This window comes from Lacerta agilis, chromosome 7 (assembly GCF_009819535.1).
Source record: "Lacerta agilis isolate rLacAgi1 chromosome 7, rLacAgi1.pri, whole genome shotgun sequence".
NCBI lineage: Eukaryota > Metazoa > Chordata > Lepidosauria > Squamata > Lacertidae > Lacerta > Lacerta agilis.
Window position 1 is genome coordinate 21,599,882 of NC_046318.1, and position 144,179 is coordinate 21,744,060.

Sequence of the window (144,179 nt, forward strand, 5' to 3'; positions counted from 1 at the left end):
GGAACATGGGCAGAGGAGGGTCACCAAGGGTCTGGAAACCAAGCCTTATGAGGAACAGTTGAAGGAGTTGAGTCTATTTAGCCTGCAAAAGAGGAGACTGAGAGGAGATACACTAGCCATCTTAAAACATCTAAAGGATTGTCACATGGAAGATGGAGCAAGCTTGTTTTCTCCTGCTTGGAGGGTAAGACCCAAACCAATGGCTTCAGGTTACAAGGAAGGTGATTCCGACTCAACCTCAGGAATCATAGAATCATAGAGTTGGTAGAGACCACAAGGGCCATCCAGTCCAACCCCCTGCCAAGCAGGAAACATCATCAAAGCATTCCTGACAGATGGCTGTCAAGCCTCTGCTTAAAGACCTCCAAAGAAGGAGACTCCACCACACTCCTTGGTAGCAAATTCCACTGCCGAACAGCTCTCATGGTCAGGAAGTTCTTCCTAATGTTTAGGTGGAATCTTCCTTTTGAAGTGTGATCCTGTCCTCTGGGGTATTAGCCACCCCTCCCAATTTGGTGTCATCTGCAAACTTGATCAGGATGCCCTCAAGCCCATCATCCAAGTCATTGATGAAGATGTTGAATAAGACTGGGCCCAAGACAGAACCCTGTGGCACTCCACTAGTCACTTCTCTCCAGGATGAAGAGGAGCCATTGATGAGCACCCTTTGGGTTCGGTCAGTCAGTCAGTTACAAATCCACTGAATGGTAGCATTGTCTAGCCCAGGAGTGGCCTACTTCCAAGAGACTGTGATCTAATCACAGAGTTAAAAACTGGCAGTGATCTACCCCCTTTTGGGGGGTTCAGGTCAAAGTTGTTGAGCCTTTTTTAGGAAGGAAATCCCTGTTTTGTGGGGTTCATGTAAAAGTTGTTGAGCTTCTTTAGGGAAGAGGAAAGAGATGTTGAGCTACCTGTTGGACATGCCTGGTCTAGCCCACATTTTACCAGCTTCTTTACAAGAATATCATGGGGCACCTTGTCAAAGGCCTTGCTGAAATCAAGATAGGCTATATCCACAGCATTCCCTTCATCTACCAGGCTTGTAATTCTGTCAAAAAATGAGATCAGGTTAGTCTGACATGACTTATTTTTCAGAAACCCATGCTGACTTTTAGTGATCACAGCGTTCCTTTCTAGGTGCTCACAGACCGTTTGCTTAATGATCTGCTCTAGAATCTTTCCTGGTATTGATGTCAGGCTGACTGGGCGGTAATTGTTTGGGTCCTCTCTTTCCCCCTTTTTGAAAATAGGGACAACATTTGCCCTCCTCCAGTCTGCTGGCACTTGGCCTGTTCTCCAGGAATTCTCAAAGATTACTGCCAGTGGTTCTGAAATCACCTCTGCCAGTTCTTTTAATACTCTTGGATGTAGTTCATCTGGCCCTGGAGACTTGAATACATCTAAATTAGCCAAGTATTCCTGTACTACCTCCTTACTTATTCTGGGCTGTGTTTCCCCTGCTGAATCATCTGCTCCATATTCTTCAGGTCGGGCATTGTTTTCTTTCTTGGAGAAGACTGAGGCAAAGAAGGCATTGAGGAGTTCTGCCCTTTCTCTGTCCCCTGTTCACATTTCACCATCTTCTCCTCTAAGTGACCCCACTGTTTCCTTGTTCTCCCTTTTGCTATGGACATACCCATAAAAGCCCTTTTTGTTGCTTTTAACCTCTCTAGCAAGCCTGAGTTCATTCTGTGCTTTAGCTTTTCTGACTTTGTCTCTACATGTGCTGGCTATTTGTTTGAATTCCTCTCTGGTGCTTTCCCCCTTTTTCCATTTTTTGTACATGTCCCTTTTAAATCTTAACTCAATTAAAAGTTCTTTAGATAGCCACCCTGGCTTCTTTACGCACCTTCCATGTTTCCGTCTCACTGGTATTGCCTGAAGTTGTGCTTTCAATATCTCCCTTTTAACAAGCTCCCAACCATCATGAACTCCCTTCCCTTTTAGTATTTCTGTCCATGGGACTTCACCCAGCATTTCCCTAAGTTTTCTGAAGTCGGCTTTCTTAAAGTCTAGAACTTGAGTCTTAGTATGCTTGGTTGCTCCTTTCCTCTGTATAATAAACTCCAGTAGAGCATGGTCACTCCCACCTAAAGATCCTGCCACTTCTACCCCACTAACCAGGTCATCACTATTGGTTAGGACCAGATCTAAAATGGCTGATCCTCTTGTTGCTTCTCCCACTTTATGGACAATGAAATTGTCTGCAAGGCCAGTGAGGAATGTGTTCGACCTTATGCTCTTGGCTGAGTTTGACATCCAACAAATATCAGGGTAGTTGAAACCCCCATTACTACTATCTCCCTTCCTTTTGAATGCTTGGCCATCAGTTCCAGGAAGGCATCATCTGTGTCCTCAGTTTGGCTTGGGGGTCTAGAGTAAACTCCCACAGTGAGATCACTATTATTTTTCTCTCCCTTAATTTTGACCCAGATACTCTCAACTTGGCTTTGGAGTTTCAAATCCTGGATCTCTTCACAAGTATACACATCCCTGACATATAACACTACTCCTCCCCCTTTCCTGTTTGGTCTATTTCTCTGAAATTGTATCCCTCTATTACTACATTCCAATCATGAGACTCATCCCACCAGGTTTCAGCTTCAGGAAAACCTTTCTGACAGTAAGAGCTGTTTGACAGTGGAATCTTGGGAGGTTGCAGACTCCATCAGATTTTTTTTTTTTTTTAAGCAGAGGTTGGATGGCCATCTGTCATGGATGCTTTAGTTGTGATTCCTGCATTGTTCCAGTTCTACAGTTCTATGAATCTAGGAGCAGGGCACATCTATAATGCTCTTAAAGGCCTCATCCACTAACAACTCTGCCTCTCTTAGTTTTTTCCCAGGTCGGCCTTCAATACAAGGGAACAAACTTGTTCACAGCAGCACATTGCATCCCAGATGCACCCACAACCTCTGCCCAACAAGGGAGATAGTTCTACATGTGACAGAGTTCAAAACACTAGAAATCCTTCACACCCCTGCTGACATTCTACCTGCAAAATTGTTTTTGTAGTTTAAGTTACGTTACTAAGAACTTGGGTTTTCTTTAGGTCAAGGAAAGGAGGGGTAGAGACCTCCTCCTAAGGTCTGCTTAACACACCTTGATGCTTCATCAGCTGGGGCTCCTTGAAACTCATGGAATCGGCATATGTTGTTACCTAAAGTACCCTCCCCCTAGGAACGGGTGGCGCTGTGGTCTAAACAACTGAGCCTCTTGGGTTGGCTGATCAGAAGGTTGGCAGTTTGAATCCGTGCAATGGTGGGGAGCTCCCGTTGCTCTGTCCCAGCTCCTGCCACCCTAGCAGTTCAAAAGCACGTCAAAGTGCAAGTAGATAAATAGGTACCGCTTCAGCGGGAAGGTAAACGGCATTTCCATGCACTGCTCTGGTTTTGCCAGAAGCAGCTTAGTCATGCTGGCTTCATTCCCTGGAAAAGCTGCGGACGCGGACAAACGCCGGCTCCCTCGGCTTATATAGCGAGATGAGCGCTGCAACCCCACAGTCGTTCGCGACTGGACTTAACTGTCAGGGGTCCCTTTACCTTTTAATAATAAATAAATAAATAAATAAATATTGTTACAAAGTGTGCTCTAGCTGTATTTTGCTACTTTTCTAGAAAAAAAGGTGCCAGAACTCACCATGAATGCCTCCCTGTCACCTGAGAGGTGCCGGAACTGAGCCGGAACTTACACAAGCATCTCATGAAAACGGCATTACATCCGATCCTCATGGATACTGAGTGTGTACATGTTACTCATAAAAAAGGCAGTGCACTGGTGAGGGGTAGATTTTTGTGTATGGAGGAGGGAGTTATCTCCCATGCTGATATGGTTGTTCGTTAAACACTAAACACCTATTTAATGCCACATTCTTTATTTCGGTGATACATATACTGCATCTATGAAAACGATCTACAGAAGGGTTTTGAAACAAATGGGAAAAACCATCTCCCCATAATTGTTTATGCTTTGCCTACTACAAGACTTTAAGCTACACCTTGCTTTGATGTCATGTCCCTCCTCTGTTCCACTTGGCTCAATAACTTCTGAAGCAGCAAGCCATCGCAGCTGTTTTCCAAAGTAGATCTGTGCAGGCGGGGAAGGAGAGAGCAACACTTTCACGTGATACCTGCTTCTCACAATGCCCGCTATGAGGAAACCTGCTTTCCTTATAAAATGTCTGGCCATAGACACATCAAATAAAACACTCCCAGAATGAAAGGTAAACTACCTCAACTGTTTATGGGACATTGCAGGAAGTGGGAGGGTAACACTGTGTAAACAGGACGTGAGCTAGATTAAAAAATTTTTTTTAATACCAGTACAGTACTTTATTTCCCTTTGCTGGCTGTTTCATTAAAAAAAAAAATTTAAAAATTCAGGGAACATGATGAGAGCAGCACAGTTGTTTGTGGCTCTTGCTTCTAACTGGAATTAATAGTAATATGTTATCCATAGATATCACAAGAATATAAGAAAGAAGGCATTTCAAGTTCAGCATATTGTTTCCTGCTGTGGGTCACTGAGTGCCCCTAAGAAGCCATAGGAAGGACATGAAGCAACTGGCACTGAGAGGCATTCTGACTTTCATTGCGAAGGTAGAAAGAACATACCCATTAGGGCTACTGGCCCCTGAGAACCTTATTCTCCATGAATTTGTGTAATTCTTTTTTACAGACCTCTAAATGGGTAGGCATTGGCCCCCATTTCTCTCCTGCACATATGCAAACTGACAGCATCCTGAGCACAGCCTGCTACCAGGGCATATCATGAAAACACACACACACACACACACACACACACACACACACACACAACTGCGGAAGCCGGTGCTGCTTGTCCAAGGAGAGAATTCCACAAACACACTTTCCCCTTTCTTTGGCAGTTAAATCTATTATTGCTATATTTTTACTATCTCCATTTGCTTTCTTTTCACGACATCCAAAAACAGCTGCCTGAGGCGGCAGCTTCGTTCTACCAAGTGACAGAGTTGGATCTGTTAGGGCCCCAAGACGTATCGCCAACCCTGTAGTGTGAAATAAGCTTGTTTTCGCACACCCCACTTCTTGCAGGTTAAGGGGATTCGGCTACCTTTCTCAGGGGCCACCAAAGTGTTTCAGCTCAGCTGAAAGTCTGAGAGGAAGAAGCATTCCGCTATTAACCTGCACTGGAGCTCCATCTACTGCCTGTTGCTCGCAATAAAATTCAACCGTGCAAGCACTGAAGTCTTACTGACAGCTTGCTCCACAGCTGTGTGTGAGAGAGAGCTTTCAGAGAGTTGCAGTGTTTAGTTGCACAAGTTAAAGCGCGCACACACATTTTAGTTGCTAGCCTCATCCGTCATACTTTATTGTGGTTGATGCAGCTTTAAACTCTTATTTCTTGCATTTTTAGCTGCCTTTCTGAAATATACTCGGAGTCAAGTGTGAATTTCATGCTCTTTATTCAGCTCATAGTAGTGAGGAATGCAGTTCCCCCAAAATGTTTGCTTTATATACACTATTTACACAATGGGCCCCACGTGATTGGCTAATTCCGGGATACTCCTGTATGCCAATCGGAGTGCGGATTCACTTCCACCTGGAGCTGGATTGGGTGGCTCCTGCGGACCAATCAGACTGCTGCAATCTCAATCCTATTGTTCTGGGACCAATCAGACTGCTGCAATCTCAATCCTATTGTTCTGGGACCAATCAGACTGCTGCAATCTCAATCCTATTGTTCTAGGACCAACCAGACTGCTGCATTTTGGATCCTATTCACCTCAGTACATAACACTTTCCCTACAACGAGTTCCAAGCAGGGCACAGGGTTATCTTGTCACAGAAGTCCTGTGAGGTAAGATTCATTGAGAAACAGTGATGAAGTTCAGGTTATCCAGCGTGATTTATATCCAGTTGGGGATTTAAACTGTTTCCCCGAGTCCTAGCCCAACCCTCTATTGCAAGAATGGTAAAACTTGTGGCTCCCTACTAGTTGGACTCAATTCCCCTGGCCATTGGGCCCTAGTCACTGTGCTAGCTTTTTGTCTATCTGAATTCAGATTTCCATGGCTCGTACAGCTTCTGCTCAAAGAAGCGCTATCACCTTTCTGCAAACATATTTGTCTTGTTACACATTTGAGTCGGGCACCTTGCAAATCCGGCTTAGCTTAATGCGCTGTGCCAAGAAATTCTGTGAAAAGTGTGATCAGGACATGTGACAGGTCACCAAGATGACATTTGGAGTTTGCCTAGGTTCAATACATGTTTTATTGCAAGGGGGGGAAGTAGGAGGGAAAGCTTCAGGGGCTGAAGAAAAGTTTAAAACAAAATAATGCACTTTGAGTAATCCTTTAGTGACAGTTCTCACCCAATGCATGAGCTGCTCTAGAAGATCGCTTGCAATGGTCAGAATCTGCGGCAGGGTCATGTACGCATTACTGCCTTAAAACATAGCTTTTCTCAATTTGGATTGAAGCTGTTTTGGGAGGGGGGAATGCATCAAAATACAGTTCTACATAAGAAACGACAGGGTAGGTATCAATTATGACGACTGTCATGTGTACTCTGCTTCCTAGGTAAGGTAGGTTAAAGGTAAATGACCCCTGGATGGTTAGGTCCAGTCAAAGGCGACTATGGGGTTGCAGCACTCATCTCGCTTCAGGCCGAGGGAGCTGGCGTTTGTCCATAGACAGCTTTCTGGGTCATGTGGCCTGAACGACTAAACTGCTCCTGGTGCAACGGGAGACTTGACGGAAACCAGAGCACACGGAAACGCCGTTTACCTTCCCACCACAGCAGTACCTATTAATCTACTTCCACTGGTGTGCTTTCAAAATGCTAGGTTGGCAGAAGCTGGGACAGAGCAACAGGAGCTCACCCTGTCATGTGGATTCAAAAAGGCAACCTTCTGAAAAGCAAGCCACCTGTGTCCCTAAACCAGTGCTGGGAGTGTACTGGATGCAGGGTAAATGCAGGACCAGATACATAGTCTAATATGGCATCTGGTGATTGCTTGGGATAGTATTACTTTTCTTAACTGTGGCAGGAAAATTGAGTATCTTTGAAGCTCTTGTTTCTGCTTCACATTGACTGGCACCTTGCCCGGAAATTGAGGGATGACCTAGCACTGGGTGCTCATAAAAATATAACAAAGCCCTGCTGGATCAGGCCCATGGCCTATTTAATCCAGTATCCTGTACTCACAGTGGCCAGTCTCTGGAAAACCAGAAAACAGGACCCGAGCACAAGAAAATTCCCCCCTTTTGCAGTTTCCAGCAACTGGCATCCAAAAGCATCATTGCCTCTGCCAATGCAGAGTAGGAAACAGGACTATGTTTTCATGTTGGGAATGTTCTCATGGAATGTGGCTTCCCATTCCTCTTCTCCCAGCTGCAACCACCCCTATGCACCCTCCAAATCTGCTCCTGATAGTTGGGGGACCCTCTGGAGCTGTTAGTGGGTGGGGAGAGAGAGAGGAGATCCCCTATTGTACAACACTGGATATCACACAATGGAAGGACAAGAATCCAGTACAATGCCTGTGAATGTTTAAGGTGACCTTTCAGATCTGGAATGGAAGTTGGTTACTATACCCTTCACTAACATGGTGCCCTCCTGATGTTTCAGACTTTCCCCGGGCTGAGCTAACATAACCACCGCCTTTTGGGAGTAAGACAGCAGAACCCTGAACATTTACAGTTCACTTACTGCGAGTTTCTGGAGGCAAGGATGAAACCAGCTGCCATTGCTCCGTCGCTTTTTGACAGCGCATACCATTAAAAAAATAATTCTTGATGAGGCAAGTTATGAGGAGGACATTTGGTCATTTGATGCAAAGTTTGCTGAAATCAGATATGATACAGGCACGCTCTGTAACCTCCCATTTTTATTCGTGCTGGAAGAAAACAACATGACCGGCCAAAGTTCAAGTGTGTCCTCAGAGGAATTAAAAAGGGCTAAAAATGAGGCGACGCGGGGTCAAGTTACTAGCAGCAGAATGCTACATACCTGGGTTAAGCCGTGGCGCATGCTCAGTGAGAGTGCGTTGTTTTCCAGATGCTTAATAGTGCAAGCAGGCCGAATTGAGTATCCATGAAATTTAGATGGCTTGGCTCCTTATACACCACACTGACTTCTGGGTGCTTACCAAAACGTTGACGTCTCCTTCCTGAATCTAAGGTTGGCTTAAAGGGAAACAACTGAAGTTTATATGATGTCACATGTTCAATTTCTGTTTGTAAGCCTGGGACCACTTTGTGACCAGAAGGGGCTCTAGTAATGTTAAGAAATTATAAAATATCAGCTTAAACCCTCAGAAAGGAAAAAAGGTTCCTTGCGGATGTCATTTGTCTGCAGTGCAGAATTTTGGTGCAGATATATTTCGGTTCCTCGGTGGCAGCTACGGGGCTGCCGAATTGATTAAGCACACAAGGAAAGCTATGCACACAATGTGTACATTATCTCCCCCTTTTGTGTAATTTTAACTTTCTTCTACATATTCTGGAGGCAATTTTTAACACAAAGCATCACCGTGGAAGCACACTGTGGCGAGCAGATCTCTGCAATAAGTAAGCTGGATTGGGTGATGTATTTAGCATCCGGAGCCCAGTTTAACAAGTGACAAAAAGCAGGTATGCTAGTCCACACAAATCTGTGATCCCTGCCACTTCTTGCATTGCATGACGTGGCTCCAAGATTCGACCCATAGGCAGAGAACATCTTTCTTTTTACCAATAGATCTGGCTGGAGGAAGCAGCCCAACAACAAATGTGGGAACAAATGATGCAATTTGGCTGCAGAAGATGCTACAGGATTCCTGTCTGTCAGCTCTTGGTAGGGGTCCATCCACTGTGGCTTATATCTCAAGTCATCTTCTCTTCCTCAGATGCCAACCTCTCCAGCACACAATTATCCCATCTCCTGTTCCTGCTTGAAGTAAGAGCACAATGAACCAGCTTGCTAAAGTAGCCTTTGCCAGGCCTCCAGATGTTCTGGACTACAACTGGGCTCCTTTGAGAGGATGATGTATAAATTTGAGAGGGCAGTGTACAAATTTAACAACAGCCATCAGCGCAGCAAGCCTCTTGAGGGGTCCCTGGTTGGAGAAGGCTACCCTAAATCATTTTTTTTAAAAACAGAAAATAGTAGGTGTCTTCCAAAACAAAAAAGGCATTTTCGGGAGATCTCTGAGATCCAGCATTCGCCCCCCCCCCAAAGGCCCCTTTATTAAAATATTTATACCCCATTTTATGCCGCTAAGGGAAACATGGAGGCAGCTAATAAGTGTTGCAAGCCACGTACCAATAAAAGGACGTAGGAATTATTTAAAGAAGAAAAATAGTAATGTTAAACAAATCTGTATTAAATCAGCTAAAAATGAAACACACACACACACACACGGACTCAGAGAGAACAAAGTAAGGAAAAACAGGTACCTCTTCACTGAAAATAGATGTTTTATCTTACTCTTGGACTGTGGCCTTTGTTTTTTGTGGAAAATTTTACTGGCCCTTGGCTACGATGAAAATCTGACTGACTGACATACTGCTTTGTTGGGACTCCTTGTTCATTATTCTGAACATGCATTATAAATGGAAGGAAGTAAATGCAGATCAGTAATTCTTACAGAGACAGAACGAGCAGCCCCCATCCCAGGACATGATTCTTCTGCTGCATCAAAAATATACTCTCCAATGCAAAGACACGGGAAGAGTTTTTCCTAACCTTTCCCTCCTTTCTCCCCAAAAGCAGATTCTGGCTGGAAAGAAGCCAAGACAGAGCAGTAAATCATGCAGAGAGAGAATGGGCAGCCTCCTGTACCTTCCACATGAATGCTTTGGGCTTCACCATCGAGTCTGGGAATTACTAATGTAAACCACATAACACGGACACAGCAACCCAACCCAACAGGTGTACGAGACTGAAATCTGCCAAGCATCCATATAGCTATGGAAAATTAATTCTCCCCAACCTCATGTGGAGTTTCGGCTGGCAACAGAATGGCACTCGCTCAGAGGCAAGAGGTGTAAGTGGGAAGCAGAATAGCTAAAATAGTGTTAAGAACCCACACCACCACAAACCGATCTTGACTTTCAACAAAGCAGACACTAAGTAAGTTTTAAATCAACCTTTATTTACAAAAATTCACAGTATCAAAAATAATCTGACAAGTGTGTTAAATTCCCATCATATTACTTTTTCTATCTCAAGGTGCAAATGCAGAATTTTTATTCTTTTAACCTAGTCTTTTTTCAGTTTCGAGCAAGCCCGCGGCATTTTTAAGTCCCGGGGATTTAATTGGGAGCATTCAGTATAGAACAAGTGCCTAACCTAGGCTAGATTGTGTCCCAAATGTTTTCTTTTAAAAAATAATGACCATTGCCTGACCTAGATATGCTTTCTCATGTACAATGATTTCAGTTGATCTTAAAATACGGACAACTGTAGACCAGATTGTAGACATCCATTTTGTACACAAAGTCCATAACTTCTGATATATTTTACCTCACAAAACCATAATTCTGTGCCCGGATAACATGGCAAGGTTAAAACAGAAAATATTGCAGAATTAAACTTAAGTGTGTGTGTGTGGAGAAAGTTGGCCACCACATTGCATGTAGAGTCATCACATTCTTTGTTGTGTAAAAAAATCAACCCCTTTCAGTTCTTTAGGCAGGTATTCCTGCTCCACAGGTTCCTTATACATTGGGTTATATTTATAACCTTTGCCATAGCCTATGTCTTTCATGAGCCTGGTTGGCGCATTCCTCAAGTGCAAAGGAACAGGTGGAAGAGGTCCCTGGTGGTTTCTCAGACACGCCTTGACGTTGTTGTAAGCGCCATACACTTCTATAGACTTTGGTGCTCTGGCAAAATAGACCACGCATTGCGCTAGTAAGACCTGTACAACGAAAGAGAAAATAGAAAAATAGTGTAATGGCTTTCAGTGGTTGCTCATGAAGAATCAGCCAAACGCAGGACTTCTAAGCTAAGTTCTTTATTGTGCAGATTATTTACAGTGGAGCAAAAGTTCAACATCCATCCCCTCACTCATCAGAGTCCAGGAATGACCCTTTCCGGTTCTTTTTCCAGCAAAGAAAACGCGGGATTCTGAACCCCCGCCTCCCCCTAACACGTCCTTCCTGTTGTCCCCTTCGGAGCGTGGGAACCTGACCCTGTTCCTCAACAACCTCGTGATGCTGAGGCTCTGCAATCTTGTCAGAGCCCCTGTACCGCCTTCCTGCTTCCGCCTCCCCTTCCCCACCGGGGGAATGGTAGCGTCCGGAGGAGGAGGAGGAGGAGGAGGAGCTGCTTGTGAAATGCACGGGAGGTTCCCTATACCTCAAGCCCTCCCGCGACCCCACCGAGAGCGGAGAGGGGGGTTTCCTGACAAACAGAGACTGAAATAATCCGATGTAGTTTCAGAAGGCTTGCTACTGAGGCCGCCAGGTATCTTTTCTAATAAAGAGAAGAACATAATATATAAGAAGACTCCTGTTGAATTGGCCTCTGCTAGTCTGACACCCTGTTTCCCAGAGTGAAGTTCAGCAAGGCCCAAGTTTTCCCACATCCAGGTTTACAGTGTCACTCACAGTGTGTAGTTGACAATGGGTCCACGTGAACACGGTGATACTGAAACGGTAAGCTCTTCAGATGAATTGAAAATTCGTTTTAATTTTATTCACTCATTTCTAAACCACACACTCATACAAATGTACACTAGTCGTCAAAATTGTGGAAACCTTTTGGGGGAAAGTGTCTTTCTGAGGTTTGATGGCTCATAACACCTGATTGGCTCTCCAAACACTCATGCTCAATGGCTACATTCAATGAAGGAAAGCTACTGCATCTCAACCTAAGCAAGTTGTGCTTCCTTTTTTCTGGTTATCTGGCTATAATGTTTGATAGTTTACAGATAACTGAACAACCTTTGTTGCATTACATTCTTCATTAAATTATCTTTCCACTGATATATAATTTTATGGCATTACTCCAAAAAAGTGGTGTTACACTTTTTCCAAAAGGTATGTGTGTCTACAAAAATCTCAAATTAAACCCAGAACAACATGGCCAACAAAAACAAAGATCAAAACACGTTGAAGAAACTGGAGTACAAAATGGGTCATGTGACAAGAGAAGCTATAAACACGGTGAAGTGTTTTTGTAAGGCTTTCTGAGATAAACAGATTTAGAACTCATTACAGATGATGCTAAACTGATTTCATTAGCTAGAGAGTAGCATAAGCCCACTACACAAAATGCACAATTTCTTGTAGAGGACAATCTGACACTGGCAGGTATCCATCAGACTTGCTTCTGTGGTGGATCGCAAAGACTGAGCTGTGATATAAAGAATGAGGTGATCTTTTAAAGTCTGCTGGTTCCAGGTTGTTTTGGGTTTTTATATATTCAGCGAATAGGAAAACCCTAAAGTTGGCCCATAGCTCTGCAGCAACCTCGACAGAGGTTTTATTAACTAGTCGGTAGCCAATGCCTAATTACAACCAGACTGATAAAACAGAAGAAACTGAAAGTGGCAGGTGAGAGTAATATATATGCATATATACTTTTATTTGTATCCCTCCTTTTCAGTTCAAACTATGCTAGAGGTGGCTTGCAACATAAAAAGCACATAACTGCAACATGACAAACGTAGTAAAGGTAAAGGTAAAGGTACCCCTGACCATTAGGTCCAGTCGCAGACGACTCTGGGGTTGTGGTGCTCATCTCGCTCTATAGGCCAAGGGAGCCAGCATTTGTCCACAGACAGATTCCGGGTCATGTGGCCAGCATGACTAAACCACCTCTGGTGAACCAGAGCAGCGCACAGAAATGCTGTTTACCTTCCCGCTGGAGCGGTACCTATTTATCTACTTGCACTTTGACGTGCTTTCGAACTGCTAGGTTGGCAGGAGCTGGGACTGAGCAACGGGAGCTCACCCCGTCGCGGGGATTCGAACCGCCGACCTTCTGATCGGCAAGCCCTAGCCTCTGTGGTTTAGACCACAGCGCCACCCATGTCCCTGACAAAAGTAGTAATAAACAATAAATGCAACATTAAAAAATACACAACCAAACTGAGCAATTTTCACATAAATCACAAGATCTAAAATAAAGATACAGAAGATTAAAATCAACAAGAGTAACAGCTTCCGCTAAACAATACCCCAGCCTAAGTCTCTGTTCAGCGGTGTCAGCTTTTGCAGCTGGAGTCAGTCAGTGTCCCTCCCTCCCAGGCCAGGTGGGAAAAGGCCTGCAAAGCAGGGAGCATGTGTTCCAGGATTCACAGGCAACATTTAGTGGTTGAAATGCTGACAATTATAGAAGTAAATTTATACCAACTTACCTCACACTCTGGCATTCCAATGAAGTGGCAGCCTTGGTAAGCAGCCACCGCTTGGGTTAACGCCAAGGGATCAGCCAATCCTACAACCAAAAATTATATTTAAGAAAGCCCATCACGGTTAGCTATGTAATACTCCATACAGTGCCCATCTTATTCCTTAAACCAACTGTCATGTCAGGGCTGTTGTCAGGGGGTTGGCGCTGTTGGGAGAGGACCCATTACAAACTCTTGGAACCCACTGGACCCTCTCTGTTGCTATCTGTTCACTTGTGCCCTCCAAGCAAGTGAGTATGGACAGCTAGGCAAGAAGAAGCAAAACTGTCTGTGCCCTCTATGCCTGGATAGCTACACAGTTTGGGGCCAAGAGAGCGAGCAAGTAGTGACAGCAGTGAGGAAGAGGTGAATGCACTCAATTAGGGGTTCACTGTAGAGGTAGGACCTCCCAAACCTTGCTTACAAGCCAGTCAGCAGAGGCTTGCCCAGCCATGGCTAGAAGGACCTTCCAATGTCAAGTAAGTGAGAGTTGATTCTGTTCCTTGCCACCCTCTCCCAAGGGCTTACTAAAATGAACTCTTTTACAGCAGGGCTGGGGAACCAGTGGGCCACAACTCCCATCGTCTCTGAAAACATAGCTCCACACAGCTTTATCTAAAAAGCAAGTAAGACAATAAAACTAGTCCGCTTTAAGTAACTCACCTATGTCTTCACTTGCAAACCTCACCAACCTTCTTGCTACGTAGAGCGGATCCTCACCGCCTTCCAGCATTCGGGCAAGCCAGTAAAGAGAGGCATTCTCATCGGAGCCTCGCATAGATTTATGGAGGGCAGAGATGCAGTTGTAATGCTCTTCCCCTATTCAGAAAAATAAATAAATAGATAAAAATCACACCCTCCACAACAAACTTGGTCATTCAGTGCAACTGACTGGCAGTACATGGTTTTGAGCTCCTTGGAAGAAAAAGGTAGGATATAAACAAACAAACAATTTATCTGGTTTTTATCCTTTAAAAAAACAAACTGAGTACTTGTACACCACTTAGAAAATACTGTAATGAAACAGTATATAAATTGCCAGGAAAAATAACATTCAAGACAGGCGAAAGGGAATACGGACAATAGGGTCCAGTTAATACTTTGAATTAATTGCTATAAGCAGCATTGATGACCACTAGCTTAGATGGCTTTTGAAACGATTATTTAAATTCACAGCGTACAGATCTATCTCAATAGCCACTAGCTTTGACACCTACATGCAGCCTCCAAGTCCAAAATCAGGAAGTTTCCAATTACCAAATGCCCGGAGCAAGCCCTGTTTGTAAGAGGGGGATAAGACTACAGAGCAAGACAGACCCTTGGTCTGATCGAGGTCTGATTTGTTCATTCTCTAAGTCTTTGTAGGTTTCACGAGCAATTGTAATCATTTCAGAAACAAACAGCATGTTTCAAAATGAGCATTTCCTCTTCATTCAGATGTACATCTTTATCACAAAGCACTGGATGTGTCTTTAAACACAAATATAAACAAGTAAGCCGCATTATTCAATACAACAGTGTGTTGTACCGCTATGCACTTTCCACACAGCCCCAAACTGCTGCCCGATGCATGGAATGATTATCAGTTGTTTTGTTATATAGACTAGAAGCAACGCATAACAGTAACTGGATCTGCACCCTCCTGCCTTAGAATTTAAAGGTGGAACCACTTGTAACTTCATTAGCAAAGGCTAATCAATCCCTCTGAAGTGGGATTTCCCTATCCGCAGGTCTCTAGGGTGGTCTCTTTCTACGCCAGCAGACAGCTATTTTTAATAGCGCTCCACACAAAAAGCCCACTGGTATGCCATCGTTATCTGGCCAATATAAACAGCGTGTCTGTGCTCTGTCACAGCATTCAGGCTTTCAACTCGAGCAGGCGGCAATAAACCAAGCAGCTGGGAGTCTCATCGCAGTCCTGGGAATGGCGTCGCTTGGTCTCTTAAAACCAAGATGGCCTTTAAATGTTGAGAAAGGCAGTGTGACCTGTCCCCCCCTTCTTCTCCCCCAGCTGGTATTCTTTCATGCGGTGTTTCTAAGCCACTTGGAATATTCATTGAGCATGCTCCGTACTTGTTGAGTTATTTGTTGGGGTGTGTGCTGGAGGGATGGGGTTTCCTTTACATTTCAGCAGAGGTGGGTGGAGAAGACAGATCGGCAAGCCCAGCTATATTAAAATATTGGATCTCTCCATTGATTTCTATGGGCAGCTTTCTGGGGACATTTAAAATAGCTTCTCCATGAACCAGGAAATTAGAAATATTGTACAGCACCGGGCTTCTATTTGCATTCCACATTTCCAGTTCCTTGAGTGTTCATTGCACACTACATTTGTTGTATTTTATTTTATTTTATAATCTGGGAGCCTGGTATTATGAGGAGGAAGGTACCAAGTTCAAACAGCCACACATAGCCACTTCTGGCCTAAAAGGAAGTCGTATCTAAAGCTTAGCTGCCAGTGATTAACATGTGTGATCCATATTGTGACGAGGATATTTATTTATGAAGGAAATGTACCTGGGACTTCAAAACGATTTTGATAAAAGTCCCTCACCAATGAACCCTAAATAAACTTAGCTGTAGTGGGACAAAAGGACAGGCTACTTCATGGCCTGGTAATCGTTTAAAAACCAGGAAGCAAAAAGAAGGATAAGAGTAGTAGAAAACACTCACAATGAATGGATGTAAAAAGTGAGTTCTCCAAGGATAGGGATTAGAAGAAGTTTGGATTTGATATCCTGCTTTATCACTACCCGAAGGAGTCTCAAAGTGGCTAACATTCTCCTTTCCCTTCCTCCCCCACAACAAACACTCTGTGAGGTGACTGGGGCTGAGAGACTTCAAAGAAGTGTGACTAGCCCAAGGTCACCCAGCAGCTGCATGTGGAGGAGCGGAGACGCGAACCCGGTTCCCCGGATTACAAGTCTACCGCTCTTAACCACTACACCACACTGGCTCGCATTGTGCCAATATGTTCAGGTAAGTGCGGTACTTCACTTCACTTCACTTCACTTGTGAAGTCTTCTGTATTTATCTTAAACTCCTAAAAGTACACATATGAACCCATGCTAATATGAGGAGTGACTGTATCTTCATGCCAGCAAGGACTATACCCAAGTATAACTTGGAAATGAGACCAAACACCACATAAGCTAACGTCTGCTCTCAGCCACTGCAAGACAGTCCATTGGCCAAATCCTATAAGTTTGTGCATCATTGTTTATGATGGGCAGAAGCTGGAATAATAATTATCATGGTTAACAACTAGGGAGAGAAAGATTGCAGCTTTCGTTGTACTTTTCTTGCCATCCTCTCCGCAATCACCGTCACAAGTCATATTTTGTATAAAGTTTAGAAAACAACCTTCTCTCATCAAAATGTTTTATAAATAGTTTGCGTTGTATCACTAAGCAAACATATTTTACTGGTCAAGAAATGGATAAAAATGCCACTTCCGGCAACAGAACGAAGCTCAGAGTTGAGAATACGTGAAGAGCATTCATTCAAAGACTATTTAAATGCTAGCACGTAACTAGTTAAATGCAAGGAGACAAGCCTAATCCTCAAAGCACAATCTCCAATTCCGATCTCCGCCGCAAAGACAGACAGAAACGGCCAGCGTTTGTGACACGTCATGGTGCCAAGTCACAAATTTAGCAAGAGCTGGTATCAAATTAGGGATCCTCGCATGCAGTTATATGCAGGTGCTCTGACATAAGCAAATTGCAAAATTCATTTCCTTAAAAAGGAGTGCCAAAACTCCAGGACCGGATGGATTAACAGCAAAATATTACAAGATATTGAAAGACTGGCTATCACAGCCGTTAAGAGAAATTTGCAATAGAATACTAGAAGGAGATAGGGCACCAGAGACGTGGAAAGAAGCCTTTATCACACTGATCTTAAAACCAGATACTGATAAGACTCTAATGAAAAACTATCGTCCAATATCCCTTTTGAATGTGGATTATAAAATCTTTGCAAATGTTTTGGCTACAAGGTTGAAAAGAGTGTTGAAAGATCATATACATAGAGACCAAGCAGGTTTCTTACCAGGAAGACAAATAAGCAATAACACGAGAATTATTGTGGACATTTTAGAAAAACTGGAGAGAGACATAAACACAGATGCAGCACTATTGTTTGTGGATGCAGAGAAAGCTTTTGACAAAGTATCCTGGACATTTATGAAAAAGAATTTGGAAAAGATGGGAGTTGGAGAAAAATTCTTAAATGGCATTAAGGCCATTTACACAGAACAAAGAGCAAAAGTTATTGTAAACAGTGTGATATCGGAGGAGATTGAAGTAGAGAAAGGAACAAGACAAGGGTGCCCTATCTCCCCTTTACTTTTTATTACGGTCCTGGAAGTCCTTCTGAATATGATTCGGAAAGATAAACAGACAAAAGGAATTAAAGTGGGAGAGAAGGAATACAAATTACGTGCCTTCGCGGACGATTTGATGCTATCCCTGCAAGAACCAGAAGGCAGTGTCCCCAGAGCCTTGGAATTAATTGAACAATTCGGACTTGTAGCTGGCTTTAAATTAAATAAGCAGAAAACCAAAGTTTTAGGTAAAAATCTGAGTGCAGAACAGATCCAAAGAATTCAAGAAGCCACAGGCCTCAATTTTGTCAAATCTGTAAAATACCTAGGTATCAATCTCACAAACAAGAACTTGAACCTGTATAAGGATAATTATGAAAAATTGTGGATGGAGATAAAAAAAGATATGGAGATCTGGACAAGACTTAAATTGTCGTTAATGGGAAGAATAGCAGTGGTTAAAATGAATGTCCTACCAAGGATGCTGTTCTTATTCCAAGCCATACCAATTTTGGACAAACTAGACTGTTTTAAAAAATGGCAAAAGGACCTATCGAAATTTATATGGCAGGGCAAAAAGCCAAGAATAAAATTCAAGATTTTAACAGACTCTAAAGACAGAGGAGGCTTTGCCCTGCCGGACTTAAGGCTTTATTTTGAAGCTGCGGCCTTTTGCTGGTTAAAGGATTGGTTTAAACTAGAGAACGTTGATGTGTTGGACTTGGAGGGACATGATAATATGTTTGGTTGGCATGCATACCTTTGGTATGACAAGGTTAAAATCCACAGAACTTTTAAGTCTCATATTGTGAGAAAATCCCTATATCAGGTTTGGACTAGATACAAAGACTTGTTAGAGAGAAAGACTCCTAGATGGATCTCTCCAGTGGAGGCCAAGGCATATAAGAAACCGAATATGTCTGCAAACTGGTTAAGATATATGGACATATTGCAGCAGGAAGGGGACTCCTTTAAGCTAAAAAGTTATGATCAAGTAAAAAGTCAGGTCCCCGACTGGCTGCACTATTATCAGGTTTATGAAACATTTAAAATGGACAAAAAAGTTGGTTTTCAAGTAGAAAAATCAAAACTGGAAACAGAACTGATAGAATCGAACTTCAAAAACCTTTCCAAAATGTATAACCTTCTGCTAGAGTGGCATACAAAAGATGAACTGGTTAAATCCTCAATGATAGATTGGGCAAAAGATGTAGGACATAATATTATGATGGATGACTGGGAGAGATTGTGGCAAAAAGGTATCAAATTTACTGCTTGTCATGGTTTAAGAGAAAACATAATGAAAATGGTTTATAGATGGTACTTGACACCAGTTAAGATTGCTAAGATGAATACCAAAATGTCAGATGTATGTTGGAAATGTAAACATGCGAAAGGTACCTTTTTTCATATGTGGTGGTTGTGCCCAGCGGTAAGTGCTTTCTGGGATAAGATTTACAATGAGCTTAAGAAGGTAATGAAAGTTACCTTTTGTAAGAAACCAGAGGCATTTCTCCTGAGCATAACCAATGAAGAGATACCCAGTCAGGATAGAGTGTTTTTCATGTATGCCACAACAGCAGCTAGAATTTTATTGGCGAGAACATGGAAAGGTGAAGAGATACCAACGGTGGAGGAATGGCAGATGAAGATGATGGAATACATGGAACTCGCAGAACTGACCGTCAGAGTCCGGGACCAGAGGGAGGGGAAGGCGTCGCAGGAGTGGAAAAAATTTAAAGACTATTTAGTTAAATCAGTTAAACTGAATATTTGAGCAGAATTAAACAGAACATCGGCTTTGGTAGATATGTGTTAGATATGAATGGTAAGAGGAATTGTTGTTATGTGAAAGATGTATGTGTCAAAATATGTTAAGATAGGTTGTTAAGATAAGATACATAGTTATTGAGATATTTGACTAAGTAAAAGCTAAGTATATTAAAATTTGGGTAAAAGTGAATTGAACAATATATAAAGCTACCTTGAAGAAGTATATGTTTTTTGAAGACAGTGGAGGGAACGGGGGAAGTCCCCAAACAGAGAAGTTAGAAACAAGAAATATTCAAAGAAAGATATTGGTTAAGGTTTGTATATGTTATTTTTATGTTTTTATTGTTGTTATTGTTTTGAATGTTGACTATGTTTATTGTTGATTATGTTTAATGTTTATTGTGTTTTTATTGATGTTTATGTTATGTGTTGATGTTGTATTTTGTTCTCCTTTTCTTTTATTGGAAAATAATAAAATCTTATAAAAAATAAAAAAAAATAAAAAGGAGTGCCAAAAATAAATCAAATAATTGAAAATTTCAACTAAGTATTGATGTGAATGTCAATACTGAGGAGTGGCAGAGGTTGCATTTAAATGATACTATGTTTTTTTGAAGAAAAAAGCCATGAAAACTCTAATACATCCTGCCAACAGCAAAGTATTCAATATAACTGAGAGATTTTAGTAAATATGAAGCACCAGTCCACAAATCATGGTGGACTACAGCCCATGTTGGGGATCTCCTCCACTTCTGAAGGTCAGAGTTTAAAGAACACTACTGTGGCTCTTTAAAGAGTTCACATCATACAATAAAACCAATTTTGATATAAATATCCATATATTGTGTCAGGTTTATTTCTGCTTTAACAATAATGATGGGACGTAACTGAAGCCTAGAGTGGTAAACGCTGCTGTTTTAGAATCCTGTGTCTGTCCTTCATCCCTTTTGCTGAAAATGGTATCAAGATTATGTAATGAGGCCCAAAGTCTGCAAACCAACAGAATCAGAATGATGTTATCAGCTGCAGCTGTGTCCCTGCTACATATCTGAATGTACCCCAGTGCCAAAAATTCTCTGTACAAAGCAAAATAGCAGGAGGTCAGTTGATCCCTTCTCCCCAATATTATCCATTTCAATGCATAGACATCTCACCCAGATGGGAAGCATTCAGACATGCAACACCCCAACCCACTCAGCTTGACATGGCCCCATCCAGGAAAATCCTTATCAATTGAGTCTGCTAGTTGTACAAACCACAATTGACGCAAGATAATATCACCAAGGCAATTATCTGTAAACAAACAATAAACGTCCATAAAAATGACACAAGTAGTTTCTTTCCCAAATAGGTTTTATCTTAAACAGTAGCAAACGCAGTAAATAAAGAGTTCACTTGTAATGTTATCAGTGCTCATTTCTTCTCTTTCCAAAATAGACTTTTTTCTTGAACAATTGCAAACGCAGTACTAAAGGGGCACTTGTGATATACCAGTGGTTGAGTGCTAGAACGTCGTTCCGGTAATCCGACATTTCGTCGCTAAAGAGCTTAGTCATCAAGCTTTGTAGTAAGTAAATAATGTACAAGAGAAGACCGTATGCAAATGACTTAAATATGTCCCCATCTGCATGTTTCCACCGGGAAGAACATAGAAAGAGGACAATGTCCTTGATCAAACTATTATCTTGTGTCAATTGCAGTAGTCATTGTATCACCACCCTCTTCATTGTTTTATAGTTGTACAAACTGGCACTTAAGAGGTTTCCCAGTAAAACAAAACAAAAATATATATTTCTTTTGCAGGGAGAATCCCAATACCATGGAAGCGGAAGTGTGTAACACACAGCCAAAATCTTTGCATTACCATATTCTTCCGTGTATAACATGCCCCCATGTATAAGATGTCCCCTATTTTGGGGACTCCAAATTAAAGAAAATGGGGGGAGCTTACCAAGAGTTGTTAAGCTGTTTTGGGGGGAAATGCCCAGAGTTGTTCAGCTTTTTCTGGGGGGGGGGGAGGGATGCCCACAGTTGTTAAATCTTTTGGGGGGGGGGAGGTTGCTGAATATCGCTCACCTGCATGATCGCACGCGTCGCCAAAGGCACCAATCGTATGCCCATTCACTGCCACCAGATGCAATTCACCCGTCCAATTGCCACAGCGGCAGCCAATAAGCAACAGCCATTGCCGCAGCCACCACTCAAACGCCCAATCAATGCTGACAATCTCCTGATTGCGGCTGCAACCAATTGCCCGTCCCCCCAATGCACTACCCATGTACAGTGGTACCTCAGGTTACAGATGCTTCAGGTTACAGACTCCACTAACCCAGAAATAGTACCTCGGGTTAAAAACTTTACTTCAGGATGAGAACAGAAATCATGCGGCAGCGGGAGGCCCCATTAACTAAAGTGGTACCTCAGGTTAAGAACAGTTTCAGGTTAAGAACGGCCCTCCAGAACGAATTAAGTTCTTAACCCGAGGTACCACTGTTTAAGACAAGCCCAATTTTTAAAGTTACTTTTTAAAGAAAATACCCTCGTCTTATACACAGAAAAGTACGGTATATGATTTCTTAAAATATAGATCTGTACATTACTGAAAATGCTCGTGAGGCAACATATGAAGCACCGCAAGCTATTCTTAGCCATGGACAAAGCGGTTATTACTCCACCGCCACACGGTCCCCAGGGAGACCCGGTATGCATTATCCTACCCCTTTCAATGTTCTTCCCTCTGAGATAATAGCATGAAGTTCACAGTATGTTCTGAGCCAAACCCCTCTCATGAGTTTCATCTTCCCAGCAGCAGGGCCTCCTCAAATTCTCCACACCTATTGTTGGAACAGGTGCAGAGGATATGAAGAGCAGCGTGTGAAGATGAGTGGGCCCCTGCGAATGGTCTCTGGAAGGCAACAGCTATCTTATTAGCCAAGACCTTCTCACTCAGGCAGTCTCTCGGTTCCCTGGAGGAGGAAATGAGGCTGGGCTCTTTTGTATTTTTAGAATTCTATGTATTTGGCTTTCTGTTTTATTGGTTTCACTGGCACTGCTAACGTTGCTGCCGTTTCACTGCTGCATTCCTTTCGCTAACGTATCGCAACCTGCTTTAAGACAAAGGTAGGTATAAATTCTAAAAATAAATAAATGAACGGGTTTCAACTAAACCACAGTGGCCGCATTTTGACATCACAATGGCTTATCGTGATGGAAACAAGCCTAGCCTCCTCCCAGGCTCATGTCTTCTTCTCTTCTAGTGTGGGCTGCAAGGAGGAGACCCGAAGATTTTGCTTCTGATACCAATTAACCAGAGCTTAACATTACACCTGAACTCTAAACTGTGGTTAATCTCATCTATGGTTTGACAAAACAAGCCAGCTTCGTAAGCAATGGTTTAAATTGCCATGCTTCAAACAAACCATAATTGAGATTAACCACAGTTTGTTCAGACAGCACAGCAAGCTGTGGTTAATCAAACATGAACTCTTCCTCTCATCTTTGGTGGGAGAGAGGAGAGTATGCAAGCCTAGAAGCTAGGCTCATTTCCAAGACAATAACTATGGTTTTTGGGACTGCTCAAAGCCACCATAGTGATTACAATTACGGCGTACATAGGCTCAGTTCTGATATAACAGTAAAAGATAGTTAAGTATTATGTGAACATGCCTGACATGTGCTCTTCCCTCACCTTTGTGAGATTTGTTTTACTTGAAAAAATCGGTGTTAAGCATTGTCTGGGAAAGGACAAACTGTGCTTCATTTAAGCTATGGTATAAACCAAGACCAAGCTTTACGGTTACAATCTTTACTTGCTTTAACAAACCATCGTTTAAATGAAACAATGCATGCTGTACAGCCACAATAAGTTCCAATTTGGGTAAACCGTGAACGTGACGCTCCATATGCCCTTGTTCTGGCTGTGGGGACTGCATGAACCTTCTTGCTGTCCCTTCTTCATGTGACATTAAAATACAGTTTAGCATCATTTATATTTTATTTATTGAGTTTGGATCCCACCCTTCCCTCCGAAGGAGCCCAGGCCCACAGGCATTTCACCCTTTCAATGGCAGAAAGAAACCTATTTTAAAACAAAACCTTGTTGGCATGTTGGCCAACACTTTGTATGACTGAGTTGCGCACCATCTCTGCCAAGGGAGCCTTAACATTACAGAAGGGGAGCTGTTTCAGTTGCAAGCAAAGTTCATTGCTGAGCTGAGTACCAAGCTTCATTCATAGCACTGCATCACATGGGGAGTTCTTTATTAGCTACTCACCGGCTCGATCATACAGAATGTGGGATCGCTGCAGTCCCTCCTTAACGTGATCTTCTGTGATGACCATTTCGTTAACAGAACAGCCATGTGTGCTACTCTGCTGCTGGAGCTTAGTTAGCCTGGCCTGAACAGCCATCTGGAGTCCATTCAACCCAGTTCTTGCATCGCCATCACAAAGGGAGGCGAGAGTGTTTACAGCTTTTCTCTCGATGCACACGCAGCATCTGAAATGAAAGACGTGATATCTGAGTGCATTTCCTATTGTCCACAAGGCCACATTTCTTTGCCCTGACCACTGAGAGCCAAATGGATATGAGCTTTATCCCTAACTAAATGCCACAGTAGATAAATATTAAGGTAAAAGGTAAAGGACCCCTGGACGGTTAAGTCCAATCAAAGGCAACCATGGACTGCGGCACTCATCTCTTTTTAGGCCGAGGGAGGCGGCATTTGTCTGCAGACAAGTTTCCAGGTTATGTGGCCAGCATGACTAACAAGCTACTGGTGCACAAAGAACTGTGACGAATGCCAGAGTGCATGGAAACGCCGTTTACCTTCCCCGCTGCAGTGGTACCTATTTATCTACTTGCACCGACCGGTATGCTTTCGAACTGCTAGGTTGGCAGGAGCTGGGACAAAGCAACTGGAGCTCACCCCATCGCGGGGATTTGAACCGCCAACCTTACATCGGCAAGCCTAAAGAGGCTCAGCGGTTTAGACCACAGCACCACCCGTGTCCCTTTAATATTACAAGGGATTTAAACAGAGTATGCAATCCACAAACTATGCCTTAAGCATTATAGCATGTTAGAATCACCATGGATATTTTAACCATTGTATGAAACCTGTCTGTACTTGCAGCCAGACAATGGGCAAGAGAGACAAACTTTGTAAAGCCTTATCTACATAAGATTAAATTTAGATTTGATCAGGGAGTCATACAAAGAAAGCAACTTCCTGCTTTCTTTTTCTTTTTCTTGAATTGAAATAGAACCTAACCCATTTTTTTGCATTGCTCATGTTGAACTGGAACTTAAAAAAAAGATCTTAAGGCTTGAATCCAATAAGTGTCCTGTCAATGCGAAGATTCCCGCTTGCCCAATTTGACTTCCCCATGCATGCACCCTGTGGCCCTCCTCAAAGGGAAATCACAAAACAGATTTCAGGGGGTTGTGGTGAAAGGAGGTTTCCATTGCACAAGCAGGAATCCTTGGTGCTGCATTGGACCCAAGCCAAAGCAAGACTACAACGGGTTCAAAATCAGGGTTTGGCCATCCCCTTGTGTGAAACTCAGTAACACAAACATGAGCAACTATGTGAACGCTTTAAAAAAAAAAGAAGAAACAAGCTCAACACCAGGAAGCATCAGGCAGGTTAAAGGACAAAATTTACTTTAACCGAACAGTAGAAAATTGTACAGCAACTTGCAACATGATGATGTCATGTCCTGCTTTCCTCAAGGGGAGACAGAGACCTGCTGCCTTCGACAGCTGCCTTGAGTTCTCCATAACATCTTACCTTACTTAAATAACAAAATAACCCAAAGATCAGTGTTGAAAGATGCTTGCAGGCCCCACAACCAATTGCCTCAAGCTGACCATAAATATAGCAGAATTTACAGATTTTGGAAAGAGATGTTAGCATTGCTGTGAAAGGTCAGATTAAAAGGAGGGAGGAGAGAATAGCCTTTCAATTTACAGAATCTATCAGCACTGGAAAGATACTGCTTGCCAGTGATTTAGAAACACCCCCAGGGGAAAAACCCACACACTTCAATTTCTTTTGTAGAAGATGCCATTTGCAATTATCACATTTGTTTCTTTCACTCATCCATTTTATCACCCCCTTCTTCCAAGTTGCTCCAGTTGGACTACATGATTACCTCCATTTTATCACCACAGCAGTCATGTAAGGTAATAATAATACAGTGGTACCTTAGTTTAAGAACAGTCCTGTTTAAGAATGATTCAGTTTACAAACTGCAAAACCGGAAATAGTGTCCCGGTTTGAAAATTTTACCTCAGTCTAAGAACGGAATCCGAACAGTGGAAGGGCACCGGCGGCGGGAGGCCTCATTAGGGAAAGTGCGCCTCGGTTTAAGAATGGGCTTGCGGAACGGACTAAGTTTGTAAACCGAGGTACCACTGTAATAATTTATTACTTATATGCCGCAAATCTAACTGGGTTGCCCCAGCCACTCTGGGCAGCTCCCAACAAAAAACACAATACATCAAAAATTAAAAATTTCCCTAGGTGGGCTGAAGATTACCCATTGAGCTTCATGGGTAAATGAAGATTTAAACCAACACTCTAACCCAGGGGTCAGCAACCTAAGGCCCATGGGCCGGAAGCGGCCCATGGAGGTCATTTGACCGGCCTATGAGCCGCCCCCAAACCGAGTTTCCCGCTCGCGCGCTGCGCTAAACCGGCCCAGCGCGGTCTGGGGACTCACTTCCGTGGCGCTGAAAATCGAGTCTATGCAGGTGCTGAAAATCACAGGCGCATGCACTCACACGCACACGCAATCCGGCCCACAGAGGGATCTCCATAGGACCGATCCGGCCCAGGCAAGATAAAGCTTGCTGAGCACTGCTCTAACCACTACACCAAATGGTGGTTCCATCTCCTTAACATTTTCACAAATACAGAAACACAGCCAACCTATTTTTCAAGGGCAGGAGTTGCCACGCTTCAGCATCCGGCACGTACAGCACTTCAACCTGTGCTGTTTCCAGCTCATTGACTCATTGCCCTTTTTATCCAACGGGGATTAGTGTGGGGAGACTGGAACAGGCAGCAATTCCTTATGGAGTATGTTGGCACTGGACATAAACCCAGGATTGCCAGAGGTTCTGCACTTCATTCACTGAAGGATTTACGGTCGTTTTCTTTAAATGGTTATCAAGCAGCTAGAGAAGTCAAGGGATTCGTTTTGAATTGATCTAATTATACCCTTCAATAACCAAACCAGTCATTTAGAGAAGTGCGTTTATCCACAAAATATCAACATGGGTGCTTGGGAATGTGAAACGTTGTGGTGGTGGAATTTGCAGCAGGGGTGTGGAACAACAGGCCCAGGAGCCAAATCTGCCCTTCCAGGGGCCTTGGGACTCCCCCTAGGCCACACCCCTTTCCCCAGCCACTTTGAGTGGTTTTTCCCTCAGTTGGAATGTGTCCTTGAACGCTGAGAATATTTATTTCTTGCCTGGGTGGAGGATAAAGAGGGATGTCCGAGTGTGGTTAGAAAGTAGGCTATTGCGCAAAGCTAAAATTTACATTTGTTACTTTGGCCACTTCAGCTCCCAGGTGGTTTTCCCAGAAGAGAATGTGGCCCTCGGGGCTGAAGAAGGTTCCCTACAGATTAAATCCAAAAAGCAAAATGAAAAGCTAGTAGCCATCGTCAGAAGAAAGGATGTGTGTGTGAACATCAACCTGCTTCTAGCAGTTAATGGACAACCTTTTTTTTTTAATTCCAGGAGTGGATAAAGTACACACATCTCACAGGCTGGGTGACTGGGTCTTAAAAACCACAAGATTTCACCACCTCAGATACAGACACATGTGCAAATGCTCCTCCGTGCCCACCTTTCTCTGCAGGCTCCCAGCTAAACACATCATAGGTAATGTATCTATAGGTGGTGTTCGAAATTAGCCAGGCGCCAGGTGCGTTTTGTAACTGGCACAGGTTCCAATTGTAACCACATGGATATCTCTGGATGCCAGATTTGCGACTGACATCTCCATCCTGCTGGCCCCTCCAGCATTCTTAAGCAGAAGAGTTTATTAATTGCATTTATATCCCACAATTTTCTCCAAGGAGCACATGGTTCACCCCCATCCATAATAATAATATCTCATCACAAAAACGGCAACTAGACATTCCATTGTCGCGACAATATCCTAGGCTTATTGGCAATTAGCCTATATATCTGAGTTTCCAACACTGTCTATACTGTAGTTCACCTTCCTGTAAAATCTACTTATCGAGAAATGTGCTGGGAGATTTTCTTGTGAGAGACCATTTAAACAATCTATCTTTATATGACCTGGTCCCACAGAGAACTGTTCAGCACATCTCGCACATTGTTCAGAACTCTGTGACATTGTTTTATACGTACGTTTCATGCCTACACATGTTCTTGGCCTAAGGGCTACTATCTTTACATGTAACTGGATATAGATGTGCATTGTGAAGAACGATCACTACCATGATATATAAGAATACAGTCATAATAGGATTACCTGGCACAGGCCAACAGAATTCCTCCTGGGATTCCTACCAGGGTGTCTCCCAGAGGAAGCTGCCAAGCTGCAAATAACTGAAGGCCGGACTACGCACCCTTTTCTCACTGCTGCCAAAAGCGTGCTGCAAGCAGAATAGCTTTAGGTGACTCAAGCAAGCTACTGCACAAAGGGAGAGGGGACTTCAATTTACTTGTATCCTTTATACCTGGCCCACTAACCCAAGTTCTCAAGGTGGATTCCAATGCATTGAAACTATAAAATATGTTTTCCAACATACAGTCATACCTTGGTTTACGGCCGCTTCAGGTTTTGTGTTTTTGGGTTGTGCACTGTGCCGAACCCAGAAGTACCGGAATGGGTTACTTCCGGGTTTCGGTGCTTGCGCATGCGCAGAATCGCAACCCGCGTGTGCGCAATGTGGCGCTGCAGGTTGCGAACGCTGTGGGTTGCAAACGTGCCTCCCGCACGGATCACGTTTGCAACCCGAGCGTCCACTGTATAATAAAACAGACAAGAGCAAGTCCATGGAAAATAACATGAAAAGGAGTACGTATATTAAGTTCTCCCCAGGCGAGAAATGGCTGCCAAAGCAGCCAGATGTTTTTGTTTTTTAAAGTGTCAGTACCCGGAGCACACTATTTGCAAGTGGATTTGAAAACTAGCAGCAAGCATGTTCTTTGAAGCAGGGACCAGCACATAGGTAGGCTTGTCCTTAGTACAACTGTTAATGTTGTTGTTGTTCAGTCGTTCAGTCGTGTCCGACTCTTCATGACCCCATGGACCAGAGCACGCCAGGCACACCTATGTTTCACTGCCTCCCGCAACTGTTAATGGCTCTGGGTAATTTTGCCTTTGGTATAATGCAGGGGTCAGCGAACTTTTTCAGCAGGGGGCCGGTCCACTGCTTCTCAGACCTTGTGGGGGGCCGGACTATATTTTGAAAGAAAAAAAGAACGAATTCCTATGCCCCACAAATTACCCAGAGATGCATTTTAAATAAAAGGACACAATCTACTCATGTAAAAATATGCTGATTCCTGGACCAGATTTAGAAGGCGATTGGGCCAGATCCAGCCCCCGGGCCTACCCATGGTATAATGTCTAAACTGGACATATATACCACACAGGGAGACAAAGAAAGAATGCTCGTTGCTACCTGCTCTGACCTTATATAAACCAGATGCTCAGCCACTGCGCAATAGTCTCTCCCTTTGGGTGCCATTTCCAAGGAGCCCCTGACAGCTCAGTCAGTAGAGCATGAGACTCTTAATCTCAGGGTCGTGGGTTCAAGCTCCACATTGGGCAAAAGATTCCTGCATTGCAGGGGACTTGTGGCCTCTTTCAACTCTACAATTCTAATGTATTTTAATATTTGTTGGAAGCCGCCCAGAGTGTCCAGGGAGACCCAGCCAGATTGGCAGGGTACAAATAATAAATAATAATTATTATTCTTATTATTATTATTACAAATAAATTTATGATTCTACTGCCTGCAAGGAATCCATGTGTTTCTGGCAACAATGTTTGAAAACTACCAATACACACCATAATGCTAAATGATCATATTCTATTACTCTTTTAACTAAAAAAAACAAACCAGTATTATAGTACCCGTTTGATTGGGCAGCTAGAGGAGCAAAACAAACTATGAACTTACTTGCCTGAGATCAAACAGGTGCTAGGAGAATAATACGGTAAAGGGACCCCAGACCATTAGGTCCAGTCGTGTCTGACTCTGGGGTTGCGGCGCTCATCTCGCGTTACTGGCCGAGGGAGCCGGCGTACAGCTTCTGGGTCATGTGGCCAGCATGACTAAGCCACTTCTGGTGAACCAGAGCAGCGCACAGAAACGCCGTTTACCTTCCTGCTGAAGCGGTACCTATTTATCTACCTGTACTTTGACGTGCTTTCAAACTGCTAGGTGGGCAGGAAGGAGAATAATTAGCATTCACCAAAAACTGAGAATGTACTTCCCCAGATTTTTTTTTTAATGCTGATTAATTGCTTTAGCACAATACTATTTTACAGAGCTCAGTGTTTTAAGCAATACATCCCTCCTTCCCCTGATAACCTGTGTTGAAAGGGATCCTAGAATCCTCATATTTCTGGGAGAATGCCTATTAATCATTTGCATATGGTAATTAAAAAAATGTGCACCTTTGAAAACTGTCCGTTGCCCAGCATGGAATCCAAGTTAAAAACAAATTGTTAATAACAACTTTGTGGTGGGCAGAAGCATCAAAATCTAAAAACTATTCTTTCTTTACTGGTTTGAGGAATTTCTTAGTAATTACGAAGTATCTGATTACTTCAGCCTTATATTAAAACATACCTAAGTTTCCTCTTCCATATTCTACGGCTGCCCATTTATCCTACATGAGGTAACAATTGCAAGTCAGGAAACTAACCTACTTTCCAACCTCTGAATATCCCCCCCCATACTCTCATCTTACACTATTTCGTATTTTTGCCAGTCTCCCAAATTAACACGGGACATAATTGGACACCAAGCCTTGATGTTTGTACCTTGTAACCGGTGATACCTAGAGACAAAAATATAAACAGGCAGGCAGGAAAAACAGCCTATGACCTAGCACCAGCTGACCTCAGGGTGGCATGTTACCTAAAAGGTAAAGGAAAACTACAACTAAGTGCACAAGAGAAAACCTCCACTGGGATACTGCTAGTCTCCTTCACGCAATGCAGAGTTAAACTATGGAATCAACTCCCACAAGACGTAGAAAATGGCCGCCAAGAGGATTTGACAAATTCATGGAGAATGTTCTCAATGGCTACAAGCTCTAACAGCTATGCTCTACCTCTGAATGCCTCTGAATACCAGCTGCTGGGAACCAGAAGTGGGAGAGGGCTGTTGTACTTGGGCCTTGCTTGCTGGCTTCCCATGGGCACCTGGTTGGTCATTGTCAGAACAGGACGCTGGACTAGATGGAGCAGAGCTTTTCCTATGTTCTTATGGAGAGTGCAAAGGCATGTCATTAGCCCACCATGCAGGCAGTTTTTTCTTCACTCCTGTGTTCATATACGAATCCACATGAAGGTCCCACCAAGGAGGCACCAGACTTTTAAATTCTTAAACAACCGTAAGACCTCAAAGACCACCTCTCCCCATATAAACCTTGCATTCATCATCGGAGGCCCTTCATTGTGTGGCTCCTCTGCGTGAGGTTCAGAGGGTGGCAACACGAGAACGGGCCTTCTCTGTAGTTGCTCCCCGTTTGTAGAACGCTTTCCCCAGGGAGGTCCACCTGGGACCTTCATTATATATATTTTAGGCAGAAAACATTCCTCTTCAACCAGGCCTTTGGCTGATTAATATTCTGCAGCCTTTTAAAAGTGTCTGTGGGAAGGGTGTGTGTGTGTGTGTGTGTGTGTGTGTGTGTGTGTGTGATTGGACTGCTGTATTGTTTTAATTATTTACTTCTTTTTTATCCTGTATTTTATTCTGTGAACTGCCCTGAGATCTTATGATTAAGGGCAATATATAAATCTAATAAATTAATAAAGCAAAAACAAAAATTTCTGCAGCAGAATTGTGGGATGAAGGCTGGGGTACATCATTTGCTGGGGGAAACCAGAGAACAAGTCAATATGAGAACAGGATGCTGGACTAGATAGGCTTCTGGTCAGATCCACCAGAGCTTTTCTCACATTCACTGATTCTAACATATAAAGGGCACATAAGAAGTCTTGCCATTTCTTGGCTCTGGCTTTTGCTTATTATGTGACCTTGACCATCCCTGCTAACCTTTCGGCGCTTCTGTTTATACATGTTTACCCAACTGGCAGAGCCAACAAGGATAACATATAAATATATTTTCACTTCCTCCGGCTAGCAGTATTATGCAAGTGCAACACATCAACTTTAACTCAAGGAGAAGTGAGTTTTTTTTGTTTTTTAAAATTATTTTACACCTGACTCCAGTTGGTGGGCCAACGGGTTCTAATAAATAAATAAAAAACAGCACCAAGTTGATCCCTAAAGTCTGGTCTCCATTGACAGAAGAAATATTTACTCAATGCATGCCTAGGGTCTAGTGAAATATAATGCCTTGGAAGGAGGAGGCGGGATTGTTCCTTCTACCTACATTCCACCCAGAAATGAAAGCCTCTCAGACCCATCCAATGAGTCACCATAAGCACAGCTGTGACATTATATGAAGCCTGAGAAGCAGTGTTGCTCTGACCCACACTTCGCACTCACAGCTCATGCCCTGTTGCAACAAAGAGAATAAACAGCTGTACAAACCCAGCATCCTAAATAAGGAAGTAGAATTCCTTCGTTTCCCTAACTTATGCAATCTAGTTAGGAATTTGCAACTTATGCAATCTAGTTAGGAATTTGCATGTACTGGAGCAAAAAAAGTCACATTAAAGTTGAAGAAAAGAGAGGCCTTAATGTCCCTCTTGCTCTTTTCTTGTTTTCTTCAAGAGAAAGTTAGTTACACTTAAGTTCTACTGAAATCCATGGTACAGGTCACTTACAAATCACTTAAGTCCTATTGATTTGATTCATGGGACTTAAGCATCCCTTCCCCCCCCCCCAATGGATTGGAGGCAATATCTAAATCTGTCAAGAGATATTTACCAGCGTGTGGGCTCTTCCTCCCCCCTTTTCACCATGCGAAGCAGACACATAATACTGAATTCTGTCTGGCGTGCGAGGAGAAACATGACTAACGATCCCTTAGATTAGGGCCATATGCTTCAAAGACCGTATGTCCAACCTGAAGCAGCCTTTCCCTCTTACATGTAGACTTCAGAACTTTTAGACTTGAGTTTAGAGACGGAGAAGACGGCATAACAGAAGGGTTTGAATATTTTTAGCTAAACTTCTCTTATTTCCCCGGAATGTTGGGTATTTTTGAATGGGTAATTTGTGTGTTATTTTTTAAAAAAAAGACATACAGCACTGGTTACGCAGGAACAATTCTTCTGTCCCCCGCTTCATTTGCCGTCGAACAAGCACTCAATTACATTTTGGATCAAGAGATTCAAGATAAGGAGAGAAGGGATATTTCAGCTAACATCTGGCTGTTATATGATGCACTTGTAGCCAGCAACAAGAACGAAGGCATACAAATGAGACAGGAACCCAAACCAAATCCCCAGCTGTAGTGCACTTTAATATATCCTGCAGGCAAATCAGAAATTGCAACAGCTAGCGTAATGCTCTCCGTTGTAATCCGGAAAGCAGGGTTTTTTTAAAAGAAAGAAAGAAAGAAAGAAAGAAAGACAACAGCTTTGCATTGTTTTTTATACCATTTACCACTGCATCCTTTTCCCCTATGAAAAGGAGTTTTAAAAGTATTCCTACCCCCTCCTAACCACTCCATAACCCCTTTCTCACTCCTGCTCTGGCAGGCTGTCAATGGATTCCTTGGGTGGTGTGGGTTAACACGCTGCGCTCCGCAAAGCATACTTACTCGGAGTCCTTGCTGTCGCTGCCATTCACAGAGCCAGCGGGTTGCTCGCCTTGGCTTAGAATCTGGATCCCTAAGGACTCGAGAGCTCGCATCAGAATAGCTTCCACCGCCTCGACCGAGAGCTTCTCGAGGACAATAACGCGGCAGCGACTCAGAAGAGCGGAATTGACCTGGAAAGAAGGGTTTTCGGTGGTTGCCCCGATCAGCGTCACGGTCCCGCACTCGACGTGAGGAAGGAACGTATCCTGGACATGGGAGGGAAGCAGAAGAAGCTGGTCCCCATCAATGACAACTTGAGGCATCCCCCGTGAGTACAATTATTTCACAATCGCAATTGCAATTTTCCGTTCGCTCAGAGATTGAAATAATTCCGTTTTGGACGTTTCGCTGACAGCTCGTCCAAAGACCAAACTAGATCATTGTTTCCCCCCAATACATAATTAAGGGGTGTGTGGTTTTCGCTGAGAAGGCAGTGCATCTCTCCTCTCCTCTACCTTGAACAGAACCAGGATCTCTCTTCCCCAGGAGTGACAAGGACCCTTAAAGAAAAGGCTCCTTTTTTCTAAGGCTACTAGCTGTGCGGTGGTGGCGGGGGGTGGGGGGGCAACCTCTGATCCACTTGTGGTGGGGAGTAAAGAGATAAGCCTCCCCAAAGGCAACACATTCCCAATGCTGATCACACAGGCACCTTTCAAGGAAAAACAAGGTGCACAGCTGCATGCCATATATTAAGCAAATTCTTAATTTGGTCTGTAATAGCAGCTTTATTCATTTCATTTACAGTGTATGTTGAAGGGCTGTGTTGTAAAATAATAATAATAATTCTGCAATTTTTGCTTTACTGTTCGAGATACAGAGGCAAAGTGTTCACATATTGAGCATTAATGCAATGTTAAACCGACAAAAGTAAGCCCGTGGTGGCTCTTTCTCCCCAAAAGGATTATTCAGAGGGGTCGTAAAGAATCATGTAATTCTGATATTTTGGTAGAAAAAAATTCGAAAGCGACTTTAGGAATTCATGGAACATTTTACGCAGATCTCCCCATCGCAGCAATCCATCATTCAAAACATCTTTTAGAACTTTCAACACATCTTCGTGCCCAGAGTTCTCATATTCCATTTCAACTGCAGAACTGAAAACTCTTAAGAGGCAAGTGTAAGAAATTATGAAAAAAATCCAGTCAGTATTGCCTTTGCTTTCCTGCCTCTTCCCCACCCCCCCACCCCCAGAATTAGGGATGATGCATTTGCATGTTTATTCGCAGGGTGGGAGTGTATTTTGAAATGCTGGACTGCCTGCCAACTTCCTAATCCCAAAGCTTGTGGTTTAAACTAGACTGTGGTCTTCCTAATGCTGCAAATGAACTCTCAATTCAGCCAGCAAAGAGATGCCAGACGTGTAGTTTCAATATAGGTTAAAAGAAGTTTAGGTTCTAGTTTTGAAAGCCAAATGCACGTCAACAAACTCAGGGAAAGACTCCTGCTTGCTGGGTGACCTTAGGGCACTCGTTCTCTTTCATTTCTAATCTACCTTGCGAGGTAGAGATAATAAAAAATGGGATAACCTCACCACATAGGTCACACAGAGAGCCTCAGAAAAAGTGTGAGACATCGTATTTTATTTCATCCTCACTGCAACCCAGTGAGGAGGGGTTAGGCTGAGAGATAGCGATGGATCCAAGGACACCTAGAGAGCTTCATAGCCAAGAGGGGATTTGAACCCTTGCCTCCCAGAGTTCTAGTCTGACACTTTAACCACTATGCCACACAGACTCTCAGCCGAGATGCTAGAAACCTATCAATTTAAGTATTGCTCAACCACATCGTGTAGAAGCAATTCTTCCTACTGAGACGGGAGCAATCAATACCTGCTGAGACTTATTGAAACGGTGTATCTCGTCGATAAAGAGGATCGTTTTCCTCTTGCAGAGCCTCTTTTCGTTTTGCGCTTGAGCAATGACCTCTCGGACGTCGTTGGTTTTGGCACTCGTGGCCGACAGGGTCACGAACCGTGTGCCATTCTTCTTGCTGCCGTTCGCGATGATGTGAGCCAAGGTGGTCTGAAAGGAAGAAAAGCGCAAGGGTTAGAGATGTAAAATTTCCGGAAATTTTGAAGCTCAGAGAAAAACCTGTCTCCCCCCCCCCCCCCCGGAAAAAAACGAAAATTTTCAGAAAAATTGCAAAATAATGCTACAATACCACTTCTTTTTTCTTTTCCAGATTGAAAGTCACTCTGTTACTTTAGAAACATAAAATATAACTATGGACAATTTTAATGGGCATAAAATTATCGCAACTAGCATATTAAAAATACAGTGTATCCAAACAATTATTACAAACAGAATTTACCTTTAAAATAATATTTATTTGTATTTGTAACAAATGGAGCAACAATCTCCTGAACTGTTTACTAGTTTATGTGGAACAAAAAGAAACTCCACAAAACAATTTTTAAAAATCCAGAAGTAAAAATTATTCATATTTCCTCTCCACAGTATTTAAAAAAACATTCTCATAAAGAGAACTAAAGAAGGAAGTGGGACTAAGTTTCAATGAATGGACATGAAATTTAATCAGAATCATTTTCTGATCTGTAATTAAGTATATACTTTCAGGCCCTTTTTGTTGCTCTATATTTTCTTCCAGTGCTTTGAGGCCTAGTGAAGAGGAACAGAACCAATGCATACCACACAGATGCAAAAACAATACTGAAACATTTTTCTTTTCTGGTGACAACAGCACCTCCTAAAGGAAGAAATGTATCTTGTTCTTACATTGGAGAGTTCAGTTTGTAACCTAAGACTTGCTTCTCCTCACAGAAATTAGAATAATCTGATACCATACATATTTATTAGAAACGATTTATAAAATATTTGAACCCCTTATCTTAAAATACTTTATTCATCATGTTAAAATAACTATCTATTTTTTATTTTTCCAATTTTTCGGGGGGGGGGAGGGGAAGCAAAAAAGGCTTCAGGGGAAAACCCGTTTTTTTCCCGGGCCTTCACATCTCTAGCAAGGGTGCTGGTTTTCCTCCGAGAACACAAAAGACATGGCTAAAAGGCATTGTGAAGAGGGGGAGGGGGAAACAGTATTGGGATGTGAAGAAGCGAAGGAGTGTTTTGGGATAGAAAACGTCTCATTTTATTTTATCTTACTGGAAAATCTGTTTGGCATTATTTGAAAAAGACGCATTATTTTGACAGGAAGAGAGTGCGAAAATTACCATCTCCTGAAGGGGAATCCAAAGAGCTATTTTAGCCAGTGGGTGAGAAGTTTTCTTTTTGGACAGCAGACTCTCATGTCATTTATCACCAGCTGGCTTTTGAAAGCCTCTCCATTTTCAAAAAAACAGTTTGCCATGCAGCTTGAGAAGGTGCTGTTTCCGAAACAGGTGCCCAAATCGTCATTGGCCTGCAGTTCTTTGGGCCCCATGGTACAAGAATCAGCTTGACACAGCAAGCTTGGGAGTGCTCCCATTTGTTACTTCCATTATTATAATGACTACCGGCAAGCAGATTTGTGCGAGCAGAAAGTTGCATGCCATTCACACAAGGCAGCCATCTTGGATTTCTGCAGATGATTTCTTGCCTCTTGCAGCCCTCTACATGGCATTAAATGCAATATTGAAGGACCCCAGACTTTCAGGAATAGCTTTTTTAGGGAGTACTGCAGCAGGAAGGAGGTGGGAAACCCAAATTCCACATCGGTCCAGTATACCAGAAGGAGCGTCTCCACCCCCATCGTTCTGCCTGGACACTGAGGTCCAGCTCTGAGGGACTTCTGGCGGTTCCCTCGCTGCGATAAGCCAAGTTGCAGGGAACCAGGCAAAGGGCCTTCTTGGTAGTGGCGCCCGCCCTGTGGAACGCTCTCCCACCAGATGTCAAAGAGAAAAGCAACTACCAGACTTTTAGAAGACATCTGAAGGCAGCCCTGTTTAGGGAAGCTTTTAATATTTAATAGACTTGTATTTTAATATTCTGTTGGAAGCCGCCAGAGTGGCTGGGAAGAAAGAAAGAAAGAAAGAAAGAAAGAAAGAAAGAAAGAAAGAAAGAAAGAAAGATAGATTATTTTTTGGGAGGGTTTGCCTGAGAGAAATCACAATGCAGCACTATTCAGTGGCTGATGCTTGATGTTTGGCAGGAGTCATCTGTCTCTGCCTGGCAGCCAACTGCATGTGATTACGGGGGAAGAAAGACAGGTGGCACTGAACACTTTTGTCTCTGGCCCCCTGTTGGTATGTAACCCCTCCCAACATATCACTACCCTAGTAAACTGCCTTTGACAGGAAAAAAGGTCCTCCTCCCCACGCATTAAAAAACCAACAATAATAGCCATAAGACACTGGGGAAAATAGATTGTATTTAATTTGGGCAACAACAAATCGGTGTCTTTTCACCAAAGCCAGATTAAATGTATTCCCATCAGAAGTGTTAAATGGCAGACTGAGAGGTATTCCTTATCAAAATAGGATTTGTGTGTGCTCTCAGGATGTCAAATGCATGAGGCATATTTTATTGCACTGCGGGCAATATGATCAAGCTAGCGAACTATTGATTAAACCACTATTGGCAAATTGGCCGGGTCAATCTGAAGCCTACTAGTCCAATGATATCACAGTGGCCGTGGCAAAGTTTATTTCAGTAGTCATACGAATCGAAGATCAACATACCCATGACTAAACAAATAACGCTTTGGTCTCCCTTCCCTGGGGGGTTGTCTGTATGAATCTGTATTTTACTCTGAATCCATGTTATGGGTCGTTGGACCACAATAAAGATTATTATTAATAATAATTTGGTCAAGAAAGCGGCAAAGATAGCCCAGCTTTACCACTCTGTTCTAAAGACCGCTGAAATAACGTGTGCAAAGTCATTTGAACACCAGATGCATCATATGCCTACTAAAAGCATTAATGTTATATACAGTCATACCTCATGTTACGTACGCTGTGGGATGCGTACGTTTGGGTTACGCACCGTGGCGACCCGGAAGTAACGGAACGCGTTACTTCCAGGTTTGGCGGTTCATGCATGTGCAGATGCGTCAAATGATGTCACACGCATGCGCAGAAGCGCCGAATCGCGAGGCGCACGTGCGCAGATGCGGCTCTTCATGATACGGACATCACGGGTTACGAATGGGGCTCCGGAACGGGTCCCGTTCGTAACCAGAGGTACCACTGTACTTAGTTCAGATTATTTCAATAACCAAGTTAATCCAAAGGTTTTGTGTGTTGCATCAGACTATTTCATTGCTGACTAAAGCTTTGGCCCATACAAATGAGCGTCCTTTTTGGCTGTCAGGTTGATTTATCTTAAAAGGTGCCTATTTCGCCTTTCTCTCTTTGCCCTTCTGGCAGGACTCGGCAATTATTTATGGACACTCTTTGGTACTCCTTACAGCAGGCCTTCTCAATTTGTGACCTGCCAAAGCAAACACAGCTACCAGCGTAATTTTGTGACCTGCCTTGACAATTGCCACCATTTCTGTGGTCTAAGGCAAGACACACACAAGGCGGGGGCAGCTTTAGTGACCCCCGGTGGGGCAGCATACATGGAGTTTGATGTGGGGGATCACAGTCAGGCATGCCTTCGGCACTGCGTTTCTAGGAAAATATTTTTAGGTACAAATTTGGATGTTTTGGTACATTTGTCACAAAATTCACCTTGGAGAACCCCTGCAGAGCAGAAATAGCTCAGTTTACCTAAGCTATCTTTTATAAACACCGGGGGAGAAGAAAAAGGGAAATAAAGGAGGAGGGAAACCCAACTCATAACAAGAGAAGAAAGAATACGCGACTGGAATAGAGGAAACTGCCCTATACTGAGGAAGGCTGTATATACTCTATACCTTTAAAGAGCATTCAATGCATGTTTTTCCCCTCCCCTTCTAGGAATTTTAGGCACTATGGTTTGATAAGAACTGCTGGGAACTGTAATGCTGTGGGCGCCCAGAATCTTTGATGGGGGAAATATGCTTCAAAGGTATCATGCGTACCTGTCCTTAGGTTCACATAACATAAGATGATCTCAGTAAACCAACCCTGGGTGGGAAATGAGAAAACAAACTGGGGAATGCAACTATTCAGGACAAATATTATCTGGATATCCTGGAAGTGAGAAAAAGATGGCCACCGTAGAAAAAAAAGAACCTAGAGTGGAAGCACCCGCAAACTCACGTTCTCTGTCCATTGGCCAAACATTTCCTCGTCTATTCAAGGAACCACAGCAAGATAAACCCAAGTAAGACTATGAGGGGACATTCCTGAACAGAGCAGGAAGGATTTGCAGAGGGACAGGTGTGGCGAACCAACCGTCTGGATAGCAAACGCTTTAGATGTTTTCAGGGAAGCAGCAAGAGAGTCTTTAGGAATGCGAGGAGGAGGCAGCAGGCTTTCTCGATTTCAGAGTTTCAGCTCAGCTTAGTTCCTCCTCCCCATCCTGCCGCAATCAGATACCGCTGTCAGGATTCAGTATCCATAGAAAGTCGAAGGATAGAAAGACTATATAACCTGACCTGATCAATACGGGCTCGTCTGGTTAATATAGGCTCATATCCCAGTTGAGTCACAGACAAACCGAGCAGCTTTAGCTGTGAAGTTATTCTCTCTCAGACTGAGGGTTGTAGCAACCAAGCGTTGCTCAGAGTAGACCCACTGAACTTAATGGTTATGTTCATTAATTTCAGTGGGTCTTCTCTGGAGTAGGACCAGCACTGGATTCCATCCTTAGTTAAAGTGTTCCTCTTCAACCATGCCTTTGGGGGGCATGGTTAAAGTGTTCCTCTTCAACCATGCCTTTGGGGGGAGGGTTAACGTTTTGCCGCTTTGTTTTACTTATTTACTTGTTTTTATCCTGTATTTTATTCTGCGAACCACCCTGAGATCTTATGTTGAAAGGTGGCATATAAATCTAATAAATACAGTGGTACCTCAGGTTACATACGCTTCAGGTTACAGACGCTTCGGGTTACAGACTCCACTAACCCAGAAATGATGCTTCAGGTTAAGAACTTTGCTTCTGATTAAGAACAGAAATCGTGCTCTGGCGGCGCAGCGGCAGTGGGAGGTCCCATTAGCTAAAGTGGTGCTTCAGGTTAAGAACAGTTTCAGGTTAAGAACGGACCTCCAGAACGAATTAAGTTCTTAACCCGAGGTACTACTCTAAACAAAACAAAGAACAAAAAATGGCTGCAAGCTTCCATCAATTCAATTAGTGCACTAATCAAGAAATAACAGCAATTAATCAGTGCAGCCGAGATGAAAGAGTTCAGCACTATGCAAATCACCCAAAGGCAACAGACAATCAAATGAGTTTTAATTCATCAACTAAAGGATTAATATATCTGTGTCCGATTAAACCAATTGTTTGGGGGGGGGGAGGAGCATGCTTCCTTCAGTTTAAGAAGTTGCATGTGCACCAGGGATAGTGAACCTGTGGCTCTTTTACCTGTTGCTGCACTATGGTTAAATTCATGCCACATGTTTAAAGAACAATGCTACCACTTCAAAAACTCATGGCTCCCAAGAATTATGGGACCTGCTACAATTCCCAGGGCTCCTTGTGAATAGAGATTGACCGTTAACCACTCTGAGAATAGTTAACTCTGTGAGTGGGCATGAGATTGCTTTGAAGTATGGCATGAATGTGGCCTGCAACTCCTACCATCCCCAAGCATTGGCCATCCAAACTGGGACTCATGGGAGCTGCAGTCCCAACAAGTTCCGGGCGGCTACATCCCCATCCCTGAATTTAGCAGGCGTCATCTTACAAGAGCCATTCCCCTCCTGCATAAGAGTGAAGGAGACTTGATTCCGAGACAGTGCCTGACAACTCCAAGATACTGACTAGAGCCAAAGTTGCTTGGCTTCAGCAAGGTGATGGCTTCGTGGACCTTCAAATCCCGCCCTGGCAGGGCTTTCAACATACTGTATTGCCCCCAATATAAGCCACACTCCCCCCGCCTAAATTCCAACTGTGAAAAGTGCAATTCGTGACCTTACAAAAATGGGCTTTTACGGTATCGCTGCTGAAACAGACATATGGTAAAACGAAACGAAAACAAAGTTTAATCGCTGATTTGCGAGCTTGAGATTGTTGTGCAATTTATTCTGTCGTCATTCATTGCTTTCCCCGTATTTTACAGTGCAGTATTGATTTTTTAATTTGCATTTACAGTGCTACGAACAGATGTTTAACCCACTTGCGGGTCCTCTCTAGTACCCATAGGATTTTCTTCCACATTTGCCATTTACGGGTGTGAGTGCGTGTGGAATTTTAAGGGAGCAGCTTATATTTGGGTATTGTTTTTCTTCCCCCTTTCCCCGCCTTGAATTTTAAAGGTGCGGCTTATTTGTGGGTGCGGCTCATATTCGGGCTAATATGGCACATTTGCACGTATGTTACAAATAAACAACTTTTTCTCAGAGAAACGGATTGCCTGTTTTATCAGGGAAGCCAGGTTGGACAATTAAAAAACGGTTTTTAATAGACTCATCTAAGCAACCAGCTCATTCAGGAGTTCCAAAAGATATATGTATGGATAAGGCTTTTCAAATCTGAACTTTTCTTGGCTGGATGTTAATTCTATTCAGATTGCTGGGAAGAGCAAAAACGCTGTACATACTTTAAAAAACAGCAACAGCTGGACAGCAGCCCCCTCTGCTCCCACTTTCTTCTCCAATAGCTGCTCTGGGCCAAAAGATCCGCCACAGCTGGTGAGGGCAGGCGGTGACAAGCCTAAACGCTGCCCGAAAGGATATCCCGAAGATCAGGACTACTTCAGCAGGTGCTCCGAACCTGATCCTCTAGTGGAGAGCGCTTCAGAGCCAGAGCTTTATGTCCTGGGGACTAACAGTGATAGCAGCACACTTCTGTTTGTTCCATCAATGGCAGCACATACACCCCCGACCTCTCTCTCTCTCTCCTGTTTCTCGGTCTCCTTAACCTTTTAGGCAGCCGAAGGTAGAAAGATTGTCGTTGGATATAAGCCAGTGCAAGCTCAGTCCAAGTACGTATGGGGAGCCTGTAGTCTTCTGGGTGTTGACAGGTTACAATGGGATGCGGGTGGCACTGTGGTCTAAACCACTGAGCCTCTTGGGCTTGCCGTTTAGAATCTCGGTGGTTCGAGTCACTGTGATGGAGTGAGCTCCCGTTGCTCTGCCCCAGCTCCTGCTAACCTAGCAGTTCGAAAGCACGTCAGTGCAAGTAGATAAATAGGTACCACTGTGGCGGGAAGGTAAATTGTGTTTCCGTGTGCTCTGGTTTCCGTCACGGTGTTCTGCTGCGCCAGAAGCAGTTTAGTCCTGCTGGCCACATGACCCAAAAAACTGTCTGTGGACAAATGTCGGCTCCCTTGGCCAGAAAGCAAGATGAGCGTTGCAACCCCATAGTCACCTTTGACTGGACTTAACCGCCCAGGGGTCCTTTACCTTTTTTTTACCTTTAGGTTACACTACAATTCCCATCAAACGTTCCTGCTGAATCCTGGCCATAATAGCTGGGGCTGATGGTGGTCCAACCACTTTTAGAGGGGTACCCTAACCTGTCCTAGGCTACCCTCTTCCATTTTCAGAAACTGGAGATTACCAAGCTGTTGCTGATTCTGGAAAGCATATATTTTGAAGGCTATCTGAAAAAGTTCAGTTCCTTTTTCATTTATTGCGGGGCAGAATATTCTGCATTAATCTATCCCCAAGCTGTAGCTTGCAGACTGATCTTAGTGCATATGTGCTCATACGTATATTGCACTGCATTCAGTAGAGCATACTCTTAAGATATCTGTGTATACAGTTGCAGCCTTAATTAAAAGCAACAGGTGTTAAGACATAAGAATACTGGATTCTTTTTTTAAAAAACAGGATACATAAATAGAACATAAATGGAAAGGATTTTTTAAATTATTTTTTTACAGTATGATATACAACAGCTAACATTCTCAATTCTAACACAGTCCCTCCTAGCAAATAAAGAAGGCTGTTTCTTCTTTTTCCCTTTTGGTCAAACTTACACACAGCTATGCACTAATCTTTCCTGTGGGATCCACTCTCCCCTTCTCTTTCCTTTCAAGAGATAAAAGTCAAAATAATCCAAGTCGGAGAGGAGTTATGCATTTATACCTGACCTTCTGTAATGTTTGCAACTACGTTATACATTGCTTAATTTTTATTACAAATTCTTAACCACCTTTCCTGTAAAGGTTTGAGACTGTGCAAGGAGAAAGCAAACAAAAGCTTACTTCTGAGTAATCAATGTGTGATTTAAAATCTGCACATGAATTTACCCAAATCTGATTATACCCTGATGCCATGACACTTGCTAACACAATCTCCTGAAACAAAACATAATGATGGAGTACGTTTCATTTGAAAATATAAAACTCAGTAGTAAGTGCCCCACACCTCTCTCGAATTCTTTGGAATTAGAGGGTAGTCTGGAAGACACAGAGCAGAAATTTAATCCTTTATTTTCATATAATATATATCCAATATTAATTAGTCCTAAAACACAGGATTGCATTGTGCACCAGATAGCGGGTCCCAAAGACTTACCAAGATCAGCATCACAATTGCCCTTACCTATTTAAATGTGTGCATCACCTGGTCCTCAACATTTATTGCTGGTAACTTGACCGCCCACCCAGAAGGCAATCAATGACCTGCCATTGGGTATTCATGGAATCCAAATCCCACTCCCTATGGTGGTGCAATGGTGGTGTGGCCAACAGCTGCTTCATGCTGTTAGCTCTCCCTGGCAAAGACCCTAAGGGCTTAGGATGGGGGAACTACACTTATTACAGAAGTCTGCTGCCAGCTGGGAAGAAGGCAGGGGTCTGAACAGCCAAGAAAACCACGCTGCATTTATTTCACATCCCCATTGCCAACATTCCCAGGAGACCAGCTGCAAAAGGCAGTTCTGTAGGGTGGGGACCACAAACCCAAGGACCACCATGTCAAACTAAGAGCGCCGGGCATTACACGTGAAACTTTTGTTTTCTTCCCAGCTCCGTCTGTGGAACGCTCTCCCCAAGGAGGTTCGGCTGGTGCCTTCATTATACACCTTTAGGTGCCAGGAAAAACATTTCTCTTTAACCAGGCCTTTGGTTGACTGACATCCAATGCCCTTTTAAAATGTGTTGGGGAGAGGGGGGGTTACTGGGCTGTTCTTATTTTTTTTTTATTGTGTATTTAATGTTTATAACAGTGTATGTTGTGATTTTATCATGTGAACTGCCCTGAGACCTGTGGATATAGGGCAGTATAAAGGTAAAGGTAAAGGGACCCCTGACCATTAGGTCCAGTCACAGATGACTCTGGGGTTGCGGCGCTCATCTTGCTTTACTGGCCAAGGGAGCCGGCCTTTGTCTTCAGAAACGCTGTTTACATTCCTGCCAGAGCGGTACCTATTTATCTACTTGCAGTTTGACATGCTTTTGAACTGCTAGGTTGGCAGGAGCAGGGACCGAGCAACGGGAGCTCAACCCGACATGGGGATTCAAACCGCCGACCTTTTGATCAGTAAGCCCTAGGCTTTGTGTTTTGCCTCATCACCTACTGCACACTGTCAGGAATGCCATTAAGACCTGCACTCGTGTGTCTATAGTAGAAAGTCGCAACACTTCAATATGTTCAAAACTAAAATACCCTATTTGTACTCCTGGCCTAAACTACAAATACTTTTGACCTGTCATGATGAAGTTTGAACTAAAAGCTAAAAGATAAAAATAAGCCCTGTGAAACTTAATACAGATTGCCAAGACAGCATGTTGCTTTGAAGTTAACACATTCCCATCATCTATTAACTCCATTAACGTAGTATAAGATTGCACATGGAAGACCGAGAACAGCTGGTTTGAAGTCTTCAAAGTCAATTTATTAAGTAATAACATGTCAGACATCCCCTTACATAACCCTTTTGCGTGGGTGTTAAAACGAAAACAAAAACAAAAAGTACAAAAACAAGGTTATACCAAACCTCTGGTTTGGACAGTTCTGAGGTTCATTTGCAACAGCAAAGCTGTTCTGTGCTTGGGTTACAGCCATGGATGTTTCCCTGCTGCATCCCTAGACTAAAATTGGGTGCTTCATGGCAGACATGCAAAAATCTGAATCTTGCACATTAGAGGGTCATAAATCATAGCACAGCTTACTCAGGTTGCAAGCTTGTGTTTAAGCAGCTGGACCAGCCGAGACGAAACGGAAAACTTTTAAAAAGTTAATTTGCAGCCCGATAGAACAAATTGATGCTCCTGGTTCATGCCATTTGTCTGTGGGCATACGCACGATGCTAGTATCAAAGGTTCGGGGGTAATTTATCACCACTTCCAATAGCCACAGATATGATGGTCACTTCAATAGCCACAGATATGATGGTCATTGAACTTTGTGGTCTCTTCCTGGAGCAACTTGGGGAATCTTGGAAGACACATGTCCCATGTGCTGTAACATCAAGGTGTATATACCCTTTCCTCACTTAAATGCTTTATTCCTGATCTGTTCTGTTATAGGGTTGCCCTATTTCAAGCAGGGTGGATTTGATTTAAATCAAATCAAATCGATTTAAATCACTATTTAAATCACTAGTCAGTAAGACTTCATTTAAATCTCTCCCCTTTTTTACCGAAAGACTAATTCTTGCTGTTATCATCTTAATATTTACAACCAGATGAAGGTTTCTTTTTTTTTGGAATAATAAATTTTCAGAGTAGTTTTTACAGTTATATAAAAAAATTACTGATTTGGTTATACTATTAGAAATACATAGACCGATAATTATGAAATTATTGTGAGGTTTAATAAGTTAATTGTTTATATTTGGACAACTTTTCTGCTGTACTTTATTGAAAGGAGAAAAACAATCATTTCCTTAATAACAATTTAAACATTTATTTAAATAAAACAATAACATTATAGTATATGTATCCAAGTTTGTTAACTGATGTGGTTAAACAATTTTTTTAAAAAAACTTTGACTGAGTTTTAGCACACATGAAAAACTAAAAACAAATCCTTATTTCCTGATGAATAGCCTTTGAACTATAATGTAACTTAAATAGAAAACTATCTTTGGAAAGATTTTTCCTCCAAAAGAATTTTATTTTAAAAATCCTATTTAGATTTAAAAAATCCTATTTAAATAAATATATATTGATTGATTGATCCACCCTGGCAGCAACAGGCAGTGGGGTAATGAGTGGGCTTCCAAAATCACCGTCTAGGAGGCAACAAGGAAGCGGCCGCTGAACAGCGCTTTTGCTTCCCCTGGAGAACAGACGAAATCCCAGACATTTAATATTAAATTGAAATTTTTCCCCAGGGCACCAATTTAGCCCCACCCCCCTGACATTACTGGAATTTTCCGGTCTATATGGCAACCCTGTCCGTTATCGTTGAGAGCAAATTATGAAAGCTTTTCCTGTGCCCGGTACCGTTGAAATAATGGATGAATTCAGGCAGAGTCAGGGGATGGAATCAAAGGAAAAAGTGCAAGTGAGTATAGGATGGAGAAAAGGAACCCAAATTTCTAACCTACATTTAAGTAAGTTGCTGCCCATCGCGCCCCCACAGAGCAGAGGCGGGGGGGGGGAGGTAACAACACACCTAGAACACAGCAGGATTGTGACATATTAAACCACACTCATCATTTAACCCAACATCTCACAAGGTTTCTGGGGAAAAGATCAAATTTTGATGGGCTTTTAAATGGAAAGCAAAGCTAAGGAGCTGGAGAAGAATATTGCGGGAACCAGGTATCAAGCAACTCAGAGTGCAACCTATTAGAAAAACGTTGGATTTGTTTAGTTTTCGGTATCCCGTTGTCTGCAGTGTGCATACACATGTCTGTCTCCCTTTGCCCATTTGCTCACAAGTCTAATTACTACCCTACAAACTTCAGTTATTAACCCCCCCCCCGCCGCCAAAAAAAGAGGGGTAATGTTTCAGTTCAAAGAAGACCGAGAAAAAATAATTCAAACATTTGTTTTATTTCAATATTTCCACGATGCTTCTCAGAGTTACCCAAATAACTGGAGCAGGGGTGGGGAAAATTGGATGCAACTTTAGGACTTGGCAAATATGGCAAAGAAATGGCAAACTTTCTCAGTGAAGAGATGCTACTTTTAAACTCATGAGTACACGCTGTATCTCTTTGGTTTTAGGTTCACCAGTTACACAAGAAGGGGGAATGGTATGTGCTGCAGAAGGGGAATGGTATGTGCTTCCTTTTGTTTCAGGGAAGGCAGGCAGTGGTTCCCAGTCACAGCAGTGCTGAATCCTAGATTTCACTTTTTTTTTAAGGGATAGTCCTTAATTCTGCCCTTGAAAAGACCACCAAAAATGGCTTTGAATGTGAAAGAGAGATGAGCTACTCTCAATGTTATCGCTCCCTCAGTATGCCACAGGTCCTTTTTTTACGATGAGATTTATTATTATTAATAGTTACAGGTAGGTAGCCGTGCTGGTCTGCCGTAGTCGAAACAAAATTTTAAAAATTCCTTCCAGTAGCACCTTAGAGACCAACTAAGTTTGTTATTGGTATGAGCTTTCGTGTGCATGCACACTTCTTCAGATATCTGAATGCCTCCCAGTAGATAGATATCTGAAGATATCTGAAGAAGGAATTTTTTAATATTATTATTAATATGCAGGTTGGGAGTGTGTGTGTGAACCACGTACTAAAGGTGGGCTATAAATGCAATAAATAAGCTCTACTACTTAAGGAAACTGGAGGGGCAAGCTGGATGGAGATGTCAGTCGCCAACCTGGCATCCAGAGATCTCCATGGGGTCGCAATTGGACCCACAGCAGTTGCAAAAATATTTTTGAACACTGGACTGGATGCAAAAGCAAGCCCTGGTTGTGATCCTGTGTCCCATGGAGTCTGTGAGAGGGGAGGGGGACCGAAAGTAACAAGGAGTCCCCGTCCCCCCCGTTGCACAATGCTACGTGCATTGGGTTGATTAAACCTATAAAGCCTTGAACGGCACAGGATCGCGATACCTCAAGGACTGCCTCTTTCCATATGAACCTACCCGGACCCTGAGATCATATTCTGAGGCCTTCCTTCATGTGCCTCCACCTCGAGAGGTGCGGAGGGTGGCAACACAAGAACGAACCTTCTCCGCAGTGGCTCCCCGTCTGTTGGAACCCTTTCCCCAGGGAAGTTTGCCTGGCGCCTTCATTATACACCTTTAGGCACCAGGCAAAAATGTTCCTTTTTAACCAGGCCTTTGGTTGATCTGATTTACATCCTATGCCCTTTTAAAATGTGTTTTTTTGGGGGGGGGCTACTGAGTTGTTTTTTTATTTTTATTACGTATTTTGTGGTTTTCTGTGAACCGCCCTGAGACCCCCGGGTATAGGGCAGTAGATAAATTCAATAAATAAATAAATAAAAGGCTGGTGGTTCCAGCCCCACCCAGGAATGGCTGGATTTCTACACTGCAGGGAGCTGGATGAGTTGACTAGACGACCCCTGGGGGTCCCTTGCAACTACTCACCTTGCCACAACCCGGAGGCCCCCAGAGGATGAGCGAGGGGATTTCGTGCGCTTCCAGCAGGGAGCGCAGGAGCGTCTGTTCGCCCAGCACCTGATCCTGCCCCACGTAGTCTCCCAGGTGGCTGGGACGCAGCTTGTCCGCCAGGGGCTTCCCTTCCAGCTTTCGGGCCAGGCTTTCCCCGCCCAGCTCGGGGCCACGCGCACTTGAGCCCCGACGATCCTCCCAGTCCGGCTGTTTCTCTCCCGCTTGCGCCCGGGATGGAGATGGAGACGCAGCAGCAGCAGCAGAAGCAGAGACACCCCGAGGTGTCCCGGGTTTCTCTGCCCCGGAGCTCCTGGCCTTGTGGAAAAGGGAGAACAGCGGGGCTGAACTGGGGCTACCCTTCCCCGCGCGCTCTTCCCCGCTGCTCCTCTCCGGGGAGTTGGAGAGGCGCATTTTCTTCCGGCAAGACGCGCCCATCCCCGCGTCCTTTGGGCTGCTGCTGCCGTCGATGCCGCTTTGCTCCGCATGCTCTGGGACTTCGCCTTGCTGCTGCAAACATCTGTCCAGATGCGAGTTGATGACGCCGGCGGGGAGCTCCCGCAGGCAAACGGGACAGCTCACGAGGAGCTCTTCCTGCGCGCCCGCTCCTTCCATTTCCAGGGCCAAGGAAAGGGAGAGGAATCCCACGGAATTAAGGCTGTTCCCTTGGCTTCTCCCCCTTCCCTCTTGGGAAGGGACACGCTTTAGGGATCCTCTCCAACAAGAGCCAAACAGCAAAAATGAAACCAGAAGTTGAGCTGTAAGAAACTTGCCCGGGCAGGAAGAAGAGAAAAGTCAACACCTCCTTTTCCGACAAACCCAGCGGACTGTCGGGAATCGTAGTTCTTTATGCGGGAGGAGCGTAAAGGTCCTGTCGGGCTCGACTGAGGCTTGAGAGGAGGACGGGAAATGCCATAATCGCTAACATTTGTTGTGCATAATGTGCACAGCCTTTTATACAAATTGGACATACCTTTTACACATTACTTGCCTCAGTACTGTGCAGGGGTACTCAATGGGCAGGTTTTTCAGTCCAAGAAGGTTGCCTCAAGACAAGAAGATAGAACTGCACACACCTCACCCACCCCCAAAATTTGGGGCGAACTCATGTTCAGGGATTTGGCGTTTGTGAAAGCTTTTGTACACTAAGCATCATCCTCGTGATTATTAGGGATCAGGCCCTAAGGAATGTCCGTGATCAAAGACTATAAAGTGCAGTTGTGCATGCTTTTGAAACACTGTGTTTCAATAGACACATGCAGGTCTGGCTGCTATGTTGTTCTGAATACACGGCTTTGCTGGATGCTAAATTTGCCACCATATAAACACTTTCTGTTTGTTTCCTTTTATTGCAGACAACAGACAGGAGATATCAGGGACCACTCCTATTCGGTACTATATGGAACCATGATGGACAAACACGTAGTAGCTTACCATTCGAAATTCTATAAGATCAACCGGATGGATGAAATGAACACGCGGTATTACAACAGCAGGGAGGACACTGTGGCGTTCTTCCAAAAACTGGAGACAGTCAAAAGTGAAGAAGAGGTATGTGAAGATTACAAATGTGCACACACAAACACAGAGTCATCCATTCACACACAGCATGAAGTAAACACTTGTGTGCATATAAAATGTTACAAACTATTGGTCTGCTTTCTGTGGCATCAGATGGTTGTTGAACAGAGAAGAACATATTATCTTCATGGCCAGTCTTGATTCAAAGGCTGATTTGACTAAGGGTAGTCAAAAAGTTGGTCCACTTGATGATTCCTAGAGTAGAAGAGTGGCTGGGTACAAATAAAATTATTATTATTATTATTATTATTATTAGATGTCATGTTGCACGCAGGTGTAGGGTTGGAGATAGCTTTGGAGAAGGTGCCCGCTTGGGAGATGGAGCTACAGAAGGCTGTGATGGTTTGAAAGTGGTGTATAAATAATTTCAGTAAATGAATACAGTTGAAAGCAGTTGGATTAGTTGGAGGAGGCGACAGGACTAAGGGCTTATGGTTTCCGTGTTGCCTATGTGAAAGTTTCCAATGGATTGAAATAAAAGGTGCTGTGAGGTTTTGAGGTGTCTTACAATGTGTGATCACGTGGTTATGACCGTATGTGATTATGTCTGTTTTGAAACCAGCAGGACTGTTTCAGAGCACGTTTGTGTTAGAACACTGTACACTGGTACCTTGGCTTAGTTGACGAACAAATCGGTTCCCGAACGCCGCAAACCCGGAAGTAAGTGTTCCGGTTTGTGAACGTTTTTTGGAAGCCAAATGTCTTTCGGCTGTCGGCATTGTTTCTGGGGCCAATCAGCCAATCAGAAGCCGTGCCTTGGCTTTCAAACGTTTTGGAAGTCGAACGGACTTCCAGAATGGATTGAGTTTGAGCACGAAGGTACCACTGTATAATTCATTTTGGTCTGCTGTATTGCCACAGAAATGGTTGGGCAAATGTAAGGTTTTAAACATATGGGCATTGCTCCTATGTTTTATTGCTGCGAGTGACTGGGCAAATTCTTGAGCGTAAATTTGGTGCAGAACGATTGTGCAGTCTAAGATTACAATTTTTAAGGTCACTGACAGGAGGTTTATTGTGTACATGTTGGGTTGTTTCAAAGGGCAAAGGAAGTAATTCTGAAAGATCTTTGCACTTGGCTAATTGTGAAGGGCACCGTATTTTTCGCTCCATAGGACGCTCCGGACCATAGGGCGCACCTCATTTTTAGAGGAGGAAACAAGAAAAAAATTTTTTTCTGGTTTTCCTCCTCTAAAAGCCCTGTTTTGTTTTGTTTTTTGTTTTGTTTTTGAGGATCAGCTAAAAGTTTTGCAGCTTTTTTTGCAAAGGGAAAAGCCCTGGGGTTTGGGGGGGGGGGTTTGGAGGATCAGCTAAAGGTTTTGCTGCTGTTTTTGCAAAGGCAAAAGGCCTTTTTTGAGAATCAGCTAAAAGTTTTGCAGCTTTTTTTGCAAAGGGAAGAGCCCTAGGGGTTTTTTTTGTTTTTGTTTTTGTTTTGAGGATCAGCTAAAGGTTTTGCAGCTTTTTTTGCAAAGGGGGAAAAGCAAAGCTCCTTTTGCAAAGGGGGAAAAGCAAAGAGGAAAGGCCCCATTTTTATGGGGTTTAACTCACATTTCTGAAAAATCTTAAGGAAAGGGAGCCATTTCTACTGTTTTCAGACAGATAATCTAATCAGCCAGTCACATGTCCTGGGGAAACAAACAACCTCCCTCTGCAGCACATTCAACAAAGGAGGGCGGGGCTGAAAGGGAGCCGGGACTCTTATCTCTCTCCCGATCTCCTGCTGATCAGCTGCTGAGCGGGGTCCTTTCAACACTCCCTTTTCTCTTTGTAAAATAAAAAGCACAATCTGCTTTTGGCCCCTGGGCAATTCAGCTCCAGGGACCACCATTCGCTCCATAAGACGCACAGGTATTTCCCCTTACTTTTCAGGAGGAAAAAAGTGCGTCTTATGGAGCAAAAAATACGGTATCTGAAATTAATCTCACACAAGGAGCAATTGCACAACTTTCCTCTAGGTGGAAGTCTCCTCCACGTCGAGCACTCCACAAAATACCGTCCTGCTTCTCCCATCCACTTTTTGCTATATTAAAGGGAATCATGCAGGAGCAGTGACGGCAAGTTTCACCTCTGGTTTTAATTAGTTAAAAATAGTTTTCATTAAGAAAAGAAAAAGCCCTGCATGGTTACTTCCAAGTACATGTATTGCGTTTGGATCGTGGTGTTGACTGCTAGGTTTCAAACTGTATTTCATATGTATTTTCCTTCTACATACAGCCGCATTTGGGTCAGAACTTTCATATTGCTTAAACTGGGGTTGGGGCGACAGGACAGATGTGTGGGCAAGAAGGGAAAACACAGAGAAACCAGGGAACGGTTTAGATTCTTAGATCACGGTCTGCAGTTTCTTGAAGATGGACTTCTGGCAAGTGATGGCTGCACCTCACAAGGGTTGGAAGGAATGTTTTTGCCATGAAACTAAAAAACCTCATCAGGAGGGCTTTAAACTGACTTATGTGGGGGAGGGAGACAGTGGTCCTGAAGGTAGGAGTCTATCAAGTACTGAAGATGATCATCCAAATGTCAAGGACCAAATGGAGCAAACAGCACACAGACCTAGTGGTGGGAGGAAAATATCCTTAAATAAGAGCCATGGGGGAATGATCAATGGTCTTCAATGTCTGTATACTAATGCAGAGCATGGGAAATAAACAAGATGAACTTGAGCTCTTGGTACAGAAAACTAAATATGACATAATAGGCATCACTGAAACCTGGTGGGATGAGTCTCATGATTGGAATGTAGTAATAGAGGGATACAATCTATTTCAGAGAAATAGAAACAGGAAAGGAGGAGGAGTAGCGTTATATGTCAGGGATGTGTATACCTGTGAAGAGATCCAGGATTTGAAACTCCAAAGCCAAGTTGAGAGTATCTGGGTCAAAATTAAGGGAGAGAAAAATAACAGTGATCTCATTGTGGGAGTTTACTATAGACCCCCAAGCCAAACTGAGGACACAGATGATGCCTTCCTGGAACTGATGGCCAAGCATTCAAAAGGAAGTGAGATAGTAGTAATGGGGGATTTCAACTACCCTGATATTTGTTGGATGTCAAACTCAGCCAAGAGCATGAGGTTGAACAGATTCCTCACTGGCCTTGCAGACAATTTCATTGTCCAGAAAGTGGGAGAAGCAACAAGAGGATCAGCCATTTTAGATCTGGTCCTAACCAATAGTGATGACCTGGTTAGTGGGGTAGAAGTGGCAGGATCATTAGGTGGGAGTGACCATGCGCTACTGGAGTTTATTATACAGCGGAAAGGAGCAACCAAGCATACTAAGACTCAAATTCTAGACTTTAAGAAAGCCGACTTCAGAAAATTTAGGGAAATGCTGGGTGAAATCCCATGGACAGAAATACTAAAAGGGAAGGGAGTTCATGATGGTTGGGAGCTTGTTAAAAGGGAGATATTAAAAGCACAACTTCAGGCAATACCAGTGAGACGGAAACATGGAAGGTGCCTAAAGAAGCCAGGGTGGCTATCTAAAGAACTTTTAATTGAGTTAAGATTTAAAAGGGATATGTACAAAAAATGGAAAAGGGGGGAAACCACCAGAGAGGAATTCAAACAAATAGCCAGTACATGTAGAGACAAAGCCAGAAAAGCTAAAGCACAGAATGAACTCAGGCTTGCTAGAGAGGTTAAAAGCAACAAAAAGGGCTTTTATGGGTATGTCCGTAGCAAAAGGAAGAACAAGGAAACAGTGGGGTCACTTAGAGGGGAAGATGGTGAAATGTGAACAGGGGACAGAGAAAGGGCAGAACTCCTCAATGCCTTCTTCTTCTCCAAGAAAGAAAATAATGCCCGACCTGAAGAATATGGAGCAGATGATTCAGCACGGGAAACACAGCCCAGAATAAGTAAGGAGGTAGTACAGGGATACTTGGCTAATTTAGATGTATTCAAGTCTCCAGGGCCAGATGAACTACATCCAAGAGTATTAAAAGAACTGGCAGAGGTGATTTCAGAACCACTGGCAGTAATCTTTGAGAATTCCTGGAGAACAGGCGAAGTGCCAGCAGACTGGAGGAGGGCAAATGTTGTCCCTATTTTCAAAAAGGGGAAAAGAGAGGACCCAAACAATTACCGCCCAGTCAGCCTGACATCAATACCAGGAAAGATTCTAGAGCAGATCATTAAGCAAACGGTCTGTGAGCACCTAGAAAGGAACGCTGTGATAACTAAAAGTCAGCATGGGTTTCTGAAAAATAAGTCATGTCAGACTAACCTGATCTCATTTTTTGACAGAATTACAAGCCTGGTAGATGAAGGGAATGCTGTGGATATAGCCTATCTTGATTTCAGCAAGGCCTTTGACAAGGTGCCCCATGATATTCTTGTAAAGAAGCTGGTAAAATGTGGGCTAGGCAATGCTACCATTCAGTGGATTTGTAACTGGCTGACTGACCGAACCCAAAGGGTGTTCATTAATGGCTCCTCTTCATCCTGGAGAGATGTGACTAGTGGGGTGCCACAGGGTTCTGTCTTGGGCCCAGTCTTATTCAACATCTTCATCAATGACTTGGATGATGGGCTTGAGGGCATCCTGATCAAGTTTGCAGATGACACCAAATTAGGAGGGGTGGCTAATACCCCAGAGGACAGGATCACACTTCAAAATGACCTTAACAGATTAGAGAACTGGGCCAGAGCAAACAAGATGAATTTTAACAGGGAGAAATGCAAAGTACTACACTTGGGCAAAAAAAATAAAAAATGAAAGGCACAAATACAGGATGGGTGACACCTGGCTTGAGAGCAGTACATGTGAAAAGGATCTAGGAGTCTTGGTAGACCACAAACCTGACATGAGTCAACAGTGTGATGCAGCAGCTAAAAAAGCCAATGCAATTCTGGGCTGCATCAATAGGAGTATGGCGTCTAGATCAAGGGAGGTAATGTTGTTGTTGTTGTTCAGTCGTTCAGTCGTGTCCGACTCTTCGTGACCCCATGGACCAGAGCACGCCAGGCACGCCTATCCTTCACTGCCTCTCGCAGTTTGGCCAAACTCATGTTAGTAGCTTCAAGAACACTGTCCAACCATCTCATCCTCTGTCGTCCCCTTCTCCTTGTGCCCTCCATCTTTCCCAACATCAGGGTCTTTTCTAGGGATTCTTCTCTTCTCATGAGGTGGCCAAAGTACTGGAGCCTCAACTTCAGGATCTGTCCTTCTAGTGAGTACTCAGGGCTGATTTCTTTGAGAATGGATAGGTTTGATCTTCTTGCAGTCCACGGGACTCTCAAGAGTCTCCTCCAGCACCATAATTCAAAAGCAAGGGAGGTAATAGTACCACTATATTCTGCTCTGGTCAGACCTCACCTGGAATACTGTGTCCAGTTCTGGGCACCACAGTTCAAGAAGGATACTGACAAGCTGGAACGTGTCCAGAAGAGGGCAACCAAAATGGTCAAAGGCCTGGAAACGATGCCTTATGAGGAACGGCTTAGGGAGCTGGGTATGTTTAGCCTGGAGAAGAGAAGGTTAAGGGGTGATATGCTAGCCATGTTCAAATATATAAAAGGATGTCATATAGAGGAGGGTGAAAGGTTGTTTTCTGCTGCTCCAGAGAAGCGGACACGGGGCAATGGATTCAAACTACAAGAAAGAAGATTCCACCTAAACATTAGGAAGAACTTCCTGACAGTGAGAGCTGTTCGGCAGTGGAATTTGCTACCAAGGAGTGTGGTGGAGTCTCCTTCTTTGGAGGTCTTTAAGCAGAGGCTTGACAGCCATCTGTCAGGAATGCTTTGATGATGTTTCCTGCTTGGCAGGGGGTTGGATTGGATGGCCCCACTCCAGTATTTTGCCAAGAAAACTCCATGGACATAAAAAAGGAGGAAGGTTTGAGAAGAAAGTGATATTTTCCAAGGCATGCACTGGTTCATGGGGTCACAGAGAGTCGAACATGACTAAGACGACTAAACAAACAACAATTTTCATTGGAGAAATGTAGGAGGCTTTGTGATTGTGTGTTCCTTTTGCAATATCATTTCCCAACCTGTTGCTCTTTGGTGGCTATGAGTTAGAGTACTTATGTCACAGACGATAAGATGGCCTGAGCTTCAAGGTATTAATGGACAGTGTCTAATCTCTTTAAATACACGGTGATACATCACATTCCCTTCGATACAGTATGCTGCGTATTCCTGATTAAACTGGAAGTCTCCCAGCTGTGTTGCACGTAGCTGAATGATTCATTCCGTACTGTTTCCAACACTGCCAACATTCCTGCTGCGTGGACCAAATGCTGATATGTACATATCTGGTAATTAGTACTGCAGCATGCTTTCATCCACTGATATTTATCCGGCCTGAAGAAACTAGGCTTACTTGATTTGGCTCGTTTCCGACATTTTCGTTCACAGAAACATAGTTTTGAAATTTTGCAATGAATTACATTACCAAAGAGCTATGAATCTATGTTACGGGGTGAAAAAAAGATGTGTGCAACACCATATCTAAATATAGGTATATACATTTTGAAGGGGAAGTTTTTGCTGGGTCCTAAAATAATTGCTTAGTTTGGAATTACAAATGGTTTGTGAAAGACATAAACCATGGGTAGGAAACCTAAGGCCTGGGGGTCGGATCCAGCCAATCGCCTTCTAAATCTGGCCCGTGGACAGTCCAGGAATCAGCATGTTTTTACATGAGTAGAATGTGTCCTTTTATTTAAAATGCATCTCTGGGTTATTTGTGTTTTTGCATGAGTAGAATGTGTGCTTTTATTTAAAATGCATCTCTGGGTTATTTGTGGGGCATAGGAATTCATTCATTCCCCCCCCAAAAAAAAAATATAGTCCGGCCCCCCACAAGGTCTGAGGGACAGCGGACTGGCCCCCTGCTGAAAAAGTTTGCTGACCCCTGACATAAACACTAATCCTACTGTACTGCAAATGTTGGATTGTGTTAGTTCCTTGTCCTACAACTGGCTATTCTGTTGTGAGAGATGGCAGCTGTAATGTTCAGTTCCATAAAAGATCTCACACTCTGTATCTCTGCTTGTTTTTCTAGGCAATTGTATAGGTTATGGTATTCTTTTAAAAATCCAAAGAAATGTAGTATAATCAAGCTCTGACATATGTACTGGTATTCCGAGCAGGTTCAACCCTACAGCCAGAACCATATGGCAGATTTGACACTGTGAGGCTTGCAATAGCCAGGGTGATGCCTTTCAAATGTTGTGGCATTCCAGCTCCCATCATCCCTGATCTTTGGCCATGCTGGCTGTGCCTGATATTGGAGTCCTACAACTTCTGGCGTGTACTACCTTATCTACCCCTGATCTCAACAAAGCACAGGAAACTGTGCTGTCTACCACTGAGTTCAAAAAATACATGACTGAATGTCAGGAATAATATGGTTGAATGGCAGGTAATGTCACCTGGTCAGCCTTCCTCACTATGGTGAGATGTATTATGTTTCGGCTTATATTATGGTGATTATTTCCAAATCTCCAACGCTGAGTGAGTGGAGTTCTGCTCGTGAAAGGAAATGTCTCCTCCCTCTCCCCTCCTTTCTCTGCACTCGCTCCAGATCTCCTCTGGAGGGTCCCCAACCCTCTCTAGAGCAAATTTGGAGGATGTGGGGGGGGGGAGAGAAGAGAGAAGGTTCCATCACACAACCAGAAATCTGCTGTGCAAGCAGTTAAGTAAGCACGTGCACATTTTTTTGAGAACTGTTGCTGTCTTTTGAACTTTTTTTGTGAAGCCTAAACAACCACATTACTCCTCAGTACTCCTAGTTTAATGTATCTGTTGTAGCGTGGGGATAATGATTTCAGCAAGTGATTTCAGCTCTCTGACATAGCAGGCAGGAGACAGCTTCTTCATGTAACACTCTTTATTCAGGCAAACAAGACTGGGGAACTAAGGAGAGGGAAGCTACATTTATAGGGACAGGAGACTGGCTAGAAAGGATACATTTTGGAGGGAACAATCTCAAGCAATCACAAAGCTGCCTTTTGATGGAAACCAATAAGACTGAGGATCCAAATGCAGCAACTTGAATGAACCAATAGTAGCTGTTCCTTCTGGAACAGGAAGGCAGTTACTGTCCCCTAATGTGAATACAGACAATAGTAATACAGATGTGAGAACCCTTGAATCAATACACAACAGTATCTCCAATTAGAAGAGAGTGATCAGTTTCTACACTATACTTTGGAGTGCTAATCAGAGCTCACATCTAGTGGGCTGAACGGGTTCTCCAGGTTCCAATTACAGGCTCCAATTTTAAGTGGAAGTTCTATTCAGTAGCATGTGAGAAGTGAGAAATATTAGCAGCTATGTTGGTCATTGCCCAATTTTAACATTTAACATATGTAACTGATTTTCGCCCCCTTTTTTGATGTCTCTGCCCTCCACCCACACACAAGTCCCTTGCATCTCCTTGCATCTTTCCCCCCTCTCCTCCCTTTTCAGCTCTTAGAGGGATAGAAAACGACAGAGCAGATGACTTGCAGCAGAAGTTAGGAACTGCTGAGGTTGATGCTCGCAACCCTGGCCCATTTGAGAATGTCAGATGAATTATCTTCCAGGCGAGGCTCTGCCCATCTTCTCTGCACCTGTTTCGTGCTTGTCACTGGGCCATCAGATTGCTTCCCATATATGTCTGATCGAGTTTGCTGGTGCATTCCTTCCAGCCGGCAGCATATCCATGCCTTCCTTAGCTTAGGTAGTGCTGGCTGGGCTGAGCAAGGCCATTGAATGAGCCCAGCAAATTTCTCCTAGCAATGCCCAAAACCTGCCCCCAATGCTAAAACACCCCCATCCCCCCAAAATGGGTCAAATTTCGAAAGGAAAAGCTGTCTGGATCGCTGGTTGCTTCAGCTTCGTAGCCTCATTCCTTTGGCACGTGCTGCGGACTCTGTTACTAAACCACAGAAGCAAGAGAAAGACCGAAGTATCTGCAGACACACAGGTAGCTGAAATGCTTTTGAGGAGGGTGGACGCATTTCAATAACAGGCTTGCCGTTTGATACAGAGTCAACTGTTGATAGTTTGCAAAAACAGGTTATGGTGTCCAGGCAACATTCTCTTTATATGCTTTTAAAGATTTTCCTAAGTGTATATCTTCTTTTAGGCTTGCCGTATTTAAAAAAACTGATAAAGATGCAATTTTAGAAACTGGAAGAAGGGGATAGAAGTGCAAGATGGTGTATTCTTGAGTTATATATCATAATAAGTTGGTGTAGAATTCCAGTCCAGTGGCATATTTTGTCTTCACATTTTGAAACGTTGCATCCTTCCACCTTCATGGCCATCCTAAATTCTCATTGATCCATGAAACATCCTCTAGTGACCTCTGCTGGGAGAGACAATGTTTGTAGTTAGCTAAACTGTTACTTGTACCATTCATTATCAAGTCAACCTGCTGTTTGAACCCTCCATCAGTTGGTATGCATGTTTTGGTCTCCTGCGTTATCTCCACTAAATAGTATTTACAATCGGACTTCTCCATTCCAACAGGCAAATTTCCGTTACTTCACCCATTATTCAGTAGAGATGTCACCATGTCTTCTCTTTCCCCTCTCCATTTCTCCAGGCAGGAACAGATTTCCCATGGGACCGATTCATATTTGATGATTGCAAAATGATGGTTTTATAGATGAATGCATATATTTATTTTTATTCCTCAGTTAAGGACTCAAAGCTGGCCTTGGCATGTGTAAGATTATTCAGCTAGGAAAAAATGGTAAGCATGGTTTCGTACAGTGGCGATGGAGCGGAGCAAATATAGGTGGAATAACACGTCTCTTTTGCGATCAAGTACATAGCTTGGAGATGCTGCTTTGCCCAGTGTTGTCACTGGAGACACAGCTGGCCTTCCAACTCTGGCTGGTTCACCAGTCATGGTTGTTCTTGGACCAAGACTGAATCCATAACCCATGTTCTGATGACCTTGCTCTTGGATTATTGTTTTATGTGCCCTACATAGCGCTGTCCCTAAAGGCTGTCTAGAAGTGGTGAAGAATGTGGCTGCCTGGTTCCTCATTGCAATTGCCGGACTGGAAGGTGTAACACCTATCCTTAATAATAATAATAATAATAATAATAATAATTTATTACTTTTACCCTGCGCCTCTGGCTGGGTCTCCCCTGCCACTCTGGGCGGCTTCCAACAGAATATTAAAAACACAGTAAAGCATCAAACATTAAAAGCTTCCCTAAACAGGGCTGCCTTCAGATGTCTTCTAAAAGTCAGATAGTTGTTTATTTCCTTGACATCTGATGGGAGGGCTTCCCACAGGGCAGGCGCCACCACCAAGAAGGCCCTCTGCCTGTTTCCCTGTAACTTGGCTTCTCGCAGCGAGGGAACGGGCGGAAGGCCCTTGGAGTTGGACCTCAGTGGCCGGCCAGAACGATTGCTATTACATGCAAACCTTCCACCCATTTTGATATTTATTGCACCTTTGTGTGCCCATCCAAATTTCTTGGGGAATTCTGCCATTTCCATATTGATTCTCTGGCATGGCTTATATGCTGGGCCATATAAGAAGTATCCTATGCTATGCATTTTAATTTTTGATGGCTTCTCTGCAACAGTGAAGTAAAAACATATTCTCCAAGTGTCCCAGTTTTCCAGGGACAGTCCTGGAATTCCAGAAGCCATCCCAGTCTCTGATTTGATCTTGGAATGTCTCTTTCCCCCCTTTTTCCTCCCCGCCACGTCTTGGATAACAATTAAAATTGGTGTGTGTGTATGTGTGTGTGTGCAGTTACAAAAGCAGAATCCTATTTATATGGAAAATAAAATCCATGCACCAAATGAATGAAGCTGCCATACGAATCCCTTCCTATAATTTTGAAGGAACAGGTCACCAATCCACTTTAAATTCTTTAATTGTGATGCTTCTGCAGCCAGCCATTTGTTAGGAAACGCAGGGAGTGTTGATTCATTTATTGTAAATGGAGCCCTGTTGTTGTTGTTGTTGTTGTTATTGTTGTTGTTTACATCCTGCCTTTTTCCCTGACAGGGACTCAAGGCAGCTTACTGCTAAAATGTTATTTCATTTCATTTATCTGTGGAAAGTGTTGCACGTGGTCTTTCCCCTCACACGTTTTTCTTTACAACAATCCTGCGAGGTAGGTTTGGCGGCGAGGTTGTAATTGGCTCAAGATGACCGATGTAGATGTGTCTATGATGTCTTTGTGTGCAGTGAGATCAAATGTGGGAGAAGCTTCCTGATGAAGTCCAGGATGTTCCCTACATTCATTGGAGCAATGTTGGGTGGGTAAATAAAATAAAAAAATAAATGCTGTAAACCAAGCATTTCAACCACCCAGCTGTAAGCCACCCAACTTGGCCAACAAGACTCAAAGAAATGAAAATGATCTCAAAGGCCCACATTGTGAAAAAGAGAGAATGTGTACATTTTGATTCAGTTAAATACAGCTTGCTAGAAAGGCAGATTGTGACACAGGTCTCAGCATGTGCGCTTGTCAATCAAAAGAAAGACGTGTTTCTCACATTGCTTGAGGCTTGGCATCTGTTTCCTCTTACATGTCGCACTTGCTATGTGTTAGCCACTTGTCTGCTGAATAAAAATAAGATCTAAGAATTTGTTAATTAGTCCCACCAGATCTGGATGTCTGTGTACGAGCACTTCATTACTACTCTTTATTCTTATCTGGTTACATTCAGCGACCTTGAAGGGAAACCTGACCCCATAGCTATATTCCAAAGTCACAAAGGATAACACAACATTCACCAAATGCCATTAATTCCATAATTAATGTGTGTGTGTTCTACGAGCCATGGTATTTTCAAACACTGTTTCCGACTCATGCCAATCATAGAAATGTTCCTTCTGGAATTGCATCTTGAAATATTAACTTGTTTGAGTTTTGGATGCATTTATGATAGATAGAAAGGGCAATGAACTGTGACCACCACTGACCAAACTGTAACTAGTGATGCCACAGAAATGTGTAGTTCAGGCATAGGCAAACTCGGCCCTCCAGATGTTTTGGGACTACAACTCCCATCATCCCTAGCCAACAGGACCAGTGGTCAGGGATGATGGGAGTTGTAGTCCCAAAACATCTGGAGGGCCGAGTTTGCCTATGCCTGGTGTAGTTAATCAGTTTGGAGGCCAAAAATAACCCTGTTCAAAAATGACCAGTCTTTTGGTACAAATTTTTGATGTTGGGAGAATTGCATCACAACATTTGGAGAAATGCAGACGTTAGAAACTGGCATCAATGTATTTGATGCTTTACAGAATTACATAGTCAAAAATAGACAGACCGTGCCCCCAAGGAGCTTACAATCTAGAATAGACAAAGTTAAACTCAACAAACGGAGGAGAGGAAGATATTAGTTTAGGACGAAGATGGATATGGACCAACCTCTTTAAAAAAAGAGATTACATTTGCATGTGAGGATTAAAATGATAAGCATGGTACAACCAAGTACATTGTAGTGGCAGTGGAAAACTCCCCATATTCATTGAGTGCTTCACTTTTGTGAGAGTTAAAGGACCCCTATATTTTTCTGCGCAAGACTGATTTGTTTATTTAAAGAAGCAACAAATATATCCATACCACTTTCTATCCGCCTGACTCTCATTAGCGTTGCAGCACTTCTGGCAGCCAAGAGAGACCTTAAAATGAACTTAGCTCTCGTTTACACCCACTTTAAATCCCTTTTACATTGCCAGAGAACGAAGAGGCTTTTATATACAGTATGTGAGAATGTCCCTGGCCCCTCATTGAATGGGTTAGTCTCATTTCATTCATCATTCGTATTTTGGTAGAGTGATTCTTCATGCCATCTGACTGGGTTACGTGCCCATGTGGAAGAGCTAGGTCAGTTTTTTATCTGTTAATCATAACGTGGGTTGGATGTTAACAGTTGGTGTAGGTCTCTTCTCCCACATTATGTGTAGCTTAATTCTCAAAACTCTGAAAACCTTTGAGCAGCAAGGCTTCATATCATTGTAATGTCTATTTCCTAATGCACCTGAGTATTCCATTCATGTTTTAAAATAATTGGGTGGGGTTTAAAAATTCTTTATCCTCAGACATTTTTTTTTGACAAATTTCCATCAACGCAGCATATTGTGATGCTGAGTAAATTCAGGAAAATAGCATTAATTGCCAAAGATTTGGTGTTTTTCAGTGTTAGCTACATACTAAATAACCAGTGCCTTCCTGGCAGCTTAGTGTATAGCTAAATTTCAAAAATGCAAAATGTTGTGCTTGTTTTCTACAGAGAAAACTACCGGTATACTATCCCTTTAATGCCTGAAAGAGCATCTGCACCTCCATCATTCTGGCCGGACACTGAGGTCCCGCTCCAAGGGCCTTCTGCCCATTTCCTCACTGTGAGAAGCCAAGTTACAGGGAACCAGGCAGAGGGCCTTCTCGGTAGTGGCACCCGCCCTGTGGAACGTCCTACCACCAGATGTCAAAGAGAAAAAACAACTACCAGACTTTTAGAAGACATCTGAAGGCAGCCCTGTTTAGGGAAGCTTTTAATGTTTGACAGATTATTGTATTTTTAATATTTTGTTGGAAGCTGCCCAGAGTGGCTGGGGAAACCCAGCCAGATAGGCGGGGTATAAATAAATTATTATTATTATTATTATTATTATTATTATTATTCACTTGAATTGACTTTGTGTACTATGTAGAGTTTTGAATGCTTAGGATATGATTGCATACCTTCCAACATTTCTCCAATTAAAATAGGGACGTTTCCATTCCATAATGATAATTTTACTATTTATACCCACACATCTTATTGGGTTGCCCCAGCTCCCTGGAGGAAAAGGTGGGATCATAGAATCATAGAATCATAGAGTTGGAAGAGACCACAAGGGCCATCCAGTCCAACCCCCTGCCAAGCAGGAAACACCATCAAAGCATTCCTGACAGATGGCTGTCAAGCCTCCGCTTAAAGCCCTCCAAAGAAGGAGACTCCACCACACTCCTTGGCAGCAAATTCCACTGTCGGACAGCTCTTACTGTCAGGAAGTTCTTCCTAATGTTTAGGTGGAATCTTCTTTCTTGTAGTTTGAATCCATTGCCCCGTGTCCGCTTCTCTGGAGCAGCAGAAAACAACCTTTCACCCTCCTCTATATGACATCCTTTGATATATTTGAACATGGGATATAAATGAAATAAACGAATGAATGAGTTAACATACCCTCCAACATTTCTTGGATGAAAACAGGGATGTCCTATTTCACAACAACAACACCAACAACAACAACAACATTTTATTATTTACACCCCAGCCATCTGAATGGCACTCTGGGCAGCTTCCAACATACGTAAAAACATAATTAAACATTAAAAAGCTACCATACAGAGCTGTCTTCAGATGCCATCTAAAGTTACTTATCTCCTTGGCTGGGAGTGGGGGTGGGGGTTTGCTTCCCAACTGCCCGTGTTTTAATTAAATCTTATGACAAGATTTAATTGCCAGTCTGATTAACTTTTGTACATGGAATGAGGGAGACATCTTTTCCTTTGTGCCAGGCAGCGAATTGTCTTGGGTGGGGACCCACATGTTGTGGGGAAGGAGGGGAGAAATTGACTTTGCCACGGCTACTGGTACATGGACAATGAAGTTTGTTAGCAAACAGAGGAAGGTAAACTGCTCTGAGTTACGCTTCATGGATGCCAGCATCAAATAGAGAAGCAGCCTGTCCGGAACTTGGGAAGGAAACATTAAGGTTGCAGTGACCTCCAGTGGTGGAAAAATATCCCAAGGATAATGGTTCGTTGACATCTGAAGCTATGCACGGAACAGGACAGAACTTTTCAGCTGTGTTAGGGATTTTCTGACCCGAGAGTAACAGTGGAACTTACTTTCAAGTAAATGTGTATAGGATAGCACTGCTGTTGTGTTTTCGTGTGATTGCTGGTTTCACTTTTTCTTTGAGTCTTGTTATGTGTGGTGATGTTGAGGATTTTAAAAAGTATAAACCTACAACAAAAAACAGTTCCGAATCCAAATATCAAAATTGCTCTGAACCTCCTGACTCCCCCCCCCCCATCCCTTCTGTGGTGATGTTGAGGATATATCTATATATGAGAATGATTTTAAAAAGTATAAACTTACATCAAAAAACAGTTCCGAATGCAAATATTGAAATTGCTCTGAACCTCCTGACTTCCCCCCATCCCTTCCATGGGTCCTAACGGTATTATTTACAACTGCTTATCAATACTTATCCAAATTTTTATTCCTTCTAAATTATCCATGCTTTCCATTGCTTTGCAAGTGTGGTTAAAATCCTGCTAATGTTTTAACCTGCTTACAGTGGTCTCGTAAATAAATTATAAACTTTTCCCATTCCTTGTTAAAGTTCTTGTCTTCTTGGTGCTGTTGGTTTTTCATTGCGTTTTGTAAATTTGCGTTTTTTTTAAATTTGATTCCGTAATCCATTTTGAAAGGTATGTGTAAAAGCACTAGTACGAATAGTAAGTAATAAACAGAACACCAAAGACTGGCATCAGCATCCAAAATTCAAGTGCTTCAGGAATATCAACTATTGACGCCAGCCCTGCCCCCTATCCCCATACCAGGCAGCTGAGTCTGCAAGCTGACCGCCATTTAAATTACCCACAATGCCTGTAGCATACCGCGCCTTCTGTGATCGCTTAATGAGGGGATGTTTCTTGGTCTGACCTTTTCTGCAGTTAAAGAAAAAAAGTTTATCGTCATTCCAGCATACAGCTGTATATAGGCAGTAAGAAACAGCTGAAAAAGGTTTAACTTCATGACAAAACAAATATTATTTTTCTTTATATCAGGCCATGTGGGTATTTTGCATTGGTTGGAAAGCTAATGGAAGGAGATGTCTGTTTGTTTAAAAGCTTTTCATTCTGTCCTCCAGTCACTGTAGAAATTCAGGGCAGTGCACAATTAGATAGATCGGAAATGTAGAAATAAAACAACAGGGCAAATCTTAAAATATGTACTAAGTTATAACAATGTATCTGTGAGGCAAGTTCTATATGGAGAGCTTTTTAGAGACAGGTTGCCACTACCAAAAAGATCCTTCTCTTTGTTGCCACCAGTGCTGGATTTACGTATAAGCTAAACAAACTATAGCTTAGGGTCCCACTCTCTACCTGTCCATAGAGAAGCATCATTTCAAATATATGTGTCTACCACAGTCACATCTCATTTTGCCATCACACCACCATGGGCAGGCTTGTAGTGTGCACACCGGCTGTTTTCACCTTCTTTTCAAGGTTAATCAGTTAAAAATAGAGGTTTGCAGAATCCAGCTCTAGAAACTGTCATGCAGAGCTTCCAATATCTTTTCGGCTAAGGCACACAGCACCTGCTTACTGTCTGCGTAACCTGTCTTCAGGGACTCCCTGGAGACCACGGTCACGTACAGATTAAGGATGTGGCTTTGAGGTCCAATTAAATGCTTCTTGTGGGCATCTAGAAATAGCCTGCCTACTTGTTGGAAATTGGAAAGCAGGGGGGGAACGTGGCTTGCGCAGATGCCAGGAGGAAAAGGTGGCAAATAGAGCGCCCCTTGGATGGGCTAGACATGTGCTTCCTTCCATGTAGGGTTTGTGCAGTTGTAACACGGACATCAGGTTTCATGTCCACGTGAGAGATAATGGACCTTTGAAGAGATGTTGACAGCGTTTGTGCATCATGGAAATTTGGAAACCTGTAGCTGTCAACAGAGCAGCAGGTGCTGGTGCAGCAGAAACTCCAGCTTCTGACTCGGAAAGTGGTGGTGTAAGCTGGCCTTTGAATCCTGTGTGTTCCGGCGAAAGTACCTTCTACGCATTTGCCTATTTTGAGCCGTTGCTGTTTCCGTGATGACTTTTCTCCGCGTGTTGTGTTTTTGAAACCATTAAAAACAGCTGCGTTCCAGCCAAACCCAGCAAGTAAAGTTTTAAAGGGAGGAAAGATACCTATCCCCAAATGCTCTCTCTCTCTGTGTGTGTGTGTGTTTGTGTGTGTGTGTGTGTGCATGTGTGAGACTTTCATTAGCCAGATTCCTGCCTAAGGGCGAAGTGGAAATCAGCTAAACGCTTCCTGCTGAAGAATTGCAATAACTTTGCTACCATTTGAGATGTGTGCTGTTGATGATGTGTGTACGGCAGAGGGCCTTCTTGGTGGTGGCGCCCGCCCTGTGGAACGCCCTCCCATCAGATGTCAAGGAAATAAACAATTACCTGACTATTAGAAAACATCTGAAGGCAGCCTTGTTTAGGGAAGTTTTTAATGTTTGATGTTTTATCGTGTTTTTAATATTCGATTGGGAGCCGCCCAGAGTGGCTGGGGAAACCCAGCCAGATGGGTGGGGTATAAATAATAAATATTATTATTATTAGTAGTAGTAGTAGTAGTAGTGCTAACAGCATTTTATTTTTAAGGTTGCCTTGTACTCTAGGCTATGCTGTATTTTTTACAACACTCTGCCCGGTTCCCTGTAACCTCACTTCTCACACTGAGGGAACCGCCAGAAGGCCCTCGGAGCTGGACCTCAGGCTGGACGATGTGGGTGAAGATGCTCCTTCAGGTATACTGGACCAAGGCCGTTTAGGAATAGCTGGGTTATGAGGAAAAGAAAGCAAGGAAAGGAGAACTGGGAACACTGAAATGGAAGGATTGGTTGGTGGGGTGGGAAGTAAAATGTAAACAATGTTTTGCAGCAAAGAGCAACTTGCTTGAAATCTACAACCCGACCTGATCTCCCCCTGGCTGTGCCAAGAATTAGAACAGAATCGTATTTTAAAACAGATGTCACTCAGGTCCTTAGGAAGAGTGTAATAGTAGCCACAGGAGTAAACAGATACTGAGTCCCACCAAGTGACACAAATATAACCTTTTGTAGGATTCTCCCCTCTCCCAGAGGTCAGTGGATCAAAATAGCAGCTCTGCCCTGCTCCCTCGTGCCACACTTGCACGTGAATGCCCTGTAGACAATACGGAGGCACCAAAGACCCCACAGTTCCCAGTTTGTATGGTAACCAGGAAAGAAGATGGAGAAAGGTGGCTTGAGCACTTAGAATCACAAAACTGTAGAGTTGGAAGGGACCCCAAGAGGCATCTAGTCCTACCCCCTGCAATGCAGGAATATTTTGCACAACACAGGGCTCAAACCCACAACCCTGAGATTAAGAGTCTCAGGCTCTACCAACTGAGCTGAACATGCGAGCTGAAAATTAAACAGCAGGGTGCCCAAGGACCCACAATGTGTAGGCTATGGGAAAGAAAACAAAAGTGCTCCAAGAATATTTGTTGTTCAGTCGTTCAGTCGTGTCTGACTCTTTGTCACCCCATGGACGAGAGCACGCCAGGCACTCCTGTCTTCCACTGCCTCCCGCAGTTTGGCCAAACTCATGTTAGTAGCTTTGAGAACACTGTCCAACCATCTCATCCTCTGTCATCCCCTTCTCCTTGTGCCCTCCATCTTTCCCAACATCAGGGTCTTTTCTAGGGAGTCTTCTGTTCTCATGAGGTGGCCAAAGTATTGGAGCCTCAACTTCAGGATCTGTCCTTCTAGTGAGCATTCAGGGCTGATTTCTTTGAGCATTGATTAGGTTTGATCTTCTTGCAGTCCATGGGACTCTCAAGAGTCTCCTCCAGCACCATAATTCAAAAGCATCAATTCTTCGGCGATCAGCCTTCTTTATGGTCCAGCTCTCACTCCAAGAATATAGTAATCCCAAAATGCTACATAAGAAAAGGGAAAAAAATAGTCAGACCGCTGACTTTTTAAGACAGGAAGGCTTATACTCATACTTTACTACTAAAGCAGAAGCTAAATAGACTATAACTCGGAGCCAAGTCAGAACATGGTTACTGGATTTTACTGGACTGCGGTCAAAGAACTTGATTTTGTAGGAGAAATGAAAGCGTTTTTCTCAAACGACCAGGCACTTTTCTTGCTCAAGCTCTGGCTTTTGGCAGAGGCCAAACCAAATAGTGTTGGAGTTGCTGAAGCTGATGAGCTGCAGCAGTAGCTTCTAGGATAACATAGGTAGGTTCCAGCTTTGAAGCTTTGAACCCCTGAGCTACAGCTTGGGTAAGGGCATCGTCTAGGGTTGCCGTTTTTGAGCTATTTTTATGGGGAAACGGCAAAAACGGCACTGCCGACATGGGCTGCCGTACATCTGGATTTTCCAGGACATTTTCCCACTTTCCAACTTGACACTGCTGCTGATTGAAGTATTCTGGATATCTCCAGGAATATAAAGACGTATGGCACCCCTTGTGTGGTCCTCAGTCGGATCCCTATATGCATGTTGTTAATATTATCTGAACCGAAGTGTGGCTAGATTTGCATCTTGTCAGCAAGAAGGGAAAACCTGGTCTAAGTTAGAAATAGGGTTTCATTCAAGCTTATCATAAAGAAACCTTTTTTAAAAAAAAATCCCTCTAAGTCAGGGGTGAACTGTCCCTTGGACCTTGTGGGGGGCCAGACTATATTTTGGGGAAAAAATAAAATGAACGAATTCCTATGCCCCACAAATAACCCAGAGATGCATTTTAAATAAAAGGACACATTCTACTCATGTAAAAACACGCTGATTCCCGGACCGTCTGTGGGCCGAATCCAGTTTGTCTACCTATGCTATAAGTGGTCTATTTATAACTTGCCTGTGTAATTCTGCATTAATTTGATAGTGCATTAATTTGTAATGTTATATGTTAGTGTTTTTATAATAATTTAAAATGTGCAAAAAAAAAGGTTGCAAAACCATGGTTCTTAATGTTTGTCAGAGATGCCAACTCCCTGGAGCCCTGGGTGCCCGAACACCCACCAAATTCCCCATGAAGGGGCCAGGTACCCACAAATTGCATTGCCAGGGCCATGGCACCCATGGTCATGGGGCCAAGTTGGCACTCCTAATGTATGTGTCTTATGATACAATCCTGAATAAACTGGTTTTGAGTACCACCGGGTAGTACTACAGAGCTGGTATGTTAGGATTAATGGGTTTCAAGATGGTGACCAAATTAGATCTTACTGGTAGAATGTGTGGTGTGGGACAAAGAAAGCAACTGAAAAGCTTCATGTAGATTCTTAACAGTCTTATTGAAGCATGCTCCCAAACAAAATAAAACTCCACTAACTATTTCTCTATTGTCTCAGGGCATTCTGACCAGTGTGTGACTAAAGAACGAGTCTATTTATTTTCTTTACCGTATAGGAAGTTGGGTAGAAAAAACTGGAGCTGTGTTTATATATACTCAAAATAAATAGTATAAGTGAATACTTGATAAATTGGAAGAAGGGAGAAGTAGAGCAGGTTGACAATAGGATGGCAATCTTTTAGGAATCTGAAGGATATAAGGGATAGTGGACATAATCCACCAGAGCCTTCTTTGTCACATATTGCACAAGGCCATGGAATTTCCCCAGTGATTTCTGCATCCACCACTTGTGGCAAAGGGGTTTTGAATAGCATCCTCTTAGTTCTACAAATAGAACGGGGAGTGGGGGAGAGATAGAGCTGATGGGGCCAAATTAGGGGACAGGAGAAGAGGGCCTCTGAGGTAAATGGAGAGTCTGTTTCATAACAAGATGCTGCTCTTCTCAAGTTTCTCCATCCCAAGAGTGGAACCACTTGACACAGCAGCAATTTACAGCCAGTCTTTCTCCATGAAAAAGAAAGGCATTCCCCCCCCCAAAAAAAACCATCAGTCATTTGGATTATTTCTTGTCACCATTAATTAAAAGCCGATCTGTCCTTTCCATTTGCAGTAGGGGTGGGGGAATCTTACGTCCATTTCCCCTTCCTCCTGCCATATTAGATTCCTGGGTTACATATCTATAGCCTATTCCTTAAATTTTGGTGGATTTTGTAACTTTAGAAAATTACACTCTAGTTGCACATGCATAATTTTGTGGTGGTTGTTGTTTGGTTCAACAATATAGAGGGCCAGGTTCAACTACACAGTTGCAGTAGTAGGAGACAGCACAAGTACCTCTAGGACAATGGAGCTTATCTCCCTCTTCCCCCCATGGCCCCCACCCCCAATCAGTTTTGGGGGGTTAGGTATACCCCCAGAATGGTGCATGGAGGAGGAGAGGGGAGATTGTTCCATCAGGCAAGCAGAAACTTGAGCTGATTTAGCAATCTCCTTAGTGCTTCTTCAAATACCATCCCATAAACCTTATTGTGTCCAGCTATACTTTTACAATATAGTCCAGAGACTATACCAGAGCCTGTGATCTCCAGATGGTAGACTACAACTCCCATAATCCTTGACCATGCTGGTGTGGGCAGTTGTACAGATGGGAGTTTGAGTCCATCCACATCAAAAGGGTGATGGGTCCCCCAACCTCAAAATGCAGATCTCACAGCACAGCAAAATAAGAACCATTAACTTTAATGGAACATAGTTGCAGATAAGTGTGTATAGGATTAAAGCCTAAAGGTGTGTGCAAGTGTGTGCATGTGAGCATCTCTGTGTGCACACATGTGCCCAAGGAGAGCCATAAAGGCTGTAGTTAAGTGGTAGAACTTCTGTCTTGCATGCAGAAGGTTTCAGGTTCAATTCCTGGCAACTCCAAATAGGGCTAGAAGAGACTCATGCCTGAAACACTGTAAAGCTACTGGCCAATCAGCATAGACAATCACGAGCTAGATGGACCAATGGATGGGTTTGGTATTAGGCAGCTGCTTATGTTCCTATAAAGAAAAGGTTGGAAAGTCCGAAACAACCAGGATTGAAAGCCCCACATCTAAAGGGAAAAGAGTCTGGGACAACACTGAGATGGGGTCCACATTTTGCTCCAGTGTTAAGAAACCCAAAGGCTCACATCCCCATTCCCCCATGAAGCTCATTGGGTGAGCTTGGGAACGTCAACGCCTCTCCGTCTAACCAGACTCACAGTCTGGTTGTGGTGATAAAATGGGGATGAGGAGAGGTCATGTACATCTTGTTGAGCTCCTTCGAGGAAAGGTGGTCTATGAATGCAATAATTGTTGTTGTTGTTCAGTCGTTCAGTCGTGTCCGACTCTTCGTGACCCCATGGACCAGAGCACGCCAGGCACGCCTATCCTTCACTGCCTCTCGCAGTTTGGCCAAACTCATGTTAGTAGCTTCGAGAACACTGTCCAACCATCTCATCCTCTGTCGTCCCCTTCTCCTTGTGCCCTCCATCTTTCCCAACATCAGGGTCTTTTCCAGGGAGTCTTCTCTTCTCATGAGGTGGCCAAAGTACTGGAGCCTCAACTTCAGGATCTGTCCTTCTAGTGAGCACTCAGGGCTGATTTCTTTGAGAATGGATAGGTTTGATCTTCTTGCAGTCCATGGGACTCTCAAGAGTCTCCTCCAGCACCATAATTCAAAAGCATCAATTCTTCGGCGATCAGCCTTCTTTATGGTCCAGCTCTCACTTCCGTACATTACTACTGGGAAAACCATAGCTTTAACTATACGGACCTTTGTCGGCAAGGTGATGTCTTTGCTTTTTAAGATGCTGTCTAGGTTTGTCATTGCTTTTCTCCCAAGAAGCAGGCGTCTTCTAATTTCGTGACTGCTGTCACCATCTGCAGTGATCGTGGAACCCAAAAAAGTGAAATCTCTCACTGCCTCCATTTCTTCCCCTTCTATTTGCCAGGAGGTGATGGGACCAGTGGCCATGATCTTAGTTTTTTTGAGAATGCAATAAAGAAACCCACAAATTTGTAAATAAAGTGATCACAAGAAGGACATCTTGAAATTCTGGTGCTATCTCTTTGAAAGGAATTGTACCTCAGGAAGATTGCCTAGAACTTTGCAATATTTGGGGAAGGAGGGGGTATGGAATTGCATGTGGGGATTAGGCTGCAACAGAACAATGTCAAAAGTTTTGCTGATTAAAAAATTATTGGGCAAAATGTTGGGAGCATTTGAAAAGTCTGAGGCAACTTTTGCGTTGCAAGGACTTACAAATTAAAAGTAATGGTTGTGGTTAACAGTTTTACTCAGAGTGGAGCCACTGCAATGAATGAGCATAAGTTAGTCATGTTCATTAAGTTCCACAAGTCTTCTCTGAGCATAACATTGTGGAATACAATAAAAAAATTTCCTGTTATACCTTGCTTAACCCTCTTTTCTTACTGGATTCCTTTAGCCATTAAGTACTGCTTGCCAGAAGTGCATTAACCACGAAAATGTTCAGATCTCTTGGTGAGATAGTGTCTTCCCTTTTATCCATACAAATTTCACAAGTTGCCGAGTTCTTTTCCCATGTCTTTCCGTTCTCCATTCCATGCGCACTTAATGCTTGTGACCTATGAATGGCATTTGCATTGAGCCCTAAAATGTTGGGGTGGTGGTGGTTGGGTTTGTTTGTTTTTTGCAACGTTTTGGAAGAACAGTATTACTTTGACACAGAACATTAAGGAGGTTAATGAGACTGCCAAGGTGTAGCGATTTTGGCCAGGCGGGAGGCTACGTCCTGTTCTATTAGTTCATGAAAGAAACCAGCTGTGTTTGCTGGACTGGCACCAGATCCAGCCAAGCCTAACTTTAAAAACAAACAAACAAAACAAAACAAGCATATTGCTTCTATTAAGACCTCAAGCCTATCAAACGGCAAAAGTATGCCTAAAAATATGAGCAGGTGTGAGAAACGGGATGAAGCAGGTGAATTGCTCTCTCTCTGTATGTGTTTGTGTCATTCTCTCCTTGTGTGTGTGGACGCGGGTGGCACTGTGGTCTAAACCACTGAGCCTTTTGGGCTTGCTGATCAGAAGGTCAGCGGTTCAAATCTCCGTGACAGGGTGAGTTCCCGTTGCTCTGTCCCAGCTCCTGCCAACCTAGCAGTTCGAAAGCACGCCAGTGCAAGTAGATAAATAGTTATCACTGTGGCGGGAAGATAAACGGCGTTTCTGTGCACTCTGGCACTTGTCACGGTCCTCTGTGCGCCAGTAGCAGTTTACTCATGCTGGCCACATGACCCGGAAAGCTGCCTGTGGACAAACGCCTGCTCCCTCAGCCTGAAAGCGAGATGAGCGCCACAACCTCATAGTCACCTTTGACTGGACTTAACTGTCCAGGGGTCCTTTTTGTGTGTGTGTGTGTATAGATAGTTATAGTGAATCCAGAATGAGGCTCTGCATTTATGTACATTTATGTACATTTATTTCCTATTGGAAGAAAATGCGGGCTATAACAATGAAAAGAAATGAAAGTGCCACAAAGATAGGAAACTGTAGTAACAGAGCTTGGCTCTGGAAACATTAGGTCTGAAGGTCAGATTTATATGTTCAGCAGAAGCAAGTGGTTAAGGTTTCCCTAGACTGTCTCTGGGGTACAGGTGTCAGGGGTGTAGCAAGAGGGGTGCGGCTCGTCCTGGGTGTCATCCCTGAGGAGGTGACAAAATGGCACACTGAGGGAGGCGACACTTACCGCGGGGCCTGGCCTGCAGCGCACCAAGCCACGCGTCTCTCCTGGGAGTGACGCGGTGGCTCGGGCCCCCGTGCTGCCCCAAAGGGCAGTGTGGGGCTTGCGTCTGCCAGCCGGACTCCGTGGGCCCCTCACCGCGGCGTCCCCCTGAGCGGATCGCCGTGGTGCTCCCGTGGGCGGCTTGCCCCACTCCTACTGCTCCAGGTGCCAGAGCAGCTAGCTACGCCCCTGGCAGGTGTGTTTGAATGCTCCCTTGCAAATAGCGTGCCATGCATTTACAAAAACATGTGGGAGAGAAGAAAAGCAGTTATACTGTTCCCTGTGGCTGTTCTTATATGTGCGGAAAGGGTTTTTTGTTTTGTTTTGTTGTTGTTCAGTCGTTCAGTCGTGTCCGACTCTTCGTGACCCCATGGACCAGAGCACGCCAGGCATGCCTATCCTTCACTGCCTCTCGCAGCTTGGCCAAACTCATGCCAGTCGCTTCGAGAACACTGTCCAACCATCTCATCCTCTGTCGTCCCCTTCTCCTTGTGCCCTCCATCTTTCCCAACATCAGGGTCTTTTCTAGGGAGTCTTCTCTTCTCATGAGGTGGCCAAAGTACTGGAGCCTCAACTTCAGGATCTGTCCTTCTAGTGAGCATTCAGGGCTGATTTCTTTGAGCATTGATTAGGTTTGATCTTCTTGCAGTCCATGGGACTCTCAAGAGTCTCCTCCAGCACCATAATTCAAAAGCATCAATTCTTCGGCGATCAGCCTTCTTGATGGTCCAGCTCTCACTTCCGTACAACTACTGGGAAAACCATAGCTTTAACTATACGGACCTTTGTCGGCAAGGTGATGTCTTTGCTTTTTTTGTTTAGATTTGCAATAATTCAGCATGCAATACCCCATTGGTATCCTAGAGTGGTATATTCCAATGCCAAGGCTTCATTCTGCTGAATGTATATTCAAGCCCGACGTATAAAACACTAATATGAAATCCAAACCATGAAAAGAAGCTGGCAGGGTGACAGCTGCAGTGTTACTAGGTGGAATGTCAAGGACAAGGAGCAATTGCGTAAGAACGACCAAGAAGACAGCGAAAGTTAGAAATGGAACATGCAGATTAAAAGAATGAACTTTGCGCCGGCAGTGATTACATTTCTGCAAATTGAAGCCAGGTATGGATGAAAGACTTCGGCTGAATGCAATTCAACAATTAATCGAATCGTGTCGTAATTGAATGAAAAGCAGACTGGCTGCGGGTGCAACTATACCAAGCTCTAAAAGAGCTGTAAAGAAAAATAAATCTTTGGAGAAACATGTTATCCCGCATTCCCAGACAGAACGGAACGTGGATCCAGGCAATAATTTTTAAAAGAAGTGCTTGCAAAAACTGCAGATGCTAAGCACAGTTTTAAGAGGCATTCTGTCCCCATTTCCACACTCGGGAGGAAGGCCATTTCTAAAACGATGTCTGCTGAAATATGTGTATCTAAAAATAATGCATTTTCATTTTACCCAGATGTAAATGTATGGTTGGCTTACAGAATATATAAAACATTATAAAGCATCAAACATTTAAAAACATTAAAACGAATATCCTCAAACAATCTCATGAAATTTACAGTATTGAAAATGCATCCAAGTTTGACTCTGTAAAAGCCACTGTAGCATATTTATTTTATTTATTTCATAAAATTTACGAATCAATTGATTTTAAACAACAACACCCTCAAAGCAGCTTTCAAAAACGATAAACAATAAAATCAATTAAAAGAAATTACAACCCTACATTAAAACACTAGAAGTGGTTCACGTGTTGGACTAGGACCTTGGTACTCACCAAGAAGTTTGCTTGTATATTTTTCAATTTCTTTATATGATTTTCCAGAAACAATTGATTGCAAGCAGAGATTCCTAAATAGTGGAAGGAAGGATGTGATATCTATGTTGTGTGTGTGTGTGTGTGTGTGTGTGTGTGTGTGTGTATACATACACACACTCTTGTATCTGCTGAACAGGGGTTACTGGATTTTTCACAAATCCTTTTTCTTCTGTTGTTTCCTTATTGGTTTGCAAAGAAGTTGTAGTTCTCAAAACATTCCCAACACCGTCAAAGAGCAACGAATTTCCACATAAGGATATGAAAGCAAATTCCTACAGTGATAATTTCTCCCCCTCACCCCCGGTTGTTGCATACAGGTGATGTTACATGGTGCAGAAGTGTGGGAACATGATATTTACTCCGACAGGGAAACGATGCAAAAATTACTTTTCATTCAAATGAAATCTTTTTTTAGACATCTTCAGTTATTGGGGTTATTAAGTCAGAGAAACAATGCTTATTTAAAGGGCAAAGTTGGCTGCAGAAGACAACTTATGTTAACTTACTTTCACAATTTCACAAAACCATGGAGAGACCTGGTCGGAACAAAGACATTGGGTTCTTATCTCATTATACATGACAAAGCTATCTTTAGCCATCTCACCCCTTGCCTTTTCCTGTAAGACCAATTGCAGTCGTTAACAGTCGTCAACAGGTTTTCCACACCCATCAGCCAATCACCCATTCCCACCACCCTTCTGACTAATACCCCTCCCCACTCCCTCACTATATATAAGGGTCTAGTGACTTCTGCTTTCAGTGTATCTGAAGAAGTGTGCATTCAGATATCTGAAGAAGTGTGCATGCACACGAAAGCTCATACCAAGAACAAACTTAGTTGGTCTCTAAGGTGCTACTGGAAGGAATTTATTTTATTTTTTATTTTGTTTTTACTTTCACAATGTTTAATCTCAAATAACTTATATCTACAGTATTTAAAAAAACACACACACACATGTCTAGGATAGAGTTAGCAGCAACAATCAGAGAAGGTGGCGGAAATAGATCTAGGTCAGGAGCTCTAAAATTTAAGCTCCAACCACATTCCCTCAGCTTAATCTGTGGCAGTGAGTGAGGTTAAAGCAATTGGTGGGTGTGGTTGGAGCCAAAAATTGAGCGGAGCTGCTTCTCTCTCTCTCTCTCTCTCTCTCTCTCTCTCTCTCTCTCTCTCTCTGCCACCCCTTGTACACAAACTCTTTCTCTTTTCTGGCATGCTCTGAAAATCTTCCCCTTCCCAGCTTTCTAACTGCTCTGATGCCAAATATAGCCGAAAAAGTGACCAGCCAACTGTATTCCTGCTCATTGCTGTTACACTTCAGACTACTACTACGTACTATTACTACTACTACTATTACTACGACTACTACTACTACTATTTTGTTTTGTTTTGTTTTGTTTTGTTTTGTTTTATTTATAAGGTGCCCATCTGACTAGGTTGCCCAACCTATACTGATTCCCTAAGGTGTTAGAATTATTACTGAATTCCTTAATCCTTTGGTATTGATAAAGGACCTCACCTGATTTGCCTTGAAGATAATATTCTGAACAGCTGTGCGCCACAACCCTATGGAATGTATTAGTGCGTAGATTGTCTGAGTCATACCTCATTGATCAATCACACTGCAGGAGCCATGATTTGCCAATACAATCACATAACAGCACTGGTAATAGGTCCCTGCGTAACACCTCTTCAGTGGCATTTATACCTAGGAGAATGATAACAGCATTCAAACTTTGGCATGGGTGGAATCTACACACATATAAAAAGCACCGTGAAAATGCTTTTTTTAATTAAAAAAAACTTTTTGAAAAACACATTGAATTTTGCATAGCTCACTGTCGCCGTCTAGTGTCACATTTGTATATTGCACTTTACAAAACATTTAAAACGTTTAATTTGCAGCTGTATAGCTGAGTCCATGGGCTTGTATTCAGCATTAGTCAGAATCATCATTAAGCACTTTTGATGCCCACTGATTGCAATGGAAGTATGCAGAACATGCGTTATTTACCCATTGAATTAGTTAAACTTAAATGTGCTCATTTTTTGGCTGGATTGTACCCATTGCTAGAGAGTACCAAGGAAGCTTTCAAGACTGTTGAATGAGATTATTATTCAAATATAACAAATCTGGTTTACATCCAAGGATGTTTTAGTAGTGTGTAGCAGTTAATCACTGTCTGAGCATATTCTCAATGTTGGTGTATGCTTGGAGCATGATGCTGTTCACACAATCAAAGGAGAGCTAGGTAAAGGTAAAGGGACCCCTGACCATTAGATCCAGTCGCGGACGACTCTGGGGTTGCAGTGCTCATCTCACTTTACTGGTCGAGGGAGCCGGCGTACAGCTTCTGGGTCCTGTGGCCAGCTTGACAAAGCCGCTTCTGGTGAACCAGAGCAGCGCACGGAAATGCCATTTACCTTCCCGCTGGAGCGGTACCTATTTATCTACTTGCACTTTGACGTGCTTTCAAACTGCTAGGTTGGCAGGAGCAGGGACCAAGCAACGGGAGCTCACTCAGTCAAGGGGAATCGTCTGAGCATATTCTCATTGTTGGTGTATGCTTGGAGCAAATTTTCCCATGATCATGATGCTGTTTACACAATCAAAGGAGAGCTAAATACCTCTAATTAGTTGAGAGCTTTCCGGCGTCTCAGACCCAATCCACCTTTGATCCAAGGATAAATAACTTCCCCCAGATTCTACCTCCAAGTGTCTTACAAAATGCTGGTCATTCACTACAATAATGCACATTTAAAGAAGGTGGTTTGGACAGTACCCCAGTTTTAATGAACAAAGGAAACAGTAAGACTACCCACCAGTGTAGTGCAATTTTAATACTTTATGAAGGAGTTAAGATCCCCACTGAAGGAGCAATCTGAAAGCTCCGACCTGACCATCCTTACACAAAATTTTGATCAGTATAACTTTCCTTCCCATGGAAATCGCATTTGCTATATTTTTAGTTGATTCCGACAGAGTGAGAAGCCATTACTTGCATCCAATTTTCCACATAACTGCTTCTGACTGCTGTCCCTTTTAAAGTCTTTTCAGGCTATCCATCCAGAATTAACTTTCTTTTAAGAAAAGGCCTTTTGTGGTTTATAAATTTTTAAATGCAGGATGGGAGCTGCCAGAACAGCTTTGGAGAGCAACCAAAGATTTGAAGCAGTCTCCCTAACATGAAATGAGGTACAGCTCCAGCTGCACCTGGAGACAGTGCCTCTTTCATTCTCCGTCTTCGGAGTTATGACACCTCTGGCTTTCGCCTAAGAACATCAGGAATTTTCCTTCAAACTGGCTTCTTGGAACGAGGCTTGTGCACTATTAGGGGATAATTTATCACATCATATTTCTCTGACTTGAGAAATTCAGCTCTCAGCCCCCAGCCTCTTCCCCCACCCGCCTTCTTCTTCTTTTCAACAGAGTGGTATTAAAAAAGGAAAAAGAAAGAAAAACACGACAACAAGGGCTGCTAAACTCATGCAGGAATCTTCAGATGGGGCCAGAGATAATGGACAATGGGGACTACACGAGAGCTAACAGGCAGCAGGGGGATAGTAGTCACCATCAATTATAACTGTACATAAAACTTCTCATTAAAGTCCTGGTCCATCCATTCTTTGCCTGTAATTCACAAAGAGTTTCATTGATATCTGTTAGGCTGGTTTCGCGAGAGACCTCTGAGTGAATTATTCGCAGTAGTATAGCACTGCTTTCCATCCTTGGAGGGTCAAGCATCATTGCATTTAATGCGCAAGGATTTTATTTATTTATTTTTATATGCAAATTGCGTCGGTGGAGGAGGAGGAGGGGCTGGTAATTGAAGGAATCAGAACTGGCACTGGAGGGGGATTTAACCATTTTCTCCCCCTCTGCAACACTCAGAAGGTTCCCCTTTCTGAAGCTCCTGTTTACCTGGGGGAGGGGCGCGAGTGGGGGAATCCCCCATTGTGAAATTATTGCAACTCCTCCCTCCCCACCCCCACCCCGCAGAAAGCTGAAACAACATGCATTTTTGGGTAAAAAGGGGAAAAAAAGAAAATGCAGATCCAAAGATGTATATGTGTCATCTTGGCTCTGAGTAATTGTGGGAAATATTTAGGGTGGTGGCCCTGAGAAAAAAGAGGACAGGATTATAAATAGTCGTTCTGGACAACTCAAACATTTGGGCTCCCTGTTACCTTTCACCCAATATCTGTAAGTGAGACATGTTTAAACTAATTTAGTATGAAGATGTGGCTCCCTTAAGATTGTACAAATCTTGAATTATGATTGCCGCTATAAATCAATCCATAGGAATTTAGGTTAAATATATAAAGTGATTGCTGAGATGATAGATAGATAGATAGATGATAGATGATAGATAGATAGATGATAGATAGATAGATACTGTAGACAGACAGACAGACACACACACACACATACACAACCAAATACAGTGGTACCTCGACTTACGAATTACTCAACATACGAATTTTTCGACTTACGAATGAAAAAAGTGCCTGCACACCTATGAATTTTTCGACATCTGAAGGACATCCGTTGGCGGTTTTAGATGAGGTTTACTCAACTTACGAATTTTAGATGTGGTTTACTCGACTTACAAATTTTTCTGAATTTTCCGTTTCCAATGCATTCCTATGGGGAAATCGCTTTTTTCGACTTACGAATTTTTCGACCTACGAATGTTCATTCGGAACGGATTAAATTCGTAAGTCGAGGTACCACTGTAGTACCCAACTCCCACTTGATTGAACAAAATGTATCCAACAATTAGTGATCAATGCTGAGGGTGTGAAGAACCCTATGCAAATTTAGTGATACAAACCTATTGAGAATTCGCTTTTACAGAAATAAGATAGATCATTGGCTACAGTCTTCCAGGCTAAATCACAGAAAACAGAGCTGCAAAGGATTAGAGGGGTCATTGAGGCCATTCATCCCCCAACAGTGTAAGACAAGTCCCTGTCAACACTAGAGGAAAGACACAGAAATCAAGGAGGGAAGGCAAGGGAAGGAAATGATAATAACACAAGGGAGAAATGCAAGCAAATGTGTACTTAGTCTGTGCTTCATTTAGACTAGGAACCTGATGTGCTTCTACCCACAATCCTAACATTTATGAATCAAGCTTTTTCAATACACTGGAACCTGTTTGGAGAAAAACAATATTTTTCAAACAAGCACCGAGAAAGGTAAAAGAAGAGAAGTGCCTTCAAGAATAGAAGTTGTCTTTACACGTCTTTTAACAAGCATCAATTGCATTTAGCTTTTTGAGGAGAAATTGAGTCAATAGAGGTCTCATGAATCTTGGGGAAAGACATACTAATTTTAATGAGCCACAACAATAGGCAAAGAGGTCCTATTGCACGACAGGGAGAATTTTAACAAATGGCTGCAGCCGACACGTGATGGTAATTGAACATTAGGTGTCTTGTAATGATTTATCACCAAGGGGATTTGCAGAACACTCGTGGCCAGTTAGCTTTTGGTAAGGGAGGTCAGGATTCATAATTGATTAACAGGTGGTAGAGTCATTGTGCATGGAGGCCACACTGATGCTATAAATTCCCTATCTCTGCCTCATTGAGCATCGGGCCAGAACGGTCTCTCTGTGTTTGCTCTAAACATTGTCATTTCCTTTGGGGAGACCAGAAGGGGGCTGAATGGAGTTCCAGACAACCTTTTGGGATGGCCCTATGCACACTGCATCCATATATCATTCGAAGACGCAGCATGTCACTTACTTTTTGACTATTCTGCAATTGGTTTAACTCTTGTGACGAGAGATCCCCAAATGCAGTTGAAATCCACAGGTTCAGATTATATATACATGTATGTATGTATATGTATGTATGTATGTATGTATGCAGATCTGAGCAAAGGTTTCGGTACAGTTGGATCCTGAGAGTTAGGACTCAGCTACATTTGTCAATACACAGTGTTATAAATGCGTTACAGCACCATGACACCAGAGGGTGCTGCAGAGCTGAAATCCCAACTCCATTATATTTTCAATTGTGAGCTTTACAATGGTTTTTTTGCAGAGCGTATTCAGAGCATTTTTTAAATAGCTGTGTAGATCTAGCCTTATAGTGAGTTTCTGTGTTTACCATTCCTGATCTGTATTCACCTCTGAACTTCACTCTGTTTTTAGATAAGGTACAGTAGTTCTTTTACTATTGTGGTCTTTCAAAATGTTTCAAGGAACTCTAGGCTTTCTCAGGAATTGGTCAGGATTTCACCAGTGGGACTCATAGTGCTTGAAAGATAGCTTATCCACTGCTACTGATCTCCCCTTGCAGAGCCCATTGCTAGGGGGTGCTGGGTATGTTCTGGCTGTGTTCTGGTGTGTAGTCAGGTCCAGAATTAGGACACAGCATAGCTGGGCAACTGTTAAGTTTGGTTAAGATGGTTATATACACATCACCCCTAAAGAGGAAGTGCGTCACCCAAAAGTAACAAAATAGGGCACCAATTTGCATAAAAATTGTATATACTAATTTACATGTAGAGATGCAAATGTCACCATTTTGTAGATACAAAATGGCCTAGCTAAATCTAGGAAAACGGCTTACTCTATGGTTCCAGTTACAGGTAGGTAGTTGTGTTGGTCTGCCATAGTCAAAACAAAATAAAAACTAAAAAAATCCTTCCAGTAGCACCTTAGAGACCAACTAAGTTCATTCTTGGTATGAGCTTTCATGTGCATGCACACTTCTTCAGATACCATGCACACGAAAGCTCATACCAAGAACAAACTTAGTTGGTCTCTAAGGTGCTACTGGAAGGATTTTTAAATTTTTTATTTTGTTTTTACTCTATGGTCTCAACCCCTGCATGCTTTCACTAGAGCTAGGCATGCTGGTTATATATGGGGCTGATTTATCCTACAGTGTACTCATGCAAGGCAGGTGCTGGCATTTTTACAAGGGCTTGGATACGTTTTTACCAGGAATTAAGATCTAAAGTAACAGGGGAAAGCGAGAAGATTAAGCTTGGGAGAACGGTGGTATACAATGACTTCTGATTTATTGGTGATAAAATGGAATAGTGATAGTCGCTTGTGAATGATTGTATATCCCCTATAAGTGGCACAGAGCCAGAAAAAGCCAGGACTGGACTCGGCCGCTGCTACAATATTTCTGTTCGAGTTCCTGTCATGTTCAGTGCCTGCAGCTGCCATAAATTATAAGATGCTCAGTCTGAGCCTTCAACAAATAAGCACTCTGGTGAGAGATGCTAGGTCAACCCAGGAGTGTAATACATAATCAAGAAAATCTTTGGGAAAGGGAACTCCAGTTTTCTCTTTCTCATAACGCAAACTCAAGATAGCATTCAATCAATGGCATTTATAGGGGTTGCAACAAGCAAGAAGTTTGTTTGATGAAAGAGATAAACCTGGGAATGCATTACAATGAAATCATGCGATGCTTTGTCACTGTTGTGGCCTTTCCCCCATAGATGCTGTGGTATATTACCACAGTGCATTGATGTGGGGCTGCCTTTGAAGACTGCAGATATTTCAGGGAGTTCAGAGGTAAAGGTAAAGGACCCCTGACAGTTAAGTCCAGTTGCGAACAACTCTGGGGTTGCGGTGCTCATCTCGCTTTACTGGCTGAGGGAGCCAGCATTTGTCTGCGGACAGTTTTTTCCGGGTCATGTGGCCAGCATGACTAAGTCGCTTCTGGTGAACCAGAGCAGCGCACAGAAATGCCATTTACCTTCCCGCCGCAAGGGTACCTATTTATCTACTTGCACTGGCGTGCTTTCGAACTGCTAGGTTGGCAGGAGCTGGGACCGAGCAACGGGAGCTCACCCCGTTGCGGGGATTCGAACCGCCGACCTTCTGATTAGCAAGCCCTAGGCTTGGTGGTTTAGACCACAGCGCCACCCACGTCTCCAGTGAGAACATGGATGCAAAATCAAATGCCTTCACTTTCTCGGTTTTCTATCACGTTCCCGTTGAAAAATGCCTTTCAGAAGGACCGTACTGTAGAGTCTACCTCAGTAGCTGCCTTTCCTTATGACCGTTGACATACGACCAACCTTTGGCCTCCGGTGTTTAACTTGGGATGGGGGTGGCTGGAGGGGAGACTGTGTTAGAATTATGTGCGACCCTTTTTCACTGGTAATCCTTTGTGAGCTCCTCAAATGCCTCGGAGATGAATGTTTCTGTAGAATTGCGTTGTTTTACAGATGGTGCAAAACACCTCTCCTGGTGCTTTGCGGATAACCGGGAGGTGGTGGGTTTGTGTGTATGTGTGTGTGTGTTGTTGTTGTTTTTTGCAGATGTCCAAGTGTCAAGAGAATTTAGCTATACTTTTAGCAGACGCAGTTTGGAAATCCCCGAGTGTTTTAAAACATAACTCTTCCTCGCTGCAGCTTCTCCGCTTCAGGCTCCTATGGCATTTTCAGGGATGCCTCTTGTATTATTCTTTCCATGAAATAGAGATCCCAAACCTCTGGATTCCACCCCTCCCTCCTTTTGGGTTTCCTGCTTTTAAATCAAAGCCATTTAAATCAGTGTCGGAGAAGCATTCCCAGCTACGTTTGGTGTGTTAAATCTTGCAGATGTCTATTCTGTACAAAAGGGATCTTAATCCTGGGCCGTGTCAGGGCAGAACTCGTTATGTGGTGCTAATGGAGATGTATCTCAAAAAGACTGGTGCCTCCATCCCTGGCATTTTATTTTCAGTCATTGGCGCCATCAGCAGAACACAAGGAAGGTTTTTGCTATTGAGTAATTTGGTAACCCTTGAAATACAGAAAGAACTATATTCTTCAGCAGGGCTCTGTGGAACCACACCCTTTCCCACCTATTGAGATAATATAGGCTAAAACACTGTAAACATTTAGGTGCCAGCAGTTTTGCTTTGATTTGTTTTAATTTTTATTGCTGATAAATACCATCTCTGTTTGGCTTTGGGGGTGCAGTGAGTTTAGAGATCATATGCATTTACGCAGCTGCTGGTTTTAGGTTTTATTTTGTATTTGTATAGAATTTGTTTTCAGGCAAATAGGGCCAATTTGGGGGTTTTGCCTTCCTCATAGCAAGCATTACAACTTTTGGCTCAAAAAAGGCATTGGGGTGTGAAGGACATGTAAAAATCTCAGGGCACCCTGGAAAAGGGGTCTGGGTTGAAGTTCTGTCCGAAGGTCCAGATGGGGGGTTTGGGGCTGACGGGCCAAAGGACTTCCATTCAGTGACCTGGCAGGGGGGTCACCATAGTTGACCTGCGTCTTGAAGACACCCTTAACCCAGAACCAACTGTTGTGAATAATCACCCGGTGGTCAGAATGGTTTATACATGCCCAGTCAGTGCTGTCAAGTATCCCGTTTTCCCCGGGATTCTCCCTTATTTTAAGCAGTTTCCCGCTGCTCTCCCTTATTTTTTATTTCCCTTAAATTTCCCGTTTTTAATGGAAGCAGCTCCTCCCCTGCTGGCCAGGGACTGGGTGGGAAGACCTCGCCTACTTGGAGAGAAAAGCCTCAGCCCTCAAAGCAAGTGGGAGCTGTTTCCCGTGCTTACAGGGGGGTGTATTCCTCCCCCTGCATCAGCCCCTATCCGTTGCCACCAAGCCCCTCAGCCGGCCAATAGGGTTAGCTGGTGGGCGGAGCCTGGCTGCCTTTGAGCAGCTGCTGCTTCCTGTCCTGTTTTGATGGGATCAGCCAAGAAGACAATGGGGCTCCATCGCGTAGAGCACATGGCTGCCCTCCAATTTGCTGGCTGCCCTCCTCTTTGCTCCGCTCCAAGCCTGAGCCCGCTTGGAGTTTACATTGCTGCTCCGCCCACTTTTGCTTCTGGCTCCGCCCACCACTGACATGTGACTGTCCCCGGGATAGGTGAGACTGCTGATCCCTTATTTTCAAATCCGAAACTTGACAGCTATGTGCCCAGTGCCTAAGCCTAAGCCTACTGTCATCTGTAATCAATAAAGTTGTGGCCAATTTAGTTCCAAGATCTTGTTATGTCATTTTTGTTGCTGCTCCATTACTGCCCCTTTCTGGTTCCTGGGTCACACTGTGCATGGGCCCACAACCAACTTCTCAAACTTGGCTTGTTCAATGCTCTCTGCCTGTGTTTGCGCATGCGCACATGTAAGTTCCAATATACATGTTGCAAGTTTCTGTGCACATGATGGCCTCCCCATTCATTTCAATATCAGGAGACTCGATATTTGTAGTTAAGGGGAAGACGACTCACCCAGGAGATTTATGTGCACCTCAGAGGACGCACAGAGTTTTGGATCTGAGCCCAGTCAAGTCATCTCTTGAGTTTCTATATTTACCTTTTGGGTTATACAGGGCACGGAAATGATGGACATGGTTATTTTATACTTGACAGATTTAAACTATGGTTGTGGGAAGAATGGCTGCTTTTTAAAAAGCCATACCCTCCCTTTCTCATCATGGCTAAAGCTATGAAAGAATGCCCACTGCTTAGGTAGGAGGAACCAAAACTATTACTGCAACTGCTGCCATTATACAGTTCTTATATTTGTTGCAATAATTAATAATAATAATAATAATAATAATAATAATAATAATAATAATAATGCACTTGCTGTGTGCAATTCTTACTTTGCTAGCAGCCGGGATAGAAAATAATAGGAAATAATGTTTTCCTACTTTGTCGTTGTCAGTAGGGGGGCAGGGAAGGCTAATGCACCTCTAGCATTATATGCAAACAGGGTTATAAATTTTCTAAACTATTTGTGCACAGCATGATTAAAAATAAATAAATCTGTGTACAAAGAATTTTTGCAAAGCAACTGGCACTCTAATCCAAACAATTAGCATTAAGCTGTAAAAATTTCAAGCACCCAAATATAGCTTCCCCTTTAGCGCGGCTCTTATTTTGTTCAGCTCAGGGATCCAATTGGATACCAGATTCATATCTTTCACAAGCAGCGGTGTTGCTGCTGCCAAAGGGTCTTTGGCATCCCTGGACTTCTCAGATGTCTTGTAGCCTTTATAGTGTCAATTTCCACTTGGGTGCAAATAGTTCTTCTGCCCTCCCCGAAGACGGACGTCACTGACGGCAAGTGCATTTAGATGCTCAGCAAATGTCTGCCTGGAACTTCATTATTTTACTGCGCTTTCTAAAAAAAAGTCGAGAGTGGACTGCTCTTCTTTGATACCTAACTTGCAGAACTCTAAACGGATTGAGCCTGATGTTTTGACAAACACCAGGCTTATGTCCCTCAGGAAACTGGCTGCAAAGCCCTCTGAATATGCTATTTTCATCGATATCATCTATGCGTCTGTGTAAATAGGCAGAATGACCGCCTCCAACAAAAAGTCAGTGGTAAACTCCTTGGCCAAAATATTTGACCCGAATGCTTTACAAAACCAGCGACCTTCTAGTGAAGAGGAAGACTCACCTGCTCCCCAAATCTCAAGCAAGGATGTCAGCCCCCCTGAGCAAATCGGTGGGCTGGATATTGCTTCCTTGGATCAGAAAATAAGCAGGTTGTTGACTGAGCAAGACAATGTCCTTCGGAAGTTGGATTACGTTTCGCAGGAAATCTGCTGTATGGAAAAGGACATGGAGCTCTTAAAGGAAAAAGGCTGGGACTCTGGACTTCGACCGTCTGCCATAACACCTGAGAAGCCGAATGGTTCGGATGTCACAACATTATGCCTAGAAATTGACAAGAAGCTTGCCGACATGAACAGGAGCGCCGAGCAACAAGCCAAAAGGTTAGATGGGCTTGAGCAATTGGTCCTGGGAGTCCAGCAACTCGTTGGCTGTTTGGTAGAAAAATTGAAGACTTCTACCATCACAGACCTAATACGCAGAAATGAAGTTCCTCATAGGTTCCTTAGAGTCGGTGGCTACTTGCGGAAAGATAGATCGCGAAACCTTTTCAGGATGCAGACATTCTCAGACAAAAAGGATGCGCTGTTCAGCAAATGGAATGAAAAGGTGAGCCCAGCTATTTAAGAGCCTAATGTGCTTTCCCCGCTTCCCTCCGTTGTGCTCAGTGGAAGTTGCTCTGGGCTAGATCCAGATCTTCTGATACAGGAAAGGATCCTTCCATTTTTGAAAGTGACTCGGATCCAGCTGAGGCTCCTCACTGGAGGAAGGGAGGGGAGGGAATAGTCAGAGATTTCCTTTCCATGCTGCAACTCCCAGCACCAACTCCAGTGTTCTTGAGGGCTCAACCTCAACCCTTTAAAGCAGTTTGGGAAGGTGCAGGGGCCTGCAGAAAGAAGGCAGAAATTTTCCATCCAGGGCTCTATATCTATACTTTTAGCAAAGTTCTGCTCCAGGCACCCCTGGACCCAACCCCTTGTTAACTGTAACAAGTCATTCAGGTTGGGATTTTGTTTTTATTTTTTAAAAGCTCCTAATTTTGAGCATTGTGAGCAATGCAAAATCGCACCATAATAATGGCACATGCATCTTTGTCTTAATGTTTGGGTAACAGTATGCTCATTCTAGAAACCACAAATAGGGGAGAAATCCCGATATCGTTATTCTCAGTTATTATTTCAGTGCAACCTCTTTCTAACAAAATGTCAGAATTTATTTCTGAGACTCTGGTCATTTGGGAAAGTGCTCTATGAACGTAAATTAATATAAAGTACCTCCCTGCAGATTCTGTGTGCCGTGATAATCAAAAACAAACCAAGCAAAGTGGCACTTTTAAATATTTAATTAAAGGTATTTGGCACTTTCATTCAGCAGAACTTTACATTTTCAGTTCCCTGAACACCTTTGCTGCAGGTTACTTTTTTTGGAAAATATAAAAGGAACGCTGCACATGTAACAAGCTATTTCAGGGTAGGCATGGGTGTAGATATTGGACTAATTTAGTTGCAACACTAAACCATAGTTTAGCATTACAAGAGTGAACCTGGGTAACCCTTGAACTCCCTAGTCCTTCAGAAGAGTCACAAGGGCAATTTGGTACTTTCACTTCCATTTTAGATTACCCATAGCTTGCAGTTTCATCTAAACAAACTATGATTCATTCTAACTATGGTAGAAACAAACTAATATCAAACCCAAGTTTACGATGCTGGCTTGTTTTTGCAAACCACAGTGAAGATTAACCATTAGACCATAGTTAAATGTTATAAGAGAACCTGGCTATTAACTAGTGGCAGGCAGGTTTGCCCCTCCACAAAAACTATTCAATTCTAAATCAATTCCATTGTGTGAACAGGTGGAGTCCCCCAAACCCCAGGCGGCCCCTGAGTGGAATAATGACACAAGACAATGTGCTATGGGATTAAAATTGGCCACAACTTTATTAATATTCAGATGTAGGGAGACCTTGGCTCAGGCATTGGGTGTTTATCCTTTCCTAGCCCCCAGCTGGGGATCTGGGAAACTGCAGGCTTATCCAGAATGTCTGAGGATTGGGCTAGTTCTGGAGAACATATGTTCAAGCAGAGAGCCCGCCCCCCATTTTGCCGCCACTGGTGGGGGAGAGCAATGACAACCTCTCGGTGTATGGACAATGCCTCCCCCCAATACCCCTTTAACGGGGAACCCTGTTATCACCACCACACTGGGGGCGTGGAGTCACCGCCCCACGCCCCCCCCCATTTAGGAATATGACTAAAGGATTCCGCCCAAGGCCTGAAACCGCCAAAGTTGTGACGAATTGCTACGGGAAAGGCGAAACCTGCCAATGCAGGGAAATTCATTTTCTGCCCTTCAACAGTGGCCCTGGCATAGCAGCGCCTGTGTGCCTGTGGAAAAAAGGTTAACCTGTAAAGTAAGCATTCATTGAGGGAGCGGAGGGTGGGAGAAGCTCTGGAGCCGACTGCTGCTTCTCAGGTAAGCTACACTCTCTATTGTGTGGGCTGGGTAGTCCCTCCCCTTACCTGGCCAATCCCTTGGCTACGCCTCCCCCAGGCGGGATTGGACAGTTAGCTGGGTAGGCGGAAACCTCAGGTATCCTTTCTGGGGGACGGTGCAGCCAGCCGAACTACCAGGTGTCGCCCAGGAATTCAGGGGGCTACGCGTGACCACGCAAACGTCGCCCCCCATTTAATGTGGGGAGCGGTCATTATTAGAAATGCACCCAACCCTTTCAGACCTTTTTTAGATCCACTTCATTGCCACAGAGATTCTGAAATGTGACAGGGGAAAAACGGAGTTTCACAAACTGGTCCCTAAGTCCATTGCTAGTATGACTGGAATGGAACTGCTTCAATTCATAAGTAATAATCATAATTTCTACAGAACATTCAAAGTGTTCAATGTGCATTATCTCAGTGATCAATACAACATCCCTGTAAGTGAGGCCTGTATTATTATCTCCATATTGACCATGGAGCTTAGACAATAGTGTATTGCCTTCGTAGTCAGCCTGTGGCCGAGACGGGATTTGAACCAGGGACTTCGTAGTGTACAGCTCACACTCCTAGTCATTTCTCTATACCCATTGCCTTATTAACTAGTTCATCTTACCTTAAGACTTTTCACTGTTGCATCCAGGGGCTTTGCAAAAGCATTATCCTTAAACAGCCCCACTTCCTTGTTGGATAATGCCTGGCTGAAGTAAACACATGTAATTCAATAAGGGCCAAGGGAGTCTGGGCAGCAGCAGGACAGCATCTTGTGAAATATTTCCTTTCAGTGTTTCAGGCCAAGGTTTCCCCATATAATCTAGATTACCTTGCAAGCACCGTTTTAAAATAGCGATAACCTAATGTAAAACTAATGTGTTGTGTAAGTGAATGAAACCATATGAAGCATACGTATACAAGCTGTTTTGGGGTATCAAAATGAATCCATTGCAAGGTACAAATACATTTTAATCAACATTAAGGCTGTATATTGGTCAGATCTGCTTTCATTTGAACGGCGTCAATTTGGGATAAAGTCCCACAGATTTATTGATTTACGTTCATAAAGCACTTTTCCAAATGACCAGAGTCTCAGAAATAAATTCTAACATTTTGTTAGAAAGAGGTTGCACTGAAATAATAACTGAGAATAACGAGATCGGGATTTCTCCCCTATTTGTGGTTTCTAGAATGAGTGTACTGTTACCCAAACAAGACAAAAGCTGCATGTGCCATTATTATGGTGTGATTTTGCATTGCTCACTATGCTCAAAATTAGGAGCTTTTAAAAAATAAAAACAAAATCCAAACCTGAATGACTTGTTACAGTTAACAAGGGGTTGGTGGTGCCTGGAGCAGAATTTCGCTAAAAGTATAGATATAGACCCCTGCTAGCTAGGGATCATGGGAATTGTAGGTCAAAAACATCTGGAGGGCCGAGGTTGAGGACGCCTGCACTAGGGCATGGTTTGTATGCAGTTTAGTAAGGATTTCAAGGATTCCTTAGAGTCCTAAAGGAATGTTACGACATGAGCTACAGAACCATTGTGTGTTTGGCAGCACTGCCAAATAATAGAGATGTTTGTTTGTTTGTTTGTTTGTGTTTTTTAAATGCCAGGAATAAGCACCCATTGCCCTAAACTCATAATCAATCATAACTCAGGAGCAGAGTGGTTTTTTACATACCTTTTATTTTTGAATTTTACGTTATTTTAACCTTTATTAGTCAGGCCTGCCAGTTCAAAGCTAAAAAGAAAAACAGACTTAATTTACAAAAAGTTTTTTATTTGCTTAGTTACAAAATCAAATGGCAGCTTTGCCACCATTCCCTATCTACTCTGCAATATAAAATATTCAAAAGTGCTGTTCTCAAAATTAAAGCAAAATAAAAGAGTTCCAGGGTGATACAGCTAAGGAGAAGCCCATGCATAAACAGGTGCTGGTACAGGTAGGTAGCCGTGTTGGTCTGCCATAGTCGAAACAAAATAAAACATTAAAAAATCCCTTCCAGTAGCACCTTAGAGAGAAGTGTGCGTGCACATGAAAGCTCATACCAAAAACAAACTTAGTTGGTCTCTAAGGTAATACTGGAAGGATTATTTTTATTTTTTTATTTTGTTTCAGCTGCTGGTATGTGTGAGTTGCTTACTTCATAGAGTACCATGGGTATAAATTGTTTGCACCTTCACACGACACTCCAATGTGCATCTGAATAAGGATACTGTCTGTCTTCATTGCATGTATCTTTTTAATGTGACTTGCATTCTCAGATACACTCAAAACCCCACTACCACCCCCCCATTTCTTGCACAACTAACGATATGTTAACAACTTTGTCCAGCTTGACTAGAGTTGGATCAAAGCATTTATGTTAAGAATTATTCTATTCTATTCTATTCTATTCTATTCTATTCTATTCTATCATACATCAGAGTCATTTGAAGAACAAGATGAGTCAGAATAGACTGGAAGTGCCTATGTTAAGATTAGCCAAATTTCCTTTTTCTCAGCTTCTTGTGCACAAGGACATTCTGATTGTCTATATGAATGAGGTCATCTCACACAGTTGACTTTATGTGCCGCTGAAATCAACAAACACTCTCTGCACACCATCTTATTTCAACTGGGGCTCTCTGAAAATAATCTGTGCATTTACCATCTTGTTTAGAAGCCTGTAACATCCACTGAATTCCACCCACACCCGCCCACCCACACCTGTTTCTTGAAAGAATTCTATCTCCCGACACATCATTTGTTTTACCAATTTTATTGTAAAATAAAGTCTTTTTTCCCTTTCTCCGGGTACCAGTTTTTTTAAAAATAAAAAATATATCCAGTAGTGAAAGAGGATATATCAGATCCCCAAAATTATAATGCCCATGCTTTCCTAAGCATGGCAATTAATATTTGTGTTGGGAAAAGTAATGGTTAAAATAACCCGAAGAATTCATACCTTATGATCCAGACCTTGAACATTTCAATCACGGCAAAGTGAACTTTTATCAGTAAATGTTTTGAGGGCAGCCTCCCAGCACCGTATCTCTGGGCTCCCTTGACACCATGACTATCAACTTCCAAGGAGAATATTAAAGCACTTTTATTCCTCATTATTTTTCCGTATTGTTAGAATTGTCATTTTAGATGTAATTGTAGTTGTTTTAGCATACCATTGTAATATGCTTTGTGCTTCCTTCTGAAATTAAACGGGGGTACAGACATGAAATTAAACTTGCCTACCGGACTGTATTTTTTTTATTTTTTTTTTTTTAATAAGATTTTATTATTTTTTCCATGAAACAAACAAAACAACATTAAACCTACATACATAAACACCATAAAAACATAGTAGACAAGCAATAACACAAAAATACAACAAAACCATATAGCAAAACAAACTTATACAAACCTTACTAAATCCTTATCTCTGTTTCTAAACTTGTTTTAACTTCTTAGGGGGACTTCCCCTGGTCCCTCCTCTGTCTTCAAAAACCTGTATACTTTTAAGGTAGCTTCATTTCTTTTATCATTAACTTAAACTCAACATTCTAATATTTCTTAAAATTATCTAGACGAAAATATTCCTTAACATATATTCTACATCTTATCATCTTCTTATACAAATAAGTCTATTCAATCAAATATTGTCTTCTTTAACATTTATGACTCTACTTAGACTTCAAAAGCCGATTCTTTTATATCATTCTGCACAAACATTCAGACATTCATTTTAACATGATTAACTAAATAGTCTTTGAATTTCTTCCAATCTTGTGACACCTTCTCCTCCCTCTGGTCTCGGACTCTGGCGGTGAGGTCTGCAAGCTCCATATACTCCATCAATTTCATCTGCCATTCTTCAATAGTCGGTATCTCTTCACCCTTCCAAGTTCTTGCCAATAAAATTCTAGCAGCTGTTGTGGCATACATAAAAAACACTCTGTCCTGACTGGGTATCTCCTCGTTGGTCATGCTCAAGAGAAAAGCCTCTGGTTTCTTGCAAAAGGTAATTTTCATTACCTTCTTAAGCTCATTATAAATCTTGTCCCAGAAGGCCTTTACCCCTGAACACGACCACCACATGTGATAAAAAGTTCCTTTTGACGATTTACATTTCCAACACACATCCGACATTTTTGAATTCATTCTAGCTAGCTTAACTGGTGTCAGATACCATCTATATATCATTTTCATTACATTTTCTCTTAAACTATTGCAAGCTGTAAAATTAATATCTTTCCTCCACAATCTCTCCCAGTCATCCATCATAATATTATGACCAACATCTTTTGCCCAATCTATCATTGTTGATTTAACTAACTCATCGGACTGTATTTTAAAGGAATCCAAGATCAGTCTAACTGTCCATGAAAATAATCATTGGCTCAAGCTCATAAACCACAGCTGGATTTGTTAAACATGCATATTAAGTGAAACCAGGCTATAATTCAGATTTTCTTGAACAAACATTGAAATGAACTCGCTGTAATTCATTACAGCTGGGTTTGTCTGTTTCTTTCACTGCGACTGCCTGTCATGTTAGGCCCAGTATTTACTGTTGTTCTGAGTGCAATTGTCAATTAGAATATCATCATTCACTCTACAGGGAGGGAAAACAGTGGCTTTTCTATAGAACTACTAAAAGCTCCGAGGCTTATTCCAAACTGGATTGCACTTAAGAGACATGTATCATCGAGGCACTCTTTCTTTCTTTCTTTCTTTCTTTCTTTCTTTATTTTATTTTATTTTATTTTATTTTATTTTATTTTATTTTATTTTATTATTGCTAACCATATAGTCAGTGGACTGTGTTGAGGTCTCTTCTTGCTTAGGCTTTGCTTGTTTCTTTGTTAAAAAATTACAAATAGGTTTCAAATGTTGGGTGTGTGTGTGTGTGTCCGCTCCTGGTTTTCTGATACATCCCTCGTGTTTGGGGAGGGTGTGTGTGCTGTTTTGGCAATGGATGCAACAGTATTACCAGGCTGAACTTTGGAAATAAAGGGAATAGTTGACTTCCATCTTCCTCAGCTCTATGTTTTGGCTGGAAGCAGTTTCCCAGAACTGAAAAGACTGCTCAAGCTATAGAGAAAGATCAAGTCTTCAGGTGGTGTCAGGATGCTGTCAGTGGCTCCCGGCTGGCTTCCCAGGAAGTTATAAAGACAAGGAAAAGTTTCTTACGGTCCTTTTCTATTTCAAACTTTACAGAGAGAGGCTATAGAACCCAGGCTCTTGGATAATGGTGTTGTCCTAAGTGAATCTCCACCCCCTTCTCTGCCACTTTCTCATTCGTCATCATCCTCTACGAGTGCCACTAACTGCCCTCTGTCTTTGAGCTCTTTGCTCTCCTACTTTTAAGGCTCGCCAGGTTCTCGGAGATAGAGGGCCTGGAATGCTTTCTAATGACAATGTGTCAGCCAGGTGTTGTTCTGGCTGTCCCATGATTTCCCAAATTTCCCCCTCATCTGCCTCTGAGCTGCTTCCTCCCTCAAACCCCTGTTGTAAATCTACACTGTCTTCCTCTTTCTCCTCCCTGGAAGGGTCAGGATGGGAAGGCGGTCTCCAACATTCCTCCTCAGCCCAGTCCCTGACAGGCGGCCTCTTGCTCGGAAATGGCTCGCTAAGGGTTGATTGATCCATATGTGCATAATTCATAACTTGATAGGTTCAGCACTCAATGACTCTTTTAACCAATGCAGTAACTGTTTGCATTAAAATGTGTTGTCTTTACAAAGTGAATATGTGAACGTAAGTGAATTCTGGTAGATCAGACTCTGGCATCCTGCTTCCTACAGTGGTGACTCTGGGAAAGCCAGAAATAAGACATGAAGAAGTCCCCACCCCCCTGCCTTGCAATTGATACTCAGAGTTCTCCTGCCTTTGAACCTGCAGGTTTTATATAGTTATTAGGACTAATAGCCATGACATGAGTAATGAAAGAAGTGATCAACACACATGTGTAAAATGGCCCTTAGCAGTGTTTTTAATGTGATTTTAATTGCACCTTGCAATGTATTAGCAGTAAACATTCTGACATGGTTGTTAAAATGGTGCCTTCTGGTGATAAATAGAGGAATTCTGCCTCAAATCATCATATTCATCCTTTGATGGTTACTGCAGAATTGAAGCCATTGCAGCTCATACACCGCAGGCAGAGTTTTCTTATTATCGGAAGTTGTGTCAAACACAAAGGGCCGGATTCAAATAAATTGTTGTGCTAGCACAATATTGACTCAAAGAGAAGAGGGGAAATCGTTCCGCCTGGCAAGCAGAAATCCTTGAGCTGATGGAAGTATTCCACCCAGAGCTTTCCAAAAGCCTCACTTCACATATTGACATATGAGTCACCAAGTTTAAAGTCATCAACAGAGTTGGAATCAATTGAGGTGGATCTGTGGTGCCCAACCTTTTGTGCCGTGGTCATCATCCTGGAAGTTCTGTTGACCCTGAACACACACAACAAGGTGAAAAGACTGGTTCTCTGCTGAACACAGAGTCATGATGTAGTATGTGTGGTGTGTCTTCCTTTTGTGATGCCTTGTGATGCTCTATGCCTTGATTTGTGCTATGGTGCTGCAGGAGAACAGCAGCTAAAGGAATTTCATAACATTATCGAGGATTTTTTAAGAACCCATATAGTACACACGTAGGAGGCTGTCAGGAAATTTGAAACAGAAAAGTTTTATAAACCCCTTAGAAACTCCACGTAGGTTATGTAGATCCCTGACAAGTTTATCTGGCATCCTTTGATTTTGGATCCCATCAGTATGTACGTCGGAACAAATGTCACAAGAAATATGGGGAGGAATCTGAAAGAGGAATGTTGGCTTTCAGCAGCCCCAGGGCATTTACTCAGGCGATGTCTCATGCCCTGATGCTAAAAAAAAGTCGATATGTTGAGGTATCGGTATAGTTGCACGTGGGTTGCTGTCAGGGAAAACATGTCTACTCTGTATTGGTGCTTATATATCAAGATTCATGACGTTAGTTTGGCTGGGAATGGCATGCTGAAGTACTTGTTATCATCACTCAGATCAAGTAACTGAACCACAACTATTAATGGGACTGACACAGAAGTGGGATATCTGATCCTAATAAATCTGCAAGAGATTTTTAATTTTATTTCCAGAAGCTCCTGATATAAACACTCATGTACAGGCAATGTAGTATTTGCAGATGCAAATTTCTATATATTATGACCTGTTAAGTGCAATTGAACTGAAGCCATGGAACAGTTCGGTTTTGGCACCCGATTTAACCTGATGGGATGATAAAGGCTGGGAGGTGGAGGCAACTTCATGAAATGTTCATTATAGTGCTTCTGGCAGTGGGAAGAAAATCAAAGGGTTTTATTAGGTGAATAGAAAAAAGAAAAAAGAAAGTTGAGTATCAGAAATGTTGCCAGGTTCATCCTGGTGGTGTATAAAGAAGGAATTCAGTGAAGTCAGGTGTTCATAAAAACTCCAAGTTAATTTTGGAATGAATTTCAAATTGCTACTAAAAGCACGATATTTATGCCTAATGACGCCTTCGTGTCTAATTCCTGCCTTTTTCAGCGCATATTTCTTTCAAACAATCTCATCCAAGTACCAGGTCAGACTAAGGCATTCTGGATAGGAAACAGTGTCAACAGAGTTAACTTGGCTGCTCAGAGAACACATTGCCCCAGCAAGAATTTTAGGCAAATATTATGTTCTGGAAGGAGCAGCTAGAGACCTTATAGAAAGAAGATACTGTTGAGCATGGAACGACACCCGTTCGCCTTGAAAGCAACCTGTTCCACAGTGCTGCCAAATAAAGTGCGACCTGGCTGATTGAGGGAAAATGGTAATTGAAAGCAAATATTTTGCAGGGTTAGAGCAAGGAGCCAAACAGCAGCTGAGTTGGGGAACCTGTGAACCGCTTCAGACCATGGAAGTGAATGTACCAATGTAAAAATAATCCCTGCACACAGTAAACAAAATGTCAGGAAATAGGTTTCTAGCCTACTCTTTTCCCTGACATGCTATTTTTCTATGTACAATGTTCATCAATGTAAAAAAAAAAAACAAAAAAAAACCCTGCACATAGAAAACAAACTGACAGGAAGTAGGTTTCTAGCCCATTCTTTTCTCTGACATGCTATTTTTTCTATGCATAAGGATGTGGTTTTTGTTTTGTTGGGGGTTGGTTCTGCCATGAGAGCCCCCACCTGAAGTCTGAAGTGGTATTCTCAGACATAGATTTGCCACCTCAACTGCAGTTAGGAAGAGATAGGCCTAAATTTCATACTCAAACACAGAGGGGTGGGAAGGATACCTCCTCAAACCCTTTGAATCAAAGTGTGCTTGCAGATTATCTCTCATAACCCTGTTGTAATATCATCTTATTTGAGACACCTCCATGCCTAGGAGCCATAAATCATGCTACCTCAAGGGGCTTCAAGGAAACCAAAGGGAAGTTTTTCGGTTGGTTGTAAAGGGTAGCCTTGTCAAAACAAATTCACCTGTATCTGATGGCAGTAATGTCTTGAGCAGGGGAAAAGGTGCGCAGACAGAGTGGTACACTCTGTTGTGGATGGATCTCATTTCCCCAGGTGGCACAGGACCCAGGGTGGCTGAGAGGTGGCTGTCACAGATACAGCCCATAATCATTTAACATTTGGCAGCCATAACAGTTGGTAGTATATCTTGGGTAATCAGGTGCTGGGGGTCGGGTGGATGGAAAGGCAACAGGGGCTATTTTACTTGGCAACATTTGGTTAACATTTCTGAAAACTGAATGCAGATCACAGTGGACTTCCTGAAAGGCAGTTCTTATTTTGTGACATTCTGCTTTTTTTCTGTGAGCAGTATATTAGTAAAAGCTTCCTCTAGATGTCACTGTAGCATTGTAAACTATGGAGAAGTTGTACCAGGCAGGGTGCATCACATACAGTACTCAGAACTCCTGTGAATGTGCCAACGTAATTTTGTGGTAGCAAATCATACCGGTTTGTTTCAGCACCGTTGTTTTCTAATGCATCTCAGTGATCAGCACATAACAGATTGAAATCAGATAGCAAGACTATGCCTGGCAAACTGGAGAAAGCTAATGATAATCTCTGAACTTCTTTCCCGGTGGTTATTTAATTCAGTGATATATATCTCACTTGATTGTAAAATAAACCCTCAGAGTGGCTTAGCTAAGTGGTTGTAATATGCAGAATGTTCATGGTAGGGATGGAGGAGGAGAAATTTAGTTAAGTTCACACTGAAAGGCAAATTATCAAATTCACACTTTCCCAAGAAATATGAGAACGGAAACATACTCATCCTTCAAAATTCACATTTATCTGAATATTTCGGTGCAGTTCTCCAAACAGATAAAGTTTACAACAATGCATATGTTAGGTTAAAGTGTGCATAAATATGACTACATTAACGAAAGTAACATAAGATGCATTACATTAGGACAAATTGTTTGCAAAGATGTGTGTATTAATTAGTCATAGCCACATACAAAATGCTGAAGAATTTTAAAGAGGATTTTTTTAAATCACAAATTGCTGCAGAAATTTGGAGGAATTAATATTAGGAAATGAGAAGCAGAGAACCAAAATTGACATATGCTTCCTTCCCTAGTTCATGGATATTCTAACTGTTGAGGAGCAAGGGGCAGTTATAGATGTTTGAAGTCAATGCTCCTGTTGTAAAGTATGAGGAAATTGTTAGTGGAAAAGGGGAAGAGAAGCAAGGGGACTGTGAAGACATGGAGCAAGAGAAGCAGAGAATCAAAACTACAAGAAAGATAAATGAGGATGGAATAATAATAATAATAATAATAATAATAATAATAATAATAATAATAATTTATTTCTACCCTGCCCATCTTACTGGGTTTCTCCAGCCACTCTGGGTGGCTTTCAACAGAACATTAAAAACCCATTAAAACTTCAAACATTATAAACTTCCCAAAACAGGGCTGCCTTCAGATGTCTTCTGAAAGTCAGATGGTTGTTTATTTCCTTGACATCTGATGGAAGGGTGTTCCACAGGGTGGGCGCCACTACCGAGAAGGCCTTCTGCCTGGTTCCCTGTAACTTCACTTCTCGCAGTGAGGGAACTACCATACATTGTTTGGAAACAATAAGCTATCTAGTATTGACTCTCTGAGCAGTGAAAACCTTTAACAATGATGTTTTGTGCAAATAGCCTACTTCAAAGTTTGCACAGAATTCAGTTCAGCTCCATTTATAACTGCTGGTCATCACTGAATACTAAAAAGTACGAGTTTAAAATATACAGCTAGCAATTGGGAGAGGAGAATCATTGGCCAGTCTGATAATAAAAACATAAGTAGATAACTGGCCCCCAAAACACAGCTTCTTCTTATTTTTCCTATTATTATTATTATTATTATTATTATTATTATTATTCAGTGAATTTATTTCTGATTTGTGTCTATGTGTGTGTAGTGTTGGAGCAAAAATGGCAACATTATATATCGCATAATTGCCCCATTTGGAAAGAAGGCACCAAATTCCAGAGGCTTTCCCATAGCAGACATTCCTTTGAGAATTTCAGACAAAAATCTTTGTCTGGGCAAAATCTATGGTAAGAACCTTGACCACACTTAAACCACAAATATGAAGATGACAGCTCATGGGAGCTTTTGCCTACCTTCCCATCAAATAAGCCAATGTCATTGTTTGGAAGTGCAGGACCACGACTGCCTTCCCTAAAGGGATACCGGTCTGTTCAAATAGGCGTATTCCAGTCTCAGGTAGTGGCCATGGGAAGTAATTACAGATGTCGCCAGAGTTGGATTTGATTAGAAGTTGTGGGAAAATATGTGGCTTACAGAAGTGAACGTGCAGTTTTGCAAAGGAAGTGTATTACGAGTTAAGGGTCTAATGTGTTGGCTTGCTCCTTTTCCCCCTAGGAAAGATCATATGTAGCTGGAAAGGGAACAAAATTGATAAAGAAGAAGAAACCGCCAGATTCCTCAGGTTAGTTTTTGTCCTCCAAACCTAATGACAATATCTTTCTATGCCTAGCCTTGTGCCCTAGAGAAGAGGGACTAGACTTGTCAAAAGGGAAAGGGGCATTCTGAGGTGAAATTTCTCAACCTTCGCCTCTTGCCCATAGGACCTGTGCCAATTCTACACCTCTGGACTAGCTCGTTTTATTCTTATAAGCCTAAACTTACTCCTGTAAATACAGTGGTACCTCGGGTTACAAACGCTTCGGGTTACAAACTCTGCTAACCCGGAAGTAGTACCTTGGGTTGCAAACTTTGCCCCAGGATGAGAACGGAAATCGCGCACTGGAGGCCCCATTAGCGAAAGCGTGCCTCAGATTAAGAACGGTTTCAGGTTAAGAACGTACCTCCGGAATGAATTAAGTTTGTAACCCGAGGTACCACTGTATGTCAGCCATATTACTTACCGATTAGAACATGGGTAGGCAAACTAGGGCCTGGGGACCGGATCCAGCCCAATCGCCTTCTAAACCTGGCCTATGGACAGTCCGGGAATCAGCATGTTTTAACATGAGTAGAATGTGTCCTTTTATTTAAAATGCATCTCTGGTTTATTTGTGGGGCATAGGAATTCGTTCATTTCTTTTCTCTCCAAAATATAGTCCGCCCCCCCCTCAAGGTCTGAGGGACAGTGGACCGGGCCCCCTACTGAAAAAGTTTGCTGACCCCTGAATTAGAAGATTTCTCAAACAGTATTTTAATATTTCAGACCAAACTATACATATCGCAAACAATACTTATTGACTCAACTTGCAGAATTTTTTGAGATGTTGTTTTGTTCTTTTGTTCCAGTACATGCAAAATCTTGGGTTACCTTTTGTATCAGGGTAGAATAAAGGGAGGAAAGAGGGAGCAACAGATGGCTTTCCCCCCAAAACAACTGAAATGCTGCCAGCCATACATGTTCTTCTTTCATTCAAATGGCTGCTATTTTCTGTTTGGTTCCAGAGGAATCTGATGGGAGCCCAGAATCGTATACCCACACAGAAAAGGTCCATAAACTCAACAAGGAGAATACTGAGAAGGCAAGTGCTCTTTTTGTTCAGAGAAGTTCCCTTAAACCTCATACTCATGAGTCAAAGGAGAACGCAGAGGACAGCCATAGCAAAAATTGGAAAGGCTCGCTCCCGAAGACAACAGGGAAAAAATTGGCAGAAGCAAAGGCCGTTTGTAAAAAACCGAGTAGCGACGATACAAAGAGTGATGCTTTGGGAGTTGTAAAAAAGCACCAGAGGTTTGAAGAAAGCCCAGAAAAAGCAGGAAAAGATGTTGAAGGAACAGATACTAGCAGAGATGAAGAAACAGAAGTACCAGAAACTACCTCCCCAGGTGAAGATACAGCAGAAGATCTCAGCAGTCCATCAAAAAGCCAGACTCAAGATGTCAGGTAGGTTTTATATGATAATTCCTCAAATATCATGCAGTTACCTGTTAAAGATTATTGCATACATGAAGAGTGGAGCTTGGTGTGATTTATCCAAAGGTCACACACAACACTGAATTTGCATTTTAATAATCTGTCATACTTGGCAAAACAGATGAACCTGTTGGTTTGGAGATGGCAAAATGACAGAGCTCCACTAGCAACCAGTAACAACCGAAGTGTTGCTTTGTCTTATTTATTGTTAGTATAACATACAAACATAGTACTATTAAAAATAAAAGCATAGGAAAACAACATTTTAAAATGTACCAGTTTTACAAATGGTAATGATAGTTACTGATTATTCCAGTACACAATCTCCCCCTTGAAAATTAATATTTGAATATTCTTCCCTTGTCTATCTAGTGATGTTTAGAATCTCTGTATCCAAAATATAGGGGAAGCAGGTGGCACTGTGGGTTAAACCACAGAGCCTAGGGCTTGCTGATCAGATGGTCAGCAGTTCGAATCCCCACGATGGAGTGAGCTCCCGTTGCTCGGTCCCAGCTCCTGCCCACCTAGCAGTTCGAAAGCACATCAAAGTGCAAGTAGATAAATAGGTACCGCTCCGGCGGGAAGGTAAACAGCATTTCCGTGCACTGCTCTGGGCTTTGTCATGCTGGCCACATGACCCGGAAGCTGTACGCCGGCTCCCTCGGCCAGTAACGCGAGATGAGCGCTGCAACCCCAGAGTCGGACATGATTGGACCTAATGGTCAGGGGTCCCTTTACCTTTTATCCAAAATATATAGAACTTAGTATGTGCATTCTTTGTGATCTGCTCTGGTCTGGTCTGAAGTTTGCAGACACCATGAAGGTGTAAAATGGTGAAGACACCATCTGCTTTTTGTGCAGTTATTTTACCATATGCATTTTGTTTACCATATGCATTTTGTTTAGGCAAGAAATGCAAATGCTAAAAAGTATTGAGCTCCTTACATTGTTTTGTTTTAACCTATATTTTTGCTTCATTCTACTTCCACTCTCGTAGTGCCATTAGAATAACCTGTATCCCTCATCCTGTAGGCATAAGGACAGTGAAAAGGCCTCCCTCCCTCCAAAAGATGAGCAGAATGGCAGCAGTAAGTGTCGCGTGAATGACTTTGGTCTTACCAAAGAGGAGAGCAAAAAGAGCAGGGTAGATGGAGCAAATGCCAAGGACGGACACAAATCAAAAGGAGCGACTAAGCCAAAAGAGGCACAGCCTGCCTTGCCTGGAAAAACAAATGGATCTGATTCCACACCCAAGAAGACTGAAAATAAGCAAGAAGCTTCAATAGGAGACAGTATTACAATTGGTACAAACTGGCTTTAAAAAAAAAACCCATAGATATGCATGGTGATGATGCCAAGCAAAATGAAGCATACCTTGCATCTTTAATTAACTTCCCAGGAATTAACAGAGGAATGTTAAGCTTCAGGGGTCTTATTGCAATACTACCCTTAGTTAATTCTTTTTAAAAGTTGTGATGTAAGAATCCATGGAAAGCCACTGGAAAGGTTTCACATTGTTGTATCTTTATACCCATGAGGGTCTTTTGAATTACTCGCAGAGAACTTGATAGCTGTCCAGCTTGCTCAAAGATGGTCCCATGATTTGGATTCCTGATTCCTGATAAATCCAGTTCTTAGGAGCCTCTTAAAGCAAACTGAGTAGATTATACTTTCTGGGGCAAATAGAAATGCTTTCATGTGACTTTATTCACACAAATGACTTTTAGTAAGTACCTGACTTAACAAAAACAGGCCCAGGACTTGCCTCCCTAAACTCACAAGGTGGGTTGATGTGGTGGCTGTTTGTAGCTTTAACCAAATGAAGAGGTAGCTCTCTGTAGCCTCCGATTTCCACACCATAAGCCCTGTGTTTATATATCGCCACCCCCTCATTCTTCCCTAAAATTCAAGTACAGAGGTGAGAATTTTTAAATTCAAAATATACTCTGGTGCATGTCCGGAGTGAAGTTCGGTGTTGATTGTATTTTTTTAAAAAATAATTTTTATTCATTTTATAAGAGACAAATAAAACAATACCATTAAAACACTACAGACAAAACAACAATACAACTACACAACAAAAACAAACACAACATACATTTTTCTTAATTTCATCTAGCTTCTCTATCATCTTGGGGTGACTTCCCTCGGACTCTTCCTTCTGAATTTCATTATTTTACATCTTTGGCAGTTTAATCAACATTGTCTATTAACCTTAAGTAATTTTAAATAAATCCTTGTCAGTGAAGTTCAGTGTTGATTGTAGTCAACGAAACTCACCATCAGGCCTTGCTGTAGAAGGGGGAATTAATATTTTGTAAAACATGAGTCTGACCCAACTGCGGGAGGTAGTGGAAGACAGGAGTGCCTGGCATGCTCTGGTCCACGGGGTCACGAAGAGTTGGACACGACTAAACGACTAAACAACAACAACAACAAAATAAAGTGCATGTGTATTGAACATTGTAGCACTGCTTGTTCCGTGGAAATGGTAGATAATGAGCATAATAAGTCAATTTCTTCATGTCATGTGAGGATTTCACATGCATTTCTTATCATTTGCAGAGTATATCTCACCACCGGCAGCTCCTTTTGATCATCGGGTCGTCTCAGCTAAAAGAGCAGGGATCAATAGCTATTATCATGTCCACAAGGGCGAAGTTTTGGGAGGGTAAGTACAACTGAAGGTATTGTTAGCAGAATGGGGAATCTCTTCCAAGTTTTTGAATATCACACTGCAGTGGGTGGTTTTATGATAGATTAGGCAATAGGGTAACTAGAGTAAAACAATGTGGACAACCACCCAAAGTATAGTGGTACCTTGGGTTAAGTACGCTTCAGGTTAAGAACTCCACTTAAGAACAGAAATCGTGGCTTCCGGCGGCGACGCCATCGCCGGGTGGTCGAAGGCTGCCTCGGTCTCGAGGCGCCTTGTCCATCCCGGGGGTTAGGAGCCGCGCTACCGCAGCGCGCGGCTCCGTTTGGGGTGCGGGAAGAGCGTCCCGCACCCTGGGCTCCCCGGCTGTGCCCGCGGAGGCTCCGAACCCTTCCCCTGCCCCCCCTGTAAAGGGGGAGTGGGGGTGAAGGGACAACCGGAGCCGGGCTTCAGGGGACATGCCCCAACCGGGATGCAAATGCGGCGACAAAGCCCGCGGTGAGCGTCCAAGTTCTACCTGCGAAGAATGGAGCTAAAAACCCGGTGGTCGTGAGTAAAGATTTGGATTAAAAATCGCGTTTTTGGAACGATCCGGGGGGAAGGGGAAAGGTAGCCTGCCTCCCTCCCTTCGAGCCGAAGAATGTAACCAAATGAGGGTTTACTGCTACAGAACTGGTTTCAATGTAGCTAAAATTGACACATGAGACTGGCAAACTCTTTTTTCGGGCAGTTAATTAGAGGAAAATATCTCCATTTAAAGTTGCGGTGTTTGCGCTTCAGCACAGAAAAATGGCGTTGAACAAAGAGGAGAGCAGAAATACAACACCCACTTCCTCCTCCTCTGCCAGTATGCTGGGTTTTGTCCTTGAACTGGTATTGAACTCTGGACTAACAGATGAACAGAGACTCATTGCCTTGAAGGTGGAACTTGTTTATAGAAAAGTCAAAGTCTTGTGTGGGGATCTGAAAGGGAACCAATTGCCCACAGAGGAGGCTTTTAAAACTTTTGACACTTATGAAGAATGTCTTGCTAATGAGCTGAGAGAGTGGATGGAAAGATGGAGAGAACTGAGTGAGCAACTTCGGAGAAGAAATTCGCTTTTTGGGGGTGGCAGCCCCAAGGCGACGTTAAGATTTGTTATATCCAGTCCCCGGGGCGTGAGCTCGGGGGCCAGGGACAGAGAATTAAGGTATTTACAAGAAGAAAAGGAACGTTACAAAGAACCGAAGAAGCAGGGAGATGATGAGATGGACACCTCTGAACTCGTGGCAAGAAGAGACATGGACTGTGCCTGGATCTGTGGACGTTGGGAGAGAGAAGTTACACGGATGTTCAGTGCCGATGCCACCAGGAGAAGAATAATGGACAGAGGGGGTGTGGGGTGAAGTCTTAAACAAAATTTAAAGTAGTCTAACACGGCAAATCGAAAGTGGAGGGTGAATACTGTCAACAATACTCTGTTATATTTTTGTTTGTATATGAAAGGAGATATTTCAAGTTTTTATGTTATTAGCAGTAATCTTAAGGATAGAAGAATTAGATTTGATGCGAGGAGCAAGATTAAGACTTAGATTAAGTTAAGAAATTGATAAGATTGAATTAAGAAGAACTAGGATGAGGTATTATTATGGTGATGTATTTACTAGTAAGGTGTTGAAAAGATAATTTGATGTAAATATATAATTGAACTAATTTTTTTTTTTTTTTTTTTTTTCAGAAGAAATGGTTATAAAATAGATTAAGGATATAAAATCGAAGGTGAAAAGGCAGGGGAAGTCAATGGTCAAGATATGGAAAAAGAAATTTTTCTTTTTAGAAAGATACTATAAGAATCTTGACACTGTTTGTATTTGTCATATTTGTTTTGTATTTGTGGGTGTGGGTGAGGGTATATGTTGTTTGGAAAAATGCCAATAAATTCTTATAAAAAAAAAAAAAAAGAACAGAAATCGTGCTCTGGCGGCGCAGTGGCAGCAAGAGGTCCCATTAGCTAAAGTGGTCTTCAGGTTAAGAACGGACCTCCGGAACGAATTAAGTACTTAACCTGAGGTACCCCTGTACAACTTTGTGAGGCGCGGAAAATCAATAATAAAGGCAATGTAACATACGGGTAGTTTTAAATGTTAAGTGATGTAACATATTATTTTTCCATTCGGCATAATTAGCCGTGTTTTCAAGATGTAGGTTAAAAAGCTGAAGTAATATCCAACTGAGTCATATTCAGAATGGCCCCAATGAAATGAATGCACGTAAGTCCATTGATTTTAGTGGATCTACTCTGAGTATGACTAACATTGAATATCACTCTATATATCAATTTACTCAAAGGTTAGTGGGGGACAGTGTCAATTTTCAAGGTACACAACCATTCTTACCTCATCTCCAGTTCTGTCCATCATTCCTTATAGGAATCATTCTTAGAGTAACTCCCACATTATTTTCCTCCTTCAGACTCACATTGGCATGCCTTTCTTAAGTATATTTCCTCTTAATTTGAGGAGGTTTGACAGAGATAGCCAGGAGTCCAGCAGGATTGGTGGGGCAGTATCTCACAATAAGGGGCAATTGCTAGGCACTGTTCTGCCTCAAATGTTGAGATTCTAGCGAGGGTAGCAAACTCGAATGCTCATATCTCAAAGGAAGGGCGATGGGTCTTGGATTCAGCAACATTTCCCTCTTTTCCTTCCTTTAGCGGACGATTTGGCCAGGTGCATAAATGTGAAGAAAAATCAACGGGTCTCAAATTAGCCGCCAAAATTATAAAAGCAAGAGCTGCCAAGGAAAAGGTAAGGGTAGCTGGAGTGCAGGCCTACAGTGGCGCCTTGCCCAAGAGGTTTTGTCACGCGGATTACTTTGCCCCTTCCAAGTGGCAGCTTTTGGTCTGCTGATTCCCATATACCTTGGTTTATTGCATTCCTGCTTGTACAACTCGTGAACACAGCTGTGGAATAGTTATTTCTTCTTCCAATTGCATTGCCTTTTGAATCCCAGCTCACTCGTGTCCACAGCCCATAATGAGATCTCCCTGTAAATCCATGGTTATAAATAAGCGTATTATTTAATTTCTTTTATTTCTTTTATTGTAGTTTTTTTTCTGCCACTGAGCCATAGTCTCGACCTCTCTTTCCATTACACCAAGTTCAGGAGGAATTTATCTGTCTGTTCACAGACACCAGGATTTCCCCACCTCTCACACTATTAATAATAATAATAATAATAATAATAATAATAATAATAATAATAATAATAAATTATTTAAACCCCGCCCATCTGGCTGGGCCTCCCCAACCACTCTGGGCGGCTTCCAACACAATATTAAAATACAATAATTCACCAGATATTAAAAGCTTCCCTAAACAGGGCTGCCTTAAGATATTACAATATACTTACCATTTCTAGGCATGAGCTACTTTCTCCTGTCTGTGCCCCCCCATTAGCTTAAAGCTTTTGCCACTAGACAATACAGTGGTACCTCGACTTGACATACGAATTTTTCGACTTACGAATGAAAAAAGTGCCCGCACGCCTACGAATTTTTCAACATCCGAAGGACATCGTTGGTGGTTTTAGATGGGGTTTACTCGACTTATGAATTTTAGATGCGGTTTACTCGACTTACGAATTTTCCCGAATTTTTCGTTTCCAATGCATTCATATGGGGAAATCGCTTTTTTCGACTTAAAATTTTTCAACCTACGAATGTGCATTCGGAACGGATAAAATCCGTAAGTCGAGGTACCACTGTATTTACAATATATTTTTGCTATTAATAGGGAGATACCCAATCCCATTGTCCTGCAAACCTAGGAACATTTTGAATGAAATGTCAACAGCAGGAAGGAGCGATAGTAGCGAGATCAAGCAATAAGTGTACATCCCATTTCTGCCATATTTATCATCGTATTTAGCACCGTTCTTGCATTCTTCACAGGACGAAGTAAAGAATGAGATCAATGTGATGAACCAGTTGAACCATGCAAACCTCATTCGGCTGTATGATGCTTTCGAATCAAAAAGTGACATTGTTCTCGTCATGGAATAGTATGTCGAATGTTTCTTCTGTCTCCTTTTCTTGGGCTTCCGGTTATGTCCACACATGTGCATATACACACACAGAGCAAATGGGCCTTTTATTTCTGAGCCTTATTTTGACGTGGGTTGGTTGTTTTAGCTGTAGTCGCTGTAAGACGGAAGGGTTCAACCTCTCCCCATTCACTCTGCTCCCCATTAGTAAAGTGGTACATTGGTTCTCAAGCTGAATTCGTTCCAGACTTTTAAAAACAACCCCTAAAACTGCAATTTAACATGAATTTTACCAACAAGACCATTGATCCATAAAATGAAAGCAATAATCAATGTACTGCACTATAAAATAAATAAGACAGTATTGTAGATGATTAATTTTTTAAAAAAATTTCTTACCTGCACTGATGTTTGGATGGGGGACTTTTATCCATTTCCTCAGTCACACCATCAATCAGTAGCTGAACTGGGTTCCCACACAGTCAAAAAAACAAATTAACCAAAAAAGCCTCAAAAACAAAAACACAAAAAACAAAGTGCCAAACTTAATCCATTTTAGAAGTGTTTGACTTCTCAAATGTTCGAAAACCAAGGCGCAGCTTCTGATTGGTGCAGGTGCCCCAGAGACAATAGTCGACAACCACATCAGACATTCGGCTTCTGAAAAACGTTCAAAAACTGGAACACTTCTGGGTTTTCGGCGTTTGGGAACAAAGGCATTTGAGGACCATGGTACCACTGTATCTCTCTCTCTCTCTCTCTCTCTCTCTCTCTCTCTCTCTCACACACACACACACACACACACACACACACTGCATGTGTAGATGTGTGTACATAGAGCTTCTCCATAGGAGGGGAATTCGGACTGGCATGGAGGAGCCCTATGCACATATATCTGCATGTACAATGGGTACACACATCAGTGCCAGGGGTAGCGCTATCCACCATGATGTTGGGTGAAAGCTTCTCCCAATGGCATTGTGTTCTCATGTTTTTGTGGGGGAAGGGTGGGATGCAATATAAGTCGTAGGAAAACCAAATCCCCAAATGCACATTTTGTAATTATTTTTGATTCACATGACTGCCCATTTCTCTTCTTCTTCTTCTAGTGTTTTTATTAAAGACTTTCTAGGGTCACCAAACCACATAAAGTGTCTATGCTTTCCGTTCATAGAATCCTTTCTACAGATCAGTCATATTTGAAGTGAGACATTGATGTTATAGACCAGGGGTTGGCAAACTAAGGCCTGAGGGCCGGATCAGGCCCAATTGCCTTCAGGATCCGGCCCGCAAACTGTCCATGGATCGGCGTGGGGTTCTGTTAGTTTGGGCTGCACCATTTTTTTTCTCTGCGCCATTCCATTTCCCCCCCTCCCTCACAAACACCGCGGTGGTGCCTCCTCCCTCCCTTCTCCTGGCTTCTCCCCACTCTGCCTAGAGGAGGAAGGGGGCTGGGCTGAGCTGGCTGAGTGCCATTTTAAGCAGCCCCTCTCTGGAGCCAGCCCTTTCACGCCACTCATCTTCCCTCCGCTGCCACCGCCTTGGTGCTCCTGTGGGCCAGAGAGCAGAGTGGACGAGCTCGCTCTGCCTACCCACAAGAAGCAGCAGCAGCAGCAGTGGTGGTGGCAGCGGTGGCAGCAGCCCCAGGGAAGGTAAGCACAGCGGGTGGGGGGAGGACTACTTGCCCCCCCTCGCCTCTTATTCCAGCCCCCCTGGTGCCGCTTCTCTGGCCCGCCACAAGGTCTGAGGGACAGTGGACCAGCCCACAGCTATAAAAAATTGCTGATCCCTGTTATAGGCAGTATAAGGCTGGGGGAGAAGAGAGTTGGGGAGAGGGAAAGAGAGAAGGGGTTAGTAGACATTCATTCTTTTACATAGCGTATGTGCAAGGTTTTTTGTGTCAGCGTCACACGGATAGGTTCTCTTTCTATTCATTTATTAGTTTTCATTGGTGGTGAGAGAAGTTTGGGGGCCCCAGGGCATGGTTGGTAGCCTTCAGTTGGCTGCAGTGAGTTTCTTTAAATAAAAAAGTGTGTGTGTGTGTGTGTGTGTGTGTGTGTAATGCACACACCCTTGATTATGGGGACCCCCAGTAACGTGAATTTTGAATTCTCTCTTTTTCAGCGTGGAGGGAGGAGAACTGTTTGATCGAATTATTGACGAGAACTCCAACTTGTCAGAGATAGATACCATCTTGTTCACAAAGCAGATCTGTGAAGGGGTTCAACACATGCACCAGATGTATATCCTCCATTTAGACCTGAAGGTACCGTGCATTGATTATACTACCCATGAGATTAAAGGTGGCAATTTTCCCACCTTGAGGCACACTCGCATGGTTAAAAGCTGTTGGTTTTGATTGTTATACCTGCGGTTGATTCTCTCAAACTTATTTTTGTGGTCACTTAACGAATGACTGCACTACATTCTACTTTCCTCAGACATTCGCTTTTGTCCCTAAGAAGTCTGACCAACATCTCTGCTCTGCTGAATTTGATACCTGGGTTTAGGTTCTCATGTTTCAATACCGATAAGTAAATCGATATCTGGTCGACATCCAGGAACTTTGTGAGTGTAACTCAGCGACAAGGACGAGATGTTACACACAGATTTGTGTAGCAAAATCTTGTGTTCGCCTTTGATATGCAAAAGTAGATTTGGAAGGAGGGAGAATAAGTAGGAGTGTTGGTTGCTCTTGCACACATTTGGAACCCTGAAAGGAAAAGGAGCTGTGGCCAATGTGGATAGCCTGTCACCAGCTCTGGCAGCATAACAACAAGGCCATAGCAACCAGGATCTTATGCCTACTCTCCTTCCCTGGTCCCATCTACACCATATGGAACACCCTTCCATCAGATGTCAAGGAAATAAACAACTATCTGACTTTTAGAAGACATCTGAAGGCCGCCCTGTTTAGGGAAGTTTTTAATGTCTGATGTTTTATTGTATTTTTTATATTTTGTTGGAAGTCTCCCAGAGTGGCTGGTTTAACCCAGCCAGATGGGCAGGGTATAAATAAAGTGTTGTTGTTGTTGTTTCATTATTAAAAGCAGTATTGTACCACTTTTAGCAGTCGTGGCTTTCCCAAAGGATCCTGGGCACTGTACTTTGTGAAGAGTGCTGACTGAGAGCTGTTCGGGGACCCCTATTGCCCTCACAGAGCTACAGTCCCCAGAGTTCCCAGAGAAGAGGCGTCAGTGGTTAACCACTCTGGAGATGGTAGCTCTGTGAGCAGAAATGGAATCTCCTAGCAACAAACAGCACCCTCAATAAACTACAGCCCCCAGGTTTCTTTGAGGGAAGCTGCGACTGTTAAAGTGGTAAGAGTTAAAGTGTTTTAAATGTATATTGTAGATATGGCCTGCCATATTATTATACTTGAAGCAGGACTGCTGTGCAAGATGAGTCCTTGCTGAAGGGATGCAGGTCGCCCCTGGGTTCATGTTAGGCACAGTGGCCTGGCATAAATTTTGAGGCCTTCGCTTTGTAGTGGTCTCCATGTTGGAGAATGGGTCCAGCAAGCGCTCAAAAAATGCTCTTGAACTTGTTTTTTCTCCAGGAATAGCCGCATTGGCTTTGTTATATTCATATGTGTGAACTGTTCTGACTTAAGCCAAAGCAATGCTTCTTCCATTGACATGTCCGCTGTGTGAACCTTAAGAATTTGATCACTTTAGGTGGTAATTAATGTGTGTGATATTGCTGGGACATTATATCTGTTTTTAACGCTGAAACATTAGAACTGGCAGGAACCACCTTGTTCGCCTCTGGCCAAGAGGAGAATTCGATTATTGGTCCTGCCAAGCTTTTGTCTGCAGAAACCATCACATCTGAACCAAAATGGGCTAGGTCACCTTTTCGTGCTTTTAACATTTAGTTTGGCTTGACAAAGTGTTCGCTTCAGTTCAGAAGCTTGCATAACTTCGACACCGTCCTATCCATTTATGTTCCTTTACATGGATTTAAGACTAGTGTCATGCATCTTTTACTTGCCTTCTCTAAACTAAAAAAACCCAAATGCTTCAACTGTTCCTCATAGGGCAGACGCTCCATCCCTTTGATCATTTCTGTCCCCCTTTTCCAACTCTAAAATGTCCTTTTTGAAGTGAGGTGACCAGAACTGCACAGAGTATTCCAAATGCAGTTGCACCATAGATTTATATAATCAGCAATAATGGAGCCAGAGGTGGGTACCTGAAGACTCAGATCTTTTGGGCCTTTAAACAAACTCATGCGATTTCAGCTGAGGTTGTGTCAGGGGCTGGACTGAGGAAGAATGGTAGGGGCCGCCGCCCCTTCTCCTGAACCTTCCCGAGAACAGGAGGGCAGTATAGATTTAGAACAGTGGTTTGCAGAAGGGCATAGTTCAGAGGCTGCAGAGGGGAGAAGCTGGGAAATATTGGAAGAGGAACAGCAGGAAGAAGCACCTGTGGAGAGACAGCTGACAGACTCAGTGTCTTTGGAAAGCATTCCTGACCACCCCCTCTCCCAGGACCAGGCATGCATTGAGGGTAGTAGAACAGAAAGCTCAGAAGCAGAAAGCCCAGATAAGCTGGCGCAGGGATGATGTAGGATAAGAGAGACAGGGGTTGGGGGGTTGGACTTCACTCGGAGCAACGCCATTATCCTAGATATACTGTATTCCTTCATCTCTCTCTGTGCGTAGTGAATAAACTGCTTGGTAATAACTGGTTTTTTTGGTTTATCTGCTTCTTGGCTTCCCCTGTGGGAGGGATCAGATTCACCATATCTATCATCTATCTATCTATCTATCTATCTATCTATCTATCTATCTATCTATCTGTTGTAGTGTGGGGACAGTGATTCAGCAAGTGACTTCAGCTCTCTGACATAGCAGGCAGGAGACAGCTTCTTCATGTAACACTCTGTATTCAAGTAAACAAGACTGGGGAACTGAGGAGAGGGAAGCTACATTTATAGGGACAGTAGACTGGCTGGTAAGGATACATTTTGGAGGGAACAATCTCAAGCAATCACAAAGCTGCCTTTTGGTGGGAACCAATAAGATGGAGGATCCAAATTCAGCAACTTGAATGAACCAATAGTAGCTGTTCCTTCTGGAACAGGAAGGCAGTTACTTTCCCCTAATGTGAATACAGACAATAGTAATACAGATATGATAACCCTTGAATCAATACACAACCCTATCTATCATCTATCTATCTATCTATCTATCTATCTATCTATCTATCTATCATCTATCGGATTCAAGCAATTTGTCTTCTGACAGCCCAGATGCAGTTAACCTTTAAGTCTTCCCTCTTAGTCAATATCTGGTGTTAATACTATTTATCACAGAAAAAAATTGTAATAACAGTATCCCGTCCCCATCCCCCACACCTTTAAAAGGCCCACATTTAATATATTAGATACTGGATAGGGAGGGGAAGAACAGTGAACTAAGAAGCTAAAGTTGAAAGATAAATGTTGAATAATGGTGAGTTTTAAAATAAGAATGGAGGAGGAGGAGGAGGAGAGCTTTAAAAAAAAAACCCACCATGTCTCAGCATGGATTCATAATGGGCTGCAAAATCACAACACAGACTTCCTGAAGTCCAGTCCGAGTGCTTGCAATCCCTTTCTGAAAGCTCACTAATGAGTTTTTTATCTTGACTTGCTACATTATGTCAAACAGAAAAGCCACAGCAAGGGAAAACCTACACTGGCAGAGCATTCCCAGCCTCAAATACCACATGATTACAGCCTGAGATGTCCACAGAGTCTAACCTGCTTCAAGATGCAGGCACTGCAAAGCATATTTTTGTCCTGTGTTGTATTTTTAATGTGCTGATTCCACTCCATGTAGCATTTCTCATAAATGTGTGCTCTTTCTTTTTTTCTTTCCCCCTCCTGGCAGCCTGAGAATATCCTGTGTGTGAATAGAGAGACAAATCAAATCAAGATTATTGACTTTGGGCTGGCAAGGAGGTACGTTGCTTTCAATCAAGCTAGCAGCATCTTTTATTTCCTAAATCGAAAGTCCATTTTCAAGTGACCCAATATTGGGAGAAATGGTGCAATAATAAAGAAAAGACTCTCTAGGCTACCTAAAGATGGCCGGTCTTGAACGCATTTCCCCTGTGGTTCAAATGATGAACCCGGTAGTACACATGCTGGTCGAAGTTTTTGAACGGGCAATCTTCACAGAAGGGTGAAAAGGCTGCTTTTGTTGCCGAAAATGCTGTCATAGACCGGAAGAGGGATCCAATTTTGCTTCTTTCCAAATAATTCAGAGCAAGCATGCTACCATGATACAAGTTCCTTTGCGACAGGCTGCAAGCGGCCGTCAAGATAAGCACAGTTGTCCCAAATTCACATTCTGATCCTCAACATGTTCAGTGGGTTGACTTTAGTAGGGCTTATTTCATGCCGTATGTTAAGGATGGAAGTACTAAACCAAACGGCAAAATTACATAACAATGACTGTATAAGAAAAGGAACTTTGTGGCAAGACAACAAGAGATGCTTTCTAGTCACCAGCATGTTTTATATCAGGCATGGTCAAACACAGCCCTCCAGATGTTTTGGGACTACAACTCCCATCATCCCTGACCACTGGTCCTGTTAGCTGGGGATGGGTGGGAGTTGTAGTCCCAAAACATCTGGAGGGCTGAGTTTGCCTATGCCTATGCCTGTTTTATATTCTCTGGCATCATCCCGACAGCTGTCTATTTGCCTGCCCCCCTCTAACTGCCTATTTAAAACATCTTTGGGTAGAATTCAGTGTAGTGTTCAGTGGGATATGTGTGAGTTCAACATGGTCTGCCCACGCAATAGGACTCTCCCCCGCCCCCACTTCCTTCACTGCTGTCACACTTCCCCTAAACCTAGTCTGGGTTTTGTTAGCAAACGTCCCGCGGTGGCAAGTTGTGAGACTGACCCCCAGGTTGGGACGAAGCCTTCGTGCCCTCCTGGCTACTCGAGTCCAGGGGCACATTGATATGCGATTGTTCCCCAGCGTGAAGAACAACACACACAAGCCATTAAGGCTAAAACTACTTTATTACAGATAAGATGCAGAGTATGCCTCTGGTAGCCAGCTCATTAAGTCAGAGCTGTGCATTAGCGTGTCCGGCATCTTTGAGCCAGAAACGAAAGTGAAAAGTACAATAGTAAAGTACAAAAACATCACGTGTGTGAGAAAGCTGGTAGAACTGGTAGCTTTCTCACAGGATAAAAACAGACACATAGTCACGGGAGCCTCGCTGCTGCAGCTTTTGCAGCTCGGCTTGTAATAATATCATGACAGGTTTCCTCCCCAATCCTCCAGGAGCACATTTAGGGAGTGAGGGGGAAGGAAAGGAAGAAAGTCCTGTGGACAAGTGAACTTTGTTCCGCTTGCTCATCAACTTAGTTGAATCCCAACCTTTGTATTGAACTCTAAAGTATCTGTACATACTGTAGATGTCATCTTTGCTGTCATTGTTTCGTTGTCGTTCATTAGATATAAACCAAGGGAGAAGCTTAAGGTCAACTTTGGCACTCCAGAATTCCTCGCTCCTGAAGTTGTGAACTACGACTTTGTATCATTTCCTACCGACATGTGGAGTATAGGTGTCATTGCCTATATGTTGTAAGTATGCCTGCAGCCTACATTGTCAAGACTGTGTTTTTCTTCTACAGTTGATGTCAACTTGATGAAAGCTATTCCTGGACTCGTGACTGTTGCTTAAAGTCCAGAAGGTTTACGTTGCTCCATGATCTACGTAATGCACAAAACGTTTTGCCTGTTTCCCTGTTTCCCGCAGGCTTAGCGGATTGTCTCCTTTTCTGGGTGATGATGATAATGAGACTCTGAACAACATCCTGGCTTGTCGGTGGAGCTTTGATGATCAAGAATTCGAAAAAGTGTCGGAGGAAGCCAAAGACTTCATCACTAAGCTTCTCATTAAGGAAAAGGGGTAACCAGATGCCAGTAGCTTGAATGTACTGTCCGACCAGAAATTGTTATCCAATTTCCAAAAATGAAAAGTTATTTTCATATGTATCTCTCAAGTGACAGAGTGTTTCAATGATAAAATCCATTACAGTGGTACCTCAGGTTATATACGCTTCATGTTACATACACTTCAGGTTACAGAAGAAATAACCCAGAAATAACGCTTCAGGTTAAGAACTTTGCTTCAGGATAAGAACAGAAATCGTGCTCTGCAGCGGGAGGTCCCATTAGCTAAAGTGGTGCTTCAGGTTAAGAACAGTTTCAGGTTAAGAACGGACCTCTGGAACGAATTAAGTTCTTAACCCGAGGTACCACTTTATAAACAAGGAGACTTTTGAAGTGTGCATCCGGTAAAATGAACAGGGATCGTTCAGTCAGTAGAACATGAGGTTCTTAATCTCAGGGTTGTGAGTTCGAGCCCCATATTGGGCAGAAAGATTGCATTAGATGACCCTCGTGGTCCCTTCCAACTATACAACTCTATGATGTGACTAGATTTTAAGAACTTTTATGTTTAATTCAACAGGAGTGAATTGAGCATAGGTTAATAGTTAAATATCATTGTTCGTTTATCTGTTTGATTTATAATTCATCCACCCACAATCCTAAGGGGCTTTGGGTAGATAACAATACGCTGAAACCCCAGTTTCATTGAGCAAAACTCTCACATCATCTCTGTCTCCTGGTGACCAGAAGCCAACACCATACTGCATTTCCAGGAGAAATTTTCCAGGCCCAACTAGTGCTGCATCCTATTCTCACAGTGGCCAACCAGATGTCTGTAGGAAGCCTGCAAGCAGGATCTGAGTGCACCCACTAGTATAAAGGCCCAATCAAGATCAGGATTGTATTCTAAATTGGGATTCTTCCAAAATAAAAGTGGCCAGCTTAAGCTTGCTGTTAAAAAAAGGTTAATAATGTAAAGTGTAGTTTGTTTCTCAGCCGTAAATTTAAAATTGCCTTTCAGTCAATCCTGATTTGGGGGGTGAGGCACATTTTAAACATGAATGCTCAAATCGCTGTATAGCTTATTAAATACAGTATTAAATATTAAATACTGACACTCATTTTTACCCCCCCCCCCTTTAAGGTGGAGGATAAGTGCAACTGCAGCCTTAAAGCATCCTTGGCTATCTGACCAAACACTCCATTACAAATTGCAATCTAAGGTTTGTATATCAGAATAGAATTGTTTTCTTGTTCCTAAGCAGGGTCTCAGAGGAGAAAATTGTTTAGCTCATTATGCTAAATGTGATCTTCCAGAATTCACACTTCCCAAACTAAAACGTGAACCAAAGCACAGCTCTTCTTCAAAATTTGCACGGATCCGAATTTTGTGGTGCAGTCCTCCGAGCCAAAGGATGCATACAAAAATGTTTTGGTTTTTTTGTGAAAGTAGCACCCACAAAAATGCATTTTGTTTTGTGGAAATTGCTTCCAAAAATGCTTATACACTGGGCAAAATTACGTGCAAAAAGTATTAGGAGTTGGTATTGTTGGTATTTTAAAACTACCAATGTATGTGTGGTGCCTATTTGTGTGAAGAAATTATGCTGGTTATTGTAGATGTGGATTTAAGAGTGTGAGGTGCCCCAACCCCTGGCATATGCACTCTAGCTTGTGGCAAAAGAGCTTAGCCCCCCCCCCCAATTATAGATACTCCCCACATGAATGCCTGATAATTCAAATACCCAATTTGCACGATCTGTCCCCTTTTGGAACGGGAAATTTTTTAGGAAGCACACCTATTTCTCTGCCACCATAAAGGAGTCTGTATCTTGGTAAGAGTCTGAACTGTGTCTTGCAATTCATTGCATGATTTGAGCCTTTTAGATGTGCTTCTGAGCCACCTAACTGGAAATAGCACAGAGCTGCTTGCTGTTTTAAATGTATTACAAGGCTGGGACTCTAGACGAGCCAATTCTGACGTTATCTTTTATCTCCCTGTAGAGAAAGGCTAAGGCTTCCGCTGGAACTCAGGCACCTGTGACTCCATAAGCTCTATGAGAAATGGAAGGTTGGTAACATTTTGAGTATCAGTGGAAAGTACTGACTACTGAGCCACTCTGTGAAGGCCACTTAGAACTGCTTTGCTATGAAGCATCCTCACTGCATGGATTAAAGCGGTTTCTTCCGACCACCATGTGGCCAAAAGAAATCGCCAGATCTGTATAACGATAGATTATGAATGCATGCAACCATGTGCAATTGTTTAGGGCAGTTTCCATAACAAGTGCAAGCTTCAAGTTAGTGCCGGTGGGTTGACTTAACACTGACACCTGAAATAGTCTTCGATTAGTAGCACAAAGTAGAAGCGGCTCTGCCTCTGGGGTGGAACTGCTCTGCTTGCTTTCTGGCAAGGGAGTCACTGTTGCTTACTGAGAGGCAGAGGGACTATTGTGGTCATTTCAACCACCACTACAAAGAAATATACATCCTATCCTTGCTATGTGCTATGCTGTGCACATAGATACACCATTAAAAAGACAGTGTTAGCCAATTTATACATACGTACGTACAAACATACATACATACATACATACATACATACATATATATATCTTAAAATTCAAACCAAAACGCATACATTTCTATATTTCATTGACAATCAGATGGCTACAGTCTGCCATATTATCCTTGATGAACATTCTTCTCCGTTTTGGGGCAGCAATCACAAATCTTGCCATGTTGTTTGTCACAAACTTCACAAAGCTAGACAACAAATATGTGATCTCCACTCATTCGTCTGTTTCAGTCATCTGACACAACAATTCAAGGATATACTTAGCTCTCAGTTCAGAATACAGAGGGCAATATAGTACATAATGGTATAGATCAGGGGTCCCCAAACTAAGGCCTGGGGGCCAGATGCAGCCCAGTCGCCTTCTAAATCCAGCCCACGGATGGTCCGGGAATCAGCGTGTTTTTACATGAGTAGAATGTGTGCTTTTATTTAAAATGCATCTCTGGGTTATTTGTGGGGCATAGGAATTCGTTCATTTTTTTTTCTTCAAAATATAGTCTGGCCCCCCACAAGGTCTGAGGGACAGTGGGCCGGCCCCCTGCTGAAAAAGTTTGCTGGCCCCTGGTATAGATCTTTAACTGCTTGAGGGACACATATACAAAGCCGCTTTTCTACCGGGATTTTCCTGTAGTGTCCCTCTAAATATTCTGAGGGCATTAGTCTGAAAATGCAGAGCCAGAAACAAACAAATTGGTAAATCATGCTTGTAGTTCTCAAAGCCATGTGTTACCTTAATTGACTGTAGTGGTGGAGAGAACCTTGATTTCCGGATCGCCTGTAGGTCTTGTGCAAAGCAGTGAGGAGGACAGCTTGGTGCAAATGCACCAGCGCACCTGATCCAGCACTGCTGCCAGTGCTTTTGCACCACAACAACCTTGCCACTCCCCTTCTTGCTCCCAGTAAGCAACAACGGCCCACCTGTCAGGAAGGTAGTTTAGCAGCTCTGCTGCACCTGGCAAGACACTTCTGATGCTAAGACTGCAGCCCTAAGCACACTTTCTCTCTTGCTTTTTCATTAGCAGTGGATCCATTTGTAGCTCTCAGTCTAAGCCATCACATCCCTGAAAGATGCAGAGCAATGCAGTCTGCCCACCCCACCCCCCCCCCACCCCGAAGTATAATTCAGCCAGAATTCAGTGTCCTGTCAGAACCATATCACAAAACTTTTCTGACATTCTTGCATGGTATGTTTTCAGATTACCAGAATGATTTTGTTTGAGCACTATGGGAACAAGTTCAAGGGACTTTGGAGAATATCTGGAGTTAGCTCCTTCTTGATTTTGGAAATGCTGAAAACTCCTGCTTGCATAACCACTTGTTTGGTTGTTGTTTTTTAAACTTGTGAATATTAACTTAAGTTATGAAATACGCCACTTTGCATTTTGAGTACTAATTCTGAGTGGTGTTTTGGTCCATTTGGCAAGAGACAGTCAGCACAATGGGGTTACATTTATAACTGGATGGCTTGTAGCATTGTTTTGTGAAGACTGCTCTGCAGAGCTTCAAGATTTCTGGTTTATAGTAGATTCCTGTAAGTTGCATTACATGTCTCCATGTCTAAGCCACCAAAACCACATTGTTCCCAGTCACTTCAATCATGCACTGAGTCAAATTTGTGGGAAGAGACGACTTGCCTCAACCAGACAGGGTGGAATGAGGCAACATTTCTTATTTTGTCCGGTCTCCAATTTATTCCCCATTTGGTGTGAACTCAGGCTCCAATCCTAACCCCATGTACCTGGGAGTAAGCCCAATTGAATTCAGTAGGACATACTTCTAGGTAGACGTGGTTAGATGGTCTGCATGTATAGAAATAATAGCTACCCATGTGGACCCACTAGAAGAAGAAAAAACAATTGCCACAATAGGGTACATTTATTAAGACCAATTAAAACGTCACAAGTGAGCAAGCTTTTGAGTTGCCCAGAACCCCTGTTTAGGATGAATGTTAAGCAAAGCAACAAGGACCTGCATATGCATCAGTTCTCAGATGCAATGTGGGACGAGGGGGCCTCTGACGCAGGAACATAGCTGTTGCTGTAAGGAAAGTGGCAGCAAACAAAACTGCTGAAAGAAAGAAGGAAATTCGGTGTGGGGGAGGTAGACTGAAGATTTTAGAAAGTACTATCTCTGGCTGCTCAAAAAAATTAAAAATAAACAAATCCCTGCCTTGTAGGTGACCTCAAAGTCATCAGTAGTTCTCCACCGATTGCCTTTTCGTCATTCCCTTTTCTGAAAATGTGCCCAAATACTGAGAACGTTTGGAACAGCCCTATCTAGGAGACAGTCAAGAATTTCTGTGTTTGAATGGATTCCATAGAGCTGGAGGAAGGGGGCAGCTTTTGTGGGGGGACAGTGGAGAGCTTAGGAGCTCTTCGTAGTTTTGAAGAGAGGGAGGGAGGTGGGGAGAGTTGTGAGTTGGCTAGTGGCAGGACCTCTCTCTGGGGATCTGACACGAGGTGGCAGATTTACTGCCTTGTATATTTGTAAATAGAGTAAATATGAGAGAGGGAGCCGAAGTGCTCTTGCACCCAAAGGCAACCAAACCTAGATATTAAGTGGGGTGGCTTACTGCTCAGGGAAGTGGGGAGCATGCCACAGATTGAAAGGGGGCAATCTCTGAATGATCAAAGTGTGACTCAGGCAATACAAAATAGGAAATTCTTTCCAGTAGCACCTTAGAGACCAACTGAGTTTGTTCTTGGTATGAGCTTTTGTGTGCATGCACACGAAAGCTCATACCAAGAACAAACTCAGTTGGTCTCTAAGGTGCTACTGGAAAGAATTTCCTATTTTGTTTCGACTATGGCAGACCAACACGGCTACCCACCTGTAACTGACTCAGGCAATGTTATTCATTTAACTGCATTCATTAAGGGCCATTTTCCACATTCATAAATTTCGCGTGATGAAGCCCTACCAGTAACAGCCCAGAATGTAGCTGAAGGATCACATCTACATAATTCTGCTCCTGATTTAATGAGATTTTTTAATCTGTTTCTTTTGCAGAAAAAGCTGCTGTGTGGTTACTGCTGCTATGACGTTTGGAAATAAAGAACCCAGCAGTTCTGGTGCTTCAACTCCCGCCCATCCTTTCTCCCCATGATGACTTGAGGCTTTTTACTAAGTGGACCAATACCACTTTAGCTGCAGGGTTGAGTCGCAGTAGCTCTGAACTGCTTTCTTCCCTGGCTTTCTAGCTGTTTTCAGTAGCTGCTGAAGTTTCCAGGAAGGTGTTTCTGTTCAAAAGTGGCTGCTTGAATTTGTGCTTGAGGTTCTTATCATTGCTTGAATTTCAGCGTGATAGCTCTGGTTTTCCGGACCCAGCTGTTGAAAGAAATGGTGGGGATTTATTTTAGATTATCAGATCTCCTCAGCTCAGCAGGTTGGGGTTGAACTCAACTGGGAGAGGATTGCTTTCAAAGAAACTGTATGGGGGGTGGGGGGAGAGAGAGAAGCAGGTAGCAAATGTGGAAGACTGTGTGTGAAGTTTAATTTTTAAGGCAAGGTGTTCTCTTTTTTACCATATAATAAATAGAGTGATTCTATTACAGCAGTGTGTAAATGGCATGAAAGTATGTTTGCCGTAGCTGTCAACTTTCCCCTTTTTTGTGGGAAATTCCCTTATTCCAGCGCCATTTCCCAATGCAAGAAAAAGGAAGGTTGACAGCTATGATTTGCTCTCAGCGCACCATGAAATGCCTTTTCTGTGCCTGTTAACATATCACTCTGATACCATTTTTAATTCCGCCAGGTTATCTTAGGCAACTGCACAATTTGAATGCAGAGAAGCATGTGTTCCCTCATCTCGCCTGCCCCCTCAAAAATTGGTAGCCTTGTGCCTTTGAATATTTGTTCGTATTCTTTAAGCATCATAATGGAAGGAATCCCAGTATATATTTATTTTTATGCTGAACAGAGCAAGTAAAAGAAAAGAAGAACGCTCTCTGAAACTGAGAATCATAATATTCTCCTGGCTTGACAGCTGGCGCAGAGGGAAACGTGAACTGAGTGGGGCTCCTGATTCAAATTTCACCTCAGCCGCTGTCTCCCAACCTCAGCCCCTCAACTCAGTATTAGGATAACAAAACTGACCCACCTTACAAGTTGTTGTAAGGGTTTCTGAGTTAATGCTTGTGAAACGTTTTGAACGTTCACAAAACTTCATATAAAATAGAAGGACTGCAGATATTGCTCCAACAGAATTAAGCCGTTATAGTGTTGTAGTAATGTTAAAATGCTGTCCTGCGCATTTCGTTATAGAAACTCTTCCATTTATCTAAACATTGCAGAATTTATCACTGCTAATGAAGGGTATTTAAGTTATTATGTGCGCCCGATTCATTGGTCGACATGGCAATATCTCTATTGCAAGACATCAGAAAAAGCCCCATGGAGGCTTTGCAAAGAGCAGAAATTCATTTTCCTATAGAATGAGGCAGAATCTTCCTTTTATCCAGCCTCTAAAAGTTCCCATTCCTGTGGCATTTGGAAGGAGAGCTTGGGAAATACACGAATAGAAGACCTTGCCCAAGAAACTAAGATTTGGTTGAACTGGAATACAAAAAACACAATTATTGCTAACACAGCAACTTTTTGCCATGTATGTGTGATAGCTACCAGCTGCACCAGCAATGGGTGAGAGTGCTGTACACATCACAAATGTAACCCACGACAATGCAGCACCCCTCCTTTAGCGTAACAACTTTTCTAATTCTGACAAAATCTGCATGCTGAATGTGGAAAGGGATTTCAATATACACTTTAGTGCCAGTATTAAGGGTTTTCTCTCTCCATAACACGCACAAGCTGCATGCGGTTTTCAACCTTTGATCATATATGTGTGTGTGTGTGTGTGTGTGTGTGTGTGTGTGTGATCGTAGTATTCCAACTGCTGTCTTCATTTGAAACTAAAGAAGGGGGAAAGGACGACCTAGGTCCTTGTAGAAAATTAGAATGATTTAGATTCAATCCTTCAAATTTCAATTTTTTTTGTAAGTTGTGGAACCAATTCAGGCACAATGTTTTGCATTCATAGGAAGTCTCATGGAATTAGTCCTCCGAGTGTGTGCATGTGCGCATAAATGCACACATACACATGAGGGAAAGGGTTTGTTTTGTTTTGTTTTGTTTGCAAATTTACCCAGTTTGCTAGATAATCCCACAACTCATGACTGGACTCCTGGATGTTTCCTGTTTATAAGATTGTTTAGATCTCTGGACAAACCATTGCCCCGCACACCAAAAATGAATACATGAGATGAGTTTTGGAATGACGGGTCATAACTTTATTAAAATCAAGGACCTGCAAGGGAAGAACTAGAAAATAGTGCAGGCTAGCTATCTTGGTGAAGTGGACAAGGAGAGCCTCTGAAGTCTGTTGGAGGTAGCCTCAATAGTCCCATCAGAGGCCACACACAAAATTCCTACTCAGTTCCTAAAATTCAACGGGCTAATTCTATATCGCAGTAAAAGAGGGGGAGAGCAGGATGCCATGTTGGCCAGAGAAAGAGGCCAGAGAAGGAGAGATTGGGTTGCAAAGCCAGTCAGATGTCACGGATTAATAGAAGTGTAGAGTTGGGATAGACTCGGAGGGTCATGCAGTCCAACCCCCTGCAATGCAGGAATGTCCCCATGTGACATGATGATGTCACAGGACAGTAAACTCTTATGATGCCATTTCCAGTGGGATAGAGGCAAATGCAGCCCTGCAATAATGTGGAGGACTGAGATGCTGGGGGGGGGGGATGTCCAAGAGCCGACACAGTGATACAAAACATTATGCAAGAACTGGACCACGTGTAAGAGTTCTGTGGTCTTTGTGTGCTTTCTGTTGCTTCAGAAAGAGAATACTGCTACAGGAATAGTAAAAAAAAACAATACAGTTTTATTCTTGTCTTCAAATTTCCCATCATGTTATCAGTAGCAACCCCAAGTGTCGTGGCAATCTATTGTGGATAAATTGGCATCGATCAAAGCCTTAATCAGGGCTGTTTTCAAATGTCAGATCTGCCTCATGACGAAACAGTGGCATGCCACCCAGGGGTACCCCAATAGTTTTCAGGCTATTCCTGCTGCTTGCTCAGACATCTTTGTGTTATCAGGTGGCAGTATTTATGTAGCTTTTCTTGGGTTTCCAGCATTAAAAGTGGTATCTGCAGTGCTAGCTTTTGCAAGCACAGGGGGCCTACGAAACATACTTACATGCTAACAGAGGCTACCACATGGCAGAAGGAAACACATGATTTGAAATGATAGTAGCGTGTTGGTGATCTAGTCCAGAAACCTCATTCACACACCACGAGTTAGATGTAAGTTGCGAAAACTTTTCAATGGTTGGAGATTTGAAATGTGTTCAGAACTGAGTGATCAGAGGAGCAGAAGGCCATGGAAGAAGGTTTCAGTAAGTTGGGTTCAGGAGATCACTAAACATAGAGTGAAGTACAGGTAGAGTTGGAACAGGGAACACAGTGAAATAGTACAGGCTAGCAGACCCTACTTGGAACCAACATAACTCCAGGAATTAATGGACTTTCAGAAGGAAGGCCATGCATGGCCAAGTAGGTCAGAGAAGAAAAATTGGTGGCTCTTATGAGGGAGAGATTGTAGTCTGTCTGTCAGTCTCAATGACAGTTTATGGAATAATGACCTTCAGTGATGGCTGTCCATCAGATCATTAGTTATCTGAGTTTACTCATGCCGCTAGAACCTGTGCTAGAAAATTAATTTATGTTGCTGCATCTTATTGCACAACAAAGCAGAAAGTTGGGGGAGTGCAGCCTATATGACACAATGGGATTCACTGATGCAAGGGCACATATCCCATGAGGTTTTGAAAACCAAGCTCTGTACTTATCAATAACTGGCTGTAAACTTGTGAAAAGCAACACTTGGTGGGTAACGCACACATTACACTGTGTAAGCCAACTGATGCTTCGCAGGTAAGATTCACCTTCCATTGTGTGGGCAGGGAAGCCCCCCCCACCTGGCCGATCCCCTGGAAACGCCTCCCCAGGTGAGATTGGGCGATTGGCTGAGGTAGGCGGAGACCTCCAGGTATCCAGCCTGGGGAGGGCGAAGCCAGCCCATACTACTGGGAGCCACACTGGGATCCGGGGGGCTGCACACGACCACACAAAAGGCGCCCCCCATTTGATGTGGGGAGCGGTCATTACACAGCAAGAAATCAATTCCATTTAATTAATACATATCCTCAGAAATATGTTCTGCCCTGCATTTCTAAATGTCTGGATATAAGCAACCTGGCCTTGTGCTTGCAAACGCTATCACAGGAAACACACAGCTGTCCCGTTCACTTCAAAGGAAGGGAGCAACGGCATGTGTATCCCTCTAAAAATATATGAAGCTTCCTGCCTTGATGCTGAAAGGGGCAAAACATTAGAGGCCACATAGGGAGTTGAACCAAAGCTGAACTCTGGATTATGCACAGTGCTATAGCCTGAGAGTGCTCTGCTGTGAAAACCCTCCTGAACTGAAGGTATGAGGGTTGGGTTGCCATTTGGTATCCATTGCAAATGAACACCATGGGTTATATCCAGTTGTGCCTATCCATTCGTAGAAGGCTCTTTACAACAGCGGAAAGCGGTTAGGAAGCAATGTTTGCAGACTTCCACTTTCTCCTGCAGATTTGAGGGTGTTGCAGAAGGAGGGGAGGAATCAGTGAAAATTGCTCCCCCTCCCATACATCCACAAAAGCCACCACGGGATCAAAGAGGTTTCTATCAATGGAGGCACACAAACAAGTACAACCAGTGCTTTTCCCCCTTAAAAAATGCTTAGGGGTACTCTCATTTTGGCTCAAGAAAATCACCATTTTATAGTTCAAATCGGCGAAAATAAATACAGTAAATGGACAAAAGTACAAAGATTCGCAAAATGTTTAGGGGTATCCATCCCCTCCAGAAAAAAGCACTGAGTACAACCCCATGTTTTTGCAAACTAGGCAAAACCTCTACAAGGAAAATAACTTTTATTTTGTAAGTTCTTGGGTAGGAGCAAAAGAAAGCAAACTTGGCTTTTAGGATCCCACAGAACCGTCTAGTAATCTTGACAGCGTTCAGTTTCTTTACACTAATCCCTAAATGAGATTGACAGGTATTTCACAGTCAGGTGTAACAGTCTGATGTAACTAAATGCTTGTTTGTCGCTATGTACAATGCACTGCATACAACATGTTGAAAGAGATGAAAAATGCCACCTGTAAATAATGCTTTCAACAGTCACAATTTCAAAACAGTTGTAATCATGGTGTCATGTTCAAGGCACTTTTTCTTGACTTTTAAGATTATATTAAAGTAATACTAGATCAACTAGAATATAACTACTTCTACAAGACTCATATAAATTATTGTTCTATATTTATTGCACTTTGAACAGCATGCTTTTAACTCCACTTGGCTTTTTTATTTTATAAATGATATAACCACAATTTGTTCTCTTCAGGTTTTGTGTGTGTGTGTGTGTTTCACAACTGTTTTTTTCTGATTTTATACCAGGCTAATCAAAGAGAGAGAGTGTGTAACTGTATGTGTGTTTTTGCTTATCTGTATGGTATTTTGTTTTAAGAGTTTTAGAAACTGTGAATTACCATGTTTGAGAGCAGGTTGCTTGAGGAGGGCACTTTACAAGCTGTAGTTATTGCATTCAGCTGTTCATTCACAGATGGGCAGAGGTGTGACTACAGCTGTTGCTTTTGCAACTAGGGAACACAACAGACATTTCTCCTAATGTGTCAAGATTCAGAATCCAGTGGGGTGTAATTCCAAAACGAATGGATATTTAGTGTGGCACAAATACAGCCCACATAAACTGCAAACTGCTATGGATTGGGTGTACATTTAGCAATAGTTGGGTCTTAATCACTTCACAGTGGCTTCCTGCCTCTATTTTGTTCTCTCTCATTTGTGTCACTGCACTGATTGGTGCAATACACAGTCATTCTTATATTAAGGCTCTTCTGGGCTTAGCTCATTCTGAGAATTTATGGGTTGAAATGATATAAAAGGTTTGTGCAGAGTGTCTCTTTCTCATTGCTAGGAATCACAGCCATTCTACACACACACCTGTGAAGGGAGGAAAAGGCTTTCAGATCAAAATACACTATTTCTGTGTAGACATATATGAGTTTTATTAGATCAGCATCACTCAACTAAGCACTCCGCACATTCAGAAATGCCCATAACAGAAGGTATCCATTTTTTTTTACAGCATACTACACTTGTGATTAACCTTGTTGTGCTCATTAGATTGCCAAGAATTAACGTGGGATTTCAGTTGTTGCTGTTGTCAGGCCTGCAGATTTTGGATGTTACGAAATCACAGTCAGTAATCTACAAGGTCCCTAAGAAAGCTCACATATTTCAGAGAATAATTCATGAGAACTTCAGGTTTTGCTACTGGTTAAATGGTGACAAAAAGCTAAACTGACTTCTAGAGTCTTGTAGCATCTTAAAGACTAACAGGTGTATTGTTCCATTTCATCAAACAGATGGTGGGTGGGCAGGCAAGGTTTAGTATTTGCACCAATTTCTGCAGCAGCAAAACTGATCATGCCATGGAGTTTTCTTCTCTCCACCCAATCAATTCCACATCAAATTCATATTGCAGAAGAAAAGCTGGTAGCTCCCGGTAGGGTGCCTAAAAAATGTGTGTGTCAATTTCCACTGAACAGCAACAAGACTTTTAGCTACATACCTCTGACCCTAATATGGTTTTAAATATAAATAATATCGGGTGAACAAAATGCAAGCTTTTCAAGGTTTCAGTTATGATTCAGAAGCTGACAGTCCACAGCAGTGTTGCAAAGATCTTTAAAAAGTGTTTTGCTCTCAGAAAGAAAGGATGCTGTATCTTAATGCATTATTTTCTTTGCTAGTATAATGCTTCTTGATTATGCCCAGTGTAAATGAGGCTTAATATTGCATGAATCCACAGTAGGAACATTAAGGGTTTATGTGCACTTAACTTTCACCCCATGCCTTCCAGAACAGTTGTGTACTTGAAAGCTCTGTGTCGATGAATGCTGCTTTTTTTTTTTTTTACCCCAGAGCTTTCCCCGTGAAAATTTGGATCTTCTGCAGATTGCTGTTTGCTCTGATTCAGCAGTAAAGAAGAGTGGATTTTCACGGGAAAGAAGAGGGGGAGAGAGAGCACTCAGACATGGTGCTTTAAAACCCAGGCTGTGTTTGGAAAGCACTGAGGAAAGGCAGGTGTGGATAAGCCCTTAGACCAGAGGCTCTCAAAGTGTGTGACAGGACACGATTTCCTCCAGTGTTTCATCCTACCTGGGTTAAATTAAAAACACAACCAAGGAAGTGACATACTTGGTTGCACAAACCTTTCTCAATGCTGGTTACAGGTGGGTAGCCGTGTTGGTCTGCCATAGTCGAAACAAAATAGGAAATTCTTTCCAGTAGCACCTTAGAGACCAACTGAGTTTGTTCTTGGTATGAGCTTTCGTGTGCATGCACACTTGGTATCTGAAGAAGTGTGCATGCACACGAAAGCTCATACCAAGAACAAACTCAGTTGGTCTCTAAGGTGCTACTGGAAAGAATTTCCTATTTTGTTTCTTTCTCAATGCCTTGGCGGACAACTAATCAAATTAAAGAATGGGGATTGAGTCTACATGGATTTAACCATATACCGAGACTTACACAGGTAGCAAAGTCCAAAAAAATTAAAATCCCAGCAACTAAATAATTGTAATAAAAAAGAGTGTTACTTCATTGGCCCCGCAGACTTGTCCATCAATTCAAGTGGCAGGTGGAAACAAAGATCTAATACATAGAAAGGGGACAAATTTGGAGGAACTCGGTTTGCCTCTCTTATCAACTATCACACGTTTTAAAGGAGATCCAGCTCCCACTTTGAGAATCCTGGATTTAGGCTGACATATTCACCTTCCATGAAGGCTAATAGTTCAACAATTAACTACCTATATATAATGTTAGATGAAATATGCATCAAGGTTAACAGTTTGTAAATATGCTCTTCAGGTCTATGTTTAAGATAGCCTTCCAACTACGTATAACATGGCACTTAATACCTGTTCTGTGTTCTACGGTATAATATTCTTAACAGTAACAAATGGCTTGAATAGACTTCACACTATAAAAAATATGTAGAAGTTTATGTATGGTAATAAATGCATCTTTTTTTAAAGATGGTTTTTGTAGATTAACACATCCTCTTGTATTATTAAAATGTAATACATAGCAATTGTGCACACAAGTAATTGTAGAATAAATGATTACTTTATTTACTTGGAAGTTTGGGGTGGGTTGTGTCTTTGTGTCCTAATTTTGCCCTTCAACTTTCAAATATTGTGTCCAGTTTTTGAATGTGAATCTTACCTCAGCATTCAGCTGTTTTACCACACTTCTTTGCATCTCTTGATTATTTGGTGACTGTCAAAAAATAAAACTTCATAAGCTATCCAATGAAAATCATTACATGCTAGCAACCAAAAGTTTCCAAATATAAAAACTAAATGTCATTAGATGTCAATTATTGAAAGCATATGTCATTGGATGATAACAAATAGCATTATAATATCTGACTATGTAGACAGAATATCCAGTTAATATTCAGCATAAAAATTCACAGGGATAATTACAAGAACTTAGGAGAAAATTCACCTTAGATCCAGTCTGAGGAACAGGATATCTTTGCAACAAAAGCACAAATCTGAGAGAAGCCTCCTGGCTCTCCTAAAGCAAGGGAGTAACAAATGAGTATTTATTGTAAAATAGTTTTTGTGTGAAACACACACTCCTCCCTATCCCTCATCCAGGCAAGCAAGGAGCATTATCAGAGCTCAAAGGTGAATTTCAGGCAGGCAAAGACACTCAAGGATTGTGAAAAGTTGGGCCAACAAGAGGTGTGTCTTGGGAAGCAGTGGCGTGGCTGAGAGGTTCCTGTAGTAGATAAAAGAGTGATCTTCTACAAAGACCTCTAAACCATGGTTTGTTACAGTATCAAAATAGCCTCTGGAAGTGGTTCAGTCTCTCTACACATAATACATAGACACAGGTCCACTGCTAAACCATGAGGGTTTTTAAGCTGAACTTTTAACGTTTGAACCTGGCAAATATGCACATCTACTTAGAAGTAAGTCAAATTGGATTCAGTGTGGGCTACTCCCAGGTAAGTGTGCATGAGTCAGCAATCCTATCTGGTATGTGTCTCAAAAACAACCATTTGAAACCATGGTTTGAAGTTGGCTTGTGACTCGCAGCTTATATTAACTCCGTTTTGCTGTTACATCCGAATTCAGGAGAGAGAGAGAGAGAGTGCAAAAGATGACACGGATTTGTATAAAAGTGTGAATGCTAATATAATATGTGCAAATTTGGGAATAATTACTGTAATACATCTCACTCTAGTCAGAAATATGGTGGCCACGTTACCTACTCAGTCTGCTGCTCATGTGCAACTTGAAGGTTCCTACTCTCCCTTTTTGCATGCAACTTCAAGTATCTCGATTTCCCCGGGACATTCCCAGAATTACAGAAGCCATCCTGGTTTCTGATTTGATACAGGAATGTCCCATCCCCCCTCCAGTGCCACCATCACTGAGCTCAGTGGGGGGGATGAGCTGGTGTTTGCAGTGGTGCTGTACTTTCACGCAACCCAGCTAACTCGTGGGGCAGCGCAGCACCAAAAGACACACATCCCAGTTTTCACCAGAGGACTATGGGAGGGTATGTTCTTGTGGTTCTTTATCTCTAAACCAGACTTGGCCTGGAAAATCTTTCAGAGAAATGCCTGTCCTCCATAAACACATGTGTACCCTAATGTGTAAGTGCTTTTTAAGTAGCTTTAACTAACTCCCACTTCCCTTCCGTGATCATAACTTCCCTTTCCTGTCCTTCTGTATCTTCTGTTTTCCATTAGAGCACATCATGTGTGCCATGCAAAGAAAGAGTTTCCTTGTCTGCTTCCTAATTCTTCAAGCCTTTTCTGGGTTGCTCTGGCATTACCACTGCAAGTTATTTCCATTTCTATTCCTGCCTCATTTGTCTGGACTGACTTGGAGGTTCTCTCAACCACTTTTATCTTACCTTTGATTAAACACCAAGCCTTAGCCTTGCAAAAAAATAAAAAAATAATCAAGATCTTTCTTCTCTGTCCTTGAGAGGTCCAGGCCATGGTTAGGGAACACTTTATGGCACAACACAAACATACATCAATTGCAAACATGTCTGAATTAAAAAACATTTTGTTCGAAACAGCCTTTGAAGAATATGCCACATATTTCAAATCTTTATTACTTTAATGCATACAGTTATAAATAGGTTGACTAGAACAGAAACAATTCTTGAAAGATCATATGTAACGTTAGCGAATTTCTCCCCTTCCCCCCCTACCTATCCCAATTATTTCAAACACCTGCTCACTGTAAATTTTCTTTGCTGGCTCCTTTAATATTTTGAAGTGTTTGAAACACACATGGTGTGTCTTTCTTTTTAATTATTTTCAAGTTAATTTTAATTTTCTGAATTTCTTCAACCCTGCCCATTTCTTCAATAAAGTGAAACTTTAATTAATATTCTTCAGTTTAAAGTCTCCTAAAGTTTCCAGAGGGTACTTTACGGGCTGTTTTAATGACACTTTGGACTGGTCCTAGAGATTTTCTCAATTACTCAGTTAACGGCACCTTGTCCCATGAGCAAAGTAATTATTTGAGAAATATTGTACTTTCATCAAATAGTGACTCACCAAAATATCCAGGTACGGCAATGAGAGGTACACCAGATTCTAGACAGTGCATAATGGGTGTGATAAAGGTAAAATCTGGCAGATTATCCTTTCTCTCTTTTTGCTGCTCCCTTTCCCCCTTTCCTTTTCCATCCATGGCTAGTACCTTTTGATAGCTTACTTTATCCTCTATGCATTTGTCCATTTCCCTTTTAAAGCCACACCGCAATCTGTGGCCAGTGAATTCCATAGTTTAATTATGTGTTGTGTGAAGAACTTTACACCCCCTTTGCTTGTCCTGAATCCCCCATGAGTAAGTTTCATTGGATGATCCTAGGTACTAGTGTTTTGGAGAGCATCTGCTTTGTTTGCTCCAAGTTGCATCACTTTACACCTGTTTACATTGAAATGCGTTTGGGAATGATTTGGAAGGAATTTAGCTTACTTGTAGAAGCATCTGCTTTGGTGCCAGGAATGTTGAAGTAAGAATAGCGAAATCACAGCTAAGAAGCTCGTATCTTATATATGACTTTTTTTCGAAATTAAGCCAGCGTCCAGACTAAAACTTTGCTAGTGGAAACTTATAGTTGTAAATGAATTAAAACATAATATTTACAGTCACATGCTTACCCAAGCATGGGCTTACAGTCTCTTCTTTTAACTTCCAAACAACTATATTTTCCTCTCTTTCCAGAGCTCAGCACTCAGCCTTCTGTGTTTCAGTTAAGCCATACCTTGCAGCTCCTATGAGAGATTTCCACTTTCACCTTCTCCTGCAGCTTTGCTCTCTTTCTTTCGACCAGAGAAGAAGCACTCCAACACTCTATTCAACTTAGCAGTGTTCACAGTGGATTCTAAAACACAGTCATCTTGCTTCACATAAAATGGAGTCTCTCCTTCACTAGATACCTCCCATGTGGCCAATGTTAGCCAATCAAATGAGAATGACTAGAGAATATTTATTATTATTATTATTATTATTATTATTATTATTATTATTATTATTATGCCACCCATCTGACTGGTTTGCCCCAGCCACTCTAGGCAGCTCCCAACAGAATATTAAAAAAACAATAAAACATCAAACATTAAAATCTCTAGAATTCAGTTACTAACCAATCAGATTTAAGCACATATTAATGCATACAAGCACTTACAATTTCAGTAAATTAAATTACTATACTTAATAAGGAAGGGCTGGGAATGTCCATCAGAAACCCAGGAGGGCTTCTGCCTCTCAGTGTGGACAGCTAGATGGACTCAGCATGAGGAAGGTGGCTATCAGGAGAACGTCACCTGCAATCAGGACTTGGCTCTCACACCATGATATCTCTTCAGGGCTTAGTCTTCATTATGAGCCACTTTGGGCATCATCCCAATGGCAAAACAACCTGTTCTCTAGTCCAGAATGGAGTACAAAGAGTTCCATCATGCTAAAAGTCACCATTTGAGGACCTCCCCTGGATACACTGAAGTCTAATGAAAGGACTCACCTGGGCATCTGATCAGGGCAATGACAGTTTTGGCTCTGACTTCAGGGAGGACTCCATGATGCCAAGAGTGCTGGAACTAATTAGAGGACGCACGTTGCCGTTTATTCAGTGACTCACTGTTTTCTCAGTTTCTCTGGACGTGACAATCCCACCTTCCTGAATGGTGCTTCTGTTGTACCAATTTTAGCAAGACTTGAGAGTATGGCAGTGGTGAATTTGCAGAAGAGGTTCTGCATTGCTAATGCTGTGTGTCTGTGTGTTTAATTTCTTGAAATGATGTACCCTGATAATGTTGCTTATAGCCAAAAGTATCGATACGCCCAGCCACAATCTGTGTCCTATTAAATCTGAAGCCACATTTATTTCAGTCACATTACATAAAAGTATTTCACTGCAAATCAGGATTGTCATCCATTCGCTTTTCTAAGTTGTACAAGTGTTTTTTGCTTACCAGTATGTGCACCTGTCTTCTCAAACATACCGGTAACTTCTGACTTAACTCTAGAGGCAAGGTGGGCTAGGCTATGGAACTTAGCTCCTATGGAGAAACTTAGTACATCTTGGAGTACTAAGGAGCACAAAGACCAAATGCAATTTTGAAACTGTATGTTTATTCAGAACACTCGAAAGGACCATGATGTTCCCTCACCACCAGCTATCCATGGCTCACTTTGGGAGAGTGGGTTAAGATGAAGAGTAAATAAATGAATTTTACACTGTTATCTAAATTATGCTCCAGCTCTTTCGCCAATTGCAGTTTTCTTAAAAATGAATTTATACTGTATTTTAATAATTACTATTTTCTATGTGAGCTGCCCTGTTTTGTGTGTGTGTGTGTGTGTGTACACACACACACACACACACACACACACACGAGATCCATGTTTGGGGCAAGTACTCTCTAAGAGAACCTCAGCAGAGATGTAAAATCACAAAATATGCAGCACTGAAGGATAGGCCGTTAGACCTTTAAAATATTTAAATTCCTTCCAAAGTTTCCCTCTTCCCCTAGCATAGAAAAAGGGCACATGTTTGGTAAGCTAAAAATGGTTTACTTACAAACTCTCCACAGGTCAGATTCATGTGCTTTTCCATACAGCATTCAGCTAAAGTTGCACAGGCAGCAATGCTTGGCTTAGTTACAGTGGTGAAAGTTCCTAAATTATTGGTACAGGAAGATGGCTCGTAAGAGCCATGCAATCTGAGCTGCAGCAACAAGCTCAGAATGCCTGGCATGTTGGGCTTCTCTGGCAGACCGGGAGAGAAGAATAGGCCTAATTACCTAGTTCCTCCCAAGGTGAGGTTAGCCAGGCAAGACAGCTTCCTCTATGGTCTTAACCCCTTCATGCATTAATTAGACTTAAGCATGCTGGTTATATGAGAGTGGTTACCCCACAGTTCCCTGAGAAGAGGGATTGATAGTTCAGCCGCTGCTGTGTGAAGGAAATAGGAGTCTCCTAAAGTGCAGTTGGGTCCTGAGCTAGATGTGACTTGAGATGAGGCAGCTGCCTGTGTTATTGCATACCACAGCCATATTACAGTAAAAAAGAGCTTCACCACATTGAGCCTTCAAAAAAATATATGGATTCCTGTATTTGTTAGTGCATTGGAAGACTTTTTGTTTCCATGCCATTCTTTCTTTTCTCAGGCTATTTTTAACAAGCTTATGTCTGGTCATCAGTATTGTGGAGTTTGTGGGTAGCATCCTAATGTGGCAGATGACCACACTGCTGAAACACGATTATTTTAATTGGTAACCTCATTTTACTAGAACAGTTGAGATGGAAACGAATCATTTTGGTTGTCCTCCTGTGTGAATGCGGTATATTTCCAGTGCATCAAAGAAGAGCCATAAGCATGTGAAAAGTTCAACAAGGACACAGTTTGGCCAAGAGTAGCCTCCGTTAATCTTTGTTACTCTAAGCACATTCCAATATTTTCCTTGTTTTATTAGCTGACACTAAGCATTGAACAGAGTTTGCTTTATTCGCCGCGAGCCTAAATGCTCCTTCTGGGTAGTCACAGTTCATTTAGAACCTGAACTGTGCATCTGTCAACGGCGAACACAACCTGCCTTTCTTATGCCAATTCTCCCAAATGCATTCGATGTCCGATAGCTATGTTAAATCTAAAGTTTATTATTTAAAATATCATTAAAGCATTTTTTTAATAAGTAGTGTGAAAGCATTTTTTTACCACACTGGTCAGCCTAAAAAAAAGGCTCCAAGTTTACAAATGTCAGTGATAACACTGGGATAAAATAAGATAGTCCCCCTCTTCAGTGAGCATGGCTCTGCCAGAAGCCAGAGTAAGCTATTAGCAGTTGAAGCTATGTTTTTCAGAGTGGAGGAAGCTCAGGCAAAGTATCAGGGGATTCCACCAAATGTTCCCACCACCATAACCCGGAGTATATACTGTATACAGGAATTTATCCACAGAAACTACTATACATATCTAATGCAAGTCCTGCAAAAAGTAAAGGTAGCTGTGTTGGCCTATGAAAATAAATAAATGCCAAACTCTTGAAAACTCACCCAAAAGAATCTTGTTACAACTGTACGTATCATGGTGTTTTGTTTTGTGTGTGTGTTTTTTGTGTGGTTTTAAAATATTTTATCAATGCCCAAAAGTGCAAATATTAAAAACCATGAGAAAGATAGACAGATAGATGCACTCATCATTGCACACATAAACTTTGACTGGACTAAGGGTTATAGCAGGCTGTGGCACACATGGCATTCTGCACAAATTTTGCAACTGAAAAAGCAGAATTTAATGTATTTATTCTGGTTTGGGGGGAAAACAAACCCAAGTAATTTTTATTATTTGTAGCCAGTGGCCATTGAAATTTAAATCACACGAAACAAACAATCTGATCAAAGAGTACGTCAAAACGCATATGTTTTTAGAAGTACAAATTATCAAAAGTTCCTCAAATTATTTAGATTTCACTTTTCAGATATTTCAGGACTACACAAAAGTGAGCAAAAGGGTTTGAGTGACAGGAGCATCCTCCAGGTGTCTGCCCCATAGTCATACCTAGGAGGAGTATTGAGGAGATAATTATGCTCCAGAATGAGTGTGTTGCAGCCCTGATCAGGTTCTGTTTGGGTAACAACAACAACAACAATGTTTAATTGCCTTCTTGTATCTCTTTGGCTACATGGCAAAGGAGACTTCTTTTTAAATTTAAAAACTGGCACCCAAGTTATAGCCTAGCAACACAGCAAAAGGGAGACAAACCTTTGGAAATCTGTGAATAAATATCTTGAGTGCCTGGAACACCTCTTTTTGTGGAGCAGAAAATGTTTGCCCCGAAACATTTCATCCATCTTTAAATACTAAATAACAAGCCTTTTCCTGAAAATGGCCACTGGGGGTCAGGTTTTCTGTTCTTTTACTCAGCGAATTTTTCTCAAAAGTATCCCAATAATTTTGGAAGCCAGTAAATTCCACGTTCTTTGTTTTGTTTTGTTTTGTTTTGAAGTTGTGAGATACCAGAAGCTTCTGTCAGGACCCGATTAAGTAAATATATTTCTTATTTGGGGACATTAGAGCTCTAGCATCTCATATTCTTTTACAAGCACTGAACAAATACATGGGTGAATTACTATACACCATTCCTCATAGAAAGAAACATAACATAATCTGAAATAATAAAAGCCAGTGATATTGAGTAGAAGAACAACAGACCTGGATCAGGGTCAATCCACAGGCTCGTTGGGTGGTCTTGGGTAAATGCTCCCCCTCACCCATACAGTATCGAAATTGGTAATTTTTCAAAAATGGAAAACAACGTTTCAAAATATTCAGAACAAACAAAATCAGATAGATGTCACCAAGTAGAGCTTGAGAAGTTGAATTAATAAATTATTGTCAAAATCTGGCAATTTTTTATAACTCTTAAACAATATCCATGGTTTAAGATTTAGAGCAAAGATTGCTACCACTGTGTCAAACAATATAGAGATATTGTGGTACCTTGGTTGTTGAATGGCTTGCCTCCCGAGCAAATCAGCTCCTGAACGCTGCAAACCTGGAAGTGTTCTGGTTTGCAAACTTTTTTTTGGAAGATGAACGGCTGACGCGGCTTCCGATTGAGTGCAGGAAGCTCCTGCAGTCAATCGGAAGCCACGCCTTGGTTATCAAATGGTTCCGGGAGTCAAATGGACTCCCAGAATGGATTAAGTTTGACAACCAAGGTACCACTGTAATATTTAAATCCCTAACTATAATACTGTTAGGAGGGCACAAGGAGAAGGGGACGACAGAGGATGAGATGGTTGGACAGTGTTCTCGAAGCTACTAACATGAGTTTGGCCAAACTGCGGGAGGCAGTGAAGGATAGGCGTGCCAGGCGTGCTCTGGTCCATGGGGTCACAAAGAGTCGGACACGACTGAACGACTGAACAAACATAATACTGTTTGCACAGGAAAATAGGAGGTTGACTTGTATCAGTTTGACGATTAATCCATCTAGCTCAGTATTATCTGTTCTGATGCAACAGCTCTCGACAGCAGGGATAGGGAAGAATACACAGTTTCCAAAACAATATGCAAACCAAAGAGAGAGAGAGAGAACCAGCCACGCTTCAAAATTGGCACTTCTCCGAATTTTGCAATGCAGCTTTGCGGTCAAGCGCAATGTACAAAAATGTCTACCCTAGGGTAAAGTGTACATAAAATGCATATATTAGTGAAAATACAATCAAATATTAGGAGAAACTATTTTGCAAAAATGTGTATATTCGGATAAATTTGCACTAAAATGCTGGTGAATTTTCACGAAGTCCTAAAAAAAACAACCCTTATGCTATTATGTAAATATGGAAAACGGAACTTTAGGGAAATGAGAAACTGAGAGAAACCAAAACAGACAGATTTGCCCATTCCTGCTTAGCCCCTGCACAAGTGAGGGAAAGAGGATGAGGAATCTGTGGCCCTCCATCAGCTGCAGCCAGCATAACCAATAGGTGCAGTGGAAGTTGCACTCCAGCAACAATTTACGGACCACAGGCTTCTCATCCCTGTGCTAGAGTATCACAAGGAGTTCAAACTAGCTTTTATTATTTGACTTTGATGGTTGAGGAAGTAAATTTAAGCAGGGAATAATTTCTGTATCACCTGGAACCCCAATGGTATTGTAACCATAAGAAGCTATCAGAAGAACACAAACACACAAAACTGTTGCTAGAAATACCTGGAGGACAATAAATCTTTTAGGAACCACCTTTCTCAACCATGGCCCCCCAAACTACCACTCCCATCATCCCTGACCACTGGTCCTGCTAACTAGGGATGATGGGAGTTGTACTCCAACAGCATCTGGGGACCCAAGGTTGAGAAAGGCTGGTCTAGATCAAAGTTTCTCCACTGGGGGCCACTTATTTATCACAAAGTGCCCAGAGTTGTTGAGCTTTTTGTTGAGGTTTTTTTTGGGGGGGCAAGTTGTTGAGTTTTTTGGGGGAGCTGCTGACCAACATTTTTGCACTTTTGGGGGAGGGTTGCACAAAATTTGCTTTGCTTTTTTGGGGGGCGCCCCAAAGCTGCTGAGCTTTTGGGGGGGGGAGAGAACAGAAATAAATGATGAATAATACCTTCGCTGGAACTAATATGCAGCACCGACATCAGCGTCTGCCAAAGCGCCCAAAAAAACCACACAGCACAATAAGGGTTAAAAAACGAACGCTGTTACGCCCAATCAGAAACAGCTACTGGGGCAGCAAATTGAAAAACAGACCAATCGCCGAACACAATCTCCGGCGACCAGCCCCTCCCCCAAAGGTTCTGGGTTTCAACAGCGGACGCAAGCTGTAGCCTGGGGAAAAAATAACAACAACGCAGATGGGCTGATGGCGTGCGTGCCAGCAGTGAGGGCTCTGCGTGCCAAGGGTGGCACGTGTGCCTTAGGTTCGCTACCGCTGGTCTAGATGGTATGTGGGAAACCAAATATTCCATATATTGTTGACAGAGATGGGAGGGAGGATGAAGACATATATTAATGATGATAATTACAGCAATAATTTTTATTATTTTTACCCCGCCCATCTAACTGGGTTGCCCAGTCTGAATGCTAGCAAGCTAGCTATGAATGCCGTCACAAAAAGCTTTAATGTGAGGATACCATGGTACAAGCAGACAGTGGCAAATCCAGGTGATCCAATCTTTGCTCAGCATCAGGTGTGCTGGTCTCAGAATAGAAGCCAGACCAACCAGCCATGTCAGGGTCGGGAGCCCATCCTGCTCTTCAAGTTCACCAACGTGGCGCTCTGGAAAAGCAGTAGAGTTGTCAGCTCTACAGGAGGAAGGCCTCACTGTTTCACAGAATACATTGGGTCCTTGACCATTTTTCATTGCTTTGAGAACAGGTTCCTGGCATTAACCACGCTCTGTGGTTTCATAAGCAAAGCTGAGCTGCTTTCCCCTGGCATTCCCCCACTCTCTCACACACCCCCAGGATATATTTTAAACAAATATGTTCAGTGTGTTAAGCAAGGATAAAAGATGTTGCTAGCCGGGGCAGAAGACATCTTTCTACTCCTACTCCTGAGATAAGGACAGGCAAGCTGCGTTCCTTTTGGTGAATAGAGAGCTGAGTTGTGACCTCTTGAACTACGTTTACTGGAAAGGATTTACCTGCGAAGGATATGAATGATCCAAGAGACCATATATATCAAGTCCACAAGGAAGGGAGGGCAGAAAAGGAAAGTGAAAATGGAAAAGACATGCAGCTAATGAAGGATGTTTGGTTCTGGCTTAGCCTTTGGAAATGGATTACAAGAGCAGAAAAAGAACCTGAAAAACAAGTTATGCTACTGTGGTGTCCATTCAACTAAGTTCACAGTTCAGTTAGAGTGCCCATTTCCAAAACTGCAGAAATTGGCTTTAAATAAACATCTCACTTTTTTAAAATCTGAACAACTGCAGGTGCATTTTTCTTGATGGCTATAAGATTTAAAAATAAAATAAAATGAGAAACCTCTCTCTCTCTCCAGATGTTGCTGAGGAATGATGGGAGCTGCACAGGCTCCCCACCCATACCCTATTGCTTGTTCCCCCTTGTCATTCCCAGTTTTGTTTTCCCACCTGGCAGATACAAGGACAGGAATTGTTCCTGGCAGCTTCCGCCATGCCTCCTACTGACATGGCTGACCTACAGGCAACCATCTGAGATGAGCCAAGAGCTGGGAAGCAGGAGTTGTGCCAGGGAGTCATAGCAAAGAAACAAGCGCGAAACCACACTCAGGGAGCATCTGGGGCTGGAGCTGTGGGTGAAGCCGGAATTCAAGGCTGGAAGGTAACTCGGGACCAAAAGACAACGCATAAGGCGGAACCAAGGGACAAATCAGGAGACAGCACCAGAGAGCAAGTCAGACCAAAGTGCAGCCCGAGGAACACACCAGAACTCAGGAAGACCCTTGTTGTACAGGCAAGGCTTAACTGAGACTGGAATTTCTCTTTCAACCATTCCTGTCTGGAAGGATCTAATGGCATTGGGCTGGGCTGGGTCAGGTCAGGCACTCTGGAAGCCCTGGGTGAAAAGATGAGGTCAAACAGACTGAAATTGAATGAGGATGAGACGAGGGAGATCCAGGGTCTCCAAGCTGAGCCAGGCAATGCTGAAATTCTAAATCTAATTTCAAGCCTGAAGAGGAATTGATTGCTGCTGTGTCCCTTCATATTGCCGTGTCTTTTAATGCTTTGGCAATGGCCGAATTCTTTGCTAGCAGCTCTGGAATAACTTGCCAATTGCTTTAACCCTGAATTTTGATACAGTGCATATCCATGTGCGCTCATAGGCCTATTCAAGCCACAATTCTTGCAAGGTTGCCATCGGTTCCTGCATGGCTCTGTTCAAAAAGTAAAGGCTCCTCCATGGAAAACTGCCCCAAGTTCTCATATCCTTGCTGTGTTTGCTAGTCTGTTAATGTGGGCTGGGTGTTTTTTAATGTATGTGGTTTTTCTCTTGGTTTAAATGTATGCTAGTTTTCTTGTAAGTTGCACTGAGTTGTCCTGGCAAGAAAACACTGACTAATAAATATAATTATTAACAACAACAACAACAACAACAACAACAACAACAGAACAGAATAATAGCTTGTGGATCAGATCAATGACCCATCTAGTCCAGCATCCTGTTCTCACAGTGACCAACCAGATGCCTGCAAATTGGACATGAGCACAACAGCACTCTCCCATGGTTTCTATCACAGCTCTCTAAGCTTATCCACCCAAACATATATAAAGGCACACGTGTGTGTGTGTGTGTGTGTGTGTGTGTGTTGTTCAGATTCATACTAATAGCACAGATTATAAGGGGGCTTGACATTTAAGGCAAATTTGGTCTTGCATCTCCCCAGCCCCCACTCTGAAAAACATGTACTTGTGGGGGGGGGGAGGGAAGAGAGGAGTCGTTTCCAATCCTGAAATGCAATTTCTCTTGAGAAAATCTCCCTAAGGCTTTGCTGTGATTGCTTTCATGCTGTCAGCTGGGTCCATACTAAATACGCTCTGGAACGAGCTACTTTCTCTATCCATCTTGTTTATTTGTATAACGAGAACAAAATATGCAGTGAAATCCACACCGTCCAAGAATTTGAATTTCCTGGAAAATTCTGCTCCAGAAGCATGAATGTGTGAGAGATGGAAAGGCCACTTACTGCGCTCACTTTAGGGGAAGTTGCTTAATAGTTTAAGGGGTAACTGAGGGCAACTTTTGTGCAGCTACGGAGGTGGCCTCAAAAGCAACTTCCTTGCAATGCCTGACCATGGTGTATGCCAAAATGGCCATTCCTTTCCAAAACTGCCCTTTATAGATCCATCAGAGAA

At 42.6% G+C, this 144,179-nt stretch overlaps 2 protein-coding genes across 2 annotated transcripts; one reads left to right on the top strand and one right to left on the bottom strand.

The window, feature by feature from the left end:
- Positions 1-10,259: 10,259 nt before the first annotated feature.
- On the bottom strand, positions 10,260-49,686 carry WRNIP1 (WRN helicase interacting protein 1). The gene is made up of 7 exons (XM_033154461.1): positions 48,927-49,686; positions 35,294-35,485; positions 33,426-33,670; positions 23,737-23,960; positions 14,026-14,181; positions 13,330-13,409; positions 10,260-10,884 (listed from the first exon to the last, which is right to left on the bottom strand). Exons 1-7 carry the CDS (start codon positions 49,560-49,562, stop codon positions 10,609-10,611), a joined length of 1,809 nt encoding a protein of 602 aa, XP_033010352.1. The 5' UTR covers positions 49,563-49,686; the 3' UTR covers positions 10,260-10,608.
- A 37,746-nt stretch (positions 49,687-87,432) lies between these two features.
- On the top strand, positions 87,433-123,187 carry MYLK4 (myosin light chain kinase family member 4). Its single transcript, XM_033154460.1, has 14 exons — positions 87,433-88,679; positions 101,456-101,522; positions 102,503-102,941; positions 104,004-104,275; positions 105,537-105,642; positions 108,321-108,414; positions 109,560-109,669; positions 111,776-111,917; positions 115,530-115,600; positions 117,117-117,245; positions 117,421-117,573; positions 118,702-118,780; positions 119,562-119,628; positions 123,145-123,187. Exons 1-13 carry the CDS (start codon positions 88,032-88,034, stop codon positions 119,607-119,609), a joined length of 2,358 nt encoding a protein of 785 aa, XP_033010351.1. The 5' UTR covers positions 87,433-88,031; the 3' UTR covers positions 119,610-119,628; positions 123,145-123,187.
- Positions 123,188-144,179: the final 20,992 nt, after the last annotated feature.

What these genes read in the sequence shown, in the direction of transcription:
- WRNIP1 (XM_033154461.1), bottom strand. Translation starts at nt 49,562, where the DNA reads ATGGAAGGAGCGGGCGCGCAGGAAGAGCTCCTCGTGAGCTGTCCCGTT. An exon ending in GGCCTCCGGGTTGTGGCAAG is followed by an intron (nt 35,486 to 48,926) that starts GTGAGTAGTTGC and finishes TCTTCCTTTCAG; the next exon opens with ACCACCTTGGCTCACATCAT. An exon ending in GTTTCAATAAGTCTCAGCAG is followed by an intron (nt 33,671 to 35,293) that starts GTATTGATTGCT and finishes TCCCATGTCCAG; the next exon opens with GATACGTTCCTTCCTCACGT.
- MYLK4 (XM_033154460.1), top strand. Translation starts at nt 88,032, where the DNA reads ATGACCGCCTCCAACAAAAAGTCAGTGGTAAACTCCTTGGCCAAAATA. An exon ending in CAAGAGCTGCCAAGGAAAAG is followed by an intron (nt 108,415 to 109,559) that starts GTAAGGGTAGCT and finishes CATTCTTCACAG; the next exon opens with GACGAAGTAAAGAATGAGAT. An exon ending in GGTGTCATTGCCTATATGTT is followed by an intron (nt 117,246 to 117,420) that starts GTAAGTATGCCT and finishes TGTTTCCCGCAG; the next exon opens with GCTTAGCGGATTGTCTCCTT.